Genomic DNA, 144179 nt, shown 5'->3' on the forward strand with positions numbered 1-144179 from the left:
ATCCGCCGTCCTTTCTAAGGCGGAATCTAACTCAGGCCCGAAGACTAAGTCTCCTGTAAAAGGGACGCTGCACAGGCAGGTTTTAGACGCCGTGTCTCCCCCCCAAGTTTTCATCCATACTGACCTCCTTGCTGCCACTGAAAGTGCTGAGGACTTAGCCGTAAATTTTACGGAGTCCGTGGAGGCGTCAGAGATGAAACTAGTGGCCTTATAAAGCATAGGGAAGGATTTTAGAAGCTCCCCCCTAGGAGTGCCTGCTTTTAGATGTTCCTGCAGTTGTGACAACCAGAACTCCAGGTTTCTAGCTACACAAAAAGTGGCTAGAGCTGGTTTTAAGCCTGCCATAGAGGCATCCCAGGCCCTCTTTAAGACAATGTCTGTTCTCCTGTCCATTCATTGGATCTTTCAGATTGTCCAAAGTCTCAAAGCAGGCTGATCTAGCCTTTGAGGATATGGGCCGAGGGGCGTCTAGTTTAGGATTTCTATTCCAGACCGCCTCTGGGCTCTCATCAAAAGGGAACCTTCTCTTAAGGTATTTAGGAAAGAAAACCTTTTTATCTGGTTCAGACCACTCCTTAAGGACAAGGTCAGAAAGCACCTTATGTATAGGGAAAACCCTTGCTTTCTTTTTCCCCAGAGCCTCATACATCTTATGTCTGGATAACAGTTTCTTCCTCCTCAATTTCCAGCATATCATAGATAGCACCCATTAGCTCATCTACTTCCTCAAGAGACAATCTATACTTTGAGGCTTTAGATGTTTGATCCTCTTCCTGATCAGAGTCTGTGTCAGAGGAATCGGGGCTCCCTGACCAGACGGGGCTCCCCTGAGCTGGGTGTTGTAAGGCATGGTGAGGAGGAGATTGCAGTTTTATTAGTGGAGGCAGCTGATCCTACGTCAGTGATTAACTCTGGGAGGGACTTAAAGGTCGACGCCATTTCCTCTTTAAAGGAGCCCAGAAATTTTGCTAAGGGGGAATCTGCCTCAGATTTAAGCAAGCTTGCAATGCATTGCTTGCATAGGGCTTTGTTAGAGCCAGAGGACAACCTATTCCCACAATTAGGGCACTTTTTGCGGCCTGCCTTGTCTTCCTTTGGTAGTGTTTTAGCCTGAAAATAAGAAGACAAAGAAATTTTTAGCGTCAGCTCCATGTCCCTCCTTAGAATCACCACCAACTGCATACATCCTTAACTGTGAGTTAACCACCACCATGGGGCACTACAGAACCCAGCCTACAACACCACCACTCCTTAAACCACCAGAGTATTAGCATGCCCAGCAGCCTACCTGGATTGGCTGGTGCCTGCCTCCGCCGGAGTGTCCTGGGGAATAGCCTCCATGGTCCCCCTCTGCCACTCCGGATCCCGTCGCTAGTCCGGTATTGCTGGACGCTGGTCGGGACTGCACAGGCACAGCGCTGGCTCTCCCTCTCCTCCTTGTACCCTAGAGACCCGGAACCGGAAGTCTCGGCACACAGTGATGACGTGGTTCCGCCGGAAATGACGCTCGGTGTCTCCGACCCCACCGCAATAAGGAGCAGAGATGGAAGGTTCCACTCACCGCTCCTGGGGGAAAACGGCGTCATTCTGCCCCTGGCCACCTCGGCACTGGAAGGAGGAGGGTAACAGGTCTGCTTCGATTCAGCTGGACGGTACCCGAGCCTCAAACAAACAGGTATGGACCCTCTGCAGCCAAAAAAACAGGACCCGGTCCCTTATGGCTTACAGGTTCTCAGGCAGCCCCTGAGAGGGGCCTCAAGATTCCTGGCAACATGTTCCTCCGACGGAGGAAACACAAATGACTGACAAGGGACCTGAGGGACCGCCTTTTTGAACTGTGGCAATGTGTTTCCTGTGTCGATGGGAGGAGCTCCATCTCTCAAGGGCTGTCCTGGAAGAACACTTGGGAAACAAGGCTTAGTCTCTCCTTTCCAAAAGGGGCTTCTCTAATTCTAGACTTGGTCCAAGTCAATCTTCTGCAGCTATTTGTGGCCTGTGTGCTTGGTCAGAAGAATCTTCAGGCAAACTATTTGTCCAGGACAAGTCTGGACAACAATGAATGGTTCAGACTACTACGAGTCTTTCAAGAACTAACAGAGCTTGGTATTTTTCTTGCAGAGGTAGACCGCTCACATCCAACACCAAGTTGCTGAAGTTCCATTCCAGGGCCCAGAATCCACAAGCAATTGAAGTGGAGGTGCCGACTGGAGAGTGGATCTCCAGGACAGCTTATGCCCTTTTACGGCTCCCTCTGATTCTCAGCTTCAAGCTGAGGCTGTGGCGGGGGAAGGTTACAGTTCTGGTGATGATCCCAGATTGGTCGAGGGGGCCTTGGTATCCTTTGCTCATCCTTATAAGTGTCAAGGATTGACTCCTTCTGTATGTAAGATCCAGGGCCGGACTGGGAATAAAAACCAGCCCTGGAAAAAATGTCATACCAGCCCAACAGCATAATGTCATTATTTTCTTGTTCATGAAAGGGAAAACCATACATTTTAAAGCACATTTGATGACGAGAGCTATATATGTGTGAAATCACATAGGTGTGTGTCATACATACATACATATGTATATTATAAAATTCCAGTTAGGGGCCACCTTCTGCAGAAAGAATACACTAAGGTAAGGGGGGTGGGTTACTAATATAAGGAGGAAACCCTTTATATTTTTATATCAGTGCCCCTTACATCAGTCACCCCCCCCCCCCCCCCCCCGACTGGCCTGGCGATGCTGTCACTGACCTCCTCTCAGGTGCACTGTGCAGGGCTCAGTCAGTCGGCTCCAGCTTGGTGGCTCTGGTTTTATCCTATAGTCTCCTGTTAACACAAGTCTGACTTCTCCCATGACCCCCATCCCGGTGGTGCTCCTACTCTTGACTCCTCTCCAGACTCCCTCAGAGACTGCAGACTTGATGCAAGAGCTCAATGTAGCATCACCAGTGCCCACCAATGCAGCCTCACTGTGCCCATCATTGCAGCCCCTCCTGTGCCCCATGTCCCAGTCTGCAGTCCCTGTCTGTGGGAAGGTATGTTTTTGATGCTCGGTATGATACCTTGCATGCCAGTAGAATATCCATGACGGCCAGCAGCAGGCAGGGTCTGTTCTCGTTTTAGATGGGGACGGTGCTCCTTCCAGAGGATCTGTCTGCTGTGAGATGGAGTGGTCCCTGGCCACCTGCAACTTCAGCCGTCCTCATTTTCTGGCCCCAGTCAGCCTGTCCTCTGGTCCTGGGAAAGTGGAGAGCACTGGGTGGGAGCTAGAGAGAAGGGGGAGCAGAGAGTACTGGTGGGGTTGGAGAACACATGGGTGGGGGCAAAGACCAGGGGTAGTGGAGATCACAGGGGGTGGGGAGCACGGTAGGCTGAGAGCACTGGGGGGGCTAAGAGTGTGGGAAGGTGAAGAGCACTGGGGGGGAGAGGTGAGCACTGGAGGGAGTGGAGAGCACTGGAGGAGAAACAGGGGGAGAGAGCACGGTGGTGGAGGAGAGCAGGGGGGCAGGAGAGTGTGATGGCGGAGGAGAGCACTGGGGGGCAGGAGAGTGTGGTGATGGAGGAGAGCAGAGGGGCAGAAAGAACAGGGGAGGAGAGAACTGGGGGGGGGGGGGCAGGAGAGTGTGGTGGTGGAGGAGAGCACTGGGGGGGGGGGGCAGGGAGCACAAGGGGAACTGGGGACAGTAAAATAAGTTGGATAGGAGAATTGACAGCCCCCCCCCTCCCCCCCGTCGATGCTCCTATCCAGGCACTGTGTCACACAGGGCGGACTGTACTAGGCAGCATCCCCTCCCATGGATCACACAGCGCTGACTGGCTGTGTTCAGCGGCCGCTCTGTAACACGGCCCACCCCCCCCAGACCGACTTGTGTGATAGTAGATAGAATCAACGTTCCACCTATCACACGAGCAGATCTGGGGGGGGGGGGGGCCGTGTTACAGAGCGGCCGCCGAACACAGAGCCAACCAGCTCTGTGTGATCCATAGGAGAGAGCACTAATGCAGCCGCAACTAAAAGCGGCCCCAGGGCAGGCGGCCTACCTGGAAATCTCCCGGTATCCCAGTAGGCCAGTCCGGCCCTGGTAAGATCAAATCTTCTCCAAAGCCCCATTCATCCAGCATCCGACAGGCTCAGGCTGACTGCCTGGGTCTAGAGAGGCAGAGGCTAATGGATTTGAATGCTCTATGAAGATTGTAAATACACTTAGGAAAACAAGAAAAGGACTGGGCTAACCGTGCCTGTAGTACAATATGGCATACATTCCCAGTATTATTGCCTGCAGGCCTGGCTTGATTTAGGTCTATGCGCAAGTATGGTATAGGCACACATTTTGGCTATCTCTGCCTTCACCGGCATACAGTGGGCATCCAACACTTAATGATACTGTTTTTCAAGATGCGATTTGGTTGAAACCTCAATTTCCGAAATGGGATCTCCCATTGCTGTTGGACGTTATTGCATCAGATGCTTTCAATCACCCTGTGGTAGCCATCACTGAAAACTGCTTTACCGGTGGCAATAACCTCAGCCAGAAGAGTCAGCATTGGTGGCCTTGGAGTTTAAAGAACCCATCCTTGTGAACTTCCCAGACAGGGTTGTACTCATGCCAATGCTTGAATTTTGTGCCTAAACTGACCTTCGGAGTCCATTTCATGGCATGCATTTATAATCAGCCCACTTTACTCTGATACCCCTAACTAAAATGTAGTGGAACCAATTGCCTTGAGAGGTCACCTAATTAGTAAATAGAGTCCACCTGTGTGCGCAATTTAATCTTAGTATAAATAAAGCTGTTCTGTGAAGCCTTCAGGTTTCTTAGTGAACAAATAGCATCATGTGAAGGCTAAAGGAACACACCAGACAGGTCAGGGATAAAGTTGTGGAGATGTTTAAAGCAGGGTTAGGTAAAAAGAAAAAAAAAAAAAAAAAAAAAAAGTGTGAATATATATATATATATATATATATATATATATATATATATATATATATATATATATATATATATATATATATATATATATATATATATATATATATATATATATATATATATATATATATATATATATAATTTTTTTTTTATCTCCATTTTATTTATTTATTATTATACACACACACACACACACACACACACACATTATCCCAAGCTTTTAACATCTCACGGAGCACTGTTCAATCCATCACCCGAAAATGGAAGGAGTATGGCACAACTACAAACCTACCAAGACATGGCCGTCCACATAAACTGACAGGCCAAGCAGAGAGAGCATTAGAGAAGCAGCCAAGAGGCCCATGGTAACTCTGGAGTAGGGATGAGCTTCGTGTTCGAGTCGAACATACGTTCGACTCGAACATCGGCTGTTCGTCCGTTCTGGGAAGTCCGAACATTTTGGTCCGTTCGCGCCAAATTCGTGTGGCGCCCACGGCCCACAATGCACTGCGATGGCGCAGTGCATTGCTGGCTCATGATTGGCCAAGCATGCACTGTGACCCCGCATGCTTGGCCAATCGCAGCGCCAGCAGCAAGGAGAGCCATGATTGGCCACAGGCAGGATGCCTGTGGCCAATCATAGCTCAGGCTGTGTAGTGCCCGCCCCACACTATACAAGGCCGCCAGCGTGGCGGCCTTGTGTAGTGTGTTGGCGTCTGAAGCAGTGGGTGTTCTGTGTACCTTCAACACAGTACACACCGATCGTTCTCGGCTGATTTTCGATCTTGCTGTTGTGTAGTGGTTATTGTCTGCGTGCCCTGACCACAGTATACACCGCTATATTCACCTCACCTATATAGCTAGTGATCTATCTTTTATAATAGAGCTTGCAGTCAGTAGTGTTAGGAGAGTGCGTGCTGTCTGCGTGCTCTGTACCCAGTACATACCGCTATATCCACCTACATAGCTCTTCTCTATTTGAGACCACTTGCCATCTGCAGGAGTTATTGGAAGTTGTGTGTGCCTCCAGCACAGCACAGTATACATATGTATATACCCCTTTATCTCTGGTGTTCTATAATAAAGGCATCTGCAGGAGTTAGTGGGTGTTGTGTGCCTCTAGCACAATATACACTACCCAACTGCTTTTTTTACCCAACTCCCTTCAGGCCATTACCATGTCTGGAAGGCCAGCAAGGAGAGGCAGACAGGCGCGAGCCGATAAAAGAGGGCAAGCAGGCTCTGTGTCTAGAGACAACAGTGCTGGTCGTGGACGCGGTGCATTGTCATCAGCACGTGGCCATGGGACACGCTTGTCCTTTTCGGCAGCTGGACATGTTGAGCCGCAACATGCCAACGACTTGGTAGAGTGGATGACCAAGCCCTCTTCATCCTCTCTCACCCAGGCTCAGGGTACTAGCAAAGCAGCTGCCAACGCATCGTCTTCCCTCCTCTCAATGTCATCATCAGTGACTCCTTCCCTAGACCCACCACGTCCTCCTGAGGAGTCTCCTGAACTCTTTGAGCACAGTGTTGGGTACATGCTTCAGGAGGATGCCCAGTGTTTTGTGGGCTCTGATGATGACACTCAGCTAGAGGAAGGCAGTAGCGTGAGCGCAGAGAGAGGGGATGCTCAAGAAGGACAGCAATCTGGCAGTCATGTTCCACAAGCTGCAGCATACTGCCAGGTTTGCTACAGCGATGAAGAGGGAGGGGATGATGAGGGCACTGACTCCACGTGGGTGCCTGGAAGGAGACAGGAGGAGGAGGAGGAGGAGGAGGAGGAGGAGGCACATGTCCAATGAGGCAGGATGCCCTCCGGGGGCCAGCTTAGGGGCAGCACACCGACTGAATCACACCACAGAGCTCCGCCTGTGCAGGGCGCTGCCTCTGCGCGTTATTCTAAAAGTTCTTTGGTGTGGGCCTTTTTTGAGAGGAGTGCATCAGATCGCACCGCTGCTATTTGCAACATATGTCTCAAGCGTATCTCACGTGGCCAAAACATCAGCCGCTTGGGCACCACATGCTTGACCAGACATATGTTGACCTGCCATGCAGCTCGTTGGCAAGCGTACCTCAAAGACCCACACCAAAGAACAAAGCAGACCTCTCCTTGCTCCTCATCAGCTGGCATCTCCAACCCCACTAGACCTTCAGTCCTCTCTGAAACCTGCTCTGAGAGGAATGAAGGTGTAGAATTAGGTGTGTCACAGCCAAGTGCTTCCAGGAACTCTGCTAGCGGTACACCCACGTCCGATTATAGCAGGCAAATGTCCCTGCCCCAGCTGCTGGACCGGCAAAAGAAGTTCACTCCCAGCCATCCACATGCCCAGCGGTTGAATGCTAGCTTGGCTAAATTGCTAGCACTTCAACTGCTGCCTTTTCAGTTGGTAGACTTGGCCCTCTTCCGTGAGTTTGTACAATGTGCGGTTCCTCAGTGGCAGGTCCCCAAACGCCACTTTCTCACGGAAGGCAATTCCGGCTCTCTACCGGCATGTGGAAGGCAATGTCCTTGCCTCGCTGGACAGGGCGGTCAGCGGTAAGGTGCATATTACCGCTGACTCATGGTCCAGCAGGCATTGATAGGGACGTTACCTGTCTTTCACGCCCCATTGGGTCACTCTTCTGGCAGCTGGGAAGGATGCAGGACAAGGTGCAGTAGTGTTGGAGGTTGTTCCGCCACCACGCCTCCAAAATGCTACTATTGGTTGTGACACACCTCTCTCCTCCACCCCCTCCTCTTCTTCCTCCATGGCCTCTTCCAGTGCTCTGTCCTCAGAACCAGCGGTGCTCCGTAGGCGTTCCAGGGGCTACGCAAGTACGCAGGCAAAACGATGCCATGCCGTGCTTGCGCTGGTTTGTTTGGGGGACAGGAGCCACACTGGGGCGGATGTTTTGTCAGCTCTGCAGGGGCAGGCCGAGAGGTGGTTGATGCCACGCCAGCTTAAGCCAGGAATGGTGGTTTGCGACAATGGCACCAACCTCCTCTCCGCCCTCCAACAGGGACAACTGACCCATGTGCCCTGTGTAGCTAACTTCCTTAACCTGGTGGTGCAGCGGTTCTTGGGCAGGTACCCCGGCTTACAGGATGTCCTGAAGCAGGCCAGGAAAGTCTGTGTGCATTTCCGCCGATCATTTAATGCCTGTGCTCGGCTGGCTGAGCTCCAAAAGGAGTTGAACCTGCCCAAGAACCGCCTTATATGTGACATGCCCACCAGATGGAACTCAACATTGGCCATGCTGCAGCGGCTGCACACGCAGCAGAGGGCCATCAATGAGTACCTGTGCGACTACGGCACCAGGACAGGGTCAGGGGAGCTTGGTTTTTTCTCACCACGCCAGTGGGGCATGATCAGGGATGCATGCACTGTCCTGTCACCGTTTGAGGAGGCCACAAGGATGGTGAGCAGTGACAGTGCATGCATCAGTGACACTGTACCTCTTGTCCACCTCTTGGAGCATGCGCTGCGTGGAATAATGGACAGGGCACTTGAGGCAGAACAGAGGCAGGAAGAGGAGGACTTCCTTGCCTCTCAAGGCCCCCTTTATCCAGACAGTGTTCCTGCTGTGCCACCCATCACACAGGAAGAGGATGAGGAGGAGGAAGAGGAGGAGGAGGATGATTGTGTCAGCATGGAGGTGGAGGCTGGCACTCAGCATCAGCAGCAGCAGTCTTGTAGGGATGATTTACAGTCCCGAGAAACACGTGGACTTGTACGTGGCTGGGAGGAGGTAGCTGCGGATCATGTTGTCCTTAGTGACCCAGAGGACTCCGGACCGAATGCCTCAGCTAACCTACGCTGCATGGCCTCCCTGATCCTGCAAAGCCTGCGGAAGGATCCTCGTATTCTTCGGATCAAGGAGAGGGACCATTACTGGCTGGCCACTCTCCTTGATCCACGGTACAAGGGTAAGGTTGCCGACCTTATCTTGCCATCGCAGAGGGAGCAGAGGATGAGACATCTCCGGGAGGCCTTGCAGAAAGGTCTGTGCAACGCGTTCCCAGAGATTGGGAGGTTACAAACTCCTGGTCCTGGACAACGTGTTGCTGAGGCATCGGTCAGAAGGAGCGGTGGAGAAGGTGGCCGTCTGACTGATGCTTTCAGACAATTTTTTAGTCCGCAGCCCCAAGGTATGATCGGTTCCAGCACCCATCGCCAGCGTCTGATTTACATGGTGCAGGAATACCTAGGGGCAAGGTCAGACTTGGACACTTTTCCCACCGAAAATCCTCTGGCTTACTGGGTCTTGAGGATGGATCACTGGCCAGAGCTTGCACAGTATGCAATTGAGCTACTGGCCTGTCCTGCATCCAGCGTTCTTTCGGAACGCACCTTCAGTGCTGCTGGTGGCTTTGTTACCGATCACAGGGTGCGCCTGTCCACCGAATCAGTTGATCGACTGACCATCAAGATGAATCAGTCTTGGATCACCCACAGCTACCAAGCACCTGAAGCTGATGTAACAGAATAATTTTTTTTGAAATATCACATCCCTTCAAGACTGCCTATGCTGATTGACTGTCCTGTTATGTTGATTGTCTATCCTCTTCCTCCTCCGCTGATATGTTGGAAGAACATTTCTGGTTCTGGTTGATGCCATCAGCCCAATTTTTCTGCCCCTGTTTAACAGGGGCGTTTAAGTACAATTTTTGATGCAATGCTTTGCAGCAGGGCTAATTCCTGCAATAAAACTAGAGTGTATGGCAGAGGTTGCAGTGTGGTGGCACCAGCACCAGTGCCTAAGGCCCAATTTTTCTGCCCCTGTTTAACAGGGACATGTAATTACAATTCTTGATATAATATTTCACAGGAGGGCCCCTTCCTGTGCCCACCCAGAGTAACAGTGAGGACTTATAGTGTTGTGGCACCAGCACCACAACCACCAAAGGTCAATTTTTCTACCACTGTTCAACAATGGCATGTAATTACAATTCTTGATATAATCGTTCACAGCAGGGCGCTCCAGCGCCCACCAAGAGTCACTTTGAGGGCTTACAATGTTGTGGCAAAACCAACACCTTGTTCCGCCATTTCTGCAGAGCATATAGGGCAGGCCCCTACTTTCAAACATCCAATTTACAAACATCTCCTACTTGCAAACGGAAGGAGACAGCAGCAAGTGAGATGAAAAAAGATGGACGACAAAACAAATTATACAGGGGTGATAACCCTTCCCTATGTTTTCCAAAAAGCTTAAAAATCGTTTTTTGACTGGAGCTACACTTTAAAAATGTACCGGTTGAAAATTACAAACAGATTCAACTTAACACAACAAACCTACACAGTCCCTGTCTTGTTTGCACCGCCTGTATACTGCTGTTCTGAGTATATATGGCCTGGGGGCCACACGCATTTCCTTTTTTTAATATGGGTACGGGGTTCCCCTTAATATGCGTACAAGACCTAAAGGGGCTGGTAATGGGCAGGGAGGGCTACCCATGCCATTTTTCTCAATGATTTTCAACCATATTGCAGGAACCAGATATAACATTAAAACCGCAAGCAGTTTTAAATGGTGTTATTTCCGTTTAATGTCATTTTGTGCAGGGACTGTTCTAAACACGGGAAACACGTGGCACTTCACAGGCATACTACAGACACCCCCAAGGCACCATATTTAAAGGAATATTTCACTTTTTTTCACTTTAATAGTCATTAAAATCAGTGCTCCTGCCAAAACGGCCATTTTTAAAAACATTTTAGGCATTGACCCATGTCCCCTGGGGCAGGAGCCAGGCCCCCAAACCCTTTTTAGGACAGTATCTTGCATATTAGCCGTTAAAATTAGCACTTTTCATTTCGAACGTTCGAGTCCCATAGACTTCAATGGGGTTCTAAAGTTCGTTCGAATTTGGGGTCCATTCGAAAGTTCTGGTGCGAACCAAACCGGGGGGTGTTCGGCTCATCCCTACTCTGGAGTAGCTGCAGAGATCCACAGCTCAGGTGGGAGAATCTGTTCACAGGACAACTATTAGTTGCGCACTCCACAAATCTGGCCTTTTATAGAAGAGAACCATTGTTGAAAGAGCCATAAGAAGTTCTGTTTGCAGTTTTTTTCTCTCAAATGTGGGGGTCACAGCAAACATGTGGAAGAAGGTGCTCTGGTCAGATGAGAGCAAAATTTTTCCTTTTTGGCCTAAAAGCAAAATGCTGCACATCACACTGAACATACCATCCCCACTGTGAAAAATGGTGGTGGCAGCATAATGTTGTGGGGATGCTTTCAGAGTCAGAGTCGAAGGGAACATGGATGGAGTCAAATACAGGGCAATATTAACAGATTTTCTTCTAAGAGTATGCAAAAGACTTGGGACTGGGATGGAGGTTTACCTTCCAGCAGGACAACGACCCTAAACATATAACCAGAGCTACAATAGAATGTTTTAGACCAAACATATTCATGTGTTAGAATGGACCAGTCAAAGTTCAGACCTAAATCCCATTGAGAATCTGTGGCAAGACTTGAAATTTTCTGTACAGATGCTTGCCATGCAATCTGACAGATCTTGAGCTATTTTGCAACGAAGAATGGGCAAAAATGTCACTCTAGATGTTCTAAGCTGGTAGAGACATCCCAAAAAAGAATTGCATCTCTAATTGTAGAGAAAGGTGGTTCTACAAAGTATTGATTCAGAGGGGCTGAACACAAATGCATCCCACACGTTTCACATATTTATTTGTAACATTTTTTTTTACCACTTCATTTTCCTTCCACTTCACAATCATGTACCACTTTGTGTCAGTCAGTCAAATAAAATCCCAATAAAATACATGCAAAATTTGTAAACTTAAGGTGTATGAATACTTTTTCAAGGCACTGTACATAAAGCCACATGTTTTCATTGTTTACCATCACATCCTTTCAGCCACAAGTTTCCTAACAACCAATGACATCTTCGGTTGATGAGGAGGATGTTGGGCACTTGCAAATCATCCTTGTTTGGCCCTCTCCATCCTCTCTGGCAATGGTGGCTGGTGCTAAAAAGAAATGGGGGGGGGGGGTTACCACAAACTGAAAAAAAAACCCCATCAAATGCAGCCACTGTGCCAAATGCTGCCAGAGTGCCCATAAAATGCTACCAGTGTGCTGAATTCTGCCATTGTGACAGTGCGCCCAATGCTGCCAGTGTGCCCCCCCTCCTCGCCTTTTGCCAGGCACTTACCCTGTCTTGTGGGGCAGTGGGTGATGGCGACGAGCGGGGTCCTTCATGTATCCTGCACTTCTCCCGTCCTCTCCAGCTCTGGCGCCCGCTGTTTACTCTTTCAGAAGCCTATTAGAGCTTATGGCTCTAATCAGGCGCTTCCAAAGATACCCCGTCACTGTAATTCATATGCCCGGCGCCTGACAAGGGGCCGGGCATATGAATAGGGGGGCGACAGCAGCGACCATAGATGGATTAATGCAATGCATTAATCTATGTGAGAGCAAGTGACAGGAGAGGGGAACGGTGCTCCTGCGCCCTTTATGGACGCACAGCCACTGCTCTCTGGGATAACATTAGCTGAGTGAGGTGGAGAAACAGGGAGAAGAGTAACATTGAAATACTAGTCAGTACCAGTGTGCAAAGATGTATTTGCTTTGGAAGAATGAGCTCCTCTAATGTTGGGTGATTGTTGCTGTGTTAATTTAAGCTATTAGTTTTGTTTTTAAACTTTAGAAAGAGTTGCCTCGAGATTGTGTGGCATTTTAAAGGGTGTCTCCACAAGGCTGAGAAACACTGCAGTAGAGGATGTCAAGTCATCTGTGCCCAGTCTTGCCACAAAGATTTAATCCCGCTTTGAGCAATCCTCTTGTGTTTTTTTACTAAGATAAAAATGACACAGAAAAAATTTGTGTCCCGCATTTCCCATTGCTGGGATTGAGATCTCATTTCTTTCTATAACGCACAAGCATGAGAGCAGAGGGAGTGTGTCTAATTCCAGCTTTACAAAGCTACTAGCCAGGAATCCTCCACCAGGGCCAAGTAGATGTGACATGCTCACAATGGTGGGGGCTGTGAGCGCACTCTGTGCTGTGCGTGCAGTCAGGACTGATCTGCGAGCACTTTTTATTCTCCAGGAATGAGGTTTGGCTTTGTGACTCTGCCTGGCAACGGGGAGTGTTGAGGTGGGGGGGGGGGGGGGGGGTCATGTGACATCACAACTCCACCCCCGAGCACCAGCAAAGAGATGTGCCCACCGATACCCTAGTTTTGCGGGGCTCCTGCAGCGAAAGGGGTCAAGATTTGAAAGATAAGGATACATGCAGGAGGTCTGTGTGTGTGATAACACCCTAGAGAATAAAATGGCAGTCGTTGCAATACCTTGTCACACCGCATTTGCGCAGCAGTCTTACAAGAGCACTTTTTTTGGAAAAAAATTCACATTTTTTTTTCTTTTCATTCAAAAAACATACACGTAAAGTTATCCCAATTTTTTTAATTGTTAATTAACTTAATTTTAATTTAATGTTAGTTGATAATGTTATGCCAAGTAAATTGATACTCAACATTTCATGCTTCAAAATTGCACCCGCTCGAGAAAATTTTACCCTTAAAAATGTTGCATGTTTTGAGTTAGAGGAGTTCTAGGGCTAGAATTAGTGAACTCGCTGTAACGATACCTCACATGTGTGGTTTGAACACAGTTTTCATATGTGGGCGCTGCTCACATATGAGTTTGCTTCTTCACACAAGCTCTGCGGGATGGGGGGGGGGGGGGGGGGGGGGGGGGGAGTATAAATTCTATTCCATCTTAAAAAAATGTATTTTACCTTTTTGATTTTTACACTGTTCTTTAAAAAAAATAAAAAAATAAGTCACTTTTATTCCTATTACAAGGAATACAAACATCCCTTGTAATAGAAATAAAGCATGACAGGACCTCTTAAATATGAGATCTGGGGGGGGGGGGGGTCAAAAAACCTCAGATCTCATATTTACACTAAAATGCGAAAGAAAGAAAAAAAAAATCTAAATGTCTCTTTAAGAGCATTGGGTGGAAGTGATGTTTTGACATCGCTTCTGCCCTGCAATGATATGGAGGCGGGTGGGGGCCATCTGCCCCTCACTCATCTCCATGTCAGGTTAGGGAGAGGATCCGATCACCTCCGACGGCTCTGTTAAGCAGCTGAGGGCACCTCTCCCACCACCCATAAAAGGGATCTCACGGCGAATCCACCGCAGAGACCACTTTTATCTTTAAGCGGACCGCCAGCTGAATGGGTTATGTCAGTTCCCTCGGCGTGTATCGGGCGATATGTTGGGCCTCGTTCTAAGGTAAGTATTTCATAATGAGCTAGTATGCGGTGCATAGTAGCTCATTATGCCTTTTCCCTTGCAGGTATGATAAAAAAAAAAAAATAAAAAAAAAAAAAAAAAACAGCGGTGCCAATCCACTCTTGCTATCCAGCGATGGATGATCATCTCTCGAATTTGCCACGAACAGCCCAAATTGTTCACTGTTCGCTGAACAGGCGAACAGGCAATGTTCAAGTCGAACTCGAAGCTCATCCCTACACTGTAGTTTGCCACCATTCCACGGGCAGATACAATTTTAAAGTGCGACATGTTAGCTATTTATTTACTCTGCGTGACATCTTTCACATTATACAAAAAAAAATTGGGCTAACCTTAATATTTTGTTTTTAATTTATGAAATTGTTTTTATATAATGTTTGGGGGTTCCAAGTAATTTTCTAGCAAGAAGTTTAGTTTACATGTAGGAGTAGGAGCAAAGTGTCAGAAGTGGCCTGGGTACGAAGTGGTAATGGAACGGCACAAAAAAAAATAAAAATAAATCCCTAGTGGGAAGGCTGAAAAAATCTGGAAGCTGATTGGTTTCTTTGCAGAGCTGCACCAGATTTTGCACACCCCAATTTTAATAAATGAAACCCTACTAGGTTTCTTCTGCGATAGATGCTTTTAGCCCGCCTGGCAGCAAACTGCATTAAACTGTACACTGAGCCGCACAGCTTGCCTTGGTGCCAGGATGAATTGACACCCGTGTACATGTGTGGGAGTTATTTTATCTTGGACCAGCCAATCAAGAGGGCCAGAAGACTAGGTGAAGATGAAAGGGTCGGCAAGGGAGCTTGCATCACTTGGGGGGCAGATAACTTCTGACTTCCGAACATATACGCAAGTAGCACTACCCCCGTAGAAGTCTCTGAACTAAGGGTTCCCCACTGCTGCACACACAGTCACATAACATTTCCTTCAGTCACTCAACACAAAGCAGTCCTTGGCTTGTTTTTTTGTTATTCGGGGATGATAACTTGGATGAGGTAGGGAATTATGGATGCCCAGTGTGACAAGTTGAACTTCAGGGACAACTTTCTCCCTATTTAGATTCCTCCTCTCATGGCCTCCTGCACACTTAGGTTCCTTATGTACAGCTCCTGCTCATTCACTCCTGAGAAACTAAGGCCCCTTTCACACAGGGCTTGTCAGTTTTGATGGACTCTGCTTGCTCAGCAGTGATTGGTCTGTTGAGCAGGTGGATGACAGGTCTGCTTCCATTCAATGTGCCGAGACAGACCTGTCAGAGCCCAGCTATCCTCTATGGGAGATTGGATGGAATCAGATGAAAACCAATCCGTTAGACTGATTGGAAATCCTATTTTCATACATCTGGATTTGGACCAGATAGCGGCGGATATCAGTGGACATGTCACAGCTGACATCCATCACTCCATAGAAGTGAACGGAGCGTCCGAACAGGTCCCCCTGAAAAACCGTTTTAGCTACAGTGCCTTGCAAAAGTATTCATACCCCTTGAAATTTTCCACGTTTTGCCACGTTACAACCAAAAAAACGTAACTGTATTTTTGGGGATTTTATGTGATAGACGAATACAGTGGCATATAATTTTGAAGTGGAAGAAAAATGTTTTTCAATTTTTTTTTTTTACAAATATCTGAAAATTGTGGCGTGCATTTGTATTCGGCCCCCCATAGTCAATACTTTGCAGAATCCCTGCTTTCTCTGCAATTACAGCTGCAAGTCTTTTTGGGTATGTCTCTACCAGCTTTTACATTTTTGCCCATTCTTCTCAAGCTCTGTCAGATTGGATGGAGAGCATCCGTGAACAGCAATTTTCAAGTCTTGCGACAGATTCTCAATTGGATTGAGGTCTGGACTTTGACTGGACCTTTTTTGCATAAGAATATGCTTTGATCTAAACCATTACACATTGTAGCCCTGGCTGTATTTTTATGGTCGTTGTCCTGCTGGAAGGTGAACCTCCGCTCCAGTCTTTTGCAGAAAGAACTGAAAAACATAGTAAATCTAGTATGTACTACGTTTGAATTTGTTGGCCAAGATTTGTGTGGCCGTGTGTATGGAAGACAAGTTTGAGCCAACACCCTTTGAACAAAATTCCATGGTTTTGTTGGCGGAAAGTCCGATCATGTATATGAGGCTTAACAGGTTTTCTTCTAAGATTACCCTGTATTTGGCTCCATCCATCAACACTGACCAGCTTTCCTGTCCCTGCTGAAGAAAAGCATCCCCACAACATGATGCCTCCATCATGTTTCAGAGTGGGGTGATGTGTTCAGGGTGATGTGCAATGTTAGTTTTACGCCACACTTAACATTTTACTTTTCTGCCAAAAAGTTAAGTTATGGTCTCATCTGACCAGAGCCCCTTGCTGTGTCCCCCACATGGCTTCTCGCAATATGCAAACTGGACTTCTTATGGCTTTCTTCTTGCCACTCTTTCATAAAGGCCAGATTTGTTCGTGACTAATGGCTGCCTTGGGGACAGATTCTCCCACCTGAGCTGTGGATCTCTGCAGCTCCTGCAGAGTTACCATGGGCCTCTTGACTGCTTCTCTGGTTAATGCTCTCCTGGCCCGGCCTGTCTGTTTACATGGACCGCCATGTCTTGGTAGGTTTGCAGTTGTGCCATACTCTTTCCATTTTTGGATAATGGATTGAACAGTGCTTTGTGAGATGTTCAAAGCTTGTTTTATTTTTTTATAACATAACCCTGCTTTAAACTTCTCCACAACTTTATCCCTGACCTGTCTGGTGTGTTCCTTGGCCTTCATGATGCTGTTTGTTCACTAAGGTTCTCCAACAAACCTCTGAGGGCTTCAGAGAACAGCTGTATTTATACTGAGAATAAATCACACAGGTAAATTCTATTTAGAACGTTGCACGGCCGCACAATTGTCAGTTAAAGTAACGAAGTGCCATATTTTAAAAAAAACGGCCTGGTAAGGAAAGAGGTACCACCTTTCCGGGACTGAAGTGGTTAATACTGATTGGGAGATGAAGTTCCACTTCCAAGGCCTGGCAAGCTGCAATCCATTACATATTTATTCTTGGGAAGAAACATTGGCTACCCTAGTTGCAGCCTGCAGCTCTGGCATAACATTAAGACCCCTTTCACACTGAGGCAGTTTTCAGGAGTTTTAGTGCCTGAAAACTTCCTCCCATGCTGCTCGAGTGTGAAAGGACAAATGCTTTCGCACTGAGGTGGTGCACTTGCAGGATGTTAGAAAAAGTCCTGCAGGCAGCATTTTTGCAGGCGGATTGGGAGCGGTGTATACACTGCTCCCAAAACACCCTGCCCGTTGAAATGAATGGGCAGCGTTGCAGAAGCCCCTAAAAAAGTGCTTCAGAAGTGCCACAACAATGGCGCTTTTAACCCCTTCTTGGGCTACTAGTGGGGGTTAAAAGTGCCCAGCAAGAGGCCGAAAAGAGCCGCTTAAACAGAGCTGCTAAAATGAGTAGCCTATAATCCCTTTCACAGGTGTTTTTCAGGCATTTTAGCACTAGAAATGGCGCCTGAAAACCGCCTTGCATTCATTTCAGTGTGTCTTTTCACACCTAGGCGGTGCACTTGCGGGACATTGAAAAAAGTCCTGCAAGTAGCATCTTTGGGGCGGTTTGGGAATGGTGTATTCAGCGCTCCCCACATACCCCTGCCCATTGCAATGAATGGGCAGCGCTTCCAAAGTGCCTGAAAAGCGTTTCAGAAGCGCTGCAACACGGGTATTTTTAACCCTTTCCCTGGGGTTAAAAGCGCCCTACTAGCAGCCGAAAAGTGCTGCTTAAAAGCGCCGCTAAAACAAGTGCCCCTTTAGCGCAGCCGCAGCTCAGTGTGGAAGGGGTCTCAGTCTATGTATGGAATCATGTGGTCATTAATAAAATGCAGACTTAGCGTTTAGTGTATTTTATTGAGTCACAATGAATAAACGTGTGTTTTAACTTTGATTAATCTTGACCAGCGAAAAAAATAAAATAAAAAAAGGGATCCAGAAACAGCCACACCACACAAACAGATGCAGACTGCCCTGACCTCTTGCCCGTGTCAAATATGGCCGCCGGAGCCTCGACGTACCTCGGTGTCGCGCTCTCCAGTAGCTGACAATGCCCATCATGCAACGGGGGCAGCGTCTGGCCTTCAGCAACATGGCTACCCCCATGCACCGGCTGATCGCTCGCAGGCAGGCGTAAGTTTCCTTTAGGACGCAATGGGGGTGGGGATATGCGGGAGATGTCGGCTTAGGGCTTGCTGGGGTGTCATGGCGTCATACGGGGCGGGCTAATTGGACCCTTGACTGACTGTGGCTGGATTTTCGTTGTTGTGGGTGTGGATGGAGCTTAGTACGGGATGGTAGCGGTGCTAGCAGAGTGTATCGGCTGCTAGTGTGCGATATGAGGGTAGGGAAAGCAGAGCCTGCCATGATGGTGTACACTATATACTTTAAGAGGAACTGAACCCATTGATTTGGGGGTCTCCCATAGCAGGGCTGTTCAAGGCAGAACCAGCACAGATCTCTATGGGCCTTTACCAGTTCATTACAAATTGGTTTTGTATTTCTATACAAGTCTTTGAATCCAGAACCCTCTTAAAAGGATGCGTTTACCAAAAAACTGCCTATGCAGATAAGAATACTCCTGGGTTGTTGCTCAGTGAGGCTTAAAGTGGTTGTAAACCCTTACAAACCACTTTGACCTACAGGTAAGCCTAGATTAAGGCTTACCTGTAGGTCCAAGAAATATCTCCCAAACCTATACAGTTTAGGAGATATTTGCCCAAAGACAGGCACCGCTATCTACCGCGCATGTGCCGTAGACAGCGGCGCGCAGGCGCACTGAGCGGGGCATCGTCGATGACGGCTATGCCGCGAGTCTTGGCTCCCGTGCGCATGCGCGGGAGTGACGTCATTGCTGCTCCGGCGAATCACAGCGCCAAAGCAGCGAGGCCCACGGAGACCCACCAAGAAGATGGATGCTCGGAACTACAGGGGACAGCGGTGACTTCGCTGGCTCCTGTGTCAGGTAAGTGACACATAATGGACTACTGTGCGATGCATAGTAGTCCATTATGCTTTGCCTGTACAGGGAATGAAAGAGTTAGTAAACTCATCAGGGTTTACTTCCTCTTTAAAGAGGAAGTAAACCCTGATGGGTTTACTTCTGCTTTGTCTCCCTGCAAATGTGTCACTTACCTGACACAGGAGCCAGCGATGTCACCGCTGTCCCCTGTAGTACAGAGCGGCCATCATCTTATGGGTATCGCTGCTCCAGCCACTCACAGAGCCGGAGCAGTGATGACATCACTCCCACGCACGGGATCCGCCACTAACGGCATATTGCCGTTGGCAGTGCATGCGCCGTAGACAGCTGTGACTCTCTTTTAGTAACTATCTCCTAAACTATTTAGGTTTAGGAGATATTTCTTGGACCTACAGGTAAGTCTTAATCTAGGCTTACCTGTAGATCAAAGTGGTTTATAAGGGTTTACAACCACTTAAGGACCAAGCCTCTTTCTGAGCTTTGGTGTTTACAAGTTAAAATATAGATTTTTTTTATTTTTTTTGCTAGAAAATTACTTAGAACCTGGAAATTTATTATTTTTTTCTAACACCCTAGAGAATAAAATGGCGGTCGTTACAATACTTTGTCACACCGTATTTACGCAGTGGTCTTACAAGCACACTTTTGGCAACAAAAAGTCACCTTTTTGAATAAAAAAAAAAAAAAAAAAAAAAACCCACACAACAATATTGTTAAAGATAATGTTTCACCGAGTAAATTGATACCCAACATGTCATGCTTCAAAATTGCGCCCGCTCGTACAATGACGACAGACGTTTACCCTTAAAAATCTCCATAGGCACGTTTTAAAAAATTCTACAAGTTGCATGTTTTGAGTTACAGAGGAGGTCTAGAATTATTGCTGTCGCTCTAATGATCGAGGCGATACCGCACGTGTGGTTTAGACACAGTTTTCATATGTGGGCGCTGCTTACGTATGAGTTTGCTTCTGCACATGAGCTCGTCGGGATGGTGCGTAGTAAAAAAAAAAAAAAAAAAAAGCTAAATGTCACTTCCGCCCTGCAATGGTATGGAGACTGGTGGGAGCTAGCTTCACCTCACTCATCTCCATACCCCACAGGACCAGATACCGATCGCTCCGATAAGCAGAGGAGGGCACCAGAGCATGGCGGGGAGGGGGCCCTTTCCCGCCGCCGATAAAAAGTGATCTTGCGGCGAATCCAGCACAGAGACCACTTCTATTTGAAAGCGGATCGCCTGCTGAAGAGGATACCAGGGTTATGGTAGATAGCTGCTGCCATAACAATATCTTTATTCAAAGTATTGACATATAAAGATGGCGGGCGGTCTGCAAGTGGTTAATCATTACTGTTCACCATCACAGAAATGGGCACTTTTCTCATTTCAAACCCCCTCGCATTCCCTTTCGCTTACCTGATGCAGTAGCTGTGAGCTCAGACTTTTAGAGTAGTTATCAAAAATGTAAAACACATCAATCTGATTCAACCATAAAAATTCATCACCCGCTTGCTGACTGCCCACTGAATTTTACTGCTACAGTGCAGACCGGCTGTGCAGAATCACCATTGTTGCTCTTGGCTCAGGCATGCATGAAGGAGAGTGTTTAGCTGAGAAAACCCCTCATCCTCTCCTGAAGGCTCCTGGGATGTATGACATAATTTACCTAGGCAAGAGACCAGGAAGTAACAGGAATTGTAAGGGGAAAAAAAAAAAGTTTAAAAATGAGCAGATATGATATACTTTCCAATCTATTTACTAGTTGATAGTGGCACAAGGATTAAAAACGGCTGGCAGAATCACGTGTGTATGTGTAAAATATAGATATGCATGCGATTGTTTATTTACAGGTAGGTGGTGTGGCCTGCTGACCCAGCTGTGGTGACACTGGCTCCAGCACATGCTGATGAGCGGGTCCTGGCGATCTGCAGAGCAGATGACAGGAGAGAGATCTTTGTATTGATGACGGGGATGTGCTGGTCTTTGTCTCTGCAGTAAAATCAGCACACAGTAAACACTATATCCATTACTAGGCACAGAGTTAACCCTTTGCCCCAGATGTTAACCCCTTTTTAACCAGTGTCATCAATACAGTGATCGTGCATATTAGCACTGATCACTGCATTAGTGTCAGATTGGCCTCCTCACTATCACAGTCCAACTAAGTTACTGATCTCCCCCACTGCTAGTGTGTGTGTGTGTGTGTGTGTGTGTATGTGTGTATATGTATATATATATATATATATAATTCCAGTGTATATATACACAGCAGAGATATATTGAACACTTCAACATTTTTCTAGGTGAATATATTTTTAAGTGCCGGTTCACACTACAGTGACTTGGGTTCCAACTTGTAAGTCCTCAAGTCTCCAAGTCGCTGGACATAAGAAATGCCATAGGAGTGAATGAGAGCTGTCTTAATGTATATGTGAGGGGGTTAGCTCAGCAGCGGGTGTGTGACCCCCCCCCTGGATGGGTTCACCACACAAAATCAGACCCAGCAGACAGCATTTGTAGGTGCAGTTTTATACCATATGCAGTGAAAAATATAACAGCAAAATAAAACTGAAAAGAAATCCTGGTCAGCTTGACCGCTTACTACACACATAGATTCCCTATCTAACAACTAGGCACAGCCTGGTTTCTGCCCCAGTCCCTATCTCTCTGTTTTAAATGTTTGCCACACAGGCATTGACTCACCACACAGGACAGATGCCACACTCCCCAGTCTACACAACACAGAACTTGTTCCAGGATGGAGCATCTCCCTAATCATGCTGGGGTTTTTGTAGAGGTCTTAATGAGCCCACTTACTTCAGCCGGGCTCATTAACTCTTCCCCTGTAGGACTCCCAGCACTCCCTCTAGTGGTATAAGTCGGCATAAAGCCTGAATCTAGGGCATATATATTTTCCATCCTGGATGCAACCAGGTGATTTTACCTGCCTGCTGTCACAGTACACTAATAAAGTCGCTCCAACTTCAGAAAAGGTTCTTGTACTAATTCAAGGCAACTTGTATCCATAGATTTCAATGGAAGTCACCTCCAATTCAAATCTCCATCTATATTGAAGCTACTTTACAGGAAAAAGAAAATAGTTTACCCAGGTACTTCCCCCTCCCACAGAGCTGATTATTCTGTGATTGGCCACAGCCAAAGTTGCCTGTTAAGTCGCGTTGAAAGTTGCTCAAAGTCGCAATGAAGTCGCCTCCAAATTGCCTTGGAAATTCATGCTGTATGTGGGGTTGCCCCTGTGTGAACCAGCACTAAAGGTGTTATTGAAATGAAATTTCTCTTGTCATCTTCCAGGACAGCAGGCCTGAGAGATGACTGGTCCACCTGACAGGAAACACAGTCAACACATATGGTTAAAAGGCCCCCTGCACCCCACCCCAGTTCTTGATTGTTTCCTGGCAGTGAAACATTTTGTTATTTTTGTCAGATCTGAAGTCGGTAGCGGACACTTACCCCCCCCCCGGATCTGAACGCCAAGGCCACAGGGGTAGCGGGTCAGACATTGATGGCTTTCGGAGGCAGGATTAAGAGACTAGAGGTCCAAGTCCTGTCGGACAATGTGACAGCTGTCTCATCTGAACCGTCAGGGTTTGGAATGGGGTCCAGGAAACTACTGAACCTGGCTTTGGATATTTTAAATATGGACTGAAGGAAACCTTCAGTCCATATCGGCGGCCCACATAAAGGGGACCTCCAATGTGGTGGCAGATTTCCTAAGCCGACGGCCCATCCAGCAGGGGGAATGGGAATTAAACCAGGACATATTCCTCCAGATAGGTCACAGGTTTGGATTTCAGGAGATAGACATTTTTCCCACAGAGGGAACAGACAGGTGGAGCATTTTTTTTCTTTCCGGGGGGGGGGGATCACAGGGAGTGGATGCTCTATCTCAGGACTGGGATTGCCACCTAGCATATGCTTCCCCTCCACTAGCCTTAATACCTCAGGCTCTACAGAGGCTGGCCCACTCGGAGTGCAAGATCCTGATCTCCCCATGGTGACCCGGGGTTCTTCAAGTTGACGGCATGGCTCTTGAGAGGGAGATTCTCAGAGACAAGGGATGCTCTGATAGTCATTGAGATCCTCCTAGGTAGCCGGAAACCGGTCACTAGGAAGATCTTCTCAAGAATCTGGAATTTCTTTGCCCACTGGTGCCAGGATAGAGGGGTTTCTAATCCTTCGGTACCAGTGGTACTTGAATTCTTACAAGCTGGGGTGAATCAGGGGATTGCCCCAGACACCCTGAAGGTACAGATAGCAGCCTTGTCTGTATTTCTGGACCAGAGGCTTGCGCTAGAGCCCCTGATTAAGAGATTTCTACTCGCAAGGGAGAGGTTAACCCCTGTAAATTTTATAGATTCCATGGTGGGAATCTAATGCTGGTCCTGGAAGCGTTGACGAAAGCGCCTTTCGAACCAGCTTAGGAGATTTCAATAACATTTTTGACGCTTAAGTTAGCCTTTTTACTGGCCATCACTACAGCCAGAAGGGTAAGCGACCTGCAGGCCCTGTCAATTAAGGAGCCTTTTCTGTTGGCACTGGAAGATAGATTGGTGCTGAGACCAGACCCACTATATCTTCCAAGGTTGCATCTCAGTTTCATAGATCTCAAGAGATCATTTTGCCCTCCTTTTTGAGAAAACCCGAAAAACGAGAGAGAGAAATTTAGGCCATTAGATGTCAGGAGGTGTTTGCTGACATACTTGAAGTGTGAGATTTCAGGAAGTCAAGTCACCTTTTGGTTCTATTTAGATGCCCTAGAAAGGGAGGACAGGCATCTAGATCTATCGTGGCTAGGTGGATCAGACAAACCATAGGAATGGCTTATGAGCAGACAGGTTCCCCAGTAACAGTTAACCTTAAAGCTCATTCAATGAGATATTTGGTGGCCTCTTGGGCAGAAAGAGCTGGGGCCTCAATAGAACAGATCTGTCAAACAGCCACATGGGCGAAGCAGGACACCTTCTTGAAGTATTATAGAGTGGAACTGCTATCGCCTCAGGATCTGACCTTTTGGAAGGAAGGTCTTGCAAGCGGTGGTCCCACCCTAAGGTAGGCCTTGAACTTCTTATCCATCCTCTCAGGTGTGCCATCCTGGCAGATGACTAGAGAAAATTGACAGTTCCTTGCCGGTAACTGCTTTTCTGGGATATCTTCCAGGACAGCAGGCCTACTTCCCATCCCTGGTTTGATGTAAGTACTACGGGAATAATTTCTCTCTGGCACCTGGATAACCTATTACATTTAGCCTCATGTGTTGATTGTGTTTCCTGTCAGGTGGACCAGTCATCTCTCAGGCCTGCCGTCCTGGAAGATATCCCAGAAAAGCATTTACCGTTAAGTAACTGTAAATTTTTCACCACATGTTGGTAACAACCCATACATATAAAGAAACCGAAACAAGTTCAGAAATAAGTTATGTGTAATAAAATGGAATGACACAGGGGAAAAAGCATTGAACGCATGAAGAAAGGGAGGTGCAAGAGATGGAAAGCCAAGACCCCAGATGAAATCTATCAGTAATTGGAAAGCAATCCTTCCCCTTGTCGTGCAAATTAATATCAGCTGGTTCAGTCTCAACTGATGGCCTATAAATTACTAAGGTGTCACACAGAAAACATCTCATGAGTAAAAGCAAAGGGCTCTTAAGAACTTTGCAACCTTATCGTTGCTAAACATACTGATGGCATTGGTTACAGAAGGATTTCTAAACCTCTGAATGTTCCAGTGAGTACTGTTGGGGCCATAACCCGGAAGTGGAAAAAACATAATTTCATCATAAACAGTCTATGATTTCTGACAGAGGAGTGAAAAGAATTATCAGAACAGTTGTCTAAGAGCCAAGGACCACTTGTGGAGAGCTTCAAAAAGACCTGGAATTAACAGTTACAATGGTTTCAAAGAAAACATTAAGTAATGCACTCAATGGCCATGGCCTGTATGCACACTCACCACACAAGACTCTGTGGCTGAAGAAAAAGCATGTTGAAGCTTGTTTAAATTTTGCTGCACAGCATTTAGAGAAGCCTATGAAATACTGGGAGAATATAGTCTGGTCAGATGAGCCGAAAATTGAACTCTTTGGACGCCATGATACACACCATGTTTGGAGGTCATATGGCACTGCACATCACCCCAGAAACACCCCCACATACCAACAGTATAGTTTGGAGATGGAACCATCATGGTGTGGGGCTGTTTTTCAGCATACGGTTCTGGCAAACTTCATTCGTTTTTTTTTCCATTCATCCTTCAATTATATCAAGATATTCTTGCTAAAAATCTGCCATCTACCAGAATGATGAAGATAAAACAAGGGTGAACATTTCAGCAAGACAATGATTCCAAACACAATGCCAAGGAAACTCGGTTTTAAAAGAAAATAAAGCTACGGTACTAGACTATTTAAAAAACTGCAAATATCGGCCGGCCTCTGAATCCGATAGAAAATCTAAGGAAAGAACTAAACATCAGAGTTCATAGAGGAGGCCCACGGAACCTTAAAGATTTGAAGACTTAATGTGGAAGAATGGGCCAAAATCACACCTGAGCAATGCATGCGACTGGTTTCCCATATAGGAGGCATGTTGAAGCTGTCATTACCAACAAAGGATTTGTACGAAGTATTAAATTTAAGTTGGCGTGTTCAATACTTTTTCCCTGTGTCATTCCACTTTATTACACATAACTTAATTTCTGAACTTGTTTGTTTTGGTTTCTTTGTATGTATAGATTGTTACCGACGTGGTGAAAATTTCATGTCAATGGCACCTTTTTAGAATTATATTTACCAAAAAAATGGTGACTTGTTCAATACTTATTTTACCCGCTGTATACTGTCATTTATGCAAAAACTTTTGCGCAAACCAATCAATATGCACTTATTGGGAATTTATTTTTATTTTATTTTTAACCAAAGACAGGTAGTAGAATATATTTTGGCAATAATTTGAGGAAATTGTACTTTTATTTTTTTTTTATTGGATATGTTTTATAGTAATATAGTGTTGTGTTTTTCAGACATTTTCATTTTTTATTTATTTTTTGTGCAAAAAATAAATACCACCAAAAGAAAGCTCTATTTCCATGAAAAAATATTTATTTAATTTTGATTGGCTGAGATGCAGCAGTGGGCCAATGGCTAACTGACAGCATTGGGAACCAATCGGGAGAGAGGAGGCGGAGCCCAACTGCAGCTCTGTGTTTCAATGGACACAGGGAGCTGCAGCTCAGCTTGGGTGCCCTCCTAGTAAGCTGCTTGCTGTGGGGGCACTCATCAGGAAGGAGGGGCCAGGATCTGGGCTGCTGTGTGCAAATCCACTACACAGAGCAGGTAAGTATAACATGTTTATACAGGGTTTTTTTTTGTTTTGTTTTCTGTTAAAATAACAATCACTTTAATTTTTACATTTTTTTTTTTTTTTGATCACTTTTATTCTTTATGGAGAGATCTTGAGTCTATAAGTCCCTACATCTCTCCTCCTATGCTGGATTGTCTGAGATAAAACAAAAAGAAAAACCAATCTCAGGCTTTCCAGCTAAAAAAAAACCTGTTTACATCTGCCAGCGCAGATGTGACCTCATGACATCGCTTGTGACCTCTGAGGGTCCTAGAGCTGGCTAGGGACCATCTGGTCCCCAGCTAGTTCTATGGTAAACAGCCACCGGTGGGCATATTCATTCTCCAGGTCCCTGATCGCACAAGCAAGCTCGAAGGATGGCGGAAAGGGGGCCCACATCCCCTCCTGCCTCCTATAAAAGCAATCAAGTAGCTAAACAGACATTATGATGGCTTTAACATTGCAGGGAAATGCCAGCTGAAAAAAAAAAAGATATTCGGATGATGCCTATAGCTGCAGGTGTCATCCAGATCTCTCCACTCAAAGTCCCTGTTGTCCTATAACGTCACCCTGGGGGAAGTGCGTTAAAGTGCTGCATAGCAAAAAATGGCCTGTTCACGAAGGGGGTAAAATCAAATGGTTATAGTGCAAATAATCCAAGTATGAAATCAACTTGGTTCATAAAGATAAGTCAGTCATTTCTCAACCAAAAGTCAGTGAATTAACAGATAACTTTGTGATCTCCACAGTGCAGATACCAAATCCAGCACTCCGCACGCATCAAATAAAATGGCTGCATAGTTATTAGCAGCTACTGCACTTTTTTTACATCCTAGGTAACACTCCATTCTTGTCACGGTCTCTTTAAGATGTAACCCCAGTGACTTTTTCTGGGGTTACAGAAAAATGAAATATACTTTTTTGGGGATATGTCTGTCTCCATTTCCAGTGCACAGTGCAGGGAAGGTATGTCGTCTCCCTCATTTCTGTGGAAGTTTGCTAGAGAACTTCTCTATTCCCAGAAGTCAAATAGCATTTCACTTGGTTATGAAAAAATAGGCATTTTCCTGGGGTTACAGCAAAGAACTATGTGCGCATGGATATCATGAAGGGGTGTCTAGAGCCAGGGGGAAAAAAGGTCAAATGTGCTTAAAATGGAGTTCCAGTCCCCCAAATGTTGGTGTGTGTGGGTTTTTTTTTTTTTTTTTGTTGTTTTAGACTGCTCCTGTAATTGCCCAAACATCTACATGAAAGTTTATAACATGTCATATGTTTTACTTTCTGTAAAAATTGTTGTTACTTACTGGTCTTAGAAGCAGGCAGGTTTGATTTTAGCTGTGGGTATCAGAAAGCACTCCTGTATTCATTTCTGGGATTACCCAACATGCACCTCTAGATCTCATGAATGTGCGCGGCTCTCCTTATTCCAATAACGTGAAATTTCGTTAGTAGGCGATTCACAAGGACTGCTGGGATACATGACGCCACTATCTCAGGAACCCTTGCAAATCGCCTAGTGATGTAATCACCTAGGCGGGGATGGGCGGAAGTAAAGGAGAAATAACACAAAAAGATATTTCCAAGTAGAAAAAAAATAATTGCTTTTGAAAAAGGATGAACTATGGGCATACAAGAGAGAGGGTTCATAAAATGGGTGGAACTCCACTTTAACCACTTGCTGACTGCCTAAAATATATTTGCTGCATACGGCTGGCATGGCCAGACTGGATCACGTACATGTACGTGACCCAGCCTGTTGTGGGTTAGGGGTGCACTGCACACCGCTCCCACGACTGCTGTCTCCACCATGCAATCATATGATCACAATGTCGGCAAAGCTGTTATAAATCTCATTCATAACAGCTGTGTTTCCTGCAGAGTGATTGGCCCACAGCTATCACATGTTACCTGGGCCAGCCACAGCACCCTGTACCATGTGATTTGGCTGTAGCCAGTCACAGATCACTATTAACCACTTTCACCCCCTTCCTGCCCAGACCAATTTTCAGCACTCACACTTTGAAGACAATGGCTCAGTCATGCAACACTGTACCCAAATGAAACCTGCGTCCTTTTTTCATACAAATAGAGCTTTCTTTTGGTGGTATTTACTCACTGGTGGGTTTTTATTTTTTTGCTATAAATAAGACTGAAAATTTGGTGAAAAAATGCTTTTTTCTTTCTGTCATAAAATTTTGCAAGCCAGGAAAGTACAAATACCCCCAAAATGACCCCCTTTTGAAGTAGATATCCCAAGGTATTTAGTAAGTCGCATGGTGAGTTTTTTGAAGTTGTAATTTCTTCCCACAATTCTTTGCAAACTGAAGATTTGTGTTTTGTTTTTTCTTTTTTCTTTTTTTCTTTTACAAAATTGTCATTTAACAAGTTATTTCTCTCACACAGCATATGCATGCTTGCAACTACACACCAAAACACTTTCTGCTACTCCTCCTGAGTATGGCGATACCACATGTGAGACTTTTTCACAGCCAGGCCACATACAAAGGCCCACCATTGAAGTAGCACATTCAGGCGACAAGCATAAATTACCCATATAATTTCCTATCAACGTATCATTTTTGAAGGCTCTTTATATTTCTAACATATAGCATTAGAAATATTACACTCCATTAATTTTATACTCCAAATTTAATTCTATTATTGAGGAAAGGTTAAAAAAAAAAGTATTACCTGTGGTTTTAGTAGTGTCCCCAGAGGAGAGAATTGGTCCAGGCAGCAGGCAGGGATGTGCTTAGCAACAAAAATAGTAATTATCCAGGCAGCAAGCAGAAATGTTGTCTATAGTCAGCACAAGGATATTGTTAGCACAGCCAAAAAATTTGTCCATAGAAATTGTCCAGGCAGAGACAGCCAACACAGCCATAATATTGGTCCTGGTACATTGTTACCTGCCAGCACTCATTATTGTACCACTCTCCAGCCCTTCATAAACATACTGCCTCTTGCTACAGCTAATTATTTGCATAGTCCAGGTAGCAGGCAGAGGTGTGGTCCATTCATGTGGCAGGCAGAGGCATGATGGGCAGTAAGTCAGCAGCCGGCTGAGGGCCGCAATCAGGTAAGACCAGTGCACAGGGGCAGAGGCTTCACCCACCCAAATCTCCATGAAACCTCCGGACTCCAGACCCTAATCCAGAAATTAGGAAACCCAGAAACAACAAAAAAAATAGTTTTCTCAATCCGGAAAAAACATTTCTGGAGCCCCTCACATGTGAGACCTCTGTGTGTACTACAGTAGCAGGGTAACAGATCAGTCCAAGCGGTAGGCAGAGGCATAGTCAAAAAACAGGCCAGGGTCAGTTCACGTGGAAGGCAGTGGCATGGTTATTTGAGGAAGCATGGGAAATGGTCAGCACAGATGATGAAAATGGGGAAATGGTTAAGAATATGGACTAATATATTAGGGATGTGTGATAGTCAGAAGCATTTACCAATGCAAAGGCCGGGTTTGGAGGGACACTGGGAACAATGGTAGCTAGCATTTCTTCGAAATCCTCTTTTGCTGCATACTCAACATTTTTCTTTGGCCTGCTTCAGATGGTAGAATGTTGCTCGGGAAGTGGCGCTCATGAAGTTGTCTAACTGCATCAGAGCAAAGGTTTTGTGTGTTGGGGGGGGGGGGGTGGGGTCTTTGATGGTAGATGAGGGACATGACAACTTGTTCGATTAATTTTAGGAAGTGAGCAGGGCTTTCCGTGGATTTGGTGTGAATTATGTAGGTGTTATAAATGGCCAATGAATTAAATAGATTGCTACTTTGTTGTACCGGAAACGGGACATCCTTATTGATAAATAGGGCTGAAGCATTTGGTCGTTGAAATTTTGTACACATGTTGGTTGTAATGTGATCATGGATGGTGGACATATGTACACTTTCCTGGTATTCTTCCACCTCAAGGCCAGCACTTTGTTGCATTTCAAAGTTGCTCTTTCTCTCCTTTTTCACAGTTTTTTTTTTTTTTTATATATATATTTTTTTTATTCACTATGGCTTGTAGAAAACCCTTCCTATTCTTTCTGGAGGTTGCACAGTCCAGGGTTTCTGCAAGGTATAGGTGTTTGAAAAGCGGTGTGCTGGTGTAGAAGTTATCCAAGTATGTGTGGTAACCTTTCTTCAGCAGTGGGTATGCCAGGTCCCATACAGTTTTACCAGTTGCGCCCATGTAGGCCGGGCATTCGGGGCTGGAGCTGGGAATCTCTTCCTTCGTGTATGCAGAACACATACAGATATCCCGTGACCCTCTTGCAAAGCTTATAAAATGTCACTCCGTATTTAACCCTTTTGCTAGGCATGTATTGCTTTATTCCTAGCCGGCATGAAAAGGGTACCAGGGACTCCTCTACACATATATGCTGATCGCAGACACAGAGTTCTGCAAATCGTTGGGAAAAGAAATTGAGTGGGCGAATTTTATATAACTTATTGTAATTTGGATGATTGTGGGGAGGGCACTGGGCATTGTCTCCTGAAATGAAGAACGCGCATAATCCTCTCATATTGGGACCTGGACATTACAGAAGAATAAATGGGCATGTGGTGGATGGGGTTGGTGGACCAAATAGGCATGCCATTCTTCTCTTCTTTTTTTTTTTTTTTTTTGTAAGCCTCATGTTTATGGTGAGGCCCATAAACACTTTGAACTCCTCCCAGAGTTGAATCCTTCCACTCAAATGGATGGGCGTATGATGATTCGGGGTTGTTGGCAATATGCTGCTGGGCATATAAATTTGGTCTGGTCCACGATGAATTGCAGCAAAGTGTCGGGCAAAAATAAATGAAAACAATCGATTTCAGTAAAATCTTGGGTATTAGCCTGCACACCTGGCTGTGCGGTGAAAGGAGGGATTCTTGCTGATCCTGAGTCAGAAGGCAGCCATTTTGGATTGGCAAGACCAGCTGGAAGATGTGTAGTGGCCCTGGCTCTTGGGGGACGTGGCACTCCAGTGCAGGTAGTTGGGGGATTTGAAGTTCCTGTGCTGGCATTTGGGCGTGATGCTGCAGCAGTGCTGGTACTTGGCCTGGGCATTTCTTGTGGGCTTTCCCTGGCGGCAGTGCTGTTAGCGGGCCTGGGAATTTGGTCCTGGGGTATATTGCTGGTTGCTGCCTGGTTTCCAGAGTGCCGTGCCCTTTTAGGAGGGATCCATTCTTCCTCTGATTCATTTGCCGATCCACTACTATCGATCGGTTCAAATGCTGAATTTGATTGGCATTTGAATCTGATGATCCAGCTGCTCTCATCAGTCATGGAAAGGATCTGGAATGCCTCCGCACTGGTATATACTCCTTTTTTTTATTTTTTTTATTTTTTTTGACATTTTTTCTGATGGGCTGTGCAACGGGTGGCAGGTGATGGTTACTGATGGGCTAGGTGACAGACAGGTGGCAGGTGACGTTCACTGATAGTGACGGTCATTGATGGCAATCTCTGATGGTGACTGGTACACTTTGTGACAGATGAGGGTCACTGGTGAGGGTCCCTGATGGGTGACAGGTGCACCGCTGATGCCAGTCTCTGACTATGACAGGTGCACTTTGTGGGCACTAGTGGGCGACGATGTGCAATGTTCTCCCTCCCCCTTTTTTATTTTTTATTTTTTTTATTTTTTTTTTTGTGTGGTATCGGTACTGAACTCACTGCTCCTGGCTCTTCTCTCCTCACACTGGAATCGGTGTGTGAGGAGAGAAGAGCCGGTAACCACTAGTAACCGGTCTGTGTTTACATTTAGTGATCGGCTGTGAATGGATCACAGCCAATCACGTGGTAAACAGCCTCCAGTCATTGGCCGTTTACCCTTGTCGATGACAAGCAGTGTTCCTGGGAATACGCCGCCACCGTCGTAACCGCACTCCCGATCGCGCGCCTGCACCGTCTTAGGAGGGGAATACCATTTGTGATTGGCCGTAACGTAATCGTGGCCAATCAAGGGGTAAACAGCAACCCGGTACCGTTCTTTAGAGCGGACAGTCGGCTTTTGACTGTTACTACAAGCAGCGGGAGGGGACGTCCCCCTCCCACCGCTCTGCCCATGTCTAACCTCCCATTGGGAGGCCCGAGTGGCCAGCTGGCACATCCGTCGCCTGGCCAAAGACCTTAACAAAGCTGATCTGCTTTGTTCGGGTCTCTGATCTAATAAAACGGAAGCGATGCCATGACATGACTTCCGGATTACTGACATTCTAAAGGCACCAGTTTTAATAAAATAGAAAGTATTAAACAATGATTTTGACGTTTTTGAATACTTTGAAGTGCAGAGGAGGGGTTTGGGGTTTTATAGACCCCAGATCCCTCCATAAAGAGTACCTGTGCTGCCTATTGCTGTCACTAGAAATGTTTACATTCCTTGTGACGGCAATAACAATGATAAAAAAAATAATAATTTAAAGGACAGTGTAAAAATAAAGTTTAAATCGACAGAATGTCGGCGCCTGATATTGGCTATCGACCTGAAAGGCAGCCAAAAAATTATCGGCCCTGATAAAACTAGGTCCACCCCTAGCTTGTACGTGCTATAACTTTCACACCAACCAATTGATGTATGTTTTTTGCCAAAGATGTAGCAGAATACGTTTTTGCCTAAATTTATGAAGAAATTTTGGTTGCATTGCATATGTTTTATAACAGAGTTGAAAAATCTTTTTCTGTTTGTCATAAAAAATCCAGTGTTGATCAGACACCACCAAAAGAAAGCTCTATTTGTGTGAAAATATAAGAATTTAATTTGGATACAGTGTTGCATGACAACGCAATTGCTAGTTAAAGGAGCACAGTGCTGAATAGCAAAAAAAGAGCTGGTCATTAAAGTGGTTGTAAACCCTTACAACACATTTTGACCTACAGGTAAGCCTAGATTAAGGCTTACCTGTAGGTCGAAGAAATATCTCCTAAACCTACACGGTTTAGGAGATATTTGCCAAAAGACAGGCACCGCTGTCTACGGCACATGCGCCGTACACAGCGGTGCACTGAGCGCGGCACCGCCAACGACGAAGATGCCGCGCGTGTAGGCTCCCGTGCGCATGCGCGGGAGTGACGTCATTGCGATGCATAGTAGTCCATTATGCTTTGCCTTTGCAAGGAATGAAAGAGGAAGTAAACTCATCAGGGTTTACTTCCTCTTTAAGGAGCATAAAACATTTTAGAGCTGAGGTGGTTAAAGCAAAACTACAGTGCATCTGAGCACCACAAAAACCATTTTAATTCTTTTTTTTTTTTTTTAACCATTCAAAACATAATTGCCCATCCACTCATGTCTTCATGCTTTATTTTGCTGAGAAATCACTTTGAAAACCATCCCCCAGGATTTCTAGTCAGGGCCATCTTGAGCAAGTGCCTATGATTTCTGTAGCATTTACTTCCTGTAATCCATCTGCCCTTTGCGCAGGTAGGAGGGAATGATTAGTTGAGGAAAACCCCTCCTGAAGACCCCTGGGATGTATGACATCATTTGCCTAGGCCTGGAAACCAGGAAGTAACTGAAGAAATGTAAAAAAAAAAAAAAAAAAAAAGTAAATATCATATATTCCTGGATAGTGTCTGTAAGCTCCAGTTTTTCTGCTACCCTATCAGTCGCACTATAATCGGATCGGATCCTTTTCCTTGCTGGGTATGGAGACGAGTGAGGGGAAGATGGCCCACCCATCTCCATCAAATTGCAGGGTTGAAGCAATATCAAAACGTCAATTCTGTCCATAGCTCTTAAAGGGCAATTTTTTTATTGCATTTTAGTGTAAATATGATATCTGAGTTTTTTTGTTTTTTTTTGTCTATTACAAGGGATGTTTACATTTCTTGTAATAGGAATAAAAGTGACACAAATTTTTTATTTATTTTTTTGTTTTGTTTTTTTAGTCCCTTCCCGCCTGCCGGCCTTCAAATGCCAGATGGGTGGCGCGGCTCTCGTTCTGGGTAGACGTCATATGACGGACTCCCAGAACAACTGCTCTTGTGCGCCCATCGCGGCGATGTGTCAGACACACCGTTGCACCAATCATGGTAAAGGGCCTCAGACGGCTCATGGCTTATCACCATATAAACAGAAAGAGCCGTCTAACAGACGCGAACAGAGGGGAGACTATCTGCTTCTCCCCTGACGGGGGGGGGGGGTCTGTGCTAATTGTTAGTGCAGCCCCCCCTCGGATGCCCACCCTGGACCCACCAGGTAGTGATGCCTATCAATGCCATCTATCAGTGCTGCATATCAGTGCCACTCATAAGTACCCACCAATGCTACATATTTTTTTTTTTCCCTTTAGAAAATGTTAGGTATTTTTTTATTACCGTAAATAAAAACTGCAGAGGTGATCAATTACCACCAAAGGAAAGCTCTATTTGTGAGAGCAAAATGATAAAAAGTCTGTTTGGGTAGTGTAGCATGACCGCTCAATTGCCATTTAACCACTTGCCGACCGCCTAACGCCGATGTACGTCATCAGAATGGCACGGGCAGGCATAAGCACGTAGATGTACGTGATTTGCCTCCCGCGGGTCGGGGGCCCGATCGGGCCCCCGCCCGGTGCCTGCGGCGGTCGGTTTTCGTTCGGGAGCGATCCCGGACGAGGGGACGGCCATTCATTCATGGCCACCCCCTCGCGATCGCTCTCGACGAATGGAAATCCCCGGTGACATCACTTCCTCTCCTGTAATGTAAACACAGGAGAGGAAGTGATGTATTCTCTCCTCCGTGTCGGTATTTTTCGTTCCGACACGGAGGAGAGCGGATCAGTGAGTTGCACCAACACATCCCACACACAGTAGAACATGCCAGGCACACTCACACCCCCCCTTTACCCCCCGATCACCCCCCCAATTACCCCTGCCCCCCAGTCACAGTGACACCAATGTCATTTTTTTTTTTTTTTTTTTTTTTTTGCATTGGTGTCATTTGTGACTGTAATAACTGTTAGGGCAGTTAGGGTTAGCCCCCTTTAGTTCTAATGTACCCCCCTAACCCCCCCAATAAAGGTTTAACCCCGTGATCACCCCCCGTCGCCAGTGTCACTAAGGCTGGGTTCACATTGCAGCGGTTTATGAGAACGAATGTGATTCGCACCGCACTGCAGTGCAAATCACATCCGATCTCTGTGCGATTCGAGTTCAGCCATTCGCCGCACCCGCCACACCCGCCGCACCCGCCGCAAATTCGCACGGGACCCTTTTTTTGGCCCGCAGCAGAATCGGATCGCATGGGTGTTCACACCATGCGATCCGAGTTTGCAGATCGCACTGCGATATGCGAACTGATCTGGGGGTGTCAGTAACATTTCACTGACACTCCCAGCAGTTCGCATAGGGCAGTGTGAACTGCCGCCGGGAGGCATGCGATGCGGGAACCCGCCGCGGATTCGCGGCGTTTCCGCATCGCTCCAGTGTGAACCCAGCCTAATAAGCGATCATTTTTCTGATCGCCGTATTAGTGTCACAGGTGACGCTAGTTAGGCAGGTAGGTATTTAGGTTCGCCGCAGCTTTTTATAGCGCTAGGGACCCCCATATACTACCGCATAAAGCCCCCTGATTGCCCCCTAGTTAACCCTTTCACCAGTGATCACCATATAACTGTTACAGGTGACGCTGGTTGGTTAGTTATTTTTTTATAGTTTCAGGGCACCCGCCATTTATTACCTAATAAAGGTTTAACCCCCTGATCACCCGGCAGGTGTCATTTGTGACTAATAACTATTAGGGCAGTTAGGGTTAGCCCCCTTTAGTTCTAAGGTACCCCCCTAACCCCCCCAATAAAGGTTTAACCCCGTGATCACCCCCCGTCGCCAGTGTCACTAAGGCTGGGTTCACATTGCAGCGGTTTATGAGAACGGATGTGATTCGCACCGCACTGCAGTGCAAATCACATCCGATCTCTGTGCGATTCGAGTTCAGCTATACAGATAGTATGGCTGAATTCGTGTCGCACCCGCCGCACCCGCCGCAAACTCGCACGGGACCCTTTTTTTGGTCCGCAGCAGAATCGGATCGCATGGGTGTTCACACCATGCGATCCAAGTTTGCAGATCGCACTGCGATATGCGAACTGATCTGGGGGTGTCATTAACATTTCACTGACACTCCCAGCAGTTCGCATAGGGCAGTGTGAACTGCCGCCGGGAGGCATGCGATGCGGGAACCCGCCGCGCATTCGTGGCGTTCCCGCATCGCTCCAGTGTGAACCCAGCCTAATAAGCGATCGTTTTTCTGATCGCTGTATTAGTGTCACAGGTGACGCTAGTTAGGCAGGTAGGTATTTAGGTTCGCCGCAGCTTTTTATAGCGCCAGGGACCCCCATATACTACCGCATAAAGCCCCCTGATTGCCCCCTAGTTAACCCTTTCACCAGTGATCACCATATAACTGTTACAGGTGACGCTGGTTGGTTAGTTATTTTTTTATAGTTTCAGGGCACCCGCCATTTATTACCTAGTCTCACTAGTGTACCCCTAAATTTAGGGGTGTCTACTTTCTAAAATGGGGTCATTTGGGGGGGGGGGTTTGTGCCATCTTGGCATTTTATGGCCTTCAAAACTGTAACGCCCTTAGAAAGCCTGAAGGCGGTGCTTGGTTTTTGGGGCCCCGTACGCGGCTAGGCTCCCAAAAAGTCCCACATATGTGGTATCCCCGTACTCAGGAGAAGCAGCAGAATTTATTTTGGGGTGTCATTTCACATATGCCCATGGCATGCGTGAGCAATATATCATTTAGTGACAACTTTGTGAAAAAAAAAAAAAGTTTGTAATTTTCCCGCAACTTGTGGCAAAATATAAAATATTCCATGGACTCAACATGCCTCTCAGCAAATAGCTTGGGGTGTCTACTTTCTAAAATGGGGTCATTTGTGGGGGTTTTGTGCCATCTTGGCATTTTATGGCCTTCAAAACTGTAATAGGTAGTGAGAAGTGAACTCAAAAAATTACGCCCTTAGAAAGCCTGAAGGCGGTGCTTGGTTTTCGGGGCCCCGTACGCGGCTAGGCTCCCAAAAAGTCCCACATATGTGGTATCCCCGTACTCAGGAGAAGCAGCAGAATTTATTTTGGGGTGTCATTTCACATATGCCCATGGCATGCATGAGCAATATATCATTTAGTGACAACTTTGTGAAAAAAAAAAAAAAAAAAAAAAAGTTTGTAATTTTCCCGCAACTTGTGGCAAAATATAAAATATTCCATGGACTCAACATGCCTCTCAGCAAATAGCTTGGGGTGTCTACTTTCTAAAATGGGGTCATTTGTGGGGGTTTTGTGCCATCTTGGCATTTTATGGCCTTCAAAACTGTAATAGGTAGTGAGGCGTGAAATCAAAAATTTACGCCCTTAGAAAGCCTGAAGGCGGTGCTTGGTTTTCGGGGCCCTGTACGCGGCTAGGCTCCCAAAAAGTCCCACATATGTGGTATCCCCGTACTCAGGAGAAGCAGCAGAATTTATTTTGGGGTGTCATTTCACATACGCCCATAGCATGTGTGAGCAATATATCATTTAGTGACAACTTTGTGTAAAAAAAAAAAAAAAAATTTTTTTTTGTCATTATTCAATCGCTTGAGGCAAAAAAATAAAATATTCAATGGGCTCAACATGCCTCTTATCAATTTCCTTAGGGGGTCTACTTTCCAAAATGGGGTCATTTGGGGGGGTTTTGTACTGCCCTGTCATTTTAGCACCTCAAGAAATGAGATAGGCAGTCGTAAACTAAAAGCTGCGTAAATTCCAGAAAACGTACCTTAGTTTGTAGATGTGACAACTTTTGCGCAAACCAATAAATATACAATTATTGACTTTTTTTTTACCAAAGACATGTGGCTGAATACATTTTGTCCTAAATGTATGACTAAAATTGAGTTTATTGGATTTTTCTAATAACAAAAAGTAGAAAATATCATTTTTTTTCAAAATTTGCGGTCTTTTTACGTTTATATCGCAAAAAATAAAAATCGCAGAGGCAATCAAATACCATCAAAAGAAAGCTCTATTTGTGGGAAGAAAAGGACGCAAATTTTGTTTGGGTACAACATTGCATGACCGCGCAATTACCAGTTAAAGCAGCGCAGTGCCAAAGTGTAAAAAGACCTCTGGTCATTTACCAGCAAAATGGTCCGGTCTGAAAGTGGTTAAACAGCGACAGTGCTGAAAGCTGAAAATTGGCTTTGGCAGGAAGGGGGTGTATGTGCCTGGTATTGAGGTGGATAAAGAACAGTGTAAAAATAAAAGATGAAATAAATAAGAAAAATAAAACATTTTTAAACATGCCCCGTTGCGCCAAGCTTGCATGCAGAAGTGAATGCATATGTGAGTAGCGATTGCATGTGAAAACAGTGTTGAAACCACACACGAGTTATCACCGCGATCGGTAGAGCAAGAGTAATAATACTAGCCCTAGAACTCCTCTGTAACTCAAAACGTGCAACCTGTAGAATTTTTTTTCAACCTCGCCTATGGAGATTTTTATGGGTAAAAGTTTGTTGCCATTCCATTGTCGCACAATTTTGAAGCATGACATGTTGGGTATCGATTTACTCGGCGTAACATTATCTTTCACAGTATAAAAAACTATGAGCCAACTTTACTCTTGTCTTATTTTTTTTATTTAAAAAGTGAATTTTTTACAAAAAAAAAAGTGCGCTTGTAAGACCGCTTCACAAATACGTGACTGAAAGTATTGCAACGACCGCCATTTTATTTTCTACGGTGTTTGGGGGTTCTAAGCAATTTTCTAGCAGAAAATCTGTTTTTAACTTGTAAACAACAAATCTCAGAGGCCTTACGTGGTTAATATAAAGGCCCATATACACGATCTGACTTTTTTACAACAAACATGCAAATTGGCTGTTTTGAGGCAACATCCGACCGTGCGTACACTCCATCGGACTAACTTTTTCGGTTTTCATCGGACTTTTGTTGGCTGTGCGAAGGGACAAACTTTTTCGACAACATAAGTGCAATGGAGCAAAGTCCGATTGTGTGTACAGAAAACCATCGGACTTTACAAATGCGCATGCTCAGAACCAATGCAAAAGATCAGACAACAATACAGAAGTTGACCAAAGGGGGCGGTAAAGAGCAAAAAAACCATGTGATTTGGTGAAAGTTGGCTGAAAAAGTCTGATCATGTGTATGCTTAACAAGTTCACGGCCAACACCCTTTATACAAATTTTCCCGTGGGCTTTTGTACAAAGTCCAATCATGTGTATGGTGTTTTAGGGGTCGTATAACCTCTGTTCTCAGCGGCATAGGTAGCTCAGTGAGCTGGAGGAGGAGAAACTGCAGTGCCCTGGTCCACAAGTCTGATAGTTGGAGGAGAGCAGGCTGAGTTCGAGCACAGCTAGAGAACTGCCCACCCTGTGCTTCAATGACAAGTGTGGTCATTGTTTGATAGCAAAGGGGTACTGGCAGAATCACCAGGTATTTCACACAAAGGAAGCACTACAAAGAGAACAAGATACTTTCTCATACAAGTACATGGTACAGCAGGCACATATCAGGAATATGACATGCTGGTTTTACACACCCTTTGGTGTGTTTGACATCCAGTGTACATGAGGCCTATAGCAGAACTAAACCCTTCTATCTTTTTGCAGCTGAAGGTGACTATTTAGATCTGGCATTGCCAGGTATTTGATCAGCTATGACACCAGCTATTGGAGGGCTTTAGGGCTTATGCACCTAGTTGCGTTTTTGTCAGTATTGCATTTTTTTCTGGTGCTAAATGAGCGTCTGATGTTTTGTACAGGGCCAGGCTCTTGTGCATAGTTGTGTAAAGATCCGTAATCTTGAGCTGCACCCAGATCGTAAAATCTGCATCTCAGGGCTGTAGTTTAAGCGTGTACTCCTGCAAATATATGTACATGCGTTTCCTGCATAAATTTATAGTAGAATTCGAGGTTTCATGTCACTTTAAATAGTTTGCTTGGGACTAACTGTCCTAAACAAACTTTTGTTTCCCTTACTGAATGAAGGGTGCTCTGTGCTGTAATGGACTGTTCTAGCTTTGGCTGCATATATTTAGCAGCTATGCGTTCTGCAGCGATACAGGTGACTTCCCTTCTGCTGCTTGAATTAAAGTGGTATTAAAGTTGTGTGTGTGTGTGCTTTTGTTATATGAAAAAAAAAAAAAAAAAAAAAAGCTTGTAAAACGACCGCAATGTCTGAAAAAGGCCTGGGCGTAAAAAATGCTTCAAAATTGCCAAGAATACGCTCTGCTCGGGTGAATGCATGCTAATTGTCTTGCAGGTGTTATCCGATGTATGTTTCAGAGTCCTTCAAGTTCCCCATTTTAATTTTGTATAATCTTGTGTATTCACGCACGGAGCTGTGTCTGGGCCCCACGCCTCCATCTTCTGATTGATTCACTGGCTGTGATTGACATTGGCTCACGCTGCGGGAGTGCGAGTCCCTGGAGAGCCAAGGCTCTCGTGGACATCGCTGGATCCAGAAGGAGGTAAGTATTAGGGGGACTGGGGGGACTGCTGAACACCAAAGGTTTTTCACCTTGTGTCTTTCAAACCACTTTAAAGAGTAATGCTTCTCCTCTTCCATGCATAGTTTTATCAATGAATATAGGGCTGTTTGTCCAAGGTGGAGAGTCAAGTTGATGATATCATTGATAAAAATACAAGGCTGCTGTTGAATGGTGAAGCACTAAGCCCGACTGTCCTTTATTCTGGCAGCAGACAGGAAGTTGCCTATAAATGTTACTGGAACACAACGTCACTTGATGTATGTAGCCTATGCTACTACAGTCCTTTTTTTAAAGAGGTTGTAAACCTCCGGAAAAAAAAATTCCAAAAATAAATAAAACTTGCAAGACAAAGGCATAAAGAGCTAGTAAATATTTCATACTAGCTCATTATGAAATGCTTACCTTGGAATGATGCTCTGCAGTGCCGCCCACACTCTGCTATCATGGCGACCATCTTTTCTGGAGTTGCATTCAGGTTTGTGGGCTACGGGGCTGTAATTGGCCAGAACCATGATGACGTCACTCCCGTGCGTGCACACCGCTGGTCACAGCACAGGTTCTGAAGCACGAGCAGGCCGCTCAGTTAGCATGCGCTGATGACGTCCGGGTATACAGTAAATATCTCCTAAACCATACAGGTTTAGGAGATGTTGACAGTACCCACATATAAGCCTTATTATAGGCTTACCTGTAGGTACAATTAAAGAGGAAGACGTCCTCTTTAAGTCCAGATTCACACTGATGCGCTGCAAATCTGATGCAATTTCACTGTGCGAAAATAATGCAATTTTTGGGGGGGACTGGGCATAGCTGAAGACTTCATAGAAAACAAATGTATTTTCAGATGACATGCAAATCTATGACAATGACATTCGATTCATGACAGATTCGCATCAGTCTAAACTGGGCTTAAGGCTCTGTTCACACACAGGAGTTTGAATTGCCGCGATTCTGTCTATGATTTCAAAAATCTCTGATAAGATGTCAAATCACACATCAGCATGTTCAGGTGCCAATCATTTGACACCTAAAAACGAGGTGCAATTTTGTCGCACGAAAAATCACACAATGTATGTTGCCTAAAAAAATCCCAGAACTTCTTTTGGGTGACGAATGACACCTGAAAATGCTGATGTGCATTTTGAAATTGTGGCGATTCCTCCCAGTATTCAAAACTCCTATGTGTAAATGGAGACTTTTTGTAATAGAATAGAAGTGGCATAAAACCTGGAATTCTACTTTAAATCTTGGCTTTCAAACAAAGCTAGGAGAGAGGAATTTTCCACACATATAACTGCATGTAGACGTTTAAGTGTTTATACGTGTATAAACATAAGCGCTTTAACCACTTTCAGACCGGACCATTTTGCTGGTAAATGACCAGAGGTCTTTTTACACTTTGGCACTGCGCTGCTTTAACTGGTAATTGCGCGGTCATGCAATGTTGTACCCAAACAAAATTTGCGTCCTTTTCTTCCCACAAATAGAGCTTTCTTTTGATGGTATTTGATTGCCTCTGCGATTTTTATTTTTTGCGATATAAACGTAAAAAGACCGCAAATTTTGAAAAAAAATGATATTTTCTACTTTTTGTTATTAGAAAAATCCAATAAACTCAATTTTAGTCATACATTTAGGCCAAAATGTATTCAGCCACATGTCTTTGGTAAAAAAAAAGTCAATAATTGTATATTTATTGGTTTGCGCAAAAGTTGTCACATCTACAAACTAAGGTACGTTTTCTGGAATTTACGCAGCTTTTAGTTTACGACTGCCTATCTCATTTCTTGAGGTGCTAAAATGGCAGGGCAGTACAAAACCCCCCCAAATGACCCCATTTTGGAAAGTAGACCCCCTAAGGAAATTGATAAGAGGCATGTTGAGCCCATTGAATATTTTATTTTTTTGCCTCAAGCGATTGAATAATGACAAAAAAAAAAATTTTTTTTTTTTTTTTACACAAAGTTGTCACTAAATGATATATTGCTCACACATGCTATGGGCGTATGTGAAATGACACCCCAAAATAAATTCTGCTGCTTCTCCTGAGTATGGGGATACCACATATGTGGGACTTTTTGGGAGCCTAGCCGCGTACGGGGCCCCGAAAACCAAGCACCGCCTTCAGGCTTTCTAAGGGCGTAAATTTTTGAGTTCACTTCTCACTACCTATTACAGTTTTGAAGGCCATAAAATGCCAAGATGGCACAAAACCCCCACAAATGACCCCATTTTAGAAAGTAGACACCCCAAGCTATTTGCTGAGAGGCATGTTGAGTTCATGGAATATTTTATATTTTGCCACAAGTTGCGGGAAAATTACAAACTTTTTTTTTTTTTTTTTTTTTTTAACAAAGTTGTCACTAAATGATATATTGCTCATGCATGCCATGGGCATATGTGAAATGACACCCCAAAATAAATTCTGCTGCTTCTCCTGAGTACGGGGATACCACATATGTGGGACTTTTTGGGAGCCTAGCCGCGTACGGGGCCCCGAAAACCAAGCACCGCCTTCAGGCTTTCTAAGGGCGTAATTTTTTGATTTCACTCCTCACTACCTATTACAGTTTTGAAGGCCATAAAATGCCAAGATGGCACAAAACCCCCACAAATGACCCCATTTTAGAAAGTAGACACCCCAAGCTATTTGCTGAGAGGCATGTTGAGTCCATGGAATATTTTATATTTTGCCACAAGTTGCGGGAAAATTACAAACTTTTTTTTTTTTTTTTTTTTTTTTCACAAAGTTGTCACTAAATGATATATTGCTCACGCATGCCATGGGCATATGTGAAATGACACCCCAAAATAAATTCTGCTGCTTCTCCTGAGTATGGGGATACCACATATGTGGGACTTTTTGGGAGCCTAGCCGTGTACGGGGCCCCGAAAACCAAGCACCGCCTTCAGGCTTTCTAAGGGCGTTACAGTTTTGAAGGCCATAAAATGCCAAGATGGCACAAACCCCCCCCAAATGACCCCATTTTGGAAAGTAGACACCCCTAAATTTAGGGGTACACTAGTGAGACTAGGTAATAAATGGCGGGTGCCCTGAAACTATAAAAAAATAACTAACCAACCAGCGTCACCTGTAACAGTTATATGGTGATCACTGGTGAAAGGGTTAACTAGGGGGCAATTAGGGGGCTTTATGCGGTAGTATATGGGGGTCCCTGGCGCTATAAAAAGCTGCAGCGAACCTAAATACCTACCTGCCTAACTAGCGTCACCTGTGACACTAATACAGCGATCAGAAAAACGATCGCTTATTAGGCTGGGTTCACACTGGAGCGATGCGGGAACGCCACGAATGCGCGGCGGGTTCCCGCATCGCATGCCTCCCGGCGGCAGTTCACACTGCCCTATGCGAACTGCTGGGAGTGTCAGTGAAATGTTACTGACACCCCCAGATCAGTTCGCATATCGCAGTGCGATCTGCAAACTCGGATCGCATGGTGTGAACACCCATGCGATCCGATTCTGCTGCGGGCCAAAAAAAGGGTCCCGTGCGAATTTGCGGCGGGTGCGGCGGGTGCGGCGAATGGCTGAACTCGAATCGCACAGAGATCGGATGTGATTTGCACTGCAGTGCGGTGCGAATCACATCCGTTCTCATAAACCGCTGCAATGTGAACCCAGCCTTAGTGACACTGGCGACGGGGGGTGATCACGGGGTTAAACCTTTATTGGGGGGGTTAGGGGGGTACCTTAGAACTAAAGGGGGCTAACCCTAACTGCCCTAACAGTTATTAGTCACAAATGACACCCGCCGGGTGATCAGGGGGTTAAACCTTTATTAGGTAATAAATGGCGGGTGCCCTGAAACTATAAAAAAATAACTAACCAACCAGCGTCACCTGTAACAGTTATATGGTGATCACTGGTGAAAGGGTTAACTAGGGGGCAATCAGGGGGCTTTATGCGGTAGTATATGGGGGTCCCTGGCGCTATAAAAAGCTGCGGCGAACCTAAATACCTACCTGCCTAACTAGCGTCACCTGTGACACTAATACGGCGATCAGAAAAATGATCGCTTATTAGGCTGGGTTCACACTGGAGCGAGGCGGAAACGCCGCGAATCCGCGGCGGGTTCCCGCATCGCATGCCTCCCGGCGGCAGTTCACACTGCCCTATGCGAACTGCTGGGAGTGTCAGTGAAATGTTACTGACACCCCCAGATCAGTTCGCATATCGCAGTGCGATCTGCAAACTCGGATCGCATGGTGTGAACACCCATGCGATCCGATTCTGCTGCGGGCCAAAAAAAGGGTCCCGTGCGAATTTGCGGCGGGTGCGGCGGGTGTGGCGGGTGCGGCGGGTGCGGCGAATGGCTGAACTCGAATCGCACAGAGATCGGATGTGATTTGCACTGCAGTGCGGTGCGAATCACATTCGTTCTCATAAACCGCTGCAATGTGAACCCAGCCTTAGTGACACTGGCGACGGGGGGTGATCACGGGGTTAAACCTTTATTGGGGGGGTTAGGGGGGTACATTAGAACTAAAGGGGGCTAACTCTAACTGCCCTAACAGTTATTACAGTCACAAATGACACCAATGCAAAAAAAAAAAAAAAAAAAAAAAAAAATGACATTGGTGTCATTGTGACTGGGGGGCAGGGGTAATTGGGGGGGTGATCGGGGGGTAAAGGGGGGGTGTGAGTGTGCCTGGCATGTTCTACTGTGTGTGTGAGTGTTGGTGCAACTTACTGATCCGCTCTCCTCCGTGTCGGAACGGAAAATACCGACACGGAGGAGAGAATACATCACTTCCTCTCCTGTGTTTACATTACAGGAGAGGAAGTGATGTCACCGGGGATTTCTATTCGTCGGGAGCGATCGCGAGGGGGTGGCCATGAATGAATGGCCGTCCCCTCATCCGGGATCGCTCCCGCACGAATACCGACCGCCGCAGGCACCGGGCGGGGGCCCGATCGGGCCCCCGACCCGCGGGAGGCAAGGGACGTACATGTATGTCCTTATGCCTGCCCGTGCCATTGTACCGACGTACATCGGCGTGCGGCGGTCGGCAACTGGTTAAGGACCAGCTGATATGTGTGTGTAGTGTTTTTTTTGTTTTGTTTTTCCTCTCAGAATGTTTCTGCAAACATCTGCCAGCACTCTCTTGCTTCAGTGATCAGTATTTTTTATTTTTTTCATGTTCATGACCCCTTTCACACCGCACCTTGCGTGGGCGGTAAAACGCAGCCGGATTTGTGGAGCATTTCGGCCGCTAGCGGGGCGCTTTTACCCCCCGCTAGCGGCCGCGAAAGGGTTAAAACCGCCGGCAATACGCCGCAATAGCGGCGTTTTGCCGGCGGCATTACAGCGCTGCCCCATTGATTTCAATGGGCAGCAGCGGTGGAGGAGCGGTAAACACACCGCTCCTTCACCGCTCCAAAGAAGCTGCTGGCAGGACTTTTTTCTGACGTCCTGCCAGCGCACCGCTGTAGTGTGAAAGCCCTCGGGGCTTTCACACTACAGACAATGGTGCAGCTTCTTTAGGGCATTTTGAAGGCGCTATTTCTAACGCTATAGCGCCTGCAAAACGCCCTGGTGTGAAAGGGGTCTAAAAGTTGACTGAGAGTTGACATAAGCACAACTGTCAGCTGTAAATTATCGCCAGTCATGCCTTGAATGTTATACACACTGGCATGTACTAAAAGGCAGAATGTTATGAAAAAACATTGGTTTGTTTAAGAATTTAACCAGTTCACCCCTCATATCTGTATACCCCCTATGGACCACAGCAATTTGACATTTCTGCTATGAACCGTTTTATGCAATACATTTGTGCACACCCAGCTTGGTGAACATTTCCGGAGATGGCGAGATGAACGCGGGAGGCGATTGTTACTCATAAGCCTGCTGCCCAAAGATTTCAGCGGCCGGGGGGAAGCTATAAGGCACCACAGTGCTGGAGTTAAAACAAGCATAGTTCTGCTTTAGAGTAGTAGTGTTCCTTTTTGGTAGAGTAAGGTAGGGTTGCAAGCCCTGTCAATTTTTTATTTTTTTTGATCTGTGTCCCTTTGCAGAGATAAGACTTCACTTCCTTTTCCATAGTCAGGAAGTTAAAGGAAACACCTTCCAAGGTAGGAACGCCTTTGTTGTCACCAGAACTAGTGTCCCCAGTGAAAGATTTCCCATCTACTTTTCTGGTTGCAAACCAAAATTTTGGATATTTTTTTTATAACTTTTTTAAACCTTCAGTTACAAAGGTAAACAGGACAAATGGAGAGGGTAAATCTCCCTAACCGGGACACAGACAGCAGTATGAACCCGACAGGGGTTCTGATCGTTCTCCACTCTGTCCAAAGCTTAACATTTTTTTTCCTTTAGTTACACTTTAAGGCCCCTTTCACACTGACGGACCGATCGGGTCCCCCTTTTCTGTTTTTCAGGCGGACCCGATCGGACCATCCATAGCTCTCTATGGTGCGGTGAATGTCAGCGGACATCCGATCCGGGCTGCCAAAAACAGACGGATGGCAGATTGGATGGAAACGGACAGGCGATCCATTTCCAAGTGACCGTCTCATAGAGAAGAGCAGGCTGTGTCCTTGTGCATGGGCCTGTCCTCCACCTGCTCAGCGTAAAGATTCCCCGCTGAGTAGGTGGATCTGCTTGACGGAATTCTGCTCTGTCTGAAATGACATAGATGACCAAGCAATACATATTTTTAAGGATGAACAAGGTTTTCTTTTTGAGATATTGTATTGCAAATATGAATTTCCCAAAACGTCTTTCAGGGCAGCACCTGAGAGACCATGGCTCCTCCTCCCATAGGAAATGCCCCATCAATCAAATCATTATCAAGAGGCCTCCATGTTGCTTCCATCAGTTTTTTGTTTCCTCTGGCCAGAGGAACCTCTGGTGGGAGTCATGATCTCCCAGGGCTTTCCTGGGAGACAAAAGGTTCTCATCTGTCAGTTTTTTTTGCTAGGAGAGTGAGCCTCCCACTTGCTTCTTACTAGATGGTACCGTGGGCTCCGTCACCCAGAGCCTGTACTGCCTGGGAGTGCTGTCTTTATTTTTCTTGCTGATGGGCAGTTTTCAGTGGTCCCCCACATGGCAGGACGGCAGCGGTGTGGGGCTGAGTAGACGCCATTGTTCTGGTGGCCGAGGAGAGTCCTTGGCCACCTACTGTACAGGAAGAGGCAGCTCTTCTGCGTCGGGCATGCAGCTTCCTTTCTGACCGTAAGCGCAGGGGAGAGGTCAGGGTCACCTAGTGCCTTCTTAAACTTCTGGATCAGCGTGGCAGCATTTCTAAATCCAGTAACCGGCTTCTCACAGGCGACCACAGTGCACTCTGCTATGGAGGACAATGCAGCGGAAAAGGGGGCAAGCCAAGGCACCAGCAAGGCCAAGCTCTCCCTGGGAATTGCAGTGCAGTAGCTAGTGGGTTAGCACTTCTGCGTAGCAGTAGGGGACTCCACAAAAGGTGTTGAATGGCTTGCTTGGGCAAAGGGAAGTAAGTTTTTCTTAGTACACCCGGGTGTTGTGCAGCAACCTTTTTTAGCGTGTTCCTTTTGTTTTTTCTTCTGTTTGTCCAGACCAAAAGCTCTGTTCAACCAGTCAAGAAAAGGTGCCCTGTCTGCAAAGAAAAATTAAGTGAAGCTTGGACTAAATCTTTGTGCAAATTGCATCTCAGATTTAGTCAGGGAGGAGTCTCCATCCATTTGTGGCGATCTGGTTACAACCATTAAGGATGAGCTACGCGCCACCTTTCAAGCCTTTAGGTCACACCTAAGAGAAGGACCAGGTCCCTCAGGGGAACCAAGGGCTCCGCAGCCATCTTCAGTATCCCAAGGGGGTTCCCTAACACTGACGGGGGGGGGGGGGTCACATTTTGAAGGATACTTCCCAAGAACCTGCTTCCTTCACTCCAGATGGAACAGATTCCGAGGAGGAGGAAAATGAATCGGATGCCATTGCTAAGTACAAGATGTCACTAGATAAGGTTGGAGGACTCTTGAAAGTAATCCATGCTACCTTGCAGATACAGGAGGAAAAGGAGCTCTCCCTGCACAATGGCATGTAGGCAGGTCTGGGAGACTCAAAAGGCCATACTTTTCGGGTCCATTCAATAATCAGACATGATAAAATAAGAATGGCTGTAACCAGAGAAGAAGCCATTTTTTTCAGGGTCACAAGAGAAGATTCCTCTTTTGAAGAAAATCCTGACTCTAGCTGGATTCCGCTTTCTCACAGGTCTCAAAATCAACTGACCTCGCCTGTAAAGATATGGGCACACTAAAGGAGCCCATTGATAAGAGGATGGACCTGTTTAAATGAGCCTGGCAATCAGTGATGAACCATTTGAAGCCAGCAATGGCAACAACATGCGTTGCTAGAAATTTAGAACACTGGATTAACCAGATGAAGGCCCATGTTACTATGTTACTGTGGATTCCCCAAAACAGGAGATTTTGGACTCCTTTACAACTTTATCTGCAGCAGCATCTTATATTGCAGATGCCTTGGCAGAATCTATATGCATGTCAGCCAGGTCTGCATCGTAAACAAACTCTGCTAGGAGGGCCTTATGGCTAAAAACCTGGCTCGGGGACACTGCATCAGAAAACAGGCTGTGTAGCATTCTCTTTGCAGGGGATTTGCTATTTAGTTCTGAACTAGAATCCATTCTTGACCAAACGGCTAATAAAAAGAAATTGTTTCCCGACAAGAAGAAGCAGGTGCAGGCATTTTTTCTGCCTCAAAAAGGACAGCAGAGAGAAAAAACGCAGAGCAAAAGGAAACCATGGTCTCTCCAGAAGCCCAGAGGTAGGAGTGGAGTGCTGTTCAATCCTCCTGCGACTTCCAGAGCTACAGTACTCCCTCCCTGTTGGGGGAAGACCCCAGGAGTTTCTTCCGCCGTGGAGAGGAATTTCATAAAAACAGTTAATTGTAAACCTGCTCTCCTAAGGATACGTGATCGAATTCATGGAAGAACCTCCAAAAAGATTCTTGGAGACAAACGCCCCAAGGGATCCAGCCAAGGCTCTCGCCATGAAGTCCCTAATCAAGAAACTGAAATCCCAGAGAGTCATTGTTCTGGTCCCTACAAGGGAGTTATTCCAGGGTTTCTACTCGCATATATTCCTCTTTCAGAAACTCTCAGGAAAGTTCCGTCTCATCCTAAATTTCAAGATGCTACGTTGATCGGTAGAGTTCAGAAGATTTTGGATGGATTCCATTTTCTCAGTAAAAACCACCTTGAACCAAGGGTGCTATATGGCATCAATAGTTTTACAGGATGCCTACCTCCACATACCCATTGCTGCCAGGTCCCAGAAATATCTGAGGTTGGCATTGAAAGTAGGAAAGAAGGTGGTACACCTGCAGTTCAGAGCACTCCCTTTTGGCATATCATCTTCCCCAAGAGTGTTTGCATAGGTAATGCCCGAAGCATTGGTACCTTTTGCGTCTAGAAGGAATCTCAACTATTCCTTATCTGGACAACCTGCTGTTTTTCCTCAAACCAGAGAAGTGCTTCAGATGAACTTGGTCAGAGTTCGGACTCTCCTAGAATCCAGAGGATGGATCTTAAACCTCCAAAAGTCGAATCTGGTTTCCTCGCAGGAGGTGTTATTCTTGGGTTTTCGTATCCACTCAGTGGAGCAAAAGATTTTTCTTCCAGAAGAAAAACGGATACGTTGGTGGAAGTGGTGTTGTTACAGTCCAGTCGGCTCCTGTCCATCAGAAAGATCATGTCAGCATTGGGAACCCTGACCTCTTCCATACCGGCATTTCAGTAGGCAAGGCTCCACTTCAGACCCCTACAAAGTTTTTGTTTTTTTTGTTGTTAAAAACCTGAGGTCACCAGCAAGAATCACTGGACTCGCTAGTAAAGGTCCCCACCACAATGAAAAGGAGTCTTTGGTGGCTGAACCAGACCAGGTATTCAGCAGGTCTGTTATAGTCCTTCCTAATCCAAGTAAGATTAACAACGGATGACAACTTCTGGGTTTGGGGGGGCTCACATGAGCGATCGGTGGGCTCAGTGTTCGTGGTCCACAAGAGAAAAGCAGTAAGGTCCTCAAATTGGAAGAAACTAAAGGCAATAGAAATAGCCTTAATGATGTTTGCTGAAGAAGTTCAGGGGCTGCATATACAGATCCTGTCAGACAACGATATGGCGGGGGCCTACATAAACAGACAGGGGGGCACCAGAAGCAGAGTTCTTCAGTGCCTAGCAGGAAGCATAAGATGGGCAGAGCTCCACACTCTATCCTTGTCCGCAGTCCATCTAAAGGGGACTCTAAACAGGGTAGTGGATTTCCTCATCAGAAACCAGGTATACAAAGCCGAGTGGTGATTTAACCCAGATGTCTTGAATATGATCATGAAGAAATGGGGCGGCCAAGAGTGGATCTCTTTGCGACAGAGTTGGAAACCTCTGCTAGGCCTCTGGCTCTGGCGCACCTCTGCTACACCTTTTCCCCTTTTCAGCTTATACCTCAAGTTATAACACAAATCCAGAAAGTGGATACGACCGTAATCCTCCTCACTCCCTTCTGGCACAAGAGGGCTTGGTTTTCATCCCTTCTATAGATGCAACTCAAACTGTATTGGCACCTTCTGTTGAAACAAGACCTGCTGATACAAGATCCCCTGCTTCACCAAGAAGTAGCAAAACTAAAGCTCACAGCTTGGCTTCTGAGGAGCAGCTTTTGAGGAGAAAGGGATTTTCGGATAGGAGGGTAGCAACCAACCTATCTAGCAGGAAGAGTGTTACCAGAGCAATTTATTTCAAATGCTGGAAAGTTTTAAACTCCTTGTGCACAGCATCTGGCAGATCATTAAAAGATATTCTATCCTGGAGTTCCTGCAAGAAGGAGTGGACAAGGGCCTAGCAGTCAGTACCCTTAAAGTTCAAGTTGCAGCTCTAGGGGTATTTTTGGAAAAATCTATCTCATCAGAACCCCTAGTGATCAGATTCTTTAAAGCCCTCACCCAGTCCAGACCGGTAGTGATCAGAATCTGTCCAAAGTGGGACTAATCGGTAGTTCTACAGGCCCTGACCAGGGAACCTTTTGAACCTATTAAAGTGGAGGGCCACCCAAAAGAAAAAAATTGCATTAATAAAAAAAAAAAAAAAAATGTTCACTTACTTGAAACGCTGTTGGGAGTCAGTCTTCCTATTCCACAGCGCTTCCTCCTCTTCGGTGAGCGGCCCCGTTGCCTTCTGGGACATGTGTGTGTTGCAGAACACAATGGGGCCAGTCACAAAGCGCTGCGCAACTCGCGCATGTGCAGTAGGAAACGGGCAGTGAAGCCGCAAGGCTCCACTGCCTGTTTCCCTTCAGTAGGACGATGGACGGATCGGCCTCGTGGCGGCCGACATCGCAGGACCGTTGGACAGGTAAGTGTCCTTATTAAAAGTCAGCAGCTACAGTGTTTGTAGCTGCTGACTTAAAAAAAAAAAAAAAAGATTGGCCTGGAACACCCCTTTAATTCAGCCTCCCTGAAACTGATTACTTTGAAAACCAGATTTCTTCTTCCTTTTTTTTTTTTTTTTTTTTTTTTTGTGTGGCTATAACGACAGCTTGAAGAATTAGTGAGCTGCAAGCCTTGTCAATCAGGGAGGCATTTTTGTTTTCTATTTTTTTTCAGACCGATTTTGTTTTGAAGACTAATCCTAATTTTTTTGCTGAAGGTCGATTCAGTCCAAAATCGAGCTCAGGAGATGATTCTGCCTACATTTTGTTCTAATCCACTAGGTAAGAAGAATTCTATACCTTGGGTGTTAAAAGAGCAGTCTTAATTTACCTGGAAGCCACTAAGGACTTTAGGCTTTCAGACGCATTATTTGTTTCATCTGTAAGGCAGCTACATGGACGAGTCTGACGAGCTTTGCCGGTCATTATAGGTTAGACCTCCTGACTGCTGGGGACCAGGCTTTTGGAAGGAAAGTCTTACAGGCTGTTGTCCCACCCTAAATGAGGCAAGTCTCCATTATCCTCCTGGGTGCTGTCCTGAAAGACATTTTGGGAAAAATCAAGTTGGACGTACCGGTAACTTGTTTTCCAATAGTCTTTCAGGACAGCAGTAATCTGCCCTTTTATTCTGTTGCTGTAATAGTATGATATAACTGTCGCTTATGTGTTGCAGCCAGGGCGGAGGTTCTCTTAAAAAAAAAAAAAAAAAACTGATGGAACGTGGAGGCCTCCTGATAAAGATTTGATTGAGGTCTTTCATGTGGGAGGAGGAGCCATGATCTATCGGGTGGTGTCCTGAAAGACTTTTGGAAAACAAGTTACCAGTAAGGCCGCGTACACACGGGCGGATTGTCTGCCCAACTTTTTCAGCGGACAGTCTGACGGACTAAGTCTTTCGGAATTTCCGTAATTTTGTCCGTCCAAACTTGGTTTTGTCCGTCCAAACTTGGTTTCAGCGGACAGTCCGCTCGTGTGTAGGCAAGTTGGATGGACTAAGTATGGCGCATGCTCAGAAAGGATTTACACGGCCAAAGGTTGCATTGCAGTGTATTGGACGTCGTATTTCTAGTCCCGTCGTATGTGCTGTAAACGTCATCGCGCAAGCTTTCAGCGGACTGTCTGTTCATCGTGTGTGGTCAAGTCCGTTTATTCAAAAGTTGAACAGACTGTCTGTCGGATTGTCTGACGAACTTAGTGGGGCAGACAATCCGCCCGTGTGTACGCGGCCTTAGTCTTGAATTTGAAACTTGATTTTTTTTTTTTATGGAATCCTCAAAACATAAAAGTAAAAAACGAATGTTCGTGTCCTTTTTTTTTTTTGGGGAATAGTGTTGCCTTAAATAGTGTCATGGTAGATAAATAGCCTAATTCTATAATTTGTTTGAGAGGACACTGAAATTATAATTCTGGTAAAAAGCATTGCAAAGTTTACACATGGAATACAGCATTTTTTTTTTCAGTTTTGCACTTTGTGACAAAAAACAAAATGAACAAAGCAAAAATGAAAAAAAGTTTAAATATTGATAGTTAGGCTGGGTTCACACTGCTGCGGGGGGAGATCCGGATGTGATTCGCACCGCAAATCACATCCGATCTCCGTAGCGATGCGAGTACAGCCATACAGATAGTATGGCTGAATTCGCATCGGTCCCGCAGCAAACTCGCACGGGACCCTTTTTTTGGTCCGCAACAGAATCGGATCGCATGGGGGTTCACACCATGCGATCCGATTCCTGTGCGAGTCGGCACTGCGATATGCGGACGGATCTGGGGGTGTCATTAACATATCATTGACACTCCCAGCCGTCCGCATAGGGCAGTGTGAACTGCCAGCGGGAGTAATGCGATGCGGGAAAACGCCGCGGATTCGCGGCGTTCCCGCATCGCAGCGGTGTGAACCCGGCCTTAAGGATTTAATTGGGGCTTGTTTAGGGCAAACAAAGGTGTGTGTGTGTGTGTGTGTGTGTGTGTGTGTGTGTGTGTGTGTGTGTGTGTGTGTGTGATGAAGCTCCTGCCTTTTGATGTTTTAAATGAATGTGATAAATTAACTACAAACGTAGTGTTTGTGTATCTATATTTCCAGTCTGAACAGTGTTGATCAGGCAGACATTTTTTGACAGAGCAGCTCTAGCAGTTGCATCTATGTACATAGCAACTTCTTGCTCTATTTTAAAGGATTAGTTCACCTTTGTGAACATTTTATATTTTACACCCATATTTAGAGTGTAACTTGTTTAGCATGTGCCTGTTTTTGCTCTGCTCCGTTTCATTCTTTCACAGGGTTCTGTTTATGAATTAATTGCAAGTACTGTCAGCCAATGTTGCTGACAGCTTGTGGTCTCCATGAACTACCAGGGCACTGATGAGTGCTCAAAGTAGTTAATTGATCCTTTCTGTGATTCTGTATCTGCCTGCCAATATCAGAAGTACGGGTAGACAGCTGCACAGACCGTCTGCAGGAGCCTGACTTGTGCCCACAATCGCACCTCCAATGCTTTACAGGCGCCTAAAAAGTGTTTTCTTAACTGCAAAAAAATGCATGCATATATTTTAATGGTGAACCCTTTTAAGAGCTGGAAATTGCCAGCAGGTGGAGGAAATGGCAGCAAGGATGAATAATTAAATGTACTACACATGCACTGTGTACTTTGAAGTTTTTTTTTTTGTTTTTGTTTTTTGTGGGTGTGTAGCACACCCAGTGTCCTAAACTAATTCACAACATTTATTTAAAGGGGTTGTAAAGGTAAATGTTTTTTCACCTTAATGCATTCTATGCATTAAGGTGAAAAAACATCTCACACTGCCGGCGCCCCCATTCCCCCCGTTTTACTTACCTGACCCCTCGAAAATCCCGCGCTCGCCCCCGCCGTCCTCTTCACCGCTCAGCCTGGCCGCTGATTGGCTGGAGTGGATGGATTGAAAGCAGCGCAGCCATTGGCTCGCGCTGCTGTCAATCACATCCAATGACGCAGCGCGCCGGGGGGCGGGGCCTTGTGATACAGCGAGCGGCTATAGCCGCCGGCTGTATCACGGGAGCGCGCCCGCAGTGCTTCTCACCAATGCGAGGGAGCTCGCATTAACGTGAGAAGCACCTGCGGGAGGAAGCAGAGACAGCCGCCGAGGGACCCCAGAAGAGCAGGTTCGGGGCCACTCTGTGCAAAACGAGCTGCACAGTGGAGGTAAGTATGACATGTTTGTTATTTTAAAAAAATAAAATTTTTTACTTTACAACCCCTTTAACTTTCTTTTGGGAACCATGCTTCATGTACACTGCCTCCTATGTTATCTTATCAGTACATGTACACAGGGTCATTGACAGTGGTTTCTAGACAGTTGAGTTTAGAAGCATTTTTTGAAAAGCAAAAAAAATGCATTCAGGATGGATGTTCAGAGGCATTTTATAAGCTGAATGCATCTAACAGCTTCTAAACGCGGCAACTCGCATTTAGCCACATTTCTGTTTATGGGCGTTTTTTAATGGAGATACATTTTTGACTATTTGAAGAAAAAATGTTTTTATTTTATTTCTTTTTTAAATGCTCCTAAACGTGGCATGTAAGCGTGGCAAAATGGACGTTTATCTGATCAGATAAATAAAACTGCATTTCTAATGCCTAGTACACACTACTAGGTTTATTTATTTTTTATTTTATTTTTTTTGTTCAATCCAACAAGGCTTTTTCAGTTATCCCTGTTCAACAGAAGCTGAGCGAACAGCGGGCTTCTGTCAAACTGGCTACTTTATACATGGGCCAAATGTCGGCTAATTTTTAATTGAACTGGCCAATGCCGCCCAACATTCGGCTTGTGTATTAGGCTTTATTCTCCTAGAAATGTATAAACATTTTATTCCTTGTAGTAGGATGATGCAGCAATGCAAGGGAGCTTTTTTGCTTTCCCTGATCTTTGCTTTTCCATAATGGGGTATTTATCCCTTCGTTAACCCCCTACCCAGAAAGGATCTACCTATGGTTGCAGGGATTATACCAGGATGATGCCTGCAGCTACAGGCAACATCCCAAGATTGTGTTTGTTTGTTTTTTTGTTTTGTTTTTTGGCCAGCGATTCCCTTTTATGTAAAAGCCAGCCTAGTGGCTAATTAGCCGCTGGATTGCTTTTACAGGTAGTGAGTAGGGTGAGTCTTCCACCCCGTCCCGCCACCTCTCCAGACTATAATTCCAGCAGGGAGCCCAGTACTCGATCCGGCTTTTGTGCTGGCTTACAATAGGTGTCTGGACACCGGATCATCTCCGATCACCTCTATGGCCTAGAACAGGGATCTTCTAACTACGGTGCTCTAGCTGTTGCAGAACTACACGTCCCATGAGGCATTGTAAAACTCTGACATTCACAGACATGTCTAGGTATGATAGGAATTGTAGTTCCAACAACTGGAGTAGGGCTGCAACTAACGATTATTTTCATAATCGATTAATTGGCCGATTGTTTCGATTAATCGGTTTATAACCTTAAATTAAAAAAAGAGTGGGTCAAATTGACGTTCATTTTCAACCACAGTGACGGGAAAATTTGGAAATAGAAAACTTCTTAGTCAAAGGAATTTTCAGGCAGTGTTTTTGTTTAGAAATGAAGCGAAAATTTCAAACAAAATTCTTTTATTCAGCGAATGTACAAATTTTCATCTGAATATTCTCACCTGAAAATTGATCGGTGAGGCCAACATAAGGCTTGGTACACACTTATGCAGTTTTTACTTTTGATCTGTTTCTGTTCTGTTTCTGAGTTTTGATTTTTGCGCACGTGATTTTACTGCAATTTGCGTTTTTTTTTTTTTTTTGCATTTTTTGGGCAGATTAAAAAACACAAATTGCTGCAAAAATGCATTACATGCTTTTCTGCAGCTTCTCCATTGAAGTATATTGAACCAAAAAAGCACCGCTTTACGTTAAATGTCCCTGACCCTTTCCAAATACACAGCGGCCGAAAAAAGCACAGATATGAACGTGTCCCATAGGAAACCATGTAAGTGAACTGTAGTGTGTTTCTGCAAAAATCACCGATAAACACATAGATGTGAACCAGGCCTAAGAGGTTTAGTAACATAATGGGGGTTAAAAAGACTAAAATTAGCCCTTTATAGTACAAAAAAGCAGATAATCACTACTGGAAGGGATTCATTTTTTTTACTGTAGAACTGTGAAAGTAATATTTACAGTAGTGATTATATTGTATTTTATAAAGGGCTCATTTTAGTTTTTTAGTTTTTTTTTTTTTAATCCCATTTTGTTACTGGCCGATTAATCGATTATGAAAATAGTAATCGATGATGAAATTAATCGATTAGTTGTTTCAGTCCTAAACTGGAGAGCCATAGTTTGGAGACCCCTGGTCTAGAAGATGTTTACATTCCTTGTGACAGCAATAAAAGTGATAAAAACCTTTTAAAGAAACGGTGTGTAAAAAAAAAAAAAAAAAATAAAAAAAAATGAATGCTTGATCCTGCATACGTAAACGGAGATCACACCACAATGTGAGGTATTGTAACAGAGTGGGATCAATAATTCTAGCACCAGACCTCCACTGTAACTCTAAACTGGTAACCTGTAAAGGCATTTGAAGTGTCACCCCCAATTTCCCCCCCCCCAAAAACCCACTGCGCAAATACCCTGTGGCATAAACATTTGCAACACCCACCATTTTATTCTCCAGTGCCTCTGTTTAAAAACCTATATTTTGGGGTTTTAACTTAATTTTCTAGCAAAATAAAAAAAAAAATTTCATCTAGGAGAGAAGAGTCAGAATAGGCTTGGAAAGCAAGTGGTTAATTAACCCCACTATCCCAGACAAAGTGTGCACTAAGGGCTCTTTTTAGATATTTGGAGCAGATAAGACTTTCTGGTTTATGCTGGACAATGCTGTATTGCTTGACACTACAGGCTGCATTTTAACTCCCATTTATAAAATGTAGGCTGCAGGGTCCATCAGTTCTCTCTATTTAAAGCCTATTTCTCTTTTATTCACTGACCGACACAGCCTCTCTGTAAGAAATGGGTCGTAAGCCTTATCACTAGGAGAATACTAGGCATAGTTGTAATACAACACTCAGAACTTGGCTCCGCCCAGGGGGGCGGTCCCTTGGAAACAACACTCCCATCTGCAGACAGAACTCAGTTTTATTTTGCCTACTGAAGGAGAAGGACCTAGGAACCCTGCGGGCCCATTGGTCTGTGCTTTTTTTATGCAGAAGCTTGGCTTTTTGCGCAAGATGAATGATCCTGTGATCAGCTATCAACAGCCGGCTGGGTGACGGGCTGGATACCCTTATCCTTGTAGTCTCCCCAGTCTGGCCATCAAGTGCGTGCAGGTCGCAGATACGGCTCGGCAGGCCATGACGAAACCTCAGCTCCAGAGGTGGTCGGTGAGCTTTTATGCTCTGGGGCATACATATGACCGGGCTACTGATGTCTGCGTAACAGTATGCTGGGTCAGCAGCTACCCTGTACTGATCAGTGAGTAGTTCTGCAATGGAATGCCTCCCAGCTCTTCAGGATTGGTAAGTACAGCTCTCCCGGCCTCGGTGGGGCTGGGCATTCCCTGGGAGGTCGATTTGGGGGTCCCTCACCTCCCTATCTTCCCTCCTCCCCCTCCCTCGGGGGATGCTGCATGTGGCTGCTGAGCGGTGTATGTGTGCATCTCTGTGGGTTCTCCCACCTGAGATAGTGGGCTGGCTGGCTAGCGGTGTCCTGGGTCCTGTGTGTTAAGCTCCTGGAAGGTGCCTGTGAGGGTCTGCTGTGGTCTGGTGCGGCTCTGTGTCTCTGCTATCATTTTTTCTGTCTGTACCTCATGGAGCTGCTGGCGGCCACTTTAGGTGTGGGCGAGGGCAGCATGCCTTCCTGGGCTTCAGCAGCCATTTTCCAAGTGATCTCCTATTCAGGACACTGGTGGCCATTTTATGGAAGCCTGAACACGTTTCTCAGTGTCTCTAGCAGCACCATGGCTCATGTGCTCTCACAGCCATTTTTCCTGGGTTTCCTGTCTGTGTACTGGATGCTGGGCGGCCATTTTATTGAAGCCTGAGCACTTTTCTAGAACGTTTTAGCGCTCATTCTAGCAGCTGCCACCGACACAGCTTTTGTTTCCTCTGCACTTGGGAGCACTCAGGGACTACAAGCACTACTTGTGAACAGCACAGAACTCCTCAGGGTGGTGAGTCCGGCGGGAAAAAGCCCCTCAGTCAGCGGCAGCAAGGAGGGTGGGACTGTCACTGTCCTAAGTCCCCTTCGGGTGGCAGGCAGGGTAGGGTCAGCAATGGCTTCAGAAACTGGTGTTTCTTTCCCGAAATCCAGGCAATTGCAACTGGGTCACCTGCGGATTGCACAGTGCCCATGGACACCCTGACGGCGGTCCTCAATTAGTTCGTTGCCAAGATGGAAGCGGTGCGTGGGAGGAAAGGTGCATTAAAGAGGCCCCTAACCCCCCCCCCGTCCTCTGGGGAGATCTCTGACACAGACTTGTGTCCTGCTGAGGCTGGTGACCCCTGCTCTGTCTTGTCAGACAACGCTGACCAGGACAATTCGGACAGTGAGGATGAGTCCAGGTCCGGGTGCAACAAAGCACTTGTTGGAGCACTTATCACAGCTGTGCGTGATACCCTGAAGATTCAGGAGCCAGGGCGCCCCTCTGCCGATGTACCGGTCCCTTTTGGGTCCCGCAAGCCAGCACGTTCACTTAAGGTGTTCCCGTATCTGACTTATTTCTTTTCAATTACAAGGAATGGGGTCGCCCGCAACGGACCTTTTCGGTCCCCAGATACATGGCGGTGCGTTAGCCTTTTGAGGAGAGCCTTCTCAAAAAATGGTCGGCTCCTCCGGTCGTGGACCCCCCAGTATCCAGGTTAAATAAAGTAACCACGATCCTGGTTGAGGGGACGCCTGCATTCAAGGATCCCACGGACAGGAAGGCCGAGGCAGTGGCTCGTTCCTTGTTTACGGTTGTGGGGTCAGCCATGCGACCAGTACTGGCATCCGCACTTGTTTCGCAGACACTCACTGAGTGGGCAAAGCTTTTGCACGCGAATTGGGAGAGCAACAGGCTTCTCCTGTCTGCGTGGAACTAGCAGACCAACTAGTGCAAGGCCTTAAGTACATCTGTGACATGGCTCTGGATACTCTACCTCTGTTATCCAGGGCTTCAGTGTCAGCTGTGGTACTGAGGCACCTGATTTGGCTAAAAAGCTGGTCAGCTGACCAGGCATCCAAAAAAGCCTTAATGGATCTTCCCTTCCTTGGCGACCGGCTCTTTGGAGCCTCATTAGATTACATTATTAAAAATGCTACCGGTGGTAAGAGTACACTACTCCCACAGACCATGAAGGCTTAGGAGCCACGCCGTAGGCAAGGGCCCTCTTTTTCCACTCACAAACAGCTTTTTCGTCCGCCTGGAGCTTCGACAAAACGTCCCCAGCCTGACAGGACGTCCACGAACGGTCAAAAACATCCCTGGAACTGCAAGCCGAACAAGCCTGCAAATAAAAGTGCTACCGCATGAAGGATGTCCCCGCCCATGCCTCGGGTGGGTGGTCGCCTTCGGGAGTTTGCAGCCCGGTGGTCCTTCCGGTTATCTGACCAATGGGTCTGCGATCTGATTTCCACAGGCTACAAGATAGTTTCTCTCTTGGTAGCCAAACAGATTCTTCCCCTCCAGCAAACCCTTATCCCCGGCTCGCCGGGAGGCTCTCTTGAGGGTGGTAAGGGATTTGCTGAATCGCGGGGTGATTGTACCGGTTCTGGAATCAGAACGCTTCCAGGGATTCTACTCAAATCTGTTTGTGGTTCCCAAAAAGGAAGGGCTATGTCCAATCTTGGACCTAAAAGCCCTCAATCACTTTGTGAAAGTGCAGAGGTTCAGAATGGAATCAATTCGCTCAGTAGTCACTGCACTCCATCAAGGGGACTCCCTGGTGTCCTTGGACATCTAGGATGCGTACCTGCACATAGCAATATGCCTTCGGCATCAAAAGTTTCTGCTGTTTGCAGTCGGGGAAGCCCACTACCAGTTTGTGGCACTTCCCTTTGGTCTGGCTTCAGCCCCCGAGTCTTTACCAAGGTATTGGCTCCAGTTTTGGCGTTGCTGCGGCAACATGGGATCACGATCATGGGATACCTAGACAATCTCCTCCTGAGGGCATCTTCTGCCTCAGAATTAGAGGATTATGTGGCAATCACCATGCAGACCCTGCAAGAATTTGGGTGGCTGTTGAACCTAAAGAAGTCGGTGATTGTGCCGACCCAGCGTCTGGATTACCTAGGCTTGCTGCTGGACTCCAGGGAAGCGAGAGTGTTTCTCCCTTCAGACAAATTGCAGACTCTCAAATCCGTGGCAAAACTGCTGCTGAACCGCAAGTGGTCGTCGCTCCACTTTTGCATGCGAGTACTGGGGCTCATGGTAGCCTCCTTCGAAGCAGTACCTTATGCCCAGTTCCACACCAGAGTCCTGCAGAAGGAGATTTTGACAAAATGGGACAAATCTCAGTTGTCCCTGGATCGACAGATCCAGGTGAGACAGTCAGTCAGAGACTCACTGATCTGGTGGTTGAGGTCCCCAGTGATTCAGTCCGGGAAATTGTTCCTTCCTCTGAAATGGACGGTGATCACAACGGATGCCAGTCTATCTGGCTGGGGTGAAGTGATGGGGGTTCAGTCGGCTCAGGGCCTCTGGTCGACGGAAGAATCCAAGTTGCCGATCAGTCTGCTCGAATTAAGAGCGATCAGGCTGTGCCTCTCCACATGGTCAATGAGACTGCAAGGGTGTCTAATCAGGATCCAGTCAGACAACGTCACGACTGTGGCATACGTCAATCACCAAAGGGGAACAAGAAGCTCAGCCGCTGCATGGGAGGTCGCTCACATACTCTGGTGGGCAGAGAGACACGTACCGGCCCTGTCGGCCATTTACATCCTGGAAGTGGAGAATTGGCAGGTGGACTATTTGAGTTGACAGATGCTGGACCCAGGAGAATGGGCATTGCATCCGGAGACGTTCAGGTTACTGTGCCTGAGGTTGGGCACACCAGACGTGGATCTGCTGGCCTCCCGTATCAATCGGAAGGTGCCAAGATTCGTGTCCAGGGCAAGAGATCCGTGGGCCGATGCGTTGGTGGCTCTGTGGGATCAGTACCAGCTTATCTACGACTTTCCTCCACTGAAACTGTTACCACGTCTGCTTCGCAGAGTGGAAGCCGAGGGGATCCCAGTGATACTGATTGCCCCAGATTGGCCTCAGTGTCCCTGGTACGCAGACCTGGTGCGTTTGGTGGCAGACGCTCCCTGGCGACTGCCACTGCGAGAGGGCCTTCTGTTTCAATGTCTGATTCTCCATCCTGCTTTACCATCGCTGGCTTTAACAGCATGGCTATTGAGAGCCAGGTGTTGAGGAACCGGGGTCTGTCAGACTCTGTGATCCCAACTATGTTGAGAGCACAGAAATCTTCTCGGAAGATATACCATCGTACCTGGAAGGCCTACATCTCCATGTCTGAGGAGAAAGGATGGCATCCGCGCTCCTTTTCCATATCCAGGATCCTGTTGTTTCTTCAGCAAGGTGTAGACCAGAAATTGGCATTAAGCACCATTAAAGAGCAAATTTCAGCCTTAGCTGTATTTTTTCAGCAACCTCTGGCATCTCGCTTCTTAGTGAGTATCTTCGTTCAGGGGGTACGACATGTATTCCCTCCAGTGCGTCCACCGTTACCCCCTTGGGATCTGAACCTGGTGTTGCAAATATCAGGGAGATTCCCCCTGTTGACTCTTTCCCAGAAAGTGGCCTTCCTAGTGGCCATCACATCGACTAGGAGGGTTTCGGAACTGGCGGCCTTGTCTTGCAAGTCACCCTATCGGGTTACCCAGAAAGATAAGGTGGTGTTTCGTCCACAACCGTCTTTTCTACCGAAAGTGGTCTCGGCTTTTCATATTAATGAGGACATTGTATTGCCATCTCTGTGTCCTAAGCCAAAGCACCCTAAGGAGGTGGCCCTTCACGCTCTGGATGTGCTTCCGGCTCTTAAGGTGTATTTGTCTGCCACAGCTCCCTTTCGGAAGTCAGACTCGCTGTTTGTTTCAGTGGCTGGTCCAAAGAAAGGCATGACGGTCTCATCGGCCACCATTTCCAGGTGGATCAGACAGATTGTAGTACAAGCCTACTCCTTGAAGGGGCAGGTACCCCCTTCCCGGTCACGGCCCATTCCACAAGAGCAATCAGAACGTCTTGGGCCTTCAGATACCAAGCGTCCGCCGCTCAGGTGTGTAAAGCGGCGACCTGGTCACCTGTCCACACGTTTACCAAGTTCTACAAGGTAGACAGTGCATTGGAAAATGCCTGTTTTGGCCGCAAAGTTTTGTAGGGGGCCATGTAGTTGCAAATGAATATGCAATATATATTTTCTGTTTTTCCTAGTTTTTCGATAAAAACTCAGTACTGTTATGTTAATGCACTGTTGCATTACTTCCACAGTTTGGTGCGGTTTTGGGTGATCACTCCTGTTGAGGATGCCCTGTTTTTTTTGGTGGTTTTTCCACACAGTTTTTTTGTGGGTAAAGTTTCACTAGTTCCCACTTGCATGGTAGATGAAGTTTTGTGCTGTTTTCCCACCCCTCGTTTGGCACTGCTTGGGGACGTCCCATTTGTTACAGAGGAGCTGCGTCGGTCGGTGAATATAAGAGAAAGTAGGATTTTTTTGTACTTACCGTAAAATCCTTTTCTCTGTAATTCACTGACCAACACAGCACCCGCCCCTCCTTTTATCTTTACGTTCTACTGCTTGTTGACGTACTGAGGTCTGTCTGCAGACGGGAGGGTTGTTACCAAGGGACCGCCCCCCCCTGGGCGGAGCTAAGAGTTCTGAGTGTTGTATTACAACTATGCCTAGTATTCTCCTAGTGATAAGGCTAACAACCCATTTGTTACTGAGAGGAGCTGTGTCGGTCAGTGAATTATAAAGAAAAGGTTTTTACAGTGAGTACAAAAAATCCTATTTTCTCCAGAAAAAAATTGGGTTGACCTGAGCGCTACTCAGTCATTGACGTGAAGCTTTGTTTTCTATGAATGAATATTAAGCTTCTTCTGATTGAGGATGTGAGATAAGCAGATGTCACAATCCTTTTTGGAAAAATCAGCACTAGCTTCCCGTTGCTGCTTTTGATAGAGATTCCAAACCAATGGTTTGCCTTTAATATGGATTTGGAGTGCAGAATAAAAGCGTATGCCCTCAAAGCCTTACTACAAAATGTATTGTTCAGTTATGTCAAATCATATATTCAGCAGTAAAAAAACAAACATTTCTGTGCTATTCATTTCTATCCTAGTGAAGCAAATAAGCAGAATGTACGTTGTCAGAAGTGCCTAGAGATTGGCCATTGGAGCTATGAATGTACTGGGAAAAGAAAATATCTGTACAGACCTTCCAGAACAGCTGAGCTAAAGAGAACCTTGAAAGAGAAAGAAACCAGAATGCTTTTAGGTCAAAGGTAAATATTGCCTTCAGAATTGTACATTGTCTTGTATTTAATAGCAGTGAGATGTTCACAGTTTATGCTATTGGTTTAGCGATATTGAATACTATGTTATTTTGAAAAGTTGGATAGCAGATGAAACCTATTTATGTATTAGTTGTGATGGAAAGTATGCATACATGGGACTTTTTAAAATTTTTAATAGGTTTCAGCGGCTGAAATTTCGCCGCATCTCTATCGGCCGAAATTTTTTGGAAATTTGCTGAAAGAGAAAAATGGCCGGTAATGGAGCCAAAAATGGGGCAGGGCCTGGACGGGGCTTTGCCCCCCTCCCCTGGTGCCAACCATCAGGGGGGTGTCCTATAGTGCAAAAGAGGAGACCTGCCGCCTGGTTGATTAGAGCGCCGGGAACATCACAGCTTTAATTTCAATAGCTGTGTGTTCCCTGCCACGCGCCGTCACATACAGCCCCTCCCCCTTGTCCGGGGAACTTTGATAGGCAGATCACCCATCCCAGGATTGGACGGGTTATCTGTCTATCAAAGTGCCCGTAGAAGGGGGAGGGGCTCTCCTCTCTCTTCCCTCTCTTTCTCTGCACAGGGGCTGGCTGCACCACTGGGGACACAGGCAGGCTGCTTTGATCTCTTTTATCATGTCCCCAGTCTCTGACCATCTCCTGTACCATGTCCCCAGTCTCTGACCATCTCCTGTACCATGTACCCAGTCTCTGACCATCTCCTGTACCACGTCCCCAGTCTCTGACCATCTCCTGTACCACGTCCCCAGTCTCTGACCATCTCCTGTACCACGTCCCCAGTCTCTGACCATCTCCTGTACCACGTCCCCAGTCTCTGACCATCTCCTGTACCACGTCCCCAGTCTCTGACCATCTCCTGTACCACGTCCCCAGTCTCTGACCATCTCCTGTACCACGTCCCCAGTCTCTGACCATCTCCTGTACCACGTCCCCAGTCTCGGACCATCTCCTGTACCACGTCCCCAGTCTCGGACCATCTCCTGTACCACGTCCCCAGTCTTGGACCATCTCCTGTACCACGTCCCCAGTCTCGGACCATCTCCTGTATAAAAAAAAAAATTTTTAATACGTTTCGGCATCGGTCATTTTCGGTTTCGGCCTAGTGTATTTTTCATTTTCGGTATTGGTTTTGGCACCAAAAAACCCATTCGGTGCACCCCTAATTTTTATGTATAAAACACACATTTAATGATGTGTTTTACAGCATGGCTCTTTTTCACTTTCATCACATAAAGTGAGTTCCCCAAGTCTCCATTATCACTAGCATAGTGCAACAAGCTTGTGCATCTTTTTGATCTTCTCAGATTTTTTAACACATTCTTGCGCATGCATAAAGAGACAGTACTTAAAGTGTTTGAGATGCCATTAACAGATACTGCAAGCACAGCAGGTATCTTTTGAGCATTTCCTAAACTCCAGCAAAACCACCGGATCAGTGGAATATGGGCTTAGATCTCTTGCATTTCACTCCAACCATAAAGAAAAGCACAGATCCAGTGGTGTTCAGTGCCTGACTGAATAAAAACAAATTAAGGTGCACTGTTAAACTTTATTAATGGGGTCCCATATTAATTATGGGTAGATATTCCACATCGCTGTAGTTCATAATTGCATAAAAATGTGGATAGGGAGGGAAAGGGTTAATTGTAGGGATGCACCGAATGGGTTTTTTGGTGCCGAAACCGATACCAAAAATGAAAAATACACTAGGCCGAAAACCGCAAAACCGATACCGAAACAGCACCGATACCGAAAATGACTGTTTTTAAAAAATATTTTTATACAGGAGGTGGTCAGAGACTGGCGACATGGTACAGGAGGTGGTCAGAGACTGGCGACATGGTACAGGAGGTGGTCAGAGACTGGCGACATGGTACAGGAGGTGGTCAGAGACTGGCGACATGGTACAGGAGGTGGTCAGAGACTGGCGACATGGTACAGGAGGTGGTCAGAGACTGGCGACATGGTACAGGAGGTGGTCAGAGACTGGCGACATGGTACAGGAGGTGGTCAGAGACTGGCGACATGGTACAGGAGGTGGTCAGAGACTGGCGACATGGTACAGGAGGTGGTCAGAGACTGGCGACATGGTACAGGAGGTGGTCAGAGACTGGCGGCATGGTACAGGAGGTGGTCAGAGACTGGCGGCATGGTACAGGAGGTGGTCAGAGACTGGCGACATGGTACAGGAGGTGGTCAGAGACTGGCGGCATGGTACAGGAGGTGGTCAGAGACTGGCGGCATGGTACAGGAGGTGGTCAGAGACTGGCGGCATGGTACAGGAGGTGGTCAGAGACTGGCGGCATGGTACAGGAGGTGGTCAGAGACTGGCGGCATGGTACAGGAGGTGGTCAGAGACTGGCGGCATGGTACAGGAGGTGGTCAGAGACTGGCGGCATGGTACAGGAGGTGGTCAGAGACTGGCGGCATGGTACAGGAGGTGGTCAGAGACTGGCGGCATGGTACAGGAGGTGGTCAGAGACTGGCGGCATGGTACAGGAGGTGGTCAGAGACTGGGGGCATGGTACAGGAGGTGGTCAGAGACTGGCGGCATGGTACAGGAGGTGGTCAGAGACTGGCGGCATGGTACAGGAGGTGGTCAGAGACTGGCGGCATGGTACAGGAGTTGGTCAGAGACTGGCGGCATGGTACAGGAGTTGGTCAGAGACTGGCGGCATGGTACAGGAGGTGGTCAGAGACTGGCGGCATGGTACAGGAGGTGGTCAGAGACTGGCGGCATGGTACAGGAGGTGGTCAGAGACTGGCGGCATGGTACAGGAGGTGGTCAGAGACTGGCGGCATGGTACAGGAGGTGGTCAGAGACTGGCGGCATGGTACAGGAGGTGGTCAGAGACTGGCGGCATGGTACAGGAGGTGGTCAGAGACTGGCGGCATGGTACAGGAGGTGGTCAGAGACTGGCGGCATGGTACAGGAGGTGGTCAGAGACTGGCGGCATGGTACAGGAGGTGGTCAGACTGGCGGCATGGTACAGGAGGTGGTCAGAGACTGGCGGCATGGTACAGGAGGTGGTCAGAGACTGGCGGCATGGTACAGGAGGTGGTCAGAGACTGGCGGCATGGTACAGGAGGTGGTCAGAGACTGGCGGCATGGTACAGGAGGTGGTCAGAGACTGGCGGCATGGTACAGGAGGTGGTCAGAGACTGGCGGCATGGTACAGGAGGTGGTCAGAGACTGGCGGCATGGTACAGGAGGTGGTCAGAGACTGGCGGCATGGTACAGGAGGTGGTCAGAGACTGGCGGCATGGTACAGGAGGTGGTCAGAGACTGGCGGCATGGTACAGGAGGTGGTCAGAGACTGGCGGCATGGTACAGGAGGTGGTCAGAGACTGGCGGCATGGTACAGGAGGTGGTCAGAGACTGGCGGCATGGTACAGGAGGTGGTCAGAGACTGGGGACACGGTACAGGAGGTGGTCCGAGACTGGGGACACGGTACAGGAGGTGGTCCGAGACTGGGGACACGGTACAGGAGGTGGTCCGAGACTGGGGACACGGTACAGGAGGTGGTCCGAGGCTGGGGACACGGTACAGGAGATGGTCCGAGACTGGGGACACGGTACAGGAGATGGTCCGAGACTGGGGACACGGTACAGGAGATGGTCCGAGACTGGGGACACGGTACAGGAGATGGTCCGAGACTGGGGACACGGTACAGGAGATGGTCCGAGACTGGGGACACGGTACAGGAGATGGTCCGAGACTGGGGACACGGTACAGGAGATGGTCCGAGACTGGGGACACGGTACAGGAGATGGTCCGAGACTGGGGACACGGTACAGGAGATGGTCCGAGACTGGGGACACGGTACAGGAGATGGTCCGAGACTGGGGACACGGTACAGGAGATGGTCCGAGACTGGGGACACGGTACAGGAGATGGTCCGAGACTGGGGACACGGTACAGGAGATGGTCCGAGACTGGGGACACGGTACAGGAGATGGTCCGAGACTGGGGACACGGTACAGGAGATGGTCCGAGACTGGGGACACGGTACAGGAGATGGTCCGAGACTGGGGACACGGTACAGGAGATGGTCCGAGACTGGGGACACGGTACAGGAGATGGTCCGAGACTGGGGACACGGTACAGGAGATGGTCCGAGACTGGGGACACGGTACAGGAGATGGTCCGAGACTGGGGACACGGTACAGGAGATGGTCCGAGACTGGGGACACGGTACAGGAGATGGTCCGAGACTGGGGACACGGTACAGGAGATGGTCCGAGACTGGGGACACGGTACAGGAGATGGTCCGAGACTGGGGACACGGTACAGGAGATGGTCCGAGACTGGGGACACGGTACAGGAGATGGTCCGAGACTGGGGACACGGTACAGGAGATGGTCCGAGACTGGGGACACGGTACAGGAGATGGTCCGAGACTGGGGACACGGTACAGGAGATGGTCCGAGACTGGGGACACGGTACAGGAGATGGTCCGAGACTGGGGACACGGTACAGGAGATGGTCCGAGACTGGGGACACGGTACAGGAGATGGTCCGAGACTGGGGACACGGTACAGGAGATGGTCCGAGACAGGGGACACGGTACAGGAGGCGTCCCCCATTGCAGCCAGTGTGCCTGTGCCCCACTGGAGCCAGTGTGCCTCATTGCAACCAGTGTGTCTGTGTGCCATTTTGCAGAGAGTTGCCTCCGCCGCCTGTTTGATCACAGCGCCGGGAACATCTCAGCTTTCATTTCAATAGCTGTGTGTTCCCGGCCGCGCGCTGTCACACACAGCCCCTCCCCCTTGTCCGGGCACTTTGATAGACAGATCATGCGTCCAATCCTGTGGATGATCGGTCTATCAAAGTGCCCGGACAAGGGGAAGGGGCTGTGTGTGACAGCGCGCGGCTGTGAACACACAGCTATTGAAATGAAAGCTGAGATGTTCCCGGCGCTGTGATCAAACAAGCGGCGGAGGCGGCTCTCCTGCGCTATACACCCCCCATGATGGGCATCACGGGGGGCGGAGCCCCGCCCCCACCCAGACTACGCCCCATTTTCGGCTCCATTATCGGCCGTTTTTCCTCTTTCGTCAAATTACCGAAAAGGGCATTTTCGGCCGATATATTTCGGCAGCCGAAATTTCGGTGCATCCCTAGTTAATTGTTCTCTGTGCATTACTTATTAAGGGGAAAGCTCCTCAATAAGGTCACAGGCAATAATAGGACCTGACAGAGGTTTTACCTCAACTCTTACTACTAAAAGTATGAACAAAAAAAGGGGGAGTCTGTTTTAATCTGATCACAAATTTATTTTTTTTCCCCCAAAAAAAGTCTTCCAGCAGCATGCAGGGCATCTGGAAAGTATTCACAGCGCTTCACTTTTTACACATTTTGTTATGAAAATTATATTTAATTCAAAATGTCCCAAAATGACACTGTGGAAGAATTTTGTTTGAATTCTTTGCAATTTTTTTTTTATTTTTTATTTTTTTTAAGGAAAAAAAAATCACATGTACGCAAGTATTCATTCACAGCCTTTGCTCAAAATTATTTTGCAGCACCTTTGGCACCAATTACTGCCTCAAGTCTTTGAGTATGATGCTACAAGCTTGGCACACCTATTTTGGGCTATTTCTCCCATTTTTCTTTGCGGATCTCTCAAGCTCCATCAAGTTGGATGGGGAGCATCGGTGCACAGCTATTTTCAGATCTGTCCAGAGATGTTCAAGTCTGGGCCACTCAAGAATATTCAGAGTTGTCCTGTAGCCACTCCTTTTGTTATGTTGGCTGTGTGCTTAGAGTCGTTGTCCTGTTGGAAGATTAACTTTCGCCCAAGTTTGAGGTCCAGAGCACTCTGGAGCAGGTTTTCATCAAGGATGTCTCTGTACATTGCTGCATTTATCTTTCCCTCAATCCTGACTAGTCTCTCAGTTCCTGCCACTGAAAAACATCCCTTCAGCATGATGCTGCCACCACCATGCTTCACTGTAAGGATGGTATTGGCCAGGTGATGAGCAATGCCTGGTTTCTTACAAACATGATTCTTGCTATTCAGGCTAAAGAGTTCAATCTTTGTTTCATCAGACCAGAGAATTTTGTTTCTCATGGTCTGAGTGTCTTTCAGGTGCCTTTTGGCAAATTCCAGGTGGGCTGCCATGTGCCTTTTACTGAGGAGTGGCTTCTGTCTGGCTACTCTACCATCGGGCTAATTGGTGGAATACTGCAGAGATGGTGATTGTTCTGGAATGTTCTCTCCTTTCCACAGAGAAACGCTGGAGCTCTGTCAGAGTGAGGGAAAAAATTTAATTTAATGCTTTTTGGAATAAGGCTGTAACAAAATGTGGAAAAAGTGAAGCGCTGCAAATACTTTTGGGATGTACTGTATGAGATATAGGTACCTCCTCCAATGGGAACAGGAAGCACATCACCAAATACACTTTTTAAAAGGAAGTCCAGCTGAGCCAATCAAATTTTTTCTTTTCCCCCAGCCAGGGGAGATGCAACACTTGGGTCAGGGTGACCTCTGTTTCTCTGGTTTTCCTTTTCTTTCACCCACCCCTCTACCTACCTGGCTCCCCTGGGAGCAGCTGCTCGGATTCTCTGCAAGATTGCCCTACTCTGTATGGGAAAGAGGTGGCTTGGTTCTCATTTTTTCTTTATATTTTCTCCTGGTAAAGGCCATGTCTGGGAGAGGCACACCCCATTGACAGCGACCAGCATTAGCAGCATAGGCTCAGCTGTGTACACTGGAATCAGCCAGAGCACTTAGTGGATGGGCTGTCTAATGCACCAAAATGCATAAAGAAATTTACATGGGCTGCTTTTTTTCCAACACAGCACACCACATTGCTTGGTAGTGCATTTTCACATGTACTACTGTGTGAACTTAGCCTTAGGGTCTGGTTACATCATGCTTGACTGTTGTGTGCTTGCTTGTCTAAGAACCTGGTTTAATAAAATGCAGTATATGTGTCACACTTTTCCTGTTCACTTTTGTCATGTTTTCTACTTAAAAATCTCAACAAAAAAATGCAGTGTATACATGTCACTAAAGAATTATTTTCTGTCTTGTGTGGTCTGTGTTTATGCCTGCCATTATGCTGATTGCCAAAAATGTAGTGTCCTCTAGCACACACCTAGTATCTTTTTAGTTTTTATTTATTCAGATTTTCTTTTGTTCTTGCATTAGCAGCAACACAATATCAGAAGCAAAGTTGAAGAAGAAAAGGTATGTCTCTTTAGGACTTTTTTGAGTTGTGTGGTTATTGTTTTGGGTAAATTTCAAAGGGACCTTCATAAGCTACAAGGCAACATTACTACAGGGTGGAATTAGGGCCCATTCACACAAGTAAAAGCCTGTTGTGGTGCATTTAAAGTCCAGCATTGTTTTCATTGAAGCAGATTTTTTCATTTTAGCCATTTTCTCCAGTGCTGCCATCTTTACTGGACATCTGACACGAGCAGTAATGGCACAAGTTTCTAAAAGGTCTATGAGACCTGGCAGAGATGCCCACCCATGCTCTGGGTCCAGTGCCCATACACAGATATGCTATAGGTCTCTGTCAGTACATACATGACCTCTTGAAAATGGTTTGTGTCTCACATTCTAGAAGGCAGTTTGTGAGATGTAGTGCATGCACAGACACTCTGTGTTGTTGTTGTTTCAGAGTTCTGGCATAGACCTGCAGTATGTCTGAGCATGTGGGGAATTGTCAGATCAACCTTGCCTAGGCCAGAATTTGGGCTAAAAATTGTTGGATGGAGACGGGAAAGAAGAGCTTAGAGAAACAAATACAGTTCCGCTTTAAGGTGCATTGCATTGAGGGAGAAAATTTTAATAGAAAGCCTATGCCATCACCATAACAAACAGAAAATCAGACCTTCTGCATTTTTGCTAGTATTGCTTACCACAATTAACAACATTGTACTGAATTGGGGGTGCCATTCACAATGAATGGCAGTGCACCAAACTTGTAACTTGCTGTAAATGGTCTCCTGAACTCAGGCCAATGCATACCAAAGTTAATTGGAGGTCTACATAGACTATAAGTTCATAGGCTATTGCAATGTGTGGTAACAATTTTCTAAATAAAAAAAATTAGGGCAAGGCTATAGCCTATGGTCTTTTTTCAGCTACGGTATATATTATGTAAAGGGTATTTCATAAGTTGTGGGCAGAGGTTCAGTGAAAACTGTATTTAGCCAATGCCTGAAAAGTATATTTTTTTTTCAAATCCATGAACACCTATTTGCAAAAGACGGCACTGTCTAAAGTACACAGTGCTTGTTCTCATAAGATGCCTTCCCCTGCATGAAACAACGTGCAACCAACTAGTCGCTGGACATATTTGCTATTTTTCAAACTCTCTTCCTGCATTAGTTCCTAATCTTAAAACATTTGGGGTGTGTAAAAAAAAAAAAACACCCCTCCATACTACAGCATCATTGTTATGCTGCAGCTGTCCCCTGGCAAATTTGAACCCGAGAACTGAGCAATCGCACGACTGCTGGTTGCTCAGTTCTTGATCAGCTATATATATGCGTATACACCTATGTTTGTGTTCGCCTTTGCACAGGGAAATGGGGACTCATTAAAAACATTTTTTTTTCCAATTATTTTATTTTTACATGGTTTCTTTAAAAAAAAATTATGCGATCACCATTTTTTTTGCTGTCACAAGGAATGTAAACATCCCTTTTGACAGCATTAGGCTGTGACAGATACACCTTATGGAGTATTAGACCCCAGACCTCTCCTCTGGCCCTGAAGCTGCCGATCATTCTGATCGTCTGCTTTATTTGGCAGCAAACGGCCAGTAAACACAAAGCCGGATGTGACAAAATACTCATTGCTTCCTGTTTCTTAGACCATAGGGATCATTGGGGGACCTTCTGGTTGTCGATCTCAATGGTCAGCCAGCGTAAGCGGCAGCTGCAATCCCAATACCAACTTCCCTGATGGAACAGGAGAGCCCGGGAAGGTAGCGGAAGGTTGCCTGTAAAAGCAGTCCAGCGACTTTTTAGCCTCTAGGATCACTTTTACAAAAAAAGAGCATTTCCAACCAAAAAAAAGCTGCAAGCATCATCCTGGGATAACCACTGCATCTCAAGGATGTACAAGGTCTTCCTTGGGTGGCAAGTAATTGAAGGGAAAAAATGGCTGAACTATACTTGCTTGGTAACCACTCCAGACTCCTGACTTGCAAGTCTTGGCTGTAGTTAAGACTTGCAGGTATATACTCCATCTTTATCCAAGGACTGTGTTTAGGCATAGCTTTTGACTATTTGGTTAGGTGGACAGCCAATCTTTGCCTGAACATAGTTCCTGCATTATGGTGGCATTAATGCATCTCCCTAGCTATTTCTAGATAGAACAGTAACTGGCCCAAGCCTAGATCGGTTATTAGTTGAATAACTGAGTCGATTATGAAGCTCTTTTCTTGCTTGTTGGGGCGGTAGAAATGGGGATGGTAAATAACAGGAGTGAAATCTGTTGACTTTACATCCTCTTTAACCACTTGAGACCCGCGCTATAGCCGAATGACGGCTACAGCGCGGATCTCCTTTTCCGGGACTACGTCTATTGACGTAGTCCCGTGCACGAGCGGCCTGCGCGCCCCCTGAGGGGCACGCGGCACGCTCTGTGATCGGCGAGTCTACGAGACTCGCCTGATCACCGATCCGTGCAAGGGGTCGATCCTGACCCCTTATCACGTGATCAGCTGTCAGCCAATGACAGCTGATCATGTGATATAACGGAGCCGGTAATCTGCTATTATTCCTCCTCGCGCTTTCACCGGTGGCCGTGATCGGGACATCAGTCCCGATCACGGCCTGCCCTGCTAGTGCTCACCTGCCCCCTGCCAGTGCCACATTAATAAAAAGTAAGTGCCCCCCAGCAGTGCCCACAGTGCCACCCAGCAGTGCCCACAATCTGCCTTAACAAATGTGCTGCACCCCAGTGCCACATATCCGTGCCCATCAGTGTCATCTACCAGTGCCCAGCAGTGCCGCCCATCAGTACCCAGCATTGCCACCTATCAGAGCCACCTATCAGTGCCCATCAGTCCCATCTATCAGTGGTACCTATCAGTGCCCATCCGTGCCACCCATCCGTGCCACCCATCCGTGCCACCCATCCGTGCCACCTTTGCCCATCAATGGCGCCTTATCTGTGCCCATCGGTGCCGCCTTATCTGTGCCCATCGGTGCCGCCTTATCTGTGCCCATCGGTGCCGCCTTATCTGTGCCCATCGGTGCCGCCTTATCTGTGCCCATCAGTGCCGCCTTATCTGTGCCCATCAGTGCCGCCTTATCTGTGCCCATCAGTGCCGCCTTAACTATGCCTATCAGTGCCCACCAATGCAGCCCATCAGTGCCGCCTCATCAGCGCACTTCAATGAAGGAGAAAAATGACCAGTTTGCAAAATTTTATAACAAACTATTAAACATGATTTTTTTTTTTTTTTTTGCATCTTTTTTGGTTTGTTTAGCAAAAAATAAAACTCCGAGCTGTAATTAAATACCACCAAAAGAAAGCTCTATTTGTGGGAAAAAAATGATAAAAATTTCATTTGGGTACAGTGTTGTATGCCCGCGCAATTGTCATTCAATGTGCATCAGCGCTTAAAGCTGAAAATTGGTCTGGGACTGAGGGGGGTTTAAGTGCCCAGTAAGCAAGTGGTTAAAGTTGTATACTATTTGGCACATGATTATGTAGGCATTACATGCACTAATAGGCCCTAATAAGGTTAAATGAAAGAAAATGTGTATAAATGTTATGTAATATATTCTATACACTGTATATTGCACAGTTTGGGATCCTAGAGCTAAAATTCCTCATGTAAAATCACTTTTTTTTTAATGTTGGTCCTTTGGAATCCACATGACATGACAAAATTGGTGTCTATGGTTAAAATGTGTGTTTAGTTTAGTTTAAAAATTTTCAGGATACAGTAGAGAAAGGTTAAAGCCACTGGTAATGTATCTGTTGTTGTCTGTGTACCATTGGGGAATTTTCCCTTCACTTCATGTCCCAGAATCATAAGAAGGTAACTGAAATCTCCCCAAAAAAATAATGGAATTCCCTTTTTACACAGTCGTCCCTGAAACAAGCATTCCCAATGGAATCAGTCCATTGGCACTTCTCCAACTTTCTGTCTGAAAGCCAGTACAGCGGTATGGCTAAAGTATAAACCAATAATACACTCACTATTGCCCTATCACCTGTGTATTTACCACTGCGCTCAAGTGAAATCCTCTTCCCCCTAAGCTGCCACTTAAAAAAATAATACTGGCTTGTGTACAATGTTCCTATTATAAATAATTGAAACACGTGGCGCTAAAGTAAAGTGTATGTTACACCACTAAATCCTATACATCAAAATGTATCCAATATAAATCCATAAATAAATGAATAAATGAACTTCCGTGGAACAAATACTAATAATGAATAAATGATGATTAAACCATAAATACAAAATTGATTGAATCTAAAATAACCCAGTGAACACGTGACAATTTACACCAGGCACTCAATCACTCCTCAAGGAGTATTACAAAACATATAAAGTGTTATAAAGTGTTGCAAAGTCCATGGGTCTTCAAAACATGCTTCCCATTAACAAACGATGATCGTGTTTTCTCAAAATGACCGTTCACATCTACTTTCCTTCACCACACCGCTGTCAAATGTGATTCCTCTCCCCCCCCCCCCCCCCTGAATTAACTCACCGACTGTATCAGCCTCACACTTTTCGTGTTTGGCTAAACTCCCTTTCTATACCCTTTTTGCAGGGATGTAGATCAAAGGTATACAATCCTTCACTTCAGTAGAAGAGCTGGCCCCCTTGGAAATTTCATAAAAGTGCTCTCATGCAGTATAAAAAAGAAATGCTCCCATAGCGTGATACCGTTTAAAAACTTTTTATAACACAAGAGAAAAGCCTCTCAAATTGCACTCACAATTAAAAAACTTGTAACCACGCCAAATAAATCAAGCCACAGCACACTTTAACACAGCTGTTTGCCGAAGCATTGGTGATCTCAGCGGACCCAGGGCATGCGGGACATGTTCATAAAATCTCTCGCCGCTCCTTGGTTTCGCCGGCACCTTGATAAGGATAGACGTGAGGTATCCAATTTTTCTTCTCGCTCTCAATCGCCTAGTAGCCCCGACATGTTTCGTCATTCACTTGACTTAATCATGGGGTTCAAGTGCATGAGAGCACTTTTTTGAAATTTCCAAGGGGGCCAGCTCTTCTCCTACTGAAGTGAAGGATTGTATACCTTTGATCTACATCCCTGCAAAAAGGGTATAGAAAGTGAGTTTAGCCAAACACGATAAGTGTGAGGCTGATATAGTCGGTGAGTTAATTAACATAAGGGGGAGAGGAATTGCATTTTACAGCGGTGTGGTGAAGGAAAGTAGATGTGAACGGTCTTTTTGAGAAAACGCTGATCATCATCGTTTGTTAATGCGAAGCATGTTTTGAAGACCCATGGACTTTGCAACACTTTATAACACTTTATGTGTTTTGTAATACTCCTTGAGGAGTGATCGAGTGCATGGTGTAAATTATCGCGTGTTCACTGGGTTATTTTAGATTCAATACATTTTGTATTGTTTAATCATCATTTATTCATTATTAGTATTTGTTCCACAGAAGTTCATTTATTTATGGATTTATATTTGATACATTTTGATGTATAGGATTTAGTGGTGTAACATACACTTTACTTTAGCGCCACGTGTTTCAATTATTTATATTAGGAACATTGTACACAAGCCGGTATGGCTAAAGTGCTAGAGGAAGTGTGTGCAGGATCCTGACATTGCAACCACGCTCCACTGATCAAGTACAATGCCTTGCAGGCTTCTGTGGAAAAACAAAATGTGATTTTTTTTTTTTTTTTTTTTCAGCAAAAATATGTGCCTGTTATTTTTCTTAAGGGTGAACTTTGCCTTTAAAAAAAAACATTAGGTGAGAAGTTTGCTTTAAATGTACATATCTAGCTAAAGAAATTACATTTTTTATTTTTTTCCCCTCATTTTCAGGCCTAAGAGTGTAACAAGCTCCAGTAGTGAAAGCTCAAGCAGCAACAGCTCAGACAGTGATCCCTCTTCAGACAGCGAGGATAGCTCCACCTCCTCTTCATCCTCTGAGGACAGCTCTTCCAGTTCCTCCTCCTCATCAGAGGACAGCTTCTCTGAGTCTGAATCAGAGTCTGAGTCGGAGTCAGAAACTACCAGTAGCAGTGATACAAGCTCCAGTAGCAGCAGCGAAGAAGACAGTAGCTCAGATGAAGAGCCACTTAAGAAGAAAAGAAAGCATTAGATGACAGCCTTTATCTCAAAGTTTTTTTCAAGGCATCCACATTGGAATGACGTTATTCTTGGAGTCTATACTTTAAAGAAATACAGTTTTGATGGTGAACTTGGTGTCCTACCCTGTACAAGTTTTCAATCCTTAGATTTTGTTACTGAATGTTTATTTCAAACTAGAAATACTGCTTACATCAATTTCTATTTTTCCTGTATTTTACTCTCTAGAAGTAATGGTGACTTTGTTTCCCAGTTTCCCTTTCTACGACCAAATATTTACCGTTCAAAACAACACTCTTGCATAATAATCTCTGCACTCCATTTGCTATGTAGGGTAACATAAAGAGGTTTTCCAATTTAATCCAAAAATGCTTCCAGATTATATGTATGGCATATGTCTTGCAACTATACTTTGCCAAATGTGTGCCACCTGTGGATCTGAATGCTATTTGGGCTGCACAACTGGTTTTAGGTACCCCGGATGATCAAATATATGATTCTCATTCTGTTGGGCCTTGTCAGGAATTCTATTCCTAGGGACCTGTAGGCCAGAAGAGTTGCAAACCGTTTAAGTGGTGCCAATTTAAAAAGGGCTGAAAACTCTGATCTACATTATTATTAGGTTACATAAAGCAATATTTGTAACTGAATGCTGCCGGATATAAGTAAACCCACACTTATTTTTCATTTTGCTGTGTAGAGTTTGGCCAACAATCATGTCTGATCATCAGAAACGGCCGTTTCACAGAATAGAATATCTCTGTGACTGTTAATCCATTCCCTTTACTATGGAGCATCAATCATCCAATTGGGTTGAAAGTTCTCATTGTTTGTGATAGTTTGGAAATCATTCAAGGACAGGTAGACATCTTATCCACTATAATTATCACCGAGACATCTGCTTGTCTTTTGCTGTTCTTATGATTATCCAGAGGAAAAAAAAGTCTTGCTTTTGTATATCTGTGGTGTTCTTAAAGCCCAACTACATATTTTGCTAAATAAATAAACCAACAGTCATCAGCGTGTTTAAAGAGGAGCTCCAGGCAAATGCAAATATAGTAGCTGCTGACTTTTAATACTAGGGCGCTAACCTGTCCAGGCATCCAGCAGTGATCTCACCCAAGCCAATTCTTCAATTGGCTATCGTGTGCTGGCACCGCCATCTTGAATAAGGGAAACTGATGGCAAACTGAGCCGGAAGTGGATGAGAGTACCGGTCAAAACCAGGTGCCTATTTCCCCACCAAAAGGGTGCCATTGGGGGTGGAGACAGACAAGCTGAGCTTCTACTTTTGGGTGGAGCTCTGCTTTAAATGTAATAAAAAAAAAAAAAAAAAAAGTACCCAACCTTTGGTGTGGTCCATTGGGATTCATTGATGGTGCGCTGCCCCTTTTCTGGTTTGAATTATGAAGGCCAACATTTAAGCCATTTCTTGTGAGCCCAGGACATGATGGACTCCCCCATCGTCCCTCCCCACCCCATGGCGCTGCATCAGTGTGTAGTGCTCCTTTCTGAAGAATTGAGGATCTGTCAGCTATAAGGCTGAAACAACGAATCGATTAATCGACAACTAATCGATTATGAAATTAATCGATTACTATTTTCATAATCTATTAATCGGCCAGTAACATAATGGGGTTAAAAAAAACTAAAATTAGCCCTTTATAGAACAAAAAGAGCAAATAATCTCAACTGTAAATATTACTTTCACTGTTCTACAGGAAAAAAAAATGAACCCCTTACAGTAGTGATTATCTGCTTTTTTTCTACTATAAAGGGCTCATTTTAGTTTTTTTAAACCCATTATGTTACTAAACATCTTAGACCTGATTTACATATATGTGTTTATTGGTGCTTTTTGCAGAAATGCACTACAGTTCATTTACATGGTTTCCGATGGGACAAATTCACATCTGAAAGGGTCAGGGACTTTTAACGCAAAATGGTGCTTTATTGGATCAATATACTTCAATGGAGAAGCTGCAGAAAAGCATGTAATGCGTTTTTGCAGCAATTTGTGTTTTTTAATCTGCCCAAAAAAATGCAAATTGCAGTAAAATCACGTGCGCAAAAAACAAAACGTACAGAAAAAAGCACTACAGAAACGGATCAAAAGCAAACTGCATAGGTGTGTACCGAGCCTTATGTTGGCCACACCGATCAGTTTTCAGATGAGAATATTCAGACGAAAAATCTTTGTACATTCGTTGAATGAAAGAATTTTGTTTGAAATTTTCACTTGTTTTTAACATTCTGTTTTTAAAATGAATGTCATTTCTGAACGAAAACCACATACATTGTCTGAAAATTCCTTTTGACTAAGAAGTTTTCTATTTCCAAATTTTCCATCACTGTGGTTGAAAATTAACGTTAATTTGACCCATTTTTTTTTTTTAAAGGTTATTAACTGCTTAATCGAAACAATAATCGATCATGAAAATAATCATTAGTTGCAGCCCTAGTCAGCTACCAATGGAAGAAGAGGGCCTGTGATGGACAGAGGGTACAAAAAAGCAGGTTGATAGAGCATCCATGGGGGGAGGAGATTAATGGGTATTGTGAGCCCTCAGTTTGGTTTTAAGGAGGTTTTGCATGGAAGTATTAATTTAATTAAAAAACTACAAGTGTGCCTGAGAGCAGAATCTGTATGCTGTTATTTTATTCATGCTAGATAGTGGTTATTGCACAATGTAAAGAGACCAAAAAAAACAAGAGCTGAATACCTCTGTTACCCTCATGGCCTAAATGTGAGCTTTTTTTCTAAACGTCACAATGCTTTTTGTGCTTTGTTTTTAAGCAGTGTTTCTTGTATATGACACTGCTTAGACAAGGGGCTTTAAGAGTGCACAACCAATCTGTTTGTATGTTTTGCTCACAAGTCAGATTTCTTTCTGTAGCACAGTGTAGTGTGCTAGAAACCTGCCTGGGATAGCAGTGGGTAATAGAGAAACCAGGTCTTCTACACAGTTCAATAGGCATTATGTAGTTAGAGTGTGTTCATTTTATCATATCCATAGAGTGACAGTGCACAGATAACAAGGTGTAAAATGTATATTCTCAAAGCGAACAACTTCTATAATACTGCTTTTGAGAGTTATTTTTATAGAGGAGTATATAACGGAAGATTTATCTGAATAAACATTGGGTGATATCAGGGTGTATTAATAACTGAGTGGCCTATAGTGTTCTATTTTTATGACAAAAGAGTGATATGCCCAGTACTTTTAAGTATTATAGTTTGATTTATTATTTTTTTTGTAAACCTGTCGTGATAGTACAGGAACTGCCATTGTAGCTCTTCTTAAGGCCCCGTTCACAACTAAGCAGAGTATTACAATCGTATTATGAGCTTTTTAGAAGCGTTTTACATGTGTATTCAAGCTCCCGGTGTTTTTATTTTAGCCAATAGAAAGCAATAGGGGGAGGAGATTTGGGGTGGAGAGCTGCTATTTTGTCAGAAAACATGCAACAAAACGCTTGTAAAACGGTCATGTTGAGCATTTTTCAGGCATTCCCTTTGAAGCCTAGGGGCCAATCTGCCTAAAAAAAAAAAACTTACTTTTTTGAGCGACAGTTTTGCTATATTCGAAAAAAAAAAAAATGCTCAGATGTAAACGGGATATTGAAATGAATGGAATGGTTTGTTGAGCATATTAAAGCTACAGGCTTCAAGCAGAAAATCGCTCAGGTGTGAATGGGGCATAAATGCTAGTGGTTTCCCTGTCATGGTAATTATTTGGCTTTAGTGGTTTCAAACACTGACCCAGAACAAGTATGCAGATCAGTTGTTCTGCGTTCACTTGCTTTTTTTTTTTTTTCTGGAAGCCGGAATTTAGAAAGCACTAAAGTAGAAGATTGCTGATAATTAGCAATTTTAGAGTAAATGCAGCAACAACAGCTCTTATATTTCTGTGATGATCAGTTTTCCTTTTAACATTTTTTTGTGCAATTTAATCAAATTGAAAAACTGAATTGTATAACAAAAAAGTGCCATGTCTGTAAATAAGAAAGTTTGCAACATCCCTGTGTTGCAGGCTTGTCCAGCACAATGAAGATTAATGTAACATTGTATCAATCTTTTTGGTTAATAAATGTATGATGTTTTGCTTTTTATTTTTTCGTACTTTTAAGCTGAGTGAAGATATAAGCTATGGTGCCACTGGACTATTTATAATATCCTCAATACCTGGAAAAAAAAAAAAAAAAAAAGGTTTAAAAACTGTAGCCTCTTTGCAGAAAAAAAATGCAATTAGTTGCATTTGCACTATTGATTTTTCTCTTAGTCCCCCTGCAAAACTTTCACCAATACCTGTTGAGCCTGCCAGTAACTTCCACCTAATGCAGCTTCTTGTGATAGTGAGGTAACAATGGTGCACTGCTTCTGAATTCCACTCTTATGAAGGCTGTGTGTACTTAGGGCGGCTCAGTGGTGTAGTGGTTAGCACTCTCACCTAGCAGTAAAAAGGGCCCCTGGTTCAAATCCCAACCACAACACTATCTGCCTGGAGTTTGCATGTTCTCCCTGTCCTTGTGTGGGTTTCCTCCCGCACTCCAAAGACATGAAGGTAGGTTAATTGGCTTCTGTCCAAAATTGGTCCTAGTATATGAATGGGGACCTTGGATTGTGGGCTCCTTAAGGGTAGGGACCGATGTGAGTGTGCAATGTACAGGCATAGGGACAATTGTAGACACTTGAACTGGATGGACTGGTGTCTTCATTCAACCTTTCTAGCTATGTAACTATGTTGTACTACGGTGGGATGAAAAAAATGTTTCAGGGACCGTAGCTATCAGCATTGTCACAGCTGATTCACAGGCTTGCAGGTTGTCAATCAGCACCTGTCCATTATCTGGATTGACTACTGCCTCTGTTGCTGTTACCCTCCCACTGTAAAGCGAAGTACCCACTGCTAGTTTTTTTTTATTTTTTCCATTCAACCCAGCGGGTTGGAGCCACTGTACTAACAATCCAATATTAGAACAGTGATCTCCCCTGCTGTTCTATTGTGTTCTGACGGGGGACTGCCTCCCTGCCAGAACAGTCCAGCCAGTGCTGAGAACGCTGATAGGGAGTCGTCGGCAGACCTTTTTCAATTCTGCCCCTTTGGCAGAAGCCAGCCATGGGCCGTCTTCTGTCGGGCCGACTGCAGTACTCACAGGCTAAATGTCGGCCGGTTTCTAATGAACCAGCCGATGCTGCCTGACCTTTGGCCTGTGTGTACGGGGCTTAAATGTCTGGGAGGGAGGACATGGTTAAGACAAATGAAGGATTTGCCTCAGGGCAGGCAAGGGAAGTTTTTTGTTTTGCTTTATGATGCTTGTGTATTTCATGGTAACTGAATTTGGCACTTGTTTAGACTGCCATTTCGTTTTACTATACTTTTTAAGGTTCCATTTTCATCCTGTGATAGTGTGGCAACAATGCTGCACTGTTCCTGAATTCAGAGCAGAGTTGCTATTCAGCACCTGGTCACACCTACTTCTGCTCACTGCATTCTGGATTGGCAGCACTGACTCTGTTGCTGAAACTCTCCCACTGTATGCCGCATTGTCCGAGAGGGGGATGTGAGACACCAATGGAAGGTTTGGCTCAGTGAAGACTTTAGTTTGATAGAACACTGTATATCTTAAATAATGGCCATAGTTTTTAAATTAACTTGTTTTACCCCCATTTTTATTTATTTTTTTAAGCTTTGTTGCATCTTAGTGCTGCTTATCCTATGCAACCACTTCCTGTCTACATGCATGGCATTTCTCAAAGTGGCTCTCATAATGATGTGGAACATGCCTGTGTAATGTGTGTTAAGAATTACTACAGTCTTTTTTTTTTTTTTTGTTAGAAGCCTACTGTATATGCCGGATTCACAATTTTCCCATTTCACAAATTTCTGGAATGGGCTGGAAGGTAAGCGGGTGCTGCAACAACAGCCAGCTAGGAACTAGGCACACAGATCAACTTACGTATTCGCCAGCACACCATGCATCCTTTCATAACATCAAACCCCTTTTATTCAAAGAGGTCACATTGCAGCTAGAAAGTTCAAGGTTTCAGGGACAAGCAGGACCCCTTAAGTGGGGAAGTTTTGAAGGGGCCCTGAAATGTACTTTCTTGCTGTAATTTCTTTGAATGAATTTAGATATTACAATGGCTGCATTGATGATCATGGATAAAGTTTCTTAATTCTGCATAAAACATTTTAAATTGGTGTTCCCTAAGCAAATTTCACAGGGGTTTAGAGACTTTTATGCTTCACTATATAATCTTTCAGAGCAGTCCCCCTCTCAGATACAGATGGAAGACTATATTGCTTCTTCTCAACTCCCTCAGTTAACTTTGGAGGTTCGAGAAAATTTGGAGACACCAATAACCTTAGATGAACTTCAGAAGCACTTAGTGTCTCCAAATCGCGCAAAACACTGGGCCTGGATGGGTTCTCATTACAGTACTATGAGGCATTTTTTCCACTTTTAGGTCCTCAGATGGTGGAACGATTCAATAAAGTAAGCTCTGAAACATCCTTTCCCAGAGATAATTTAAAAGCACACGTAACAGTAATTCCTAAAGAAGGAAAGGATCCTACCTGCTGTGGCAGTTACAGGCCTATCTCATTGTTGAACTGCGATTTGAAATTATTTACGAAGATTATTGCTATTCGAAGTGCGCAGCACCTACAGCCGTTGATACACCTTGACCAAGTGGGATTTATTCCAATTAGAGAAGCTTATGACAATACAATCAAAGTGTTACATCTTATTCATATTGCACAGGAGACGCATATTCCATTCGTCATAGTAGGTACAGATGCTGAAAAGGCATTCAATCACGTCAACTGAAACTTTGTTTGCAGTCCTATGTCGTATAGGTTTGGGGGAACATATGCTGCAGTGGATCTGTAAGATCTGTCTATACCCAACAGCTTAGGTTAAAGTTAATGGAATTTTATCAGACCCCTTCCCTATTATGAATGGGCCAAGACAGGGATGTCCACTGTCTCCATTGCTCTATGCTTTATCCCTGGAACCTTTCCTCTGTATGATCCGCTTGAAGCCAGATATCACTGGTGTCAGGATAGAAAAGCAACATAAGGTTTCATCTGCTCTTATCTCTCACAAACCCTTCAGTGTCGCTCCCGAACCTTATATATGAATGCGAGACATATGGTCAACTGTCTAACCTACAGGTTCCGTTAACAAACCTTCACGAGCTGGGGACCCTCGGTAATAGCACCACCGCCAGTAACATTTTATGGCCTTAACACCAAACGTACTGGATCCCGGGGTCCAGCTCTCTAAAAAGAGAAGCGTTTACAGGCAAAACCTAGTTTCTTCAGACACAAGGCCCGGGTACCATTCAATTTGGCCTAAAAGACACTTTTAATGGATCCGACTGCATGGCTAGCCCCAGCAAGGATTGCTCCAGTGGAGCTCAGCACATCTTTACTTGTGACCAACACCTTGGACACAGAGGAAAAACCTGAGGTACTCCCAGTAGTGGGAGAGGTTATATAGGGAGTGGACTTTTTGTCTTGTGGTGTGCCAGCGTCCATCACCTGAAAGTGGCCTATAACCCACATAGTAACTACTATAGCTCTGTGTCCCGTGATGTGCTATAACGAATTGTTTTTTTTTTTCAAACCTGTCATTCGTGTTGCATGACCGCGGAATTGTCATTCAAAATGTTACAGCACTGAAAATTGGCCTGGGCAGAAAGGGGGGTGGAGAAATGCCCAGTATTGAAGTGGTTAAAGTCCCACCTTCCTTTTTCTCATACCTGAACCAGGGATGGAGGCACATACCATGTGCTTCTTGCCCATGATAGTGAGGTTTGAATGTAACAGGTGTGGACAGGTGTCTTTTATAGACATAACAAGTTGTTGTTTGGAGCACCTTTTTTAAATTGACAGGACTAATCTGCGTACCACATACTGAATTCATGAATAACTTCATTTTGTTATAAGTGGAAAAACTTACAAAATCTGCAAGGGATCAAATAATTATTTTCCCCGCTGTGTAGAACACAAGGACACATTTAATTAACAGTAAGTAATGTCACTTGCGCTGATTTTTTATTTTGACCAAACTAAGGCTTTAAGGAAAACTGGAATGCCTCCTTAGCCGCTTGCCGACCAGCCGCCATCTTTATACGACGACAGGTTGGCTCTCCTGTGCAAACCGCCTTAGCCGTACAATGTCTCGGGCTCGTGCCCGCTGAATGTTGCAAGAGCATGCTCAAAGCACCTTGCCCCCATGTCGAGGACAAGGCCTCTTCCCGACAACCCTAGAAGGTAGTTGGGGTCTGCAGGCAGGGGGCTTATCGGAATCTGGAAGCCCCTTTAACAAGGGAAACTCCAGATCCCGGCCCCCCACCCTATGTGAATGGGTATCTGGTACATCGTACCCCTATTCATTCACCAGAAAAATCAGTAAAATGTAAAAAAAAAAAGCTATTTTTTGACAATTCCTTTATTAGTAAAATAGCTGAGCTACCGTCTCTCCCAGTGTACTCTCTCCCGGCGCCCTCTTCTTCCTACCCCGTCGTTTTCTCCCCGAGCTGTCATCTGCCGGTGTCGTCTTCTTCCTCGCCGGCATATTCTTCTTTTTCCTCTTCTTGTCGCCGTCTTCTTCTTCCTCGCCTCCGCCGGTTACCCGCTAAAAAAAAAAATGGTCATGAAGCTGTCTTTCTCTGTTGTAATGTTCCCCACTGTCCAGCGCCTCTTATGTAGGCATGGGGTGTGGCTATCCAATGATGTTGCCCGGAGAGCCCGCCCCTTGTGACATGTGATGTCACAAGGGACCACCCCCCCTCATGTTGAGTGCAGTCATCCTGGTATAGTTCAGGAGGGTGGGGGCACTTGCTCGACCCCTCCCTTTCCTGACTTGCCGGGCGGCATATTCGGATAAAGGTCTGGTATGGATTTTGGGGCCTAGTACCTGAGGAGGAACTCCACACCGTATTTTATTTTATTTTTTTGCAAATTGGTTTGTCGGCGGTTTTTTTTTTTTTTTTTCTTCAGCGGGAACCTGGCCCCCTCCTTAGCAACCTTTATACAGTGTGTTTAAAGAGGAAAAAAAATGCAAAATGCATGAAAACTGCATGCAAATATGCATAAAACCGCTGGTTTAAAAGCGTAAAATGTACTGAGAAAGGCATCAAATGCAGCCACATAGATGTGAACCTAGACTGAGGTTATTTCATTTCAAATGCTTTTTTTTTTTTTTTTCAAATATAATTTTCTATACAGCTCCAAACAGGGGAAGATGGTCCCCGGATTACATAAAACAACAGAAAGATACATAACAATAATAGATACTGGTATATCTGCAACTGTGATTTTGTCTTACGTCTATCATAACATTCCAATGCATGGGTAAAATACTGTACCAAGATCCGGGGTCACAAAACCCCAAGTCCATTGGGGATAATCCATCCCAAATGGGGGAGGGGGGCGTCATTCCCAACTTTCCACTTTTTTTTTTCCCAAAAAGAGAGGGGGGGTGAGAGAGAGAAAAAAAAATAAGAAGATGAGACACTATGGCAGTCAAGGCCCAGGGGACCTAACAAGCAAAACGCAGGTCACTAGGATGACAGTAGGCGGCGTCCTTCCAACGAGAATATAAAGGTATTCCATTTGTCCCTTCAAAGGCTTTTTTGGCCATGCTTCTGTGGGTCAAAGGAGTGCACTTAGTTCTGCACTCCTGTTACCCAGACTCAGCTGCCAGCAGGCTAAAATCTGCTGTCAGCTGATATCACAGAGCCAGTCCGGTCTCTGCAGGGATCCTAACAATAATGTTGGGATCCACCCAGATGTCTGATCAGCTGCTGGCTCAACCCCTCAGGACAGTGCTAATTTAACAGCGATTCAGTTCATGTTGTAGCGCTATACAAATTATTAATTCAACAGTTCCCTAGGGGATGTTTAAAGTTTGGGAAGTTGGATCCGATTTCATAGATTACCCAGGTTTGTGGCAGACTGCCTAAGGACAGCAAAGTTATGAAACCCATACATCATATATATTGTATTATTAAGGCACAAGTTAGTGTGCAATTAAATTTAAAGTTTATGAAGGGTTAAAATTGTTGATTCCCATTATAAAGACTGTGATTGTGTTATCAGCACATGCTCTTGATGAATGCAGAGTAATGTAATGGTCAGAGGACATGACAGGTGACTTTATCATGTTGACAGTGTTAATTTTGTCAACTAAATTAACAGTATTTTAGTTGAGTAAAACAATTCAGATGACTAAAGCCCTGTACACATGAGCCAAATGTCGTGTTTGCCACTTTATCTGTGTCAGATGAGCATGATGAAAAACCAGCAGCCAACCGACTCCTGATCAGTGCTGTCTGCCAATGATGGAGAGCTCTGATCAAAGTGTTCTGGCAGGGGTCCACCCCCCTGTAAGAACACAACAGCTCAGCAAAAAAGTTTTAAAAACGGCCGTTTTGGTGGGAGCACTGATTTTAATGACTATTAAAGTGAAAAAAAAAGTGAAATATTCCTTTAAATATCGTGCCTGGGGGGTGTCTGTAGTATGCCTGTGAAGTGCCATGTGTTTCCTGTGTTTAGAACAGTCCCTGCACAAAATGACATTTAACGGAAATAACGTCATTTAAAACTGCTTGCGGTTTTAATGTTATATCTGGTTCCTGCAATATGGTTGAAAATAATTGAGAAAAATGGCATGGGTAGCCCTCCCTGCCCATTACCAGCCCCTTTGGGTCTTGTACGCATATTAAGGGAAACCCCGTACCCATATTAAAAAAAGGAAATACGCGTGGCCCCCAGGCCCTATATACTCAGAACAGCAGTATACAGGCGGTGCAAACAAGACAGGGTCTGTGTAGGTTTGTTGTGTTAAGTTGAATCTGTTTGTAATTTTCAACTGGTACATTTTTAAAGTGTAGCTTCAGTCAAAAAATCTATTTTTAAGCTTTTTGGAAAACATAGGGAAGGGTTATCACCCCTGTACAATTTGTTTTGCCGTCCGTCTTTTTTCATCTCACTTGCTGTTGTCTCCTTCCGTTTGCAAGTAGGAGATGTTTGTAAGTTGGATGTTTGAAAGTAGGGGCCTGCCCTATATGCTCTGCAGAAATGGCGGAGCAAGGTGTTGGTTTTGCCACAACATTGTAAGCCCTCAAAGTGACTCTTGGTGGGCGCTGGAGCGCTCTGCTGTGAACGATTATATCAAGAATTGTAATTACATGCCATTGTTGAACAGTGGTAGAAAAATTGACCTTTGGTGGTTGTGGTGCTGGTGCCACAACACTATAAGTCCTCACAGTTACTCTGGGTGGGCACAGGAACGAGCCCTCCTGTGAAATATTATATCAAGAATTGTAATTACATGTCCCTGTTAAACAGGGGCAGAAAAATTGGGCCTTAGGCACTGGTGCTGGTGCCACGACACTGCAACCTCTCCCATATACTCCAGTTGTAGTGCAGGAATTAGCCCTGCTGCAAAGCATTGCATCAAAAATTGTAATTAAACGCCCCTGTTAAACAGGGGCAGAAAAATTGGGCGGATGGCATCACCCAGAACCAGAAATGTTCTTCCAACTTAACAGTGGAGGAGGAAGAGGATAGACAATCAACATAACAGGATAGTCACTCAGCATCAGCATAGGCAGTCTTGAAGGGATATGATAAGCTCTGGCCAGTGATCCATCCTCAAGACCCAGTAAGCCAGAGGATTTTCGGTGGGAAAGGTGTCCAAGTTTGACCTTGCCCCTAGGTATTCCTGCACCATGTAAATCAGACGCTGGCGATGGTTGCTGGAACCGATCATACCTTGGGGCTGCGGACTAAAAAATTGTCTGAAAGCATCGGTCAGACGGCCACCTTCTCCACCGCTCCTTCTGACCGATGCCTCAGCAACACGTTGTCCAGGACCAGGAGTTTGTAACCTCCCAGTCTCTGGGAACGTGTTGCACAGACCTTTTAAGGTCGGCAACCTTACCCTTGTACCATGGATCAAGGAGAGTGGCCAGCCAGTAATGGTCCCTCTCCTTGATCCGAAGAATACGAGGATCCTTCTGCAGGCTTCGCAGGATCAGGGAGGCCATGCAGCGTAGGTTAGCTGAGGCATTCAGTCCAGAGTCTTCCGGGTCACTAAGGACAACATGATCCGCAGCCACCTCCTCCCAGCCATGTACAAGTCCACGGGTTTCTTGGGACTGTAAATCATCCCTACAAGACTGCTGATGCTGAGTGCCAGCCTCCACATCCATGCTGACACAATCATCCTCCTCTTCCTCCTCCTTCTCCTCATCCTCTTCCTGTGTGATGGGTGGCACAGCAGGAACACTGTCTGGATAAAGGGGGCCTTGAGAGGCAAGCGGTGGCCCGGTCTTCTGTTGCCGCTGCCGCCTTCTGTTCTTCTGTTCTCTTCTGCTCTTCAGATCTTGACTCGTCGCTCCCTCCGCTCACAATGGCTCCGGCGCGGCGACTTATATAGGGACATCACCGGATGATGTCCCCGCCTATTATGATGTCACAGTCCCAGCATCCTCTGGGACTGTGACACCATAATGGGCGGGGACATCATCCGGTGATGTCCCTATATAAGTCGCCGCACGCCCGGTCCCCGTCATTGTGAGCGGAGCGAGCGACGAGGCAACATCTGAAGAGAAGAACAGAAGGCGACGGCGACAGAAGACCGAAGAGGGGGACAAGACCCCCGAAGTCGGAAGAAGAGGCCGTGGCGAGGAAGAAAGTCGGGCTCCTCCGCTAGCAAAAGAGCTAGAAGAAGATAGCGTAGGAGTCGGGCGAGAAAACCCCCCGAAGACGGAAGACCCCCGGAGCTGTGCAATAAACTATTTTATCTTGTGTGTTGTGTTTTTTTTGTACTTTATTTTACAGGTGATTGGGTAGGGGTACATTGTACCCCATACTCATTCACATAGGGTGGGGGGGCTGGTATCCGGGGGCCCCCTTATTAAAGGGGGCTCCCGGATTCCGATAAGCCCCCCGCCCGCAGACCCCGACAACCAACGGCCAGGGTTGTCGGGAAGAGGCCCTTGTCCTCATCAACATGGGGACAAGGTGCTTTGGGGTACCCAAGGCACCCCCCATGTTGAGGGCACGCGGCCTGGTACGGCTCGGGGGGGGGGGCTCGCTCGTCCCCCCCTTTCCTCCGCGTGTGTGGGCGAGTCCGTTCATTTCAAAAGTAGGGCAGATAGTACGGCGGACTTAGTACGCCGTATTAGTCCGCTGAAAAAGTGCCGTGTGTGGGCAAGTAGCCCATTCGGAAAGTCCGACGGACAGTCTGGCGGGAAGTCCGCCAGACTAAGTCCGTCGGATAGTCGGCTACGTGTGTACGTGGCATTAGGATGAGCCGAACACCCCCTCGGTTAGGTTCGCACCAGAACCTGCGAACAGACCTAAACTTCGTGTGAACTTTAGAACCCTATTAAAGTCTATGGGAGTTGACGTTCAAAACCAAAAGTGCTAATTTTAAAGGCTTATATCCAAGTTATTGTCATAAAAAGTGTTTGGGGACCTGGGTCCTGCCCCAGGGGACATGTATCAATGCAAAAAAAAGTTTTAAAAACTGCCGTTTTTTTCAGGAGCAGTGATTTTAATAATGCTTGAAGTGAAACAATAAAAGTGTAATAAAAATTTAAATTTCGTACCTGGGGGGTGAGTATAGTATGCCTGTAAAGGGGCGCATGTTTCCTGTGCTTAGAACTGTCCCTGCACAAAGTGTCATTTCTGCAGGAAAAAAAGTAATTTAAAAGCACTCGCGGCTATAATGAATTGTCGGCTCCCCGTAATACAGAGAGCTGTTGGCGATCATTTTAGCCCTGAAAGAATGGAGACATCTCCTTGAAGGTACCACTGTGCCGGTTCTTATTCTTACTGACCATAAGAAACTTACATTCTTGTCTGAGGCTAAGCGCCTCTCTCCCAGAAGGGCGTGATGGGCTCTTTTCTTGTCGAGTTTTAATTACATTGTCTCATTGTTACCTGGTACTAAGAATGTAAGGGCTGATGCCTTGTCACCACAATTTTTCTCCACTTCCAAGTCGGAGTCGGTACCGGTTCCTGTGATTCCTCCTGATCGTATCTTGGCTACGGTTCGCACCAGTCTTACTTCTCCTTTGGGTGATAAAATTCTTGCTGCTCAGGTCCATGCTCCTCCTGATAAACCTTGTGACCGTTGCTTTGTCCCAGAGATTCTCCGTACTGTCGTGCTCCACACTTACCATTCTCCCAAGGCAGCTAGCCATCCTGGGAATAATCAACAAATTTGGGCCATTTCCCAACAGTTCTGGTGGCCTAGTCAATGGGCTGATGTTACTGCCTTCATAGCTGCCTGTTCCATGTGTGCTCAGAGTAAGACTCCATGACACCTTCCAGTGGGCCTCCTACAACCCATACCCAGTGGAGAGAGGCCCTGGAACCACCTGTCAATAGATTTCATTGTGGAGTTGCCCAACTCCCAAGGCAACACTGTTATTCTTATGGTGGTTGACCGGTTCTCAAAGATGTGTCATTGTATTCCACTTAAGAAGTTGATTACTTCTAAGGAACTGGCTTCCATTTTTGCTCGGGAGATCTTTCACTTACATGGTCTGCCCAAGGTGATTGTCTCGGACAGGGACAGTCAGTTTGTCTCCGTTTGTCTCCCGGTTCTGGCGAGCCTTTTGTGCACAGTTGAGAATCCAGCTTGCTTTCTTCATATCACCCGCAGTCTAATGTGGCCATAGAGCGAGCCAATCAGTCCTTGGAGCAATTCCTACGTTGTTATATTTCTGACCACCATAACAACTGGTCTGACCTATTACCATGGACAGAGTTTGCTCACAACAGTGCCTTGAATTCTGCCTCTCGATTGTCTCCATTTATGGCGAATTATGGTTTCCAACCTTCCATCTTGCCTGAGTCGTTTGTTCCGCAGTGTATTCCTGCGTTAGAAGAACATCTCCGTGGTCCAGACTCCATGTTGACCGCAGATGCCTGCCTGCGCCTTCCTACCAGGTTGGGGACAGGGTCTGGCTGTCATCTCGCAACCTCCGGCTTCGTGTTCCCTCACTGAAGTTTGCACCTCGGTTTATTGGGCCTTTCTGTATCCTTCGCAGGATTAACCCAGTGGCTTACATGTTGGACCTTCCTCCTAGTATGCGGATCTCTAATGTGTTTCATGTCTCCTTATTGAAACCGTTGGTCTGCAACCGATATACCACCTTGGTGCCACGTCCTCACCCTATTCAGGTTGAGAACCATGAGGAGTATGAGGTACAATCCATTGTTGACTCCCGTAGGTTCCGTGGGTGCATTCAGTACCTAGTGCATTGGTGCATTGGAAGGGATACAGTCTGGAGGAACGCTCCTGGGTTTCATCCTCGGACGTACATGCCCCTGTCCTCCTTCGCGAGTTCCATAGACGTTTTCCCCTCAAGCCCGGTGGTGCTCCGAGGGAGGGAGGTCATTGAGGAGGGGGTACTGTCAGGGCTGGCTTAGCCCTTCCTTCTCTGGGCTGGCTGCTCAGCTGTCGGCTAATTGCCAGCTTTCATCTCTCTCCACAGTCACCCAGCTATTCCTGATCCTACTCGCCTGACCTGCTTACTTAAAGCTGTCCAGCTCACTTCATCTCTGCCTTCGCCTTTGTCACATCATAAGAAACCATCTCCTGCGGTTCTGTTTAAAGACTGGCTTGCTGACATCCCTTCTGGCTCCTTATCCTGCTTGCTGTTGCTCCACTTGGATCCCTGACTTCTGGCCTGGGTGATTACCCGATCTGGTTATTGAACTCTGGACTGGCTATGCTTTGACTACGGCTACTCTATTTACCTTTTTATTTTTTTATTAATAAACAAGTGTGATTTAATTGTACTTCTGTCTCGGTCTGATTCATGGTTTCTGACAATTTCATTAGCTGTAGAGATTATAACCGACATTGGTAATCCATCCTTTAAATGTAAAGGAGACTAGGTAATCAATCAACCAGTGAGTCAGTAGTTGGGACTGAATCCATGTGTGGGGATGACCCAGCAACCAGCAGGTAAGCACTCATCAGGCACATGATACATCCTCATTGGTAATGTGAGTACTTATAAATCACAGGCATGTGGTGAATTTCACTGCTGGCATACACAGGGAGGGTCCCAAATCAATTGGGTACCCCTTCACCTGTGCACATAACTACCAATGTGTTATAACCAGTGTGATGTTGCATATAGTACTCAGTCCGCTGTTTTTCAAAAGAACTGGTGTGGGTATCCTTAGCTACTTCCAATCTCATAGGGATAGTCCACGGTGCATAAATCCCATCCTGAATTCCCATAGCTCGTATAGAGGGTGATTGGATGTGAAAGTGGCTGTAAACTCCATACTCAGGTATACTTTGGTATGCTCCGATGACGTGAGAACATCCAGTGTGGTAGCATAATGGGAGTCAGCCGTGTTGAAAGGCCTGTGGTTGGACCATATGTATTGAGGTTTAGACTATTAGCTGGACGGCTGGGGTGGGTATCAATAGACTATGAGTATAGTGATAACCACACTTGTATTCCATTGAGAACTACAAGTCCATCTACCCTGGTAGCAGAAGGAACTTGTAGGTAATTTCACAGATCTCTATGAATAAATGATGCAGTTGTGCAGGCTAGGCTCTGCATAGCCTTGCTGATTTCAAATCTGACAGCTGCTGCAGGGGAGAAGGGGAGGGGGGTTGGAGGACCTCAGTTAGGCTCGGTTCACACAGGGGGCGACACGACTTGCCGCGCCACGACCTGCCGCGACCTCAGCGGCGACTTGCAAACGACTTCTGTATAGAAGTCAATGCAAGTCGCCCGAGGTCGCCCAAAAGTAGTACAGGAACCTTTTTTCTAAGTCGGAGCGACTCGAGTCGCTCCTCTTAGAACGGTTCCGTAGTACAGAACGAGGGCGACTTGTCAGGTCGCGGCGCGGCAAGTCGTGTCGCCCCCTGTGTGAACCGAGCCTTATGAGGAATGACTACAAACAAATACACTTATTTTCCCTAGATAACAGTCATTTAAAAGGAGATATGATCACAATATACAAATCTTTGAGAGGAAACTAACCTAATGTCTAAAGAAGACACATGGCCTCACAATTTTAAGAGAAACAGTTCAAATTTAAACTGCATAAGGGGTACTTTGCTGTTAGAGGAGTGAGGATGAGGGAAGGAACTCCCTTTCACAGTTGGTGGTGTAAGGGGGGTGTTTTTAGTTTTGTTTCTTATCAAGTGCAATATACAGGGATATGGAAAATGGTAGAGACATAAACACACACACTCAGACTGATTTGGATGGACTGGTGTCTTCGCTCAGCCTTACCAAATACACAAATATTAATGCATGGTGTTAGTCTAGAATCGAGAATATACCTCTTTAGAGTATGGATGGAGCTGGGAATCCAGGGACAGAGATCTGACAGCCAGAGTTCATGATTGATTAAAAGAAAATGTAGGTGATAAATAGCATTATTACTAGGCTAATATTGAGTGTTAGCTGTACCTTTTGTCTTCCATACAGCGTATGTCAAAACAAAGTTTTTTCCTAGTGTTCGATAGAAAGTTAAAACACTGTCAGATTTTTTTCTCAATACTTTATTTAGATTTTCAAGAATGACAACAGGATATAAGCACAGTAAACGTTACTAGTCAAAAAAGAACATGAAAATGGTGGTAAATGATCTAAAAGAGGTAAGGTAACTCCTTTGATAGATGGTTTAAATCATTAACAACCTCTGTTGTTGAAATAACTTATTTAAAAAATCAAGGAGAACAAAAAAGCTGGAAGCTAGGTCTGTTTGTTTGATCTGTGTGGGCTGGGAGTGGCTCAGAGTAAGCTGGTAACTCACACATAGCATCATCTCTCGGTTACCTCTTTCTGGCTTCTAGATGATTCTATAAGAGATGCAGAGCTGTCTGGGGTGTCTCAGAGAGCTCTGACCAATCCCCAACTGGGATTGGCAGGGGGAAGTCCTCTTTGATATACCCAGGGTCAGCCCAGCTGGGCAGGAGTGGTTGTGTGGAAGAAGCTGGAGATGGAGCACTAGCTTGTCGGGGCCTTTGAGGCAGTCCACAGTCTAGGGGGTGTGACCTTGGGCCTGAGGTGTTTGGGTGTAAGCCAGAGCCTTTCTGAGTAACAAAAGAGGATCTGGACAGAAGGAACAGAATAGAACCAAGAAGGACAGCAGGAGCTAGTGCTGATGGAGGGCTGGTGAGTAGAGATGGCCTTGCGGTTCGCCTGGCGGTTGCTTTGCGGCAAATTTTGCGTGTTCGCGATTCGCCAAACCGGCGGACTTCTGGCGCTGTTTGCCCAGCGGACATATGCGTTTACATTGTGAAAGAACTTTGACCCATGATGACACATCCATTATGGGGTACAGAACAGCCAATTGAGACATTTCAGCACATGGACAATTGGACATTCATCCTACCTTATAAATAGACCTGATCTGGCGGCCATTTTACATTCTGTCTTATGTCAGTGTAGGGAGAGGTTGCTGTGTGGAGCAGGGACAGACTGTAGTGACACAAATCGCTAGCTATTAGGTCCACAAAAGTCCTTTTAAGGACTGGTATTGGTGTACAGTATATAGGGTTCTGGTGCACTGCTGTGCTGGTGATTGCTGAGTGCACTGCTGACTGATTCTGCAGCTGTCTTTTGTCAGTGTAGGGACAGGACGCTGTGTGGAGCAGGGACAGTCAGTTTAATCACTAGCTATTACTATTAGGTCCACAAAGGTCCTTTTAAGGACTGGTATAGGTGTATAGTATATAGGGTGCTGGTGCACTGCTGATGACTGCTGTGCTGGTGATTGCTGAGTGCACTGCTGACCGATTCTGCAGCTGTCTTTTGTCAGTGTAGGGACTGAGGGACAGTCTGCAAATCACTAGCTGCTAGGTTCACAAAGGTCCTTTTAAGGACTGGTATAGGTGTATAGTATATAGGGTTGTACACGTATAATATACTTTCTTCCAAATATAGAAAGAATATTATACTTGACTGCTGCCCCATTCTTCAGCTGTCTTTTTATCAGTGTAGGGACTGAGGGACAGTCTGCCATTCACTAGCTACTAGGTCCACAAAGGTCCTTTTAAGGACTGGTATATGTGTATAATATATAGGGTTGTGGTGCACTGCTGCTGACTGCTGTGCTCCTGATTGCTGCCCGATTCTGCAGCTGTCTTTTATCAGTGTAGGGACTGAGGGACAGTCTGCAAATCACTAGCTACTAGGTCCACAAAGGTCCTTTTAAGGACTGGTATAGGTGTACAGTTTATAGGGTTGTACACGTATAATATACTTTCTTCCAAATATAGAAAGAATATTATACTTGACTGCTGCCCGATTCTGCAGCTGTCTTTTATCAGTGTAGGGACTGAGGGACAGTCTGCAAATCACTAGCTACTAGGTCCACAAAGGTCCTTTTAAGGACTGGTCAGTGCTCTATATCATGGTGCTGGTGTGGTGTCAGTGCTCTCTAACTCGGTGCTGGTGTCAGTGCTCTCTATCACGGTGCTGGTGTGGTGTCAGTGCTCTCTATCTCGGTGCTGGTGTCACTGCTCTCCATCTCGGTGCTGGTGTCAGTGCTCTCTATCTCGGTGCTGGTGTCAGTGCTCTCTATCACGGTGCTGGTGTGGTCTCAGTGACCTCTATCACGGTGCTGGTGTGGTGTCAGTGCTCTCTATCTCGGTGCTGGTGTCAGTGCTCTCTATCATGGTGCTGGTGTCAGTGCTCTCTATCACGGTGCTGGTGATCATCTCCTGCATCTTCTTCATAGCCTGCCCTGACCTTTCCTCTCCTCCATGGCCTTCATGCGCTCCTGAATTGTCAAAATTTCACAGATAAAAAAAGAATGCTTGTCGTTGTCGATCCCAGATTCACATAATACTTTTTGTTAAGTCAGTGTCCATGTGGTGGGACTATGTGTGCACAGCTAGTAAGTATTTTGTGGCTGAAAATATGACCTGTAGGTTTTTAAAGTTCACCTGCCATTAAAGTCAATGGGGCCCGCCGCAAACTTTGCGGTTCACGAACTTTTGGCCGCGTACGCGGTTCGCGTTCGCGAAACATCCCGTTGGAAGTTCATCCATCACTACTGGTGAGTGACAGGCACAGTTGGGAGAGCTGGGGAGGCATGCCGGAGGGAACTGGGAGTGTGCAGTCTAGGATGGATGTAGAGCCAGCAAGAGAGACTGTGGTGTCATGGGCAGTGGAGTTGGGCAGCTGCAGCCAGGAGGGCTGGCAGGGCCTTAAGAGGATTGACTGGGAGCAGTAGTCTACCAGAGGCCAGCTACCACAAAGGATTTTTCTATTTTATTGCTATATCAAAGGGGCCTGCGGTCCCTGTATGCAAATGCAAGCTGCTAAAGCCTGACAGAGTCAGAGTTGGGCCTACCATGTGCTAGCTATACCAAGAACCCAGTATTGTACAGGAGAGAGAGAAACAGTCTGCAAATAAGCATTGTGCTGGAGGAGGCTGGAGCTCTAGAAGAGTAAATAGAGGTTCCAGCTGATCATCCAATTGATTCTACTATTGATTGTGGGCATCCCATAATTTCCCTTACCCTATACAAGCTCAAAATCCCTCTAAAAATACAAAACAAACATATGGACTGTTCATTGTCTCTAAGGTGAATGGGAAGTAATTACCAGGCTGGGTGACAGGTGGACCACAACTTTCATCTGCCTTTACGGTGGTACACTGCATTTGGGGGCTCATCTGGGATTAGCTGTTCATGGGTAACATGCCAGCCATTTCCCCTAGCAACCACGATTGAACGAGTTTGGGAACTGTGTTTGTTCCACCAGTATTGAGGAATTTAACCCTGGGAAGGACTTTTGTGCTCTGCCTACTATTCAGAACTGTAAAAATAAGTGCTGTTGCCCATAGCAACCAGTGGGAGTCATTACAAATTGTTACCGCCTGCTACCCAGTGGCCTCAACTAGCGCTGGGCAGACACTTATGCTAAATTCTGCAATTCAGTGACTTTATACCATGTGCTGTTACCCGTGGTAACCATAGCAGGCGATCGTGCCCATGAATTACAAATATGCCCAGTACCTTGCAAATTCTGGACATCTTTCAGTGAATTACAAATATGCCCAGGGCTCTGCAAATGCTGGGCATCTGCCTGGAAATGTCTACTGTTGCCCGGGGTGATCGGGGTCAACCTGAGGGTGCCTACGGATGGCACTGTAAGCACCAGGAAAGTCAGCGGTCATCAATTATCAGTTTGGAATTCGGAAAGAAACTGCGCTCAGGTACAAACAAACACAAATAATCTAAAAAGGCCACAGCTCTAAGTGGGATACACACACTCAAATAGACTAGAAAAAAAGGTTTCAAAAGCTGCGCCACAACCCTTGTTAACTACCTTAACAAATATCAATAATAAGTGAATGTGAATGAGTTAATATAGATCACATTAAATACACATAAATGAATAAGATAACATCATAGGTCACAGTTCATCAACCTAAAAGGAAAAGAACAAACAGGGTTTGTAAGATAAAGTCCTCTATTGCAATTCTTTACAGGACACCGCGGTGAATCCAAACACAACAGCAAACAAGTGCCTGTCACCGAGAAGTAGATGCGCTTACCAGATTGAAGCTCAAATAAAGCCTTATACATGAATCATCTGTGTCCTTCTCCTTATGTCATACGCTCATGGATCAGCTAACCCCAATGAGTGGTAGCGTTCACACAAACATTTCCCACGTTCAGCGATCCCAGATAACACTTTCAATGGCTCAAAAAGAAGAAGAAGCCCTCATAGTGTAACACTGCTTGGATAATTTATTAAAACATGTGGATAATTGCACTTTCATTTAAATCCATTCGAATAAAGCATAAATTAAAAACGAAAAGCCGGCCGGCATTCGGGAGCCCGTCCTCCCCTCGTACAGCGTGGTGGCGTCACTGCATGCCTTTCCAGATGCGTTTCGTCACAAATTGTACCGCTGTGGTCAGTTGAAAGGACTAATTACTATTCCTGGTCATGTGTATGGATGGGTAAATTGTCAGTATGTTTACACAGGTGGATATGTTTGGTGATATGGGTTTACATGTCCCTTTCGAAGCCTCCAGAGGAGAAACCTTGTAAAAAGGGCTTCAAATTGAAGGTTTTGTTGAGGCCTGGTGGGGAGGTGGCATTTAAATCAGAAATCCACCTCAACTCACGCTGTAGGAGGAGCTTATTAAAGTTCTGGGGTGTATCTGGTCCAATACCAAAATGGACACCCTTGGAAATGTTATTGGCCATAAAAAATGGTATGGGGGCCCAGCTACTGCCCTGGGGGACATGTCCCAATGCAAAAACATTTTTTTTTTTTAAAGAACAGTGATTTTATTGATGCTTAAAGTGAAACAACAAAAATAAGAATTTCCTTTAAATATAGTAGCTGGCGGGTCCCCTTAGTCAGCCTGTAAAGTGGCGCATTTGTACCGTGTATAGAACCTGCTGCAGCAAAACTGACATTTATAAAGAAAAAAAAAGAAATTTTGTCAGAAACCATTAAATCAGGATGAGACAAAAGTACAGTTAAATCATACTTGTTTAATAATATAAGTAAAAAGAACATATGTAGTCAAAACATAGCCAAAGTTCAGTAACCGGAATGGATAGTCAGCCAAGCCAGAAGTCAGGGATCAATGTAGTAGAACAGCAAGCAGGATCTGGAGCCAGAAGGGATGTCAGCAAAGCAAGTCTTGAACAGGATCGCTGGAGATCGTTTCTGTGATGTTGACCAAGGCGAAGACAGAGATCCTCTGGACTGGACGGCTTAAGTAGGCAGGACTGATGGGCAGGATATCCTCAACAGCTGAGGAACTGTAGGGAGATAGGAGCTGGCAATTAGCCAACAGCTGAGCGGCCAGCTCAGAGAAGGAAGGGCTGAGCCCAGCCCTGACAGTAGCCTCTCCTCCCCCTTGAAAGACCATCAGGCTTGAGAGCAAAACGTCTATGGTAATCCCGGAGGAGGACAGGGGCATGTACATCCGAGGATGAGACCCAAGATCGTTCCTTCGGACCATACCCTTTCCAATGCACCAGGTACTGTATGCGCCCATGGAACCTACGGGTGTCAACAAAGGACTGTACTTCATATTCCTCATGGTTCTCAACCTGTACAAGGTGAGGAAGTGGCACCGAGGTGGTAAATCGGTTGCAGACCAAAGGTTTTAATAAGAAGATATAAAATACATTCAAAATACGCATATTAGAAGGAAGGTCTAATGCGTAAGCCACTGGGTTAATCCTGCGAAGAATACAGAAAGGCCCAGTAAACAGAGCGAACTTCAGTGAGAGAACAACAAAGTCGGAGGCAGCCAGACCCTGTCCCCAACCTGGTAGGAAGGTACAGGCAGGCGTCTGCAGTCAGCATGGAGTCTGTACCTATCAATAGCATGTCACAAAGCCTCCTAGACTTGTGCCCAAGTGGAGCGAAGGTCACGGAGGTGCTACTCCAATGCAGGAATACTCTGCGGAACAAACAAGTCAGGCAACATGAAGGTTGGAAACCATAATTTTCCATAAACAGGGACAATTGGGAAGCAGAATTCAAGGCACTTTTGAGAGCAAACACTGCCCACAATAATAGGTCTGACCAGTTGTTATGATGGTCAGAAATAGAGCAACATAGGAATTGCTCCAAGGACTGATTGGCTCGTTCTGCGGCCCCATTAGACTGTGGGTGATATGCAGAGGAGAAAGCAAGCTGAATTCCCAACTGTGCACAAAAGGCTCGCCAGTACAGGGACACAAACTGACTAAAAAATGGAAAGCCAGTTCCTTAGAAGTGGGCAACTTCTTAAGTGGAATACAATGACATATGTTTGAGAACTGGTTAACCACCATACGGATAACTGTGTTGTCCTGGGTCCAGGGCCTCTCTCCATTGGGCATTGGTTGTAAGAGGCCCACTGGAAGGTGTCTTACTCTGAGCACACATGGAACACGCAGCTATGAAGGTAGTTACATCAAAGCGTGGACTAGGCCCCCAGAATTGTTGAGAAATGGCCCAAAAGAGTTGATTCTTCCCAGGGTGGGCAGCAGCCTTGGGAGAATGTTAAGTGTGGCGCACAGCAGTACAGAGACTCTCTGAGACAAAGGAGCGGTCACAAGATTTCTCAGGAGGAGCATGGACCTGAGCAGCAAGAATTTGGTACCCTAAGGAGAAGTGAGACTGGTGCGAACCGTAGCCAGAATACGATCAGGAGGAATCACAGGAACCGGAACCAACTCCAACTTGGAAGTGGAGGAAAATTGTTGTGACAAGGCATCAGCCCTTATATTCTTAGTACCGGGTGAGAATGAGACAATTAAATTGAAACTTGACAAGAAAAGCGCCCTTCTGGGAGAGAGGTGTTTAGGCTCAGACAAGAATGTGAGATTCTTATGGTCAGTAAGAATGAGAACTGACACAGTTTTACCTTTGAGGAGATGACTCCATTCTTTCAGGGCTAAAATGATAGCCAACAGCTCTCTGTCACCAATCTCGTAATTGCACTTGCAGGTGACAATTTCTTGGAAAAGTAGCCACAAGGATTCATGGTGCTTTCAGAGGTATGACGTTGAGACAGAAGGGTACCAACACCAGTCTCAAAAGCATCAACCTCAAGGATAAAAGGTAACGTAGGATCAGGATGTGCCAACAAAAGAGCAGAAACAAAGGCAGCCTTGAGACTCTCAAAGACCTTAATGGACTCCGGAGACCAACTCTGAGGCCGCGTACACACGGGCGGACTGTTCGCCCAACTTAGTTTGTCAAACAATCCGACAAACAGTCCGCTCAAAATTTGCATGAGCGGACTTGACCACACACGATGAACGAACAGTCCGCTGAAAGCGTGCGCGATGACGTGAACAGCACGTACAACGGGACTAGAAAAACGACGTCCTATACACTGCAATGCAACCTTCGGCGTGTAAATCCTTTCTGAGCATGCGCGGAACTTAGTTTGACGAACAAGCCTACACACGAGCGGACTGTCCGCTCAAACCAAGTTTCAGCGGACTGTCTTACGGGAATTCCGAAAAACTTTGTTCGTCAGACTGTCCGCTGAAACTGTCTGCTGAAGCCCACACACGAGCGGACTGTCCGCTGAAACACTGTTCAGCGGACAAAGTTGGACGAACAGTCCGCCCGTGTGTACGCGGCCTGTGGGTTACTGTCCTTTCTGGTCATATCAGTCAGGGGCTTGATCAGAGACGAGAAGTTACGAATAAACTTCCGATAATAGTTGGCAAAGCCCAGGAAACACTGGTCAGTGCCACTGTAGAGCTGACGAAAGTTTCTCTGGGTCCATCGAAAAACCAGCAGTGGAAATGAAATAACCCATGAATTGAACCTGTTCACGATTGAACTCTCACTTCTCCAGTTTACAATATAGATTGTTCTCTCTTAGTTTCTGATGCACACTGCAGACATCTGTGTGGTGGCTCTCCAGGGACTTGGAAAATATGAGGATATCATCGAGATAAACCACCACACATAACTGCAACAAATCTCGGAGGACATTGTTAATAAATTCCTCGAAAACTGCTGGGGCATTACAAAAGCCAAAAGGCATTACGAGGTACTCATAATGGCTTGTCCTGGTATTAAATGCAGTTTTCCACTCATTGCCCACCTTAATCCTCACAAGATTGTATGCCCCTCTCAAATCAAGCTTTGTGAAAACCGTTGCTCCCTTGAGGCGGTCAAATAACTTCGTAATCAATGGAATCAGATAGGCATTCTTAATCGTGAAATGATTGAGACCCCTATCAGGGGCAGACTGACAACTCATGGGGCCCCCGGACAATAGGAGATTATGGGGCCCCCAGGCAATCAGAGATTATGAGGCCACACAGTATACAAAAACACACACACACAGTATACAATCACACAGTATACACATACATGTACACATAGTATACACAGACATGTTTCTATTGGCTGAGAAGGTACTGGAGAGGATTTTTACATACTGTCCCTGGTTTTACTGAGGCTGGCAACCCTGATGGGGCCCCCTAGTGGCCCGGGGCCCTCGGGCAGTGCCCGAGTGGCTGAATGACCCCTATAATCAATACAAGGTCTCAGTTCACCACTCTTCTTCTTCACAAAGAAGAAACCAGCACCAGCAGGAGACGAGGATTTGCGGATGAAACGTTGAGAAAGTGCGGCTGCAACATACTCCTCCATGGCCTTATCATTCAAGACTGACAAAGGGTAAACCCGGCCATGAGGGGGTATGGCACCAGGTTGAAGGTCAATTGCGCAATCATACAGCCGGTGTGGAGGCAAATTACTGGCTTGACCTTTGTCAAGGACATTGCTAAAATTGCGGTATTCCTCCGGCAGGGAGGAGAGTGAAGAGGTGCACAGGACCTTGGCTACCTTCTGGAGGCATGTCTCACTGCATTGTGGTGACTAGGGATGAGCTTCGTGTTCGAGTCGAACCCATGTTCGACTTGAACATCGTTTGTTTAGCCGTTCGCTACATTGCGAACGTTATAGGCCGTTCGCGCCAAATTCAATGGCGCGTCACCGCCCATACTTTACTGCGGCATCGCAGTGCATTGCTGGCTGCTGATTGGCCAAGCATGCACTATGACCCGCATGCTTTGCCCAATAATAGCGCAGAAAAACCAGAGAGCCATGATTGGCCATGGTGGCTTTGGCCAATTATGTCTCAGGGGGTTTAGTACACGCTCCACACTATATAAGACCGCCTGTGTGGCGGCCTTGTGTAGTGTGTTAGTTGTGTAGTGTGTAGTGTAGTGTGTAGTTGTGTTAGTTGTGTAGTGTTTAGTATAGTGTGTGTGGTGGTTAAAGACAGACAGAGAGAGACAGTCTCATTTCATTTGAGTTAGAGTAGGCAGGCGAGCTTCAGTTACAGTGTGTAGAGGATATATATGCATCCCAGGTGTGTTGTATGTGTAAGGCTGTCTGCAGGACAGCTTGTGTTTGTAGGAGGAGTCAGGCCACATAAAGCCTGCCCTCCTTGGCCTCCTCCCTCGTGGTCGTAGGTCCTCGCCATCATTTCCGGGTGCCTCTGACGTAACTTCCGGGTTGAGGATCAATTGAGGAGGATGTGCGGCGGCCTCGTGTCGCCCTGCTCTCTGCAAGTCTCGGCCGAGCGTCTCCTTAGGGTGGTCTTTCGGGGGGTCTCGTGCGCTAAGGGGAAAGCTTCATCTTCCCTCCCTTCATTTTTTGCAGTGCTCTGGGTTGCTTCTCACGTTTAGCATGTTTAGTTAGCAGTTCAGTGTGTTAGTCACCTTATGACTACAAGGTTTTTTTTTTGTCATCTATGTCAGTAGTTTCTGTTCAGTTGGGGGGGGGAGTCGTTTCATTGTTTTTATCATTCATATGTTCAACAGATATGGCCCTGACTTTGTCATGTTGCTGTTCTCAGGTTATAGCAAGTTAACATCACTGAGTAGCGACGTTGCTTTCGGGAGCTCGGAGTTGCTTTCTTTGCAGGTTTTTCTCTATTTTTCCCCCATCTATCTCAGGTAGGTTGTTTGGTTTTTGTTGTTTCCTTCACACAGGCTGGCAAGGGTGGTTGTGTCTCAAACCTGACGTTTAAGGTATACACTTTATCCCGAGTAGTTGCTGTGTGCATTTGTTTGTTTCTGTAGGGGTGGTTTTGGCTACTTTGCTGCAGGTGTCAGGAGTCTGTTCGGTGTTTCCCAGGCAGTTTCAGGTACGTATTGCAGCATATGTCACGTTACGCTCAGCGGGGCTATCCATGTTTCCACTGCAGGTTACCCATCACGTCTATGGGTTTTCAACAGATTGAGGTGATCGTTTTTAATTGACTTGTTTGAGTGGCAAGTCTCCTCATCTGTTTCATATACAGCTTACGTATCACATTCTTAGTTAAGTTTTCTCATGCGATTTATGTTGCTCATGCTGGTTTCGTTGCTCACGCATTTAGGTTTTCAGGTAATTTATGTTTTCCATGCATTTACATTCCCATGCAATTTACTTTTTCCATGCAATTTACGTTTTGCATGCAACTTATGTTTTCTATGCAATTTACGCTTTCCATGCAACTTACGTTTTCCATGCAATTTTACGTTTTCCATGCAATTTTACAATTTCCATGCAATTTTTCGATTTCCATGCAATGTACGATTTCCCTACAATTTTCTTGTTGCACGTGTCTTTCATTCCTCCTTATCTCACATTTCCCTTGCTGCTCAGGTTTGCTTTGTCACTCACGTTTGCAGCGTCGTGCCTGTTTGCCTTGTCACTCACGTCTCCCTTGTCGTTCACGTCTCCTTTGTCGCTCACATCTCCCTTGTAGCTCACGTCTCCCTTGTAGCTTACGTTTCACTTGTTGCTCACGTTTCCCTTGTTGCTCACGTTTTCCCTTGTAGCCTACGTTTCCCTTGTCGCTCACGTTTCCCTTGTTGCTTACGTTTCCCTTGTCGCTCACATTTTCCTTGTAGCTTGTGTTCCTTTGTCGCTCATTCACTTTTGTTGTGCTACCTGCATTCCCCAGGCAGGTTGCGTTTTTCACATACAGCCTCGGTTGCTACTACTCACTTATGTCAGCTCACGTTTTTCACGGTTCTCGCTCAGTTACTTTCCTTCACGCAGCTCTCATTCCTGTCTCAGGTTACTTTTTCCAGTCTATTCACATTTCGCATATAGTTAGGTTTTCTCCCAGTTACATATTGTTTTACGGCAGTTCATGGTGTTATTTGTGGTGCTGGGTGCCGTTCATTTGTTTGTTTATTAGACATGTGCAGAGTAAAATATTTCGTTTTGGAATTTCGTTTTCGTCCGAAAAATTTATTTATTTAGTTACTCCCGAAATTCGTTTTTATTTATTTTGTTTTTCGTTCAAAAATTGCATTCGTCCGAAAATCCACATGAATTACGGTCGAATCTGTCTTTGAAGGCTTATGGTGTCTGTCGAATGTATATAGCATACTTCGTGTGAACTTTAGAACCCTATTAAAGTCTATGGGACTCCAACGTTCAAAATCTAAAGTACTAATTTTAAAGGCTAATATGCAAGTTACTGTCCTAAAAAGTGTTTGGGGACCCAGGTCCTGCCCCAGGGGACATGTATCAATGCAAAAAAAAGTTTTAAAAACGGCCATTTTTTTGAGAGCAGTGATTTTAATAATGATTAAAGTGAAACAATAAAAGTGTAATATTCCTTTAAATTTCGTTGGGGGGGGGAGGGGGTGTCTATAGTATGCCTGTGAAGGGGCGCATGTTTCTGGTGCTTAGAACTGTCCCTGCACAAAGTGTCATTTATGCAGGAAAAAAAGTCCTTTAAAATCACTCGCAGCTATTATGAATTGTTGGCTCCGTAATACAGAGAACACTCATTGAAAGTCATTGATAAAAAAATAAAATAAAAAAAAAGCGTGAGGGTCCCCCAAATTCAATTACCAGGCCCTTCAGGTCTGGTATGGATATTAAGGGGAACCCCGCATCAAATAAAAAAAAAATTGATGTGGGGGTCCCTCATTGAAAGTCATTGATAAAAAAAAAAAATTAATAAATAAAAAAAAAAGCGTGGGGGTCCCCCAAATTCAATTACCAATTTGACGTGGGGTTCCCCCTAAAAATCCATACCAGACCCTTTATCCGAGCACGCAACCTGGCAGGCCGCAGGAAAAGAGGGGGGACGAGAGAGCGGCCCCCCCTCCCTCCTGAACCGTACCAGGCCACATGCCCTCAACATTGGGAGGATGCTTTGGGGGTCTGTGACCCCTCAAAGCACCTTGTCCCCATGTTGATGAGGACAAGGGCCTCATCCCCACAACCGTGGCCGGTGGTTGTGGGGGTCTGTGGTCCACTCTTGCTATCCAGCGACGGATCTCCGGGGTCCAGCGATGGATGATCTAAATCAGCGCAGCAAATCCATCCATCTTCTGTCTCCACGGAAGAGACACTGCGGGGATTCCGGTGGCCTGACGTTTGTTATATGCGGAGGGCGGGGCCACCCGTCACCTGACCCCGCCCCCTCTGACGCAAGGGGGAACACGGGTTTCCCATGACGTATGGGTGACCCCGCACCCCTCTGATGTAACACAGGCTGTATTACGGAGCCAACAATTCATAATAGCTGCGAGTGATTTTAAAGGACTTTTTTTCCTGCATAAATGACACTTTGTGCAGGGACAGTTCTAAGCACCAGAAACATGCGCCCCCTTCACAGGTATACTATAGACACCCACCCCCCCCTACGAAATTTAAAGAAATATTACACTTTTATTGTTTCACTTTAATCATTATTAAAATCACTGCTCCCGAAAAAACGGCCGTTTTTAAAACTTTTTTTTGCATTGATCTATGTCCCCTGGAGCAGGACCCGGGTCCCCAAACACTTTTTAGGACAGTAACTTGCAGAATCTTTTCTCTCTGTCAAATCTTTTTTTCTCTGTCAAATATTTTCTCTATATAATCTTGGACTAATAGAGGTAAGGTTAGGCACATTCGACCACAGGTTCTATAGACACAGATTGTTATTGTCAGAGTCACGTTGAATCTCCTATTCTATATCGAACTGTTGTAACAACTAAAACGAAAATAAAGCATTTATTTATGTCGGATTTTTCGTTTTTCGGATTTTGTGCTTTCGTTATCGTTTGTCAAAACGAAAACAAAAATAGCTGAAATTCGGACGAAAATGCATTCAGACAAAAACGAATGCACATGTCTATTGTTTATTAAGCTACATCTTCAGGATTAGAGCATGGCATCTCCACTGCAGTTACCTGTCTCATTTCAGGTTCGCACGGATTGAGTAGGTAATTTTTAATTGGCTTGTACAGTGGCAAATCTCCTCATCCGTGTTTTTTTTTTTTTCCTTTACTTCAGTAGCCTGACATGTTTTCAGGTTTTCTAGGCCTGAGTTTATGTTTTAATTTGCCTGTTATGCCGCAGGTAGCTCGGTCTGGTAAATTACACAAGACAGGCATACGTCAGTCCCATTATTTATTTGTTTATTATTTATTTATTTCACCTTGCAGTTTGGGGGGTGGGCGGTTGGTTTAAGGTAAGTCACAGGGGCGGTGTGTTCTGAGTTCTGGTGTCAAGTTTTTATTTTATTTTCCCGGTACTGGTCATGTCTGAAGCTGCGGATATTGAGGACTTCGTGTGTATCCCGCCTTCTCCAGCTAGGGGGTCGGAGCTCGATAGCTCACCGCCTCTCAGGACCTGGACCATCCCAAGGCTGATGGCAGAACTTCAGCGCAAACGGATTGCTTTCCCGGCTTCGGCGCGGAAAGCCCAGTTGTTTAGGTTATTGTTCCCTCGTGCGGCGGACGCAAGTGCGGAGCAAGTTACTCTGCGGACTGTGGATTCTTCTCTCTCCCAGATCCACACCACTCTTAATTCCCTAGCTACGTCCTGTCAGGAGTTGCGCAGTAGAGTGGAGGTGTTGGAAAGTCAGCCTAATACTGCTTTGGGAGTTTCTACTGGCCCAGTAGTTGTAACAGATTCCGGAACCCCCACGGCACTTAGGCCGCTAGGCCCAGGTAACAATGTGTGGGCTCCCCATTACTCCGGCTCATTTTATCCCCGGGAAAATAAAAAAAGACATCTTGGTGGGCAAGGATGTCAACCTAGCGTCCCTGTTAATTGCTGCTCATGATGTGGCAGATAATAGGTCTTACGCTTGCGGGGATGTTTCAGTGGTGGTCAAGACTAGGGATCACAGGCTCAATCGCAAGTTGTCATCCCTGAGTTTGTCCTTGCCTTTAGTCTTTAAAGAGATATCATTTGTTCAGTAAGTCTGCTCAGAAGGGAGGAGTTGGACCTGTAGCTGTACACGGTGGTCGAGTTAGGCCACAAGTACGGAGGGTTTCATTTTACGACTATCACCAGTCTTTTCAGCCAAGGCGGCGGCCTGTTTTGCGCAATTCCAGGTGGTAACAGTTTGGAGCAATATTGATACAGAGTTGTTCTGCAGGCATTTCGCTGGGCTTAGATCCCTGGTGTGCGCGACTTGCCAGTCGTCCACACACACGGCATACTGGTGCCCCTATGCAGAGGTTCCTGCTCTGCCTAGTACATCCAGGGGGGCGGGTGCCTCTCTTCCATCCTCAGGTCGTCCGGCATCCTTGGATAAGTTAGGTCGGCCCATCCATTTTCTGGGGAAATCCCAGATTTTTAACAATTACAATCTCGGGACATGCAATTATAGTCTATGCCGTCTGTTACATATTTGTACTGGGTGTTTCAGGGCTTACCCCAAGTCAGCTTGTTCACTGAGGCAGAACAAAGCCTCATGACTAAGCCGTATCAACGTACCTTTTTTGCAGGAGTGTTTGGCCACCCATCCATCTCCTTCTTTCAGCGATTTTTTGGTAAAGGGTTTCTCCGAGGGGTTCCACACAGGTTTTGTCTCTTTGCCGGAAGTTAGTTTTGAATGCGCAAATCTCAGGTCATCTTCCTCAGACACAGAAGCAGTGGATCTGTTGTTACAATCCGAACTAGAGAAAGGCTTCATCATCGGGCCAGTCACCACACCACCTTTCTGGGTTTGGAGGGTCAACCCCTCTGGGGCTTATTAGAGGGAAGTTTTCTAATAAACTACATTTCATTTATGACTCGTCTGCCCCTCATTGTTCACACATAGCTAGCCTTAACTCTCTGATTCCCTCAGAAGAGTTTTCACTCAAATACGCTTCCGTGGATCAGGCATTTCAGTCCATCATCAGTGTGGGCTCAGGGGCCTGGTTGTCCAAAGCCGACATTGCGGACGCTTTTAAACTTCTGCCAATTCTGCTGTCACTTTGGCAGTGGCATGGTATCAAGTGGAAGGCAGGATACTATTTTGCCACTAAACTTACTTTTGGGTCCAAAAGTAGCCCTTGGTTGTTCGACGCTTTTGCCCAGGCCCTCAGCTGGATTCTCACTCACAGGGAAAATTGTCAGGATCAGAGATCGCATTCATGCCTTTACAGTTTCCCAGGTTTGTACCAGGGTGGAGTTACAGTCACTGCTGGGTATGTTAAATTTTGCAATGAGGATCATTCCACAGGGGAGGGCTTTAATTTCCAGGTTATTGTCATTGTTGCCTTCAGCCCCTAGCTCAGATTTGCAGGTCTTCCTGGATCCATCCACTCTATCTGATCTACTGATGTGGGACGAGTTCCTCCAGAATGGGAATGGGGTCACCATGTTTATCCCTGCAGTATCCAGTTCTTCCCCTCAAGTGTCCAAAGATGCTGTGGCCACCAAAGGCTATGCAGCCATTTTTGGTTCACACTGGCTGACAGGGTCTTGGTCTGATGAGGTCTTGGCTATTCCTCAGTTTACGGAGACTTCAGCGATGTTTGAGATCTATCCCATAGTGGCAGCGGTTCAGGTGTGGGGGCATTTGTGGGAAGGTCAGACAGTGTTTTTTTCCACTGATAACCAAGAAACCTCTGAAATCATTAACTACGGCAGATCTAAATCCTTGCTGATAATGGGTGTTGTGCGTAGGCTCGTGTGGCTGTCCCTCCATTTCAATATTCACTTACATTGTAGGTTCATCAATGGTACAGATAATGTAGCGGCTGATGCTTTATCCCGCTTTAATTTCCCACTATTTTTCCAGCAGGTCCCAGATGGGGATGCCTGCGCTACTCCTTCTCCACGGTTCCAGCAATTAGTGATGCGTTAAATTCCCACTGGGGTGACGCAGCGGCATTGATCAACAAGTCCTTATCTTCAAATACTAGGAAGGCTTATGACTCTGCTTGGAATGTTTTCCAGGCTTTCCGGCCAAAGTTTCCTAATCCTGACTGTCATAGCATCCAGTACCTACTAGCGTTTACTGCTTTTTGCCACTCACAACTCAAATTGGCCCACAGCACCATCAAGACATATCTGGTGGGGATTCAGCATTTCATGTCTTTGGAAGACCCCAACAAGCCTTCTATTTTTTCTGCGCATCCTATTAAAGCCTTTCTCAAGGGGATCCAGAAGGGTAGCCCTCCTGCCGTGGTTAGCAGACTTCCCATCATGGGCAATATTTTCCATAACTTGTCTGACATGCTCACAGGGTCTCCTTTTGGGCTGTTGCCCAGCTTGGTACTAAAGGCAGCAATCTATCTGGCCTTTTACGTTTTTTGAGGTCGGGGGAATTTACAGTGTCTGGCCCAGGGTCTTGTGTACTTTTGAGCAATCAACTAGTTAGACACCCCGGCCATTTCTGTTTGCATCTGCATGTTTGCAAGACGCAACAGACAGGAATCGGCACAAACATCAAGTTTTTTGAGACTGGCAAGGCATGGTGCCCAGTGGTGGTTTTAAACGCTATGTCTGACAAACCCAGGGATAGTCCATTGTTGCCTTTTCACAGTCCTCCCCTTTCCGCTGCCCAGTTCACACTTCATTGCCGTACCCTGTTGGCTAATCTGGGTCTGGACCCTAAAGCATACTCTGGACATTCGTTCAGGATAGGGGCGGTTTCTGCGGCGTCGTGCCAAGGGGTCCCGGCTCACATCATTAAGAAGTTGGGTAGGTGGAAGTCGTCTTGTTTCTCCAGGTATATCCCAGAGCCATATTTTGAGATGTCACAAGCATTTGTCAATTTGGCAGATTGAATGTTATTTGCAGCATGTGAATAAAATGTTTGTTCAAACTCTCATCCTACTGTTTGTATTTTTGCCCCCTTTCAGGCATATTGACCACGTGACCACGGCACACCTCAGGTCATAGTTCTTTGTAGCTGTTTGTTCCTTTTCCATACCATCCATAGTTGACTCTGAGTACAAGTGTAAGGCTGTCTGCAGGACAGCCTGTGTTTGTAGGAGGAGTCAGGCCACATAAAGCCTGCCCACCTTGGCCTCCTCCCTCGTGGTCGTAGGTTCTCAGATCCCACTCACCCATTCCCCTTCTTTCTTTCTTTCTTACTTTTCATTTTCATTTCATCTCTTTTTTATACTTGGGTATGCCCCCTTTCAGGCATACTGACCACGTGACCACGGCACACCTCAGGTCATAGTTCTTTGTTGCTGTTTGTTCCTTTTCCATACCATCCATAGTTGACTCTGAGTACAAATGTATTTATACACTGTATTCAGTTTAGCTAGATCTGTTCCTGTTCTACTCTTCATAATATACTGAAAGGCAGGGAGCTGCACTATTTTCACTTGGTTTACTGTGTCCTTTGCACAATGTGCAAGCTTTAACTGAATACAATTGCCAGCGTTCTCATACAAATACAGGCTGGGAACTGCAGTATTTTGTTTTAGTGCCTTTTGCACAGTGTGCACCTAAAGCTTTACCTGAATACAATTGCCAGCGTTCTCGTACAAATATAGGCAGGGAGCTGCAGTATTTTGTTTTAGTGTCCTTTGCACAGTGTGCACCTAAAGCCTACCTGAATATAATTCCTGGCGTTCTCATACTAATAATATTACAGGCAGGCAGTTGATTCTGCTAGCTGCAGTATAATCAATATATATATATATGTCCCAGCTTTGTCTAGCTACATCTCCCTGCAGGCCATTAGTATGTCTGGAAGGCCAACAAGGAGAGGCAGACAGTCACAAGCCAATAAAAGAGGGCAAGCAGGCTCTGTGTCTAGAGGCAACAGTGCTGGTCGTGGACACAGTGGATCCTCATCAGCACGTGGCTGTGGGACACGCTTGTCCATTTTTTCGGCAGCTGGTCGTGTTGAGCCACAACATGCTGAAGGCTTGCTAGAGTGGATGACCAAGCTGTCCTCATCCTCCTCATCCTCTCTCACCCAGGCTCAGGGTACTTTGGCAAAGCAGCTGCCAAGGCGGCCTCTTCCCTCGGCTAAATGACATCAGTCACTCCTTCCCTAGTCCCACCATGTCTTCCTGAAGAGGCCCCCTGAACTGTTTCACCACAATGTTGGGTACATGCTCCAGGAGGATGCCCAGCGTTTTGAAGGCTCCCAGAGAGAGGGGGTGCCCAAGAAGGACAGCAATCTGGCAGTCATGTTCCCCCAGCTGCAGCATACTGCCAGGTTTGCTCCAGTGATGAGGAGGGAGGGGATGATGAGGTCACCGACTGCACATGGGTGCCGGAGGAGGAGGGATGAGGTCACCAACTCCACGTGGGTGCCAGTGGAGGAGGGAGGGGATGATGAGGTCACTGATTCCACATAGGTGCCTGATAGGAGAGAGGAGGAGGCGGAGGAGGAGGAGGCACATCTCCAATGAGGCAGGATGCCCTCCAGGGGCCAGCTTAAGGGCAGCACACCAACTGCATCACACCGCAGAGCTCCGCATGTGCAGGGCGCTGCTGTCTCTGCGCGTTATCCCAAAAGTTCTTTGGTGTGGGCTTTTTTGAGACGAGTGGATCAGATCGCACCGCTGCTATTTGCAACATATGTCTCAAGTGTATCTCGTGTGGCCAAAACATCAGCTGCTTGGGCACCGCATGCTTGACCAGACATATGTCGACCTGCCATGCACTTTATTGGTAATCGTACCTAAAATACCAACACCAAAGAACAAAGCGGACCTCTCCTGGCTCCTCATCAGCTAGGATCTCCAACCCCACTATACCTTCAGTCCTCTCTGAAACCTGCACTGAGAGGAATGAAGGTGTAGAATTAGGTGTGTACCAGCCAAGTACTTGCGGGCAATCTGCTATCGGTACACCGACGTCAGATTGTACCAGGCAAAATTCTCTGCCCCAGCTGCTGCACCGCCGAAAGAAGTTCACTCCCAGCCATCCAAATGCCCAGTGGTTGAATGCTAGCTTGGCTAAATTGCTAGCACTTCAACTGCTGCCTTTTCAGTTGGTAGACTCTGCCTCCTTCTGTGAGTTTGTGGAATGTGCAGTTCCTCAGTGGCAGGTTCCCAAACGCCACTTCTCATGGAAGGTGAATCCGGCTCTCTACCAGCATGTGGAAGGCAATGTCTTGGCCTCACTGGACAGGGCGGTCAGCGGTAAGGTGCATATTACTGCTGACTCCTGGTCCAGTTGTTGTTCCGCCACCACGCCTCCAAAATTCTACTAATGATGATTCTGACACACCTCTCTCCTCCACCTCCTCCTCTTCTTCTTTCTCCATGGCCTCTTTCTGTGCTTTGTCCTCGAAACCAGCAGTGCTCCATAGGCGTTGAAGGGGCTACGCAAGTACGCAGGCAAAAAGATTCCATGTGGTGCTTGCGCTGGTATGCTTGGGGGTCAGGAGTCACACTGGAGTAGAGATTCTGTCAGCTCTGCAGGGGCAGGCTGAGAGGTGGTTGACACCATGCCAGCTTAAGCCAGGAATGGTGGTTTGCGACAATGGCACCAACCTCCTCTCCGCCCTACGACAGGGACAACTGACCCATGTGCCCTGTTTGGCTCACGTCCTTAACTTGGTGGTGCAGTGGTTCTTGGGCAGGTACCCGGGCTTACAGGATGTCCTGAGGCAGGCCAGGTGTTAGGAAATTCCCTTGTGATCAGTAAAAAAAACATCAGGTGTTCTGAGAAGCAAACAATTTATTTCTGATGTGGCCCACAACAGGGAGACATGCTTACAGGACGAAAGCTGAAGAAAAAGTCTCAACAAAAGAAAGTGTTCCGCCCTCACATATCCCACAAGAATAACATCTCCGTGCTTCTATTGGCTGAGGGAACATAAATAACGTGTCATGGCACAGGCTTGCACTTTATAAGCTATACATGTTCCGTGCATTCTTAGGCTATCATATTTAGTTAAATCTAATCATCCTACTTACTATGGAGTTAATTAGGACAAAACAATACAATGAGTTAATACAATAATGTGCTCAGAAGTAAGCTTTTTAACAAATCAGTCTCAGGACTATTGTTTTTCTAATAGTCACACAATAAACATTTAAAACTTTTCTAACATTCCCTCCTCTTTGTGTGACTATTTTATCTCAACACATTTCGATGATAGTCCCTGTGTTATACACTTTCGGACTGTATGTCATTAAGTTGAGCTTCAATGTCCACATAGGTCTCCTCAGAGGTAGAGAGGGTTTGATACATTGTTCTTGAGACTGCAGTTTCAATGAGTTTTTGTGAAAGTCCTCGAATACAGGGAATGCAGCAGCATCCGCAAGTGACCAAAACAGCCAAAGCCACAGCGATTGAGATCAAACATGATGTGATAAATCCAGTCCATTTACCGAACCATCCTTCAAGCTAAGTTGTGAATGGATCATTAATACCTGAGTTTTCCGCCAATTCATTCGATAGCGCAGTCAGTCCTTCCAAGGCTCTGGTCACGGTCCCTCCAGGAGCTGTATTGTTGGGGATTAAATGTACAACACATGCTACCAAACATTTTGCATACCCCTCCTCTTTCAGCTAAGACCATATCTAAAGCCATTCGGTTCTGCCAGGCCATTAGAGATGTGGGGGCCAACTGTTCTGCTAGGCCCTTCACAGCATCCCTAGTATAGTTTACAAATCGTTGTTGGTTATAATATATATATAATTAATCCAGTCAACATTTTTATCTATAGTCACCCACCAGAGAAGAGACTCAAACCCAGCTGTCACCTGATTCCTGGCTTTAAACTCGTCCGGCACCCCGCGAGGAACCCCAACCTCATCTATGTAGATCTGAGAGTCAAATGACCCCAAGGGAGAGGTGTCCCTACGATACTGTCGGTGACTCTTAGTCCACGGGTATTCTGACAGGATTCTCAGGGGCATAGCCAGCTGGACCATAGCGCAATCCCCTTGGGCATTGGCCGGTAGTCTAGCTCGCAGTTTCTTATCCCCACACATCCACCAGACATCAGCTCTCTGAATGTCATGTCCAACCCAGTCACCGTTGTCCGTGTTAATCCTCTCCACACAGTAGTCATCAGGTAGTGACCCAAGATCCACCGCGCTACGGTTCCCTGGGAGTGCAAAACAAGTAAAGTTGCCCGGATAAGCGGTAACCGCTGGAGGTATTCTGAGGTCTCTGTACTGGGGGGAAACAACAAACTCAATGTGTGACGAGTAGAATTTATTTCCGGTTTATAGCTCTTATTATACAATTGCAACATACATTTTAAACCTTCTGGATCTGTATTGTGATCTAGAGGAAAAGGAACTGTTGCTAAATGTGGTCTGGCTCCGGCACAAACTAAACAGTTTTCCTTTTTCAGAGTTCTAACCGTGTACCTCAACCATTCTAACCACTCATTTTTTTTTCTTGGTAGCCCGTCTCCAAAGCTATGGCATCTTCTATTGTTAGGTTAGTGAATCTTATAGTTATACTCAGAACTTCTATTTTAGTATGGCCTTCTTCTTTCCCTTCTGAGTCTACTTTTTCCTGTTGTTTAATTTTATTAGGTAGTAATACCTCAAGGAAAAATATTGCTGAGGGGTCAGTTCCTGACACCCATGCTCCCATGGAATACAACCGCTGATCTTCCTTCCTCGGCTCCTTTAATGTTATTAATAGTTGGTTACAGTTCTTACTATTTGTGCAGGGGGAGTTGGCCGCTTTTGTGATTACGAGTCTCTCCTTTATACCACTCTTTTTAGCCCCTGGTTGATTATACCCCCAATCTTGATGCGCTGTAGTCCACAGGGCCTGATCCCATGCTTGACATCCTGCCTTATTCCAGAGCCAGCAGATATATTTATCTGCCCATAGAAGTCCTCTAGCCCCAGTTGTATTCCCACAATCTGCAATCTGACAGAAGTCTACCAGTATAGTGCTAGTTATTCCCTCTATAAAGGTTAGATTTAATGCTTTTCCTGTTCTTTCCCAATCCAAAGGTTCCTCTACTCTTCCATAGCGCCTACCCCCTCTTATGGATGCCTCTCCTAGTGTCACCAGTAACCCAAGGATAATTACTGTCCCTTTCATCCTAACCAGCTACAGAGTTCCAGCGGATAGGATAGGGGAGTTGGAAGGGGAGGGAGACTTCACCGGTTTGAGACAAGTCCCACCTTGTGTGAGACCTCCCTTTGTAGCCGGACTTTCTGGACCTCTTGTAGCCAACTGGCCCTACTCTGCCTGTAAAACGTTTTACAATGGGACTGGTGAATCCAGGTAGACCTCTCTGCTATCCTTATCACAGTAGGGGTAGTTAAAAGGACTTTGAAAGGACCATCCCACCTTGGGGAGTTACCACTGCTTTTTTTTTCTTATTACTTTTTATTGAGACCCAATCTCCCACATGCACCTTTTCATCTTCTTTTGGGGGTGTGATATACATACTGGTCACAGCTACTAGTAAGCAATACATCCAATTATTTTTACCTATTTCTTCCATAACTTTTCTCAGTTTGCTTTTTAGAATGCCATTATGTCTTTCTACCAATCCAGCTGATTGGGAATGATAGGCACAATGGCATTTCCCTTTAATTCTCATCACTTCTATCAAATGTTGTATATTTTTTAATTACAAAATGGGGTCCATTATCACTGTAAATCCTTTCAGGGATTCCAAATCTAGGAATAATATCTCTTAGTAATGCTTTGGCTACAGTCTGTGCATCTGCACTTCCTGTCGGGAATATCTCCACCCATTTGGTCAGGGTGCCTGGGTACCAAACAATATTTCTTCCTTTCACATTTGTCTAATTCAATAAAATCCATGCAAATGTGTTGGAATGGATATTGTGGTGTAGGGAACTTCCCTTTCTGTGGTCTTATACCTCCCTGAGCATTGTGTCTTGCACATATAAGACATTGAGAGCAAAAAGTTTTTTTTTTTAAATAATTTGTGAATCCATAGGCTGTACATACTTTATTTAACATCTCAGTCATCCCCCTGTTTGACACATGCGTTACTCCATGTGTCAATACTGCTGCATACCTAAATAAAGATTTTGGTAATACCGGTTTCCCTTCAGGTGATGTGTAAATATCATCAATTATTGTGCAACCCTTTGTTTTCCAATATTGTTTTCCCCAGGGGGGGCATTTTGCTGCATATCAGTAAGGACTGTATGATCTATCACTATGATTTCTCGTCATTATTTTATGTGCAGCTTCATCTGCCCTTTTATTTCCCTTTGAGATGGGGTCCGTATATTTTGTGTGTGCTTGACATTTACAGATTGCAAGCTTTTTTGGTAACTGTATTGCATCTAGGAGTTCTAAAATGAAGTCCGTATGTGAAATTGGTTTACCACTGGAGGTGACCATCCCCCTGTTTTTCCATTGTTGTGCAAAAACATGCACTGTTGAAAAGGCATATTGACTGTCAGTGTATGTGGTTACAGATTTCCTTCTGACAGTATACATGCTCTTGTCAATGCTACAAGTTCTGCAACTTGTGCTGAATGTTTTGGTAGTGGCCCCGCTTCCAAAATCTCATCCTGTGTCACTACTGCATATCCTGTTGCATTTGTGCCATCTGGATTTTTCTTACTAGAACCATCAACAAAAAGTATCATGTCAGGGTTAGATAACGGTACATCTTTCAGATCACTTCGTGGCAGTACCTTTTCAGCGATGGCAACAGTGCAGTCATGTTTATACCCGTCAGTAGGAAGTAGTAGTAGCATGGATGGGTTTAATGTAGTACACCTCTGTATTGTTAAGTGAGGTTGTGTCAAGAGTATTGTCATACAGGAAAGGTGTCGTGCTGGGCTCAAATGTGATATCTTTTGCTGTAACAGGATAACAAACACTGCATGTGGTACCTTTCCAGTTAGTAAAGTTGAATAAAGACACCAGTCCATCCGGTTCAGCCTGAGTGAGTGTCTAGCCTCTACCCCTGTACACACACATCGTTCTCCACCCCCAAGGATCCAACGTCCCCATTCATATACCAGGGCCAAACCGGAACAGAAGCCAATCAACCCACCTGCATGTCTCCGGAGTGCGGGAGGAAACCAGAGCACCCGGAGGAAATCCACCCAGGCACAGGGAGTACATGCAAACTCCAGGCAGGCAGCGTCATGATTAGGATTCGAACCAGTGACCCCCTTCACTGCTAGGCGAGAGTGCTAACCACTACACCGCTGATGCTACCAGTGCTTGTACACAGGGTGGAAGTACTCTCGTTGCACTGTCTATTTCTGTAGAGTAATCCTTCCTCTATGAGACCCCTCTGGTTCTGCCTCAGCAGTGTACTCTTCTGCATCCTCCTCCCTTTCATCACCTTGCATAAGAACCTTTACTTTCACATTCTTTTTTGCTTTTGCTTTCAAATACTTCTCAGAATGCTTAGCATATTGTAAAACATCTAAAACTGATGCAGTTCGGTAAATAACCATGTTTTTAACAATGTAATCCTTATGATCCTGTTTCAATCAATTTAAAAAAAACAATCTTTAGCTGTTGCTAATATGCACTATACACATCTTCAGCTTCGGGGAGCCCGGAGAACACTCTAAAAATCTCTCGTAATTTATTTAGGTAGTCACTGACACTTTCTTTATCTTCTTGTACTGTCATATTTATTTTTTTGCCAATCAGTCCGTTGTACCCATCTAAGCTGGCATCTGTTCAGTAGGGCAGTCAACCTGTTTCCTAAGTCTGGGCTTTCTGGAAGCAATGGATCCCCCCGTCCCTGTGCATTTTCTGGGGCGCAGGGGTATTCCTCACCGTCCTCCACACCATACCTAATAGGAGGTTTACTTAGTCTCTTGGCTCCTGCTGGGGCACCTAGTACATGAGTTATGGCGTCAGTTAATGTTTCAAGGATCGATCTGTTCATCTCCAGGACTGAACTACTGTCTGGAGAGATTGAGGAAGTGGAGTTGGGGTTTTGTTCAGAGGCGGTTCCTTTGACAGGGGTGGATGTCACAGGGAAGGTGTTACTCTGAGCAGTTACTTGCACCTGAGGGGGAGGACCATTATAGGGAGGTGGTCTCTGGGTGTAGCAGATGAGATCATCCTCTTTGTCCACTAGGGGCAATTGGGCTTGGCATTTTTCCTTTGTTCTTCCTTCTACCCTAATTTTAGCATGCTGAAGCCAATATTCCGCCATTTTTTAACCCATACCTTTTTTGAACTTTGGGTCCTGATATTTTAAGCTTATCCACAGGACCCCAAAATAGAACTTTCTTTCTTTTTAATTTTTTTTTTAGTATTCTGATTCAGAACTTAGCCTTTTGACTTATAAATGTACCCAAATATAAACAGCATTGCATCATTAACACTTCACAGTTGAAAGTCTATGAATTCTAAAAATAACTCCAATCCAATATAAATATTTACTTTAAGACTATTTTTCAAACTCTTTTTCCCACCAAAAGTCCTAATATTTTCACAGATGCACAAATTAACCTCTGTCAGGCAATCTGCATTTTCTTGTTTCTGAGAAACAGCTTCTTAACCTTCATAGCAATGAAAACATCTTCAGGCTTTTTTTTTTTTCATTTCTTTTCACATTCATCAAGCCACCTGATAATTCTACAACATTCATTCTATTTACTCCAAAATGCCATCTACCTTCTTTTTATTTTATGCTAAGTTTCAATATATACAATATAACCCTTCTGTATTGTCATAGCTAATCAAGGGTTAACTTTTACAACTTCTTTGCAGGATCAGGAGAAATCCTTCCATGAGGGGAGGGGGAGGGGGAGAGAGTTCAGTGAATTTGGCTTCTTATCTGCTGAGAAATACCAGCACAAAAACCATGTCAATACAAGAGAAAAAAAAAACATCAGCACTCCCCACACTATCGAGAGAATCAAAAAGGGTTAAACATGAACCATACACATAAACATAAACATGAAACACACACAGAAGAAAATTAGCCTTGCGATCTTTGTAGATCACTTAACTAAACAGCGCTTAAAATAGTCAGGCAATCAACCTCTGACATTGGGTATACCTCAAATCTTTTTGTTATCTGTCCGGACAGCGGGCAACGTAATTTTTTACCTTAGACAACGTCCCCAAGTGTCTCTGTCTACGAGCACTGGATCATCTAGATATTATACGATCAATACCAATGTCGGCAATTACAACACATTAAACCAGAAGCAAGAGAAAGAGAAGAAAAGACTCAGAAAGAATTAAGAATAATTTAAATTATCTTACCTCTCAAACACCTGGACTGGATCACACAAGGTTCGGAAACAGACAGTGGAATTCAGATCTATGGCCCCGCCCCTTTTTCACCAAATAACATTGATTGGGGGGACTTGTAAGGTTCGGTGAGCTTCAAAGTCCAATACTCACCGAAGTTTTGTCGGGCCGTCTGATCTGAAAACCAGCGTGTTGCTCCCGGCTCGAAAGACCAAAAATGTTAGGAAATTCCCTTGTGATCAGTAAAAAAAACATCAGGTGTTCTGAGAAGCAAACAATTTATTTCTGATGTGGCCCACAACAGGGAGACATGCTTACAGGACGAAAGCTGAAGAAAAAGTCTCAACAAAAGAAAGTGTTCCGCCCTCACATATCCCACAAGAATAACATCTCCGTGCTTCTATTGGCTGAGGGAACATAAATAACGTGTCATGGCACAGGCTTGCACTTTATAAGCTATACATGTTCCGTGCATTCTTAGGCTATCATATTTAGTTAAATCTAATCATCCTACTTACTATGGAGTTAATTAGGATAAAACAATACAATGAGTTAATACAATAATGTGCTCAGAAGTAAGCTTTTTAACAAATCAGTCTCAGGACTATTGTTTTTCTAATAGTCACACAATAAACATTTAAAACTTTTCTAACACCAGGAAAGTCTGTGTGCATTTCCGCCGGTCATATAATGCCAGTGCTCGGCTGGCTGACCTCCAAAAGGAATTTAACCTGCCCAAGAACCTCCTAATCTGTGATATATCCACCAGGTGGAACTCAATGTTGGCCATGCTGCAGCGGCTGCACATGCAGCGGAGGGCCATCAGTGAGTACCTGTGCGACTATGGCACCAGGACAGGGTCAGGGGAGCTTGGTTTTTTCCCCACGCCAGTGGGCCATGATCAGGGATGCATGCACTGTTCTGTCACCATTTGAGTAGGCCACGAGGATGGTGAGCAGTGACAGTGCATGCATCAGTGACACTGTCCCTCTTGTCCACTTGTTGGAGCACACGCTGCGTGGAATGATTGGACAGGGCACTTGAGGCAGAACAGAGGCAGGAAGAGGAGGACTTCCTTACCTCTCAAGGCCCCTTTTATCCAGACAGTGTTCCTGCTGACCTGCCGATCGCACAGGAAGAGGACGAGGAGGAAAGGGAGGCTTGTGTCAGCATGGAGGTGGAGCCTAGCACTCAGCATCAGCAGCAGTCTTTAAGGGATCATTTACAGTCCCAAGAAACCCATGGACTTCTATGTGGCTGGGAGGAGGTGGCTGCAGATCATTTCATCCTTAGTGACCCAGAGGACTCCGGACCGAATGCCTCAGCTAACCTACGCTGCATGGCCTCCCTGATCCTGCAAAGCTTACAGAAGGATCCTTGTATTCGTCAGATCAAGGAGAGGTATCATTACTGGCTGACAACCCTCCTTGATCCACGTTACAAGGGTAAGGTTGTGGACCTTATCTTGCCGTCGCAGAGGATGAAACATCTTTGGGAGGCCTTGCAGAAAGTGCAACGCATTCCCAGAGCCTGGGAGGTTACAAATCCCTGGTCTTGGACAACGTGTTGCTGAAGCTTCAGTCAGTCACAGAAGGAGCAGTGGAGAAGGTGGCCATCTGACCGATGGGTTCAGACAATTTTTTAGTCTGCAGCCCCAAAGTATGATCAGTTCCAGCAACCATTGCCAGCGTCTGATTTACATGGTGCAGGAGTAACTAGGGGCAAGATCAGACTTGGACACCTTTCCCACCAAAAATTCTCTGGGTTACTGGGTCTTGAGGATGGATCACTGGCCAGAGCTTGCACAGTATGCAATTGAGCTACTGGCCAGTCCTGCATCCAGCGTTCTTTTGGATCGCACATTCAGTGTTGCTGGAGGCTTTGTAACCGATCACAGGGTATGCCTGTCCACCAACTCGGTTGATGGACTGACCTTCATAAAAATGAATCAGTCATGGATCACCACCAGCTACCAAGCACCTGATGCTTAATGTAACCGAATATTTTTTTTGGAAATGTCAGATCCCTTCAAGATTGCCTATGCTGATGCTGAGTGACTATCCTGTTATGCTGAGTGACTATCCTCTTCCTCCTCAATGATCATGCTGATAGCTTGTAAGAACATTTTTGATTATGGGCGCCGCCACCAGTGGCTAAGGCCCAATTTTGCAGCCCATGTTTAACAGGGGCGTGTAATTACAATTTTTGATGCAATATTTTGCAGGGGGGTTCATTGCTGCATTCAACTACAATATCTGTGAGGGGTTGCAGTGCTGTGGCACCAGCACCAGTGCCTAAGGCCCAATTTTTCAGCCCCTGTTTAACAGGGGCATGTAATTACAATTTTTAATGCAATACTTTGCAGCAGGGCTCATTCCTGCACTCCAACTAGAGTATCTGTGAGCGGTTGCAGTGTTGTGGCACCAGCACCAGTGCCTAAGGCCCAATTTTTAAGCCCCTGTTTAACAGGGGCGTGTAATTATCATTTTTAAATCTAATATTTCACAGCAGGGCTTGTTTATACTCTCAACAACAGAATCTGTGAGGGGTTACACTGTTGTGGCACCAGTGCCTAAAGCCCAATTTTTCTGCTCCTGTTTAACAGGGGCATGTAATTACAATGTTTTCTGTAATATTTTGCAGCAGGGCTCGTTCCTGCACTCAACTAGAGTATCTGTGAGGGGTTGCAGTGTTGTGCCACCAGCACCAGTGCCTAAAGCCCAATTTTTCTGACCCTGTTCAACAGGGGCATGTAATTACAATTCTTGATGTAATATTTCACAGCAGGGCCAGTTCCAGTGCACACCAAGAGTAACTGTGAGGGCTTACAGTGTTGTGGCAACACCACCACACCACCACCAAAGGCCTAATTTTTCTACCACTGTTCAACAATGGCATGTAATTACAATTATTGATATAATAGTTCACAGCAGGGCGTTCCAGCGCCAACCAAGAGTAACTGTGAGGGCTTACGGTGTTGTGGTAACACCAACACCTTAGGCCCAAATTTCTGCAAAGCATGTAGGGCAGGCCCCTACTTTCAAACATCCAACTTACAAACAACTCCTACTTGCAAACGTTAGGAGACAACAGGAAGTGAGATGAAATCTACCCCTAGGAAGGCAAATTCTCTTCTGTAAGAGTTGATATGGGAAAACGTGTCTCCTCTCCACTGATGCTTTATCACCAATCCTCGTTTCACTAAAAACCCCACATTTTCAAAAAACATTTGTCATTGTCAAGTGAGGTGAAATCTTCTGAAGAGGTGCACAGACAGCAAAACAAATGTTACAGGGGTGATAACCCTTCCATATGTTTTCCAAAAAGCTTAAAAATAGATTTTTGGCTGGAGCTACACTTTAAAAATGTACCAGTTCAATATTACAAACAGATTTTACTTAAAGCGGTAGTAAACCCGCAATTTAAAAAAAAAAATTTTTTAAACCTGTAAAGCAAAAGGCATAATGAGCTAGTATGCACCGCATACTAGCTCATTATGAAATACTTACCTTAGAACGAGGCCCCGACATCTGGCCCGATCCACGCTGAGGGAGCTGACATGCTCCCTCTGCGTTTCTTCCGGGTATCGCGGCTCCGGCGCTGTGAGTGGCCAGAGCCGCGATATCGTCACTCCCGCGCATGCACGCAGGAGATTTCATTCCGGCCGGCCGGCCACTGCCGGATTTTCAGGCCGAGAATCCCCTTGTGCGCATGCGCCGCTGCAGTCAGCGGCGCATACCGAGGGGAATATCTCCTAAACCGTACAGGTTTAGGAGATATTTTTTTTACCTACAGGTAAGCCTTATTATAGGCTTTCCTGTAGGTAAAAGTTAAAAATGTAAGTATACAACCACTTTAACAAACCTGCAGCCCCTGTTTTGTTTGCACCGCCTGTATACTGCTGTTCAGAGTATATAGGGCCTGGGGGCCCCCACGCCTTTCATTTTAATTTGGGTGCGGGGTTCCCCTTAATATCCATACAAGACCCAAAGGGCATGGTAATGGACTCACTGGTCCCTCCATTGATACATGTTCCCTGGGGCAGGACCCGGATCCCCAAACCCTTTTTAGGACAATAACTTGCCTATTAGCCTTTAAAATTAGCACTTTTGATTTTGAATGTTCGAGTCCCATAGACTTTAACAGGGTTCTAAAGTTTGCGCGAATTTTCGGTCCGTTCGCAGGTTCTGGTGCGAAACAAACCCGGGGGGTGTTTGACTCATCCCTAGTGGTGACCAGGAGAAAACCTTGACATTGAGATAATCAAAAGAGGGGTTGTGCCTCTGTAACCAAGGATAACCAATAACCAGCAGAAACTTAGGTGAGTAAATAACTTGGACTTGGATTATTTCATGGTAAAGAGCCCCTACCGCCATGGACAACGGAACCGTCTCATGAGTCACATTGGCAGGCTGTAGAGGTCTCCCATCAAGAGCCTCAATGGCCTTCGCTGACTGACTTGGTACCAAAAGGCATGGGAGGCAAGGGTGGGACTGCACAGCTCGGAGACAATCGTACAGGAGGCTGCCGCAAGCGCTCCTTAAAAGAGAGTCTTTCTCTAAGTCTGGCGTCAATGAAGATGGAAAACTTGATCAACTTCTCCAGCTCAGTGGGTATATTTCGGGCTGCTATCTCATCCTTGATGGTATCTGAGAGACTATGAGAAACGAGGGCCTCATTGTTCCACGCAACCTCTGCTGCCAGAGTACGGAATTCAATGGCGTAGTCAGCAACAGTTCTCATACTCTGTTCGATGGACCTAAGGCACTGGGCAGCAGCAGCGGAGCATGCGGGAATGTCAAATACCCTTTTAAACAAAGCCCCAACTCAGGGTAACTCAAAACAACAGGTTTTTGAGTCTCAGATAGAAGGTTTGCCCTGGCCAAGGCTCTCTCAGAAAGCCAAGATATCATGAAACCTACTTTGCTTCTGTCCGTGGGAAACACCTGGGGCAGCATCTCAAAGTATATCTCAACCTGGTTGAGAAACCCTCTCAGGTGGGTGCCTGCACAGAGACTGGAGCAGCAGCAGGGTTGGCCTGCAACATAGGTTGTACTGGGGCGGCCACAGTGGGAGATTCCAGGTGAGCCATGCGACTGTAATGCCATGGCAAACTGATGCATGCGGTGATCCAATTCATTCAACCTGGAAAAAAATATTACCAACAAGTGGATTGACTGCATCTTCTGAATTCATGGCCTTCGCCTGTCAGAAACCATGAAATCAGGCTGAGACAGAAGTACAGTTAAATCACACTTGTTTAATAATAAAAGTAAAAAGAACAAACATAGTCAAAACATAGCTAAAGTTCAGTAACCGTAACGGATAGTCAGCCAAGCCAGAAGTCAGGGATCAATGTAGTGGAACAGCAAGCAGGATCTGGAGCCAGAAGGTATGTCAGCAAAGCAAGTCTTGAACAGGATCGCAGGAGATAGTTTCTGTAATGTTGACCAAGGTGAAGGCAGAGATCCTCTGGACTGGACAGCTTAAGTAGGCAGGACTGACGAGCATGATATCAACAGCTAACTGTGGAGAGATAGGAGCTGGCAATTAGACAACAGCTGAGCGGCCAGCTCAGAGAAGGAAGGGCTGAGCCCAGCCCTGTCACATTTAAATTGATTTTCCTGGCAAGCTTTCTTTATTTTGTAAACAATGGCTTGGGTAGTCAGTCTGTATGATGAGGCCACATTTTAGTGCACTCGGACCAAGATTGGAGATTTTTTTAATAAATTCTGGTGTCTCTTTGGCAGACTTTGGATGGTAATAACACATTTTTACACCACAGTGAGCAAGCCTTATGTGAAGAAACCAAATTATAGTACACTTAGGCCAAGATTAGCAACTTTTTTTAGATAAAGTCTGGTGTCTCTTTTGCAGACTTTGGATAGAAGTAACTGGTGCAGAACAATTGGGTCTTGGTGGTGCCTTCAACCTGTAACCTTCTAGAGGTACTCTTGATGAAAGCATGAATTGGCCTTGCTATAAAAATTTCTAATTTGATGACCCGGTCAAACAGTTGCAGAAAAATTGGTCTCTGTGCGTTGGTGGTGCCTTCCTCCCGTAACCTTCTAGAGGTACTCTTGATGAAAGCATGAATTGTCCTTGCTGTAAAAAACTGAAATTTGATGCAACTGTCAATCAGGTGTGATAAAATTGGTCTTGGGTGTAAATTGTGCCCATGAAACCTATACCAAAGAATTACTTCAAGATAAACACCCACAAAGCTAGGCAGCCTAGACAGCCTTGCAGAGAATTAAGATCCCATTAACACTTAATCAGCGACCTCTGCATCAGGGGCTTGATAGCTGCTTCTAATCCAGGACTGTTTACATTTTACAAATGTCAGCCAGTCAACGGAGTCTGTGGACAGACGTGCCCTTTTATCTGTCACAAAACTTCCAGCAGCACTGAATGTCCATTCAGGAAGCACGCTGGATGCAGGGCAATCCAGCAGCTCATTTGCATACTGGGAAAGTTCTGGTCGGTGGTCTATTCTCATGACTCAGTGGATCGTCTACTGGAAATCTCTCCGTGTCTGTTTTCTCCCCTAATCTTCCACTATATTATGCAGACGCTGCCGATGGGATGTGGAAGCTGACAACCATGGCTGCAGAGGACTAAAAAAAAATTCAAAAAGCATCACCGAGGGGGCCCCCTTTTCCACCTCTCCTATTCATGGAAGGGTCCAGAATCAACCAGACGGAAAGGCAGGAGTTGTAAAGCCAGCAATTTGGTCCAGCTGGAATTTGGATGTTGGGCATGTGGGTGGCAGAAAGTGTATTTTTTTTTTGATGCAGCAGCTGGGGCAGAGAACATTTGCGTGCTATTCTCTACAGCTGGTGGCGTGCTGCTGGCAAATGTGTTGCAAGGTCCTGTGAAACCCTTTGCTATACCATCATCCCTGTCAATGGAGGCTGCTGAGTGAGAGGTCATGAAATATAGCAGGGGTGGAGCTGAAGGGTGAGAAGTGAGGAGGAGAAGAATTATGTCCCTTGTGTGTGGCTTTCATGGGGCTCTTGCCAAGGGCCTGAGTGGTGGGAAGCTAAATGCCTTGTCAAGAATGTGGTACCCAAATGGCTGGTGTTTTGCCACGCTTGATCTGCTTGCGGCAGAGATTGCAAATTGTAACAGTGTGATTGGCTTCACATGTGATAAAACAGGCCCGCTGAGCTGTGGGAAATGTGCCAGGAGATAACAGCTCCACAATCTGATGGAATAGGATGGCTGCTCTCTACTCTTCTATGATGGCTGCCTCTGGAGGGCTGTTTCTTTCCCTGACTTTCCTCCTCTGCTCTATCTGGCACCCAAGTCATGTCAGTGACTTCATCATCATCACCCCCCCCCCCCATCCTCATCATTACTCAAGCAAACTTGGCAATACGTTGCGGCTGGGGGAACACGATTACCAATTTGTTAATCAGTATTCTCCCCTCTCTGTAGGCTCATGTTACTACTCCCTTCCTCTACCTTAGAACCAACATCAGAATCAAGTAATGTCTGTGCCTCCTCAAGAAGGAAGTGGCTGACGCTGTGTTCAAATAATTCAGCTGACTCCTCCATTCATGATGCTGGGGCTATGGCAGGGGTAGCTGTACACAAGGAGTCAGAATGAGAAGCTCTGGTAGCTATGGTGGACTGCGCACTAGTGCCAGCTTGGGTCATAGAGGATGAGGATGGTTTAGACAATACTGGCCCCCTCATAGTGGCATGGGAACATCTACCTCTTTTTGTTTGCCTCCCAGACATGATAGAGGGCTTATTACCCAAATTGAATAGAAATTGGGAAATGTGTGATTGGATGCACTTTATTGAATAAAAACTGGTGTTAGGTGCACTTTAAATTGAGGACTGACACTAATGCCGCGTACACACGACCGGACTTTCCAGCAGACTAGGTCTGATGGAATCAGTCCATCGGACAATCCGATCGTGTGTGGGCTAATCCGATCGTTTTTCATTAAAAAAATCAGACAGACCTAGAAAGAGAACATGTTTCAAATCTGTCTGACGGACTCAACTCCTATCGGGAAAACCGTTCGTCTGTATGCTGGTCCGACTGACCAAATACAATGCAAGGGAAGCTATTGACTACTGGCTATTGAACTTCCTTTTTTACTCCCGCCTTACGTCATCATGTTCAAAATGAATGGACTTTCGAACTGACTTAGTCCGTTCGTGTGTGGCCAAATCCGTTCGTTCGGAAGTCCGTCTGACCTTTTCTTATATATTCTTTATTTTTCCATTTTTAAGTAACATATACAAATACAAATACCGGTTCTTTATTTATCTTTTACATGCCTTATTCCATATATGTATTTCTACAATTCTTGCGGATAAGAATATTTTTTTATTTATTTCATAACCCGTAGGCTTCTTCCGCCTCTCCTTTTAAGTAGTACATTTAAAAACCCCTCAACCCCCCTCCTCCCCCCTTGGGCAGAAAAAAAAAAAAAAGGAGGAGAAGTGCCCCCCCTCTCCTCCTAAACCCTTCGTCCTTCGTCCCCCTCCTTGTCACCTTCTCCTATTTCATCAACCATGATAATTCCCACTCTCTAAGAATGTCAGCCATTTTTGCCACTTTCCTTGAGTTTCATTTTCTATCTCCTGGGTTTTTTTGATCCCATCTTCGATCCGCCTAATCTGCTCCACCCTCTTCACCCACTCCAGAATTGTCGGCTCCTGTGGGTCTCCCCAATGCTTCGGTATTAAGGCTTTGGCTGCATTCAATAGATCCAGGACAAGTGTAACTTTGTACTGCCTTACTCCCATGTCTGTATCATGGAACAGGCAAGCCCATGGACATGTCCTAATCCTCCTTCCGGTTATCAGAAAAATATTTTGAATTATTTTATCCCAGAAAGATCTTATTTTCGGGCACTCCCACCATATATGTTTAAACGATCCTTGTTCCTTACATTCTCTCCAGCACATCGCTTCCTCACCAGTTCCTAGCTTCTGCATTCTGGTGGGTGTCATATACCATCTTGCTATTAATTTATATGCCATTTCATAGGTTCGTGCGTCTTTCGCTAGTGCGTATGTCATTTTCAATATTTTCCTTCTGTGTTCGTCATTTCTAAGTGTCCCTAATTCCCCTTCCCATTTCCTTACATATTCCGGCAACTCCCCCTCGCCCTCACCTCGTAATATTTTATATAATTTGGAAACCCTTTTCACTATACAGTGTGTATCTTTAAATAGTTTTTCTAGTGGCCTTAACTCCTTCAATCCTCGTAGAGGCTGTGGGAGCCCTTGTGTAAAATGTGCTATTTGTGTATATCTCCATCTATCTAATGTTCTATGTCCCCATTCTTGTGTGATTTCCCTAAACGTTACAATCCTATTCCCTTTTATCACCTCTCCCAATGTGATTTCTGCTTTCTGTGCCCATCTACTATAATATAACCGCTCTTCCAATCCTGGTAAGAAATATTTAGTGTCAAGTAGGGACATAAGTGGAGAATTGTATGTCCATGTCACGTACCTGGTTAGAGAGCCCCAACGTGCAGGGAGCGGCGCCTCGTAAACCACCGGCTCTCGAGCCCCTGGTGATGGAGACAGGGGTTCAGGAGCCCGGAGGACACAAGTGCCGAGCCGGATAGCAGATAGCGGGTACAGCTGGAACAGATGGTAACTGGAACGGCAGGTGCACCTGGCGCTGGATGTCGGTCAAGGACTGCTGGACGGCTGGCACAAGTGGACCGGCAAGGTGGCAGAGTCAACGGGTGCCGGACTTCGGGCAGACAGGCGTAGTCAATCAGGCTGGGTCGGTAACTATCTGGCAGCGGAGGTACAGAAGCGGGAGGCAGAGGCGTAGTCAGTCAGGCTGGGTCGGCAACTATCTGGCAGCGGAGGTACAAAGGCGGAAGGCAGAGGCGTAGTCAATCAGGCAAAAGGTCAAGGGCAGGCGGAATACAGGCAGAGTCCAGGAACAGGTCGGGTATAATATCAGGAACACAATCACAAACGAACGGCAGAAGTCTCAGGAACGCTGTAGACCGAACAGCGCCGAGGAGCAGGAGCTGTGGCCTTAAATAGTCTATTGGGCACCAGGATTGGTCGTACGGCCCGTTTGCGTACCCCCGCAGGTGGCCGTGGTTACGCTCGTGACCCCGCGCACGTCCGTACGGTGCGAACGCCCGCTTGTGTCGACGCGCACCTGCGAACGTCTGTTGGGACCTGCGTGCACCCGCGCGTGTTCGTTCGCGTCAACCCGCGTCCGAGGGCGTCGGAGATCCCGTCGTACAGGAACCCTGCAGGTACGTCTCTTCTGTACGATCGGGGTAGTGGAACGACCGTGACAGTCCAGTTATGTGACTTATTTATTTTATCCCATATTCTAAGTGTGTGCCTTGTGATTATACTAGTACCTTTTCCTAAATTACGCATCTGAGCTGGGATCCAAACCATTTTAGCTAAATCCGTCCCACTTAATCTTACTTCAAGCTCCGCCCAGCTCTTCTCCTTTAAGTTATGGATCCAGTCAGCTATCCTAGATAGCATTGTGGCCTCATAATATTTGTTGAAGTCTGGGAGACCCACTCCTCCTTCTTCCTTTTCCCTCACAAGGACCTTATATGCGATACGTGCTTTTTTTGGGTACCATATATAAGTGAGGACTAAGGATTTTAATTTTCTAAGAAAACTTCCAGGGAGGGGAATGGGGATCATTTGAAAAGTATATAGTACTGTAGGTAATATGAACATTTTTATTACATTCACCCTTCCTATCCAGGATATTCCTTTGTGTTTCATGTTTTTCAATTGGGATTTAATTTTATTAAGCAGGGGAATATAATTAGCTTCAAATAAATTCACTCTCTTTGCTGTCAATTTTATCCCCAAATAGCTCAACTCCCCTCCACTCCATCTAAAAGGTAAACTGGCTGCCAACTCTCTTTGCTCCGCTCCCTTTATGTTTAGATTTAGTATTTCTGTTTTGGACAAATTAACTTTGAAATTTGATAATCGCCCGTACTGTTCCATTTCCTTCACTGCCACCGGAATCGATTTTCTGGGGTATGTAATATATAATAATAGATCATCCGCAAATGCAGAGACCTTATGCTCTCTTCCTCCCACCTCAATTCCCCGTAAATCCCGGTTTCCCCGGATCGCTGCCAGTAGCGGCTCCAAGGCAATCACGAAGAGAATCGGGGATAGAGGGCATCCCTGTCTCGTCCCGTTGAACAATTCAAGGGGGCGGGACAGGGAGCCGTTCACCTTAATCTTTGCTGTCGGTTTATTATAAAGGGCTTTAACCCACTTCATCATTCTATCACCCAGACCCATGTGTTCTAAGGTCTCATTTATGAACTCCCAATCTGTTCTGTCAAAGGCTTTCTCCGCGTCTACCGACAATAACAGAGTGGGGGTTTCCCTTCTAGATGTTTCTTGTATCAGCATAATCGATTTCAAAGAATTGTCTCTCCCTTCTCGTCCCCGAACGAATCCCACCTGATCGGTGTGGATCCTCTCGGGGAGGAGGGTTTTTAATCGCTCGGCCAAAATCTTCGCATAGATTTTCACGTCCGTATTCAACAGCGATATCGGCCTGTAGCTTTCCAATGCTGCGGGGTCTTTTCCTTCCTTTAAAATCAATGTGATATGGGCAAGGAGGGCCTCTTCACGAAAGGCCCCCCCGTCCCCTACCTCATTGAAGTATTCACATAGCTTGGGTGCCAAGAACTTTTGAAATTTCTTATAGTATAAAATAGAGTAACCGTCGGGGCCCGGGCTTCCCCCTAGTGCTGTGTCTTTAATTGCCTTTTCCACTTCTATACCTGAGATCGGGGCCTCTAATCCCTGCCTCTCGTCCCATGAAATTTTTGGCAGGTCTTGCTTTTCTAGGTATTCCCTGATTGCTTCTTTCCTCCCCCCTTCCTTCCTTCTTATACCTATATTATATAGGGCGCTGAAATATGAGTGAAAATTCTCTGCAATCTCCGGTGTCGCAAATTTCATCTCTCCCTTTTTGTCTCTGATCTTCGGTATATAGGTCCTATTTTTCTGTTCTTTTATTCTTCTTGCTAACCACTTACTAGACCTATTTCCCCATAGGTATCTCTCTCTATTTATTTTATGGAAAGCCGTTCTCCTCTCCTGCTCTAATACTTCCTCTAGCTCTCTTTTTTTCTTCATTAATTCCTGGGTGTCTTGCAGCCCTCTAGGTCTAGTCATTTGTTCAAGGTCCTCCATTTCTTTATACAGCTGGGCTTTCTCCTTTTCCCTCGCTCTCTTCTTCCCTGCGCCAATTCCTATTAATATCCCTCTAATGACTGCCTTATGTGTCTCCCATATAGTAGCCTTTGAATATTCTCCTGTGTCGTTTACTTCGAAGAAATCCTTTAATTCCTGCAGAATTTTTGTACTTACTTCCTGGTCTTGAATGAGAGAGTCATTCAATTTCCATGCACTTCCTGTCCCCATATGGCCCTGTATTTCTAGTTGGATTTTCACCGGGGCATGGTCGGAAAGAGTGATTGATCTAATTTCTGATTTTTTTATATTGGCTACTAGTTGTTGTCCTACGAAAATATAATCCAATCTTGTGAAGGTTTTATGGACCGAGGAGAAGTGGGTGTAATCCCGTTCTTTCTGATGGTTAACTCTCCAAACATCTTGGAGCTGAGCGTTACTCAGTGCTTTATTTATTGTTCTATACCGCTGTTCAGCCCCCCGAATACCCCCTCCCGAGGAGTCCAACTTCGGGTCTAAACACCAGTTTAAATCGCCTGCTAGGATTACCATACCCTTTCTGAATTCCTCCAGTTTGTTTAATACTCTCAGTAAAAATTTCTCTTGATTTCTATTTGGTGCATATACATTGACAATGGTACATTGCGTGTTTCCCAGGTTACCCTTTAAAAATAAATATCTCCCCTCTGGGTCCGTCAGTCGTTCCTCTATTTCAAATCTTACTGATTTGTCAAAACCAATGGCTACCCCTCTGGAATGCACAGAGGGAGAGTCTCCATAAAACCACAATGGGAATTGGGATGATGTCATTTTTATCCCTGAGTTACTAGTAATATATGTTTCTTGGAGACAAATGATATTTCCCCCCATAAATTGGAGTTCTTTATTAATCTTATATCTTTTTTCGTTGGTGTTTAGTCCCCTTACATTATATGTTACCACATTAATCAGGCCCATTAAGGATTATTCTATTCTTTAACACCTGTCGACCCAGTGGAGGCTTTCCTATTCGGGTGCCCAAGGAGGGTGCGAAGGACATAAAAAAAAAACAAAAAACACAAAACCAACCCCCCCTCCCTCCCTCCCTCCCCCCCAACTCTGCAACTGCAGATGTTGGTCGGGGATTCCCCCTATGGGTATATGAAGCCGACCTTTATCTCTCTGATACTGTCTATATTTCATATTTACCCAGGGGTTCACACCTAGTGGCGCCTACCCAGCAACGACGACTCCCTCTTCCCGTTTCCCTCTCCCCCCCTCCCTCCCCCTCCCATCTACCTTCAGCTTTGCTGCCCCCTATGTCTATTGTCTCCATCCCCTCCATTCATCTCTCTATTTCTTCTTTTCTGCCATCTAAGCTTACTTTGGGGGGCATACATATCTATTTCTTCCTGCCAACCTGGTAGGGAAGGGGGGGTGATCCCTAAGCTCTCACAGAACCTTCTTAGGTCCTCCGGAAAGCGCAGAACCGCTGAGCGTCCATCTCTTCGCCCCCTCAGGCATGCTGGGAAGCCCCATTGATAGGGGATTCTCGCAGCATTCATAGCTTCTGTTAGAGGTTTCAAAAGCCTCCTTCTCCTCAGTGTTTCCGGGGCTAGGTCTGAAAACACCTGCAGCTCTGCGCCCTCAAAGGAGATCTCCGGCTCTGCCCTTAGTTTCTCCATTATTTGCCCTTTCTCCTCTGCGTAGTGGAACCTGGCTATTACATCCCGTGTGACATCTTTACTTACTACCCCCCTAATTGCAATCCTATGGACCCTATCAAACTTTATACTTTCAGTGGGCTCCTTTCGTAACAACGGGTTAAAAACCTGCTGTACTATTTTACCCAACTCCGTGGCACCGTATTTTTCGGGGATACCTTTAATACGAACATTCTTCCTCCTACTCCTATTTTCTTGGTCTTCTAATTTATATAGGAGGGACCTATTTATTCTCTGGAGGTTCTGTACCTGATCTACTATCTCGTCTATCCTAAGCTCCTGGTTGTCTATTCTATCTTCAATCTCTTCTACCCTCTCCAGTACACGACCTATATCTGCACGCACTCCCGCTATCTCTATCTTTAGGGCCCCCTCCATTTTTGCGAACATTTCCCCCAGCATCTCTTTTATCAGAGTCGTTTCCACTTGGGGACGTGATCGCAAGGTCTCTTCCTCGTGCGCAGGCTCTCCTATTGCTCTCTCCTCCTCTTCCTCCCTTTGGCCTCTGGTAGAACTTTGTATTGTGGGGCTAATCCCCTTTATCTCCCCACTTTTTGCCCCATCCACTTTAGCTCCTTTACCTTCTCCTCCCAGTTTCTGTCTACTCAGGCCTGACCTCCTACCTACTTCTTGCTTTGGACTTTCCTGCCCCTCCTCTAGCGTGCTGGAGTTAGTGCTGTTACTTGCCATGTATCTCTGAATCCCTCCGGGGCTAGGTACAGGAGGGGCGCTTTTACCTGCTTTTGCCTTCCCCCTCATTCTTTCCCCCTTCTTTTTCTTTCCAGCACTATTTCTATTACTGTCTCACCTTTCTATAGCCTAGGCGTCCCTTCAGAGTGGTACGTATAGACCCCTAAGATCATCCGTGTCCCTTTTACAAATATATGTACAGCAATGCAGATATAACTTTCGATGAACACATTCAATAAATTAAAGATAAGGGGGGATAAAACCCTCCTAGGCAGTCAATCAGTGTGCAGCCAGATATCTCCTGCAGAAGTCGGGGGGCTAAAGCAAATTGTCTATTCCAGGGTATAATAGGACATCAGGATCTTCAGAATTTCTTCAGCTACCAGCCAAGTACTCTCCTGTCGCCTTCACGTTTCCCTCCTCCTAGGCTGACACTTGTTTGTTGTCCCTACCCTCAGTGCCTCTGCCTTTGACTCAATAGGAAGAATAAAGTCCTTCCCTAATGTGGGCACAGCTCCCTCTCCAGTCCCCGCTTTGATCGTGCTACTTCTTTAGCGTATCAAGGATGATTAAATACTCTTCTCAGGCATCATTATGGGTGGACAACAAAAAAAAAGAAAAAAAAGAAGAAACCAAGAAAAATAAAGAGAGGAAATCCTCTAAGTCCAGGCCTAGAAGTGTGATGTTCGAGGGGCCCTCTAATCCACGGAGGGCCACGGAAAATGCAAATACTCTGGCTCCCTACTTTAATGTACCCGGGAGCCGTTTCCTTGTAGTTGCCACAGTAATTCTTTCTTTCCCCTATTAAACATAGGGGGTACCCTTACTTTTGGGGTTAAGTCCAGTCGGGATGAGATTCGGACCCTTCAGGGTGCGTGAACAGAGGTTAGTATACACCGGTACTTGGCCCAGGGCGGTTTATTTATTATCAGGGCTGGCTACCGTCTTTGACTTTATTTCTTGTTGCTTATTGCTTAATATCTCCAGACCATATAAGTATGTGTGACGCATATGGAAATAGCAATATACTGACAGTAATCATACCTTCAAGCTGCCTGTGGGAGATATAACACCTGCTCCCTTCTTACTAGCTTACTTGGATCCGTCAGAATAACTATAGTCCATCAACGTTCCCACACACTATCTCTGTGGTGTTCATCCATTTGATTTTAGCCCCTTTCAAACAGTCTATTCAGTCCATTCCTCCCTTCCCCGCCCGGTACCTTTCCTCTGCTGTGTTGTCCTCTGCCGCTTAACTTAGCTCCACTGGCTTCTGGCTCCGCTCCACCGCTCCTCTACTCACACAGCGGGGCTCCCAGTCACGTCCTGCGGGATACAACACTGCCGTACATCTGTCCCGTTCTCCGGGCGACCAGTTCCTATGTCATTTACACCTTCGTCCTTTCCCCGGTATGTTCCGCACTCTCCGCCCTCCTCCAGCCACCTATGGATCCAGGGATGCTAATGCTGGCTCCCGCAGCGTATGCTACAGCGGGGATCTTCCGAGCGTCTCAGCCTCGGTCTCGCTCTCAGCGTCGGCTACGTTCATCGCGTTCTCCGGCGCTCATCATGGGGCTGCGTGGATCTTGGAGGGTAGAGGGTAGAGGGGAGGGAGTCGTCCTCAGCACACGCCTACCTCATGGTGCTCCACCCCCCTGCATGTTCTTCCTCGTCCGTCTGACCTTTTCTGCCAGAAAGTTTGGTTGTGTGTACGCGGCATAACAGAAATGTAAAAACTATAGAAAAATAAAATTTAAAAAAAAAAGGAAAAACCAGCATTTCAGTCAGAAAAACTGAAGCTGACAAGTAAAAAAAAACAAAAAACGGGGCAGGCAGGGGAAAAAAAAAAGAAAGAAATAAAAAAAGGGTATAAAGCACTAAATGTTATTTAACCACTTTCAGACCGGACCATTTTGCTGGTCAATGACCAGAGGTCTTTTTACAATTTGGCACTGCGCTGCTTTAACTGGTAATTGCGTGGTCATGCAATGTTGTACCCAAACAAAATTTGCGTCCTTTTCTTCCCACAAATAGAGCTTTCTTTTGATGGTATTTGATTGCCTCTGCGATTTTTATTTTTTGCGATATAAACGTAAAAAGACCGCAAATTTTGAAAAAAAATTATATTTTCTACTTTTTGTTATTAGAAAAATCCAATAAACTCAATTTTAGTCATACATTTAGGCCAAAATGTATTCAGCCACATGTCTTTGGTAAAAAAAAAGTCAATAACTGTATATTTATTGGTTTGCGCAAAAGTTGTCACATCTACAAACTAAGGTACGTTTTCTGGAATTTACGCAGCTTTTAGTTTACGACTGCCTATCTCATTTCTTGAGGTGCTAAAATGGCAGGGCAGTACAAAACCCCCCCAAATGACCCCATTTTGGAAAGTAGACCCCCTAAGGAAATTGATAAGTGGCATGTTGAGCCCATTGAATATTTTATTTTTTTGCCTCAAGCGATTGAATAATGACAAAAAAATTTTTTTTTTTTTTTTTTTTACACAAAGTTGTCACTAAATGATATATTGCTCACACATGCTATGGGAATATGTGAAATGACACCCCAAAATAAATTCTGCTGCTTCTCCTGAGTACGAGGATACCACATATGTGGGACTTTTTGGGAGCCTAGCCGCGTACGGGGCCCCGAAAACCAAGCACCGCCTTCAGGCTTTCTAAGGGCGTAAATTTTTGATTTCACTTCTCACTACCTATTACAGTTTTGAAGGCCATAAAATGCCAAGATGGCACAAAACCCCCACAAATGACCCCATTTTAGAAAGTAGACACCCCAAGCTATTTGCTGAGAGGCATGTTGAGTCCATGGAATATTTTATATTTTGCCACAAGTTGCGGGAAAATTACAAACTTTATTTATTTATTTATTTTTTTTCACAAAGTTGTCACTAAATGATATATTGCTCACACATGCCATGGGCATATGTGAAATGACACCCCAAAATAAATTCTGCTGCTTCTCCTGAGTACGGGGATACCACATATGTGGGACTTTTTGGGAGCCTAGCCGCGTACGGGGCCCCGAAAACCAAGCACCGCCTTCAGGTTTCTAAGGGCGTTACAGTTTTGAAGGCCATAAAATGCCAAGATGGCACAAACCCCCCCCCCAAATGACCCCATTTTGGAAAGTAGACACCCCTAAATTTAGGGGTACACTAGTGAGACTAGGTAATAAATGGCGGGTGCCCTGAAACTATAAAAAAATAACTAACCAACCAGCGTCACCTGTAACAGTTATATGGTGATCACTGGTGAAAGGGTTAACTAGGGGGCAATCAGGGGGCTTTATGCGGTAGTATATGGGGGTCCCTGGCGCTATAAAAAGTTGCGGCGAACCTAAATACCTACCTGCCTAACTAGCGTCACCTGTGACACTAATACAGCGATCAGAAAAACGATCGCTTATTAGGCTGGGTTCACACTGGAGCGATGCGGGAACGCCACGAATCCGCGGCGGGTTCCCGCATCGCATGCCTCTCGGCGGCAGTTCACACTGCCCTATGCGAACTGCTGGGAGTGTCAGTGAAATGTTAATGACACCCCCAGATCAGTTCGCATATCGCAGTGCGATCTGCAAACTCGGATCGCATGGTGTGAACACCCATGCGATCCGATTCTGCTGCGGACCAAAAAAAGGGTCCCGTGCGAATTTGCGGCGGGTGCGGCGCGAATTCAGTATGGCTGAACTCGAATCGCACAGAGATCGGATGTGATTTGCACTGCAGTGCGGTGCGAATCACCTCCGTTCTCATAAACCACTGCAATGTGAACCCAGCCTTAGTGACACTGGCGACGGGGGGTGATCACGGGGTTAAACCTTTATTGGGGGGGTTAGGGGGGTACCCTAGAGCTAAAGGGGGCTAACCCTAACTGCCCTAACAGTTATTACAGTCACAAATGACACCAATGCAAAAAAAAAAAAAATGCTATTGGTGTCACTGTGACTGGGGGGGCAGGGGTGATTGGGGGGGTGATCGGGGGGTGTGAGTGTGCCTGGCATGTTCTACTGTGAAGTGTCGTGTTGGTGCAACTCACCGATCCTCTCTCCTCGGTGCCGGAACGAAAAATACCGACACGGAGGAGAGATTACATCACTTCCTCTCCTGTGTTTACATTACAGGAGAGGAAGTGATGTCACGCCTCACTTCCATTCGTCAGGAGCGATCGAGAGGGGGTGGCCATGAATGAATGGCCGCCCCCTCATCCCGGATCGCTTCTGAACGAAAACCGACCGCCGCTGGCACCGGAGGGGGAGGGGCCCGATCGGGCCCCCCACCCGCGGGAAGGCAGGGACGTACATGTACGCCCATATGCCTGCCCGTGCCATTCTGTCGACGTACATCGTCGTCCCGCGGTCGGCAAGTGGTTAATTGCTGTTTCAAGCACTACACTAACACACTACACTGACACTCTACACTCAGATTGACAATACGTGAACACACTAACTCGCTAGTAGCAAACTGAGCCCTGCTCTATCTATCTCCACTCCAACAACACACTGCAAATGCTTCCAGTGAAAAGGAACCTTTTATAGTTCGGGGTGGGAGTATGAGCACTGAGCTGTGATTGGACAAAGTAATCATCACTTTGTCCAATCAGGGCTCTGACAGGTCAGATGCAAGGCTTCATCTAATTAGAGCCCTAGAATGCACTGTGAAGCACTCAGCTATTTCAGGTGTTCAACGAATGGGCAAACAGGTGAACATTTGCTCAGACTGAACCATTCACCCACCACTAATTGTCATTACTAGGAGAAACTGGAGTAATGTTGAGTGCTTAAGCAGCCAGTCAGCATGAGTCTTGGTGACATGGCATGCATGATCTAGATCCCTGCCAGTGAGAGGGTTTGTGAGCTTGCCCCCCCCCCCCCCCACCCTACATACATGGGCCAATATCGCAGCACAGGGTATCCCATGTATGTAGGTAGGGGTGTCACAAAAGAGGAGTAGTGCCCTGTACACACGACCGGTTTTCCTGTCGGAATAAACTCTGAAGGTTTTTCCGATGGAATTCTGCTAAAAATGTCTTGCGTACACATGATCACACCAAAGTCTGACTGTCAGGAATGCGGTGACGTACGACGGGACTAGAAAAAATAAGTTCAATAGCCAGTAGCCAATAGCTTCCGTCTCGAACTTGCTTCAGAGCATGAGTCGGTTTTGGTCCGTCTGAACAGCGTACAGACGAGCGGTTCTCCCGATAGAAATTGGTTCCGTTGGAAATATTTAGAACATGTTCTATTTCTAGGTCCGTCAGAATTTTCATCAAAAAAAGTCAGATGAGGCATACACATGATCGGAATATACGATGAAAAGTTACCGCCTGACTTTTTCTGTTGGACATTCCGCTCATGTGTACGTGGCATAGAGAGAGCTCTTGGGAATAGAGAAGCTCGGGAACATGTGAAGAGATTATCTCTATGTGTTAGGGAGAAGTCTCATAATGTCAAGCTGTGCTGGTGAACTATGGTACAGGCTCCACAGTACCCACTCAAAATAGCTGCATCTCTTAGGAGAAGCTAAAGTAAAGTCAAAAAGTGAAACATACACAAACTGTTAACTATGCAAGTAGAGCATACTCACTTGTAAAGTGGACTGCTGCCTTAAAGCGGAGCTCCATCCTATTTTCAATGTTTTGCTCAACCAAAAGCCATGAATGTGTTTTTAACTAAATGGAATTTTTTTTTTTTTTTTTTGTACCTTTTTTTGTAATGTCCTTCTTTGCTTCCTGTCTCTTATCTGCGGATATGGGCGGGTCAACTGCGGCTATTTCGTCATTTCCTTTTCACCTGCAATGACTCCTGGGAGCTCGTGTCATTATTCCCAGGAGTCATTGCCGATGCCTACCGCGAGATCTCGCGGGATTTTGATAGAGCCGTTGTGAGCTGTTGACGGTGTCCTGTCGAATACTATCCCGTCGGATAGTGCCGTGTCGTGTACTGTGCATGCGCAGTACGGATGACAAGCAGTTTGCAAAAATATCCGAAGATAAAAGGCGCTCTGATTACTGCGCATGCGCGAGATCAGGGATACGGGCAGACCATTAGACGCACAGTGTCCCGGAAGAGGATGCCTGTGGGCTTCACATGCCCACAGGCAAAATGACAAACGTCAGCATACACTTTTATAACTTCGTTTTTGTGGTGAAAACGGACTGCAGAATTATTTTTAAAATGATCAAGTGAGTTATATCTTTACATATATTAATCATTGTCATGATGCAAAAAAAAACAACCTTGGAGACAGTGGAACCCCGCTTTAACAATGATTTCACGTGACAGCAGCCTCAGCCTGTAAGTGCATCATTCTGGGAGGTAGTCTATGGATGCCCTCCCAGAACTATAGTACCACACTATAGTCGTACTAAAGTGGTTGTAAATCCTCACACATACCCAGTGAAGTGACTGACCTAGGGTCATACACTGAGATTAAACAAATCCTCCTCAATATGTTGTATATGTTTATCTGCAGCCCTCTCTTCTCTAAGTCCAGACTCTAAAGCTTTCCCGAACCTCGAGAAAGCAATGAGGGGGGAGCTGACGTTAAATTCTCCAGATCTCAGTGGGAAGAACTCTGAGACCTGATTGAATGGAATCACCCCCCACCACCATTTTTACACAGCATTTAGAAACAGGGCTGGGTCTGTTAACCACAGGCTGTGTGCTGGTGAACCCTCCCGTCGGCTTTTTTCTCTTGATAACTTGTCAGAAGTGACTCATACAGATAGCAGAGGAACAAAGCAGCAGGTAGAATTGAGACAAGTACACACTGTAGACTGGGAGGTATGCTTTGTTCATATTTCCGGTCTGAGGTTTACAAGCACTTTACACAACACTTAAATGCAATGCCCACAAATTCCACTAGATGGCACACCAATCTCTTCATATTCATGTTATGAGACTAAAATCGAAACAATATCTTCTCCATGTTATATTTGCTTCACAATTACTCATATACAAGTTAGGCCGTGGAATTGTAAAATTGCTGAAGCTCGCAAGGGAGTTCAACCAATAATATGGCCACCAGACTCCTAGCAGGCGACACGACGTTCCAGTGACCTGACCTTTGACCGGACTGTCAGTCTTCCCGCACAGGCGCGCTGCGAAGATTGCAGTTAGAGCATTTGATGGGTTTGTTTTAGTCTGTAGTACGCATGTGCGAATGTCTGAAGGCGCGCAGGCGCCATGCGGCGATTGCAGTTGAAGTATTTGATTGCTTTTACGTGACTATCTGACGGCTTTTGGGCGCGCGCACGCGCATGGGCAACACAGCGAACGCGTCAAAAAAAAAACTCCTTCCGGAAATTACGTGGTTGGAGTTTTTGACGGGTTGGAGAATTTAACAGAACATGCGGTCTATTGGGCTAGTTCCGTACGCATGCGCCCTCTCGCTCTGACTAACCGGCTCGCGCCTAGGCCCA

At 45.8% G+C, this 144179-nt stretch overlaps 1 protein-coding gene across 2 annotated transcripts; it reads left to right on the forward strand.

Annotated features, from left to right (window-relative positions):
- The first annotated feature begins 18243 nt into the window (after positions 1–18243).
- On the forward strand, positions 18244–82387 carry ZCCHC10 (zinc finger CCHC-type containing 10). 2 transcript variants are annotated; one of them, XM_077473148.1, is made up of 4 exons: positions 18244–18366; positions 64798–64959; positions 72140–72178; positions 78008–82387. In XM_077473148.1, exons 1-4 carry the CDS (start codon positions 18284–18286, stop codon positions 78285–78287), a joined length of 564 nt encoding a protein of 187 aa, XP_077329274.1. In that variant the 5' UTR covers positions 18244–18283; the 3' UTR covers positions 78288–82387. The 2 variants fall into 2 exon arrangements, with proteins under 2 accessions (XP_077329274.1, XP_077329275.1); XM_077473149.1 differs by having other exon boundaries at positions 72143–72178.
- Positions 82388–144179: the final 61792 nt, after the last annotated feature.

The sequence above is a fragment of the Lithobates pipiens genome, unplaced genomic scaffold (assembly GCF_037356315.1).
Source record: "Lithobates pipiens isolate NorthernLeopardFrog02 unplaced genomic scaffold, aLitPip1_a1.2 Scaffold_8, whole genome shotgun sequence".
NCBI classification, from domain to species: domain Eukaryota; kingdom Metazoa; phylum Chordata; class Amphibia; order Anura; family Ranidae; genus Lithobates; species Lithobates pipiens.

Coding starts and splice junctions, on each gene's coding strand:
- ZCCHC10 (XM_077473148.1), top strand. CDS start 18,284: ATGCCCATCATGCAACGGGGGCAGCGTCTGGCCTTCAGCAACATGGCT. Junction 18,367..64,797: donor CTGATCGCTCGCAGGCAGGC/GTAAGTTTCCTT, acceptor TTTCTATCCTAG/TGAAGCAAATAAGCAGAATG. Junction 72,179..78,007: donor GCAAAGTTGAAGAAGAAAAG/GTATGTCTCTTT, acceptor CCTCATTTTCAG/GCCTAAGAGTGTAACAAGCT.